At 42.5% G+C, this 144,179-nt stretch overlaps 1 protein-coding gene across 8 annotated transcripts; it reads left to right on the top strand.

Annotated features, from left to right (window-relative positions):
* Positions 1–27,631: 27,631 nt before the first annotated feature.
* On the top strand, positions 27,632–128,471 carry LOC148014868 (ARM repeat superfamily protein). Of its 8 annotated transcripts, none has more exons than XM_087665487.1 (34): positions 27,632–27,791; positions 27,941–28,075; positions 77,612–77,673; positions 77,886–77,978; positions 78,117–78,288; positions 78,535–78,650; positions 78,737–78,823; positions 78,905–79,021; positions 79,105–79,198; positions 79,313–79,455; positions 79,871–79,918; positions 80,049–80,117; positions 80,195–80,270; positions 80,592–80,722; positions 82,341–82,400; positions 83,476–83,554; positions 83,641–83,705; positions 107,959–108,020; positions 108,113–108,236; positions 108,330–108,387; positions 108,519–108,631; positions 108,711–108,788; positions 108,872–108,934; positions 109,035–109,130; positions 109,246–109,355; positions 125,177–125,366; positions 125,444–125,558; positions 125,640–125,752; positions 125,876–125,956; positions 126,746–126,811; positions 126,910–127,065; positions 127,155–127,227; positions 127,389–127,469; positions 127,593–128,471. In XM_087665487.1, exons 2-33 carry the CDS (start codon positions 27,967–27,969, stop codon positions 127,421–127,423), a joined length of 3,054 nt encoding a protein of 1,017 aa, XP_087521613.1. In that variant the 5' UTR covers positions 27,632–27,791; positions 27,941–27,966; the 3' UTR covers positions 127,424–127,469; positions 127,593–128,471. The 8 variants fall into 8 exon arrangements, with proteins under 8 accessions (XP_087521613.1, XP_087521611.1, XP_087521608.1 ...); XM_087665482.1 differs by having other exon boundaries at positions 27,635–27,791; positions 27,957–28,075; positions 127,155–127,211; positions 127,593–128,469; XM_087665486.1 differs by having other exon boundaries at positions 27,636–27,791; positions 79,382–79,455; positions 127,155–127,211; positions 127,593–128,469.
* Positions 128,472–144,179: the final 15,708 nt, after the last annotated feature.

Here is a 144,179-nt window from a genome sequence, read left to right as displayed (position 1 = left end):
GCATCTAGGTGCACTACTAGATTCCCCTCTCTCATGAGGCGGAATGTACCTGCTCTGCCTTATGCCAGGCGTATAGACAGTCGGAATACCAATTTCACTATCTAAAGTGTCAACAAACTCATATCCAGAAGTCATTCTATCATGTGTCATCATACTAGCTGCATCCTCAATAGCTTTCTCTTTTCCTTTGCTGTCCAAAACATCATATCTCCCCCTCACTTGCATACTGGTGTCAGTGAGGGTGGACGCTAAGCTCCTCAATCTCCCTGTCCATGGAGATATTATTTGACCACTAGGTCCTGTCATAGCAGTGCTCTGCTGCGAATCAGTTGTAGATACATGAGTAGAAGGCATATCGAATGGCATTGTAGCCGATGATACATACCAAGTATCCATCTCATAAAAAATAACATCCCTGCTCACCAAAGTCTCCCTGGTAGAAGGATCATAGCATTTGTATGCCTTCTTCTCCTACGAATATCCAATGAAAACACACTTATGCGCTTTTGGATCCAGCTTCTTCCTTTTCTCATTTGGAATGTGCATATAAGCAAGACAGCCAAAGACTTTCATGTGAGTTACATCCCGGCTTATAGCCATACAGCTTCTCAAACGGTGTCATCTCATGAATACCTGCAGTGAGAGTCTAATTCAAGATATACATGGCTGTCATAATAGCCTCAGCCCAATAATAGAGCGGCATCTTCTTCTCATTCATCATGGCATGAACAGCTTCCATCAAGACCCTGTTCTTTCTTTCAGCTACCCCATTCTGTTGAGGAGTGTAGCTGCAGGTAAGCTATCTGCATATGCCATTTTCAGCCAGAAATTTGTCAAACTCATTTGACACATACTCCCCATCGCTATCTAATCTCAAGCAAGAGATATAGCAGTTAAATTCCTTTTCAACCTACTTTTTTAACTATTGAAAAATAGCAAACACCTCATCCTTTGTCTTCAAAATGTAAATCCAAGTATAGCGACTGTAATCATCAATGAATGTCACATAATACTTCAAGCCTCCCATAGATGCATTATGGGCTGGCCCCCAAACATCAAAGTGCACTAACTGCAATGGACATGTACTCTGCCTTACATGCCTGACAAATGGCAACCTTGACTACTTACCAAACTGGCAAGCATCGCATACATGACCAATATCTAAATATTGGAACTCGGGTAAACCTGTAACAAGCTGTTTTTTCTGCATAATTTGCAGCCTTTGCAAATTCACATGCCCCACTCTCTTATGCCAAATTTTCAAATCTCTGATAGTGCCAGAACCATGGGCAAACATAGCTGAATTCAGCTTTGGAAAGGTAGTATCAAGAGTAAACATGCTACCATTCCTATGACCGCGAGCTATCAACTTGTATCCATTTCCAAACTCTTCAATAAAGCAGCCATGCTTATTGAATCTAACCTGCAAGTTTTGCTCCGTCCAGACAATAAGTTCTTTGTAATCGATGGAACATGCAGTACATCATGCAAATTTTTCTTTATGCCATCATGAACCACAAGAGGCACTTTGCCTTTATGTTCAATGCTATGCTGCATGTCATCACCTATACAGACATAGGCATGTTTTTCAGCCACCATATCAATAAACCAATCATTGTGAGGGGTCATGTGGTTCGATGCCCCTGAATCAATGTACCAAATTGCATCATCAGTGCATTTTTTAGCAGCCCTGTCTTTTACATACTGCATGGCTAACAGTCTTTCACCTGAGAAATCATCTCCCTGACTAGACGTAGCAAATGTCCATGCTATTTGCCCTTCTGATTGCCCTGCTTCTTCCAGCAGTCCTTGGCAATATGCCCATACTTTCCATAGTAGTGACAATCCTTATCCCTATTGGGAATGTTAGATGGGCGTTGCTGCTGCCAGGAGCCTCTGCCTCTAGGGCTAGAACTTCCCCTGTCTCTAAAGTTTCCACCACCTCTTGCATTCGATACCTACTGGTTGTTATTGCCATAGGATGCATTCTGTTGGCCTCCTCTGTCAGATACGTAGCCTCTACCTCGGCTGCCACGGCCATGCTAATTCGAATAAAAAATTGCATCCTTATTTTTAGAAGTGCCTGACCTTGTAGCCAAGCAAGTTTAACCTCCTCATGTATAAGCAATGCAACTAGCTCATTAAAATCAAGCATTTCAGCCCTCGCAGACACAGAAGTGTCAAAAGACTTATACTCAGGCCCCAAGACATTCAAAGTCACAGCAACCATGTCTTTACCTTCAATCTATGAACCAACAGATGCTCTGCAATGGTCTTAACCTCCATGACATAATCCTGTATAGATCTGCTCTTTCTCTCCATGTTGTTGAACTTTTGCTTCAATTGTATCTTTCTGGCACTTGTGATTGTGCCATAATACTTGACCAAAAAGTCCCATGCATTCTTAGGAGAGCTGCAGTTTATTATCTGCATTACCATGGCATCTGATATACATAGAGACAGCCAGTGCAACACCCTACAAGCTCTTTCTGTCCAAGCTCGGTGTAGTCGTCTTTGATCAGCCGTAAGTCGCTCTGGGAGCTCAGGTTCAGCTTCTGCTCCAGTCGCCAACTTCCAGTAGCCTTTCCCTATTAAGAAGTTCTCCATGCGGAACTTCCATATGGCATAATTGTTACTATCAAGCTTTTCCCCCACTATCTGGGTTATGTTGTCAGTCCTTTCTGCATTAGCCATATTGAACCCGATAATATCTAGTCACTACCTAACTTCTTGCAAGCCAACAAGTCACTCTGACCAACTTTAGTCCTTGACTGTTTATGACAGTTTTCTGCAACTATTCTCTGCAAAAAAACCAGGGTATTTCAGCCCTTTACAACCTCAAAAACATCCACAAACATGTGGTATAACCCGTAGGTACATCAGTCAGTACATAGACTTTGTAGGTACTGTAACTCTGTGTCATGCAAGCTTATTGCAGTAAAGAGAATACGCAGTCTGAAACCCACAATTTTTTAGTAACTAGCAGTGAATTTACTGTCAAAAACCACTTTAAAACATGTCATACATGCTCCAAACTTTCCAAAACATTTGCTAGTATATGTAGGCAACTAGACATAGTCATACGGGCACAAAGCAGTGCATATCCAGCAAGTACAAGTGACATAAATCTTCTCACAGATTGTATACAGCCAATAAACTACCAAACCAAGATGTATTTCAGCCCAAGAGATCCTCAAGCCACTTTATACATATGCCACTGTGTGTAGGGATCAATATATGAACATGTCAACACCGATGAGTGTCATGTCTTCAGGAGCAATGTCAGACAATGCATTCACTGTTCATGACCAACCAATAGAGTGTCAAAGTATTTGTTTTTTGATCCAAATTTCAGTTTCCAAGATCATCCAATGCTCATACCAATCCACAACCAATTTAGCAAACATATCCCATGTCATACATGTCATCAAGGCCGACAAAAATTATTCAATCTTCCAAGATAGATAAGTGCTTCCTGTAAACTATGAATGACCATTTTCAACCTGTCAAGAGCTCACAAATCTGAGTGATTTCATCAAGAAAGTACACCTTCCAATCATGGCATTCAATACATATGTCTTCTTGAGCATATGTATGCTATATCAAGTCCTTCCAGGCATGCCAAAGAGCTCCCAAGCTCATGTCAGAGAAGTATATTTGCTGTGTATTCCCTATTTGTGGCAGGCCTAGTCTGAATTTCAGATCTGTAGCTGACTGTTTCAGCTCTTATCTCAGCTCCAACTTAACCATTGCCATGTCAGACTATCAAGATGTCTTCTCAAGCATGTGTACAAGCTACAAATGGCATAGATGATGCTTATCATGTCCATGAGCAGCCTAGGCAGACCATCAGGCAATCAAGTGCAAACACGCAGTCTGTTAGAATGTCTTCAGTAGCAGCTTCTCTTCATAATGATGACCAAGGTCTTCTTCCAGGTGCTCAACCAACCCTCCTCAAAGCTCCAAATAGGACTTGACACACTCTCCTTCAAGTATAATGAAGATGCATTCAATACATACCTCTGCAGAAACAATGACAGTCAGTCCATCTACACAGTAGGTCATGGGTGCTCTGATACCATGTTACAAATCAGAGTGAAGAAGCAACATTCAAAGCAGAGTGCTCTCTCACTTTCATTATCATTCCACACACTACTTAGTGAATGTACAACCTAAAGTCACAAAGGACCATTCACACCAAAGCAGGTAAGTACTAAGCACTGACTTATTTAATGTCCACATAGTGTCATACAGCTGGACAACTTAAGTGTCGGGTATGGTCATACCAAAGATAGTAGATCGAGCTTGAAGTCTTAACACTTCCCACTATTTGGCTCTCTCTTTTAATTCCTCCTTTCCCTTCACCATGCTTTGAGACAGGATCATTATCACTTGTTGTTGTTCACTCCATACTTCCATCATGTGTGTTTTTTCCTAGTTCTGGTAGTTCAACTGCCCCTCAGCTATCTTCTAGGTTTGTTGCGCCAGGGAGAGTTGCATGGAAGTTTTCGATAGCCTTTTGAACAGATCTTCATTCTTCTGCACATGGGCTTCTTGATTTCCTTTTTGCCACTATCTTTCACATTCGGCCATGGTTTTTATCTCCTCCACCTCCCGTTCTAGGTCCTTTGGCTCCTGCTACAGCCCTTGGGTTGCTTCTTTGATGCCTTCTTTCTTGTCTTTCTCCAAGAATTTGATTTCTCTTTCTAGTCTCCCTTATTCCTCCAACTCTAGGGTGGACCTCCTTTTCAAGTCTTTTATTTTATTTTTATATTTCGTGCCCTCTTTTCTGTTGCGGCCTCTAGCTTCTCTATAGCCTCTAGAATGTTTTTCATATTCCCTTTGGTAGCTCTTCACTCAACTTTGCTAGCTCTTCACTCAATTTTGCTAGCTCTTCACTCATTGTATGTTGTGGTCGTGGGCATCATGGGGGATGATGTAGTCGTGGAGACCTCTAGCTTTTGCCTCTTGGGATCCTACCTCGACTCTGTTGTGGCTACAGCTAGTCTTTTAGCTCTTGCAGTGGGGACCCCTACTCCCGAATCTGGAGCTATCTCTTGCATCTTCATTACCAAAAACTACAGCATTGACATTAACTTGCTAATGTCCATGGCAGCTGCAGTGTCTTGGGCAATTGAGGTGGTCATGACGTGAGACGTGAAGATTGATGGGAGGGGGTGCATTGGGGCCTTGCCCTTGCCTAATATTATCAGGTGTGCTTCAATTTCTAAGGCCCTAGCATTGGTGTTTGGCTCTCCTTCCCTCCAAGTGCTTATGGTGGCTAGCTCTTACATACCCAAAGTCTCCTCCATTGACATGTGCATGACCTCGGCAATGTCTTCCTCTTCCTTTCTCTTCAACTCTCCACCTCTTGCTCTGCTTTTCTTTTCCTCTCTTCTTCAACCCGCTCAATTCCACCTCTACTTGGTGGGCTTCTTCCCCTTTTCTTATTGTCACCATGCCACAGTTTCTTTCGGTATTGAAACTCTTAAAAATTCCACACACTTGTTGTAATCCGCCTGCCCAACCTTCTCTACATACTTATGTAGGCTACACTAGTCCACACGTTGTTTTACGGCTGGCTCCTCCATGATGGCATCTTCTAGGTTTGGTGCATGCTTGAACATGAACTAGATGTAACCCCTTGTTTATATCATCAAGATGTACTTTGCTTGCTCTTCCTCCGTGAATGAGAGCTTGCCACCTTTATATTGCCCTACCATTTTAGGTTCTTGTCATATATCATGGCCCACCATTAGTTTTCTAAAGCTTCTCGAGAATGTGAAATGCTTAAGTATAGAGTAAAATTTCCACTTTACGCAATCCACACAATTCAAAAGTATCCATGATAATTTTTCCCACATTCCAAGTCTTTCCATTTCAACATTGATTGACGCTTAAGACATGTTTATTTTCTTATTTTCCAGTTTTCTTTCTATGCTTGTTTCCTTTCCACCTTACCCCCTCCCTCCTTCTAGAATGATTTGAATCCTTCCTAGGATTCGATAATGAAAGGTTAAGGACATTTAAGCGTGTGTGGGCGGGACCTTGCCTTGTAGAAGCCAGGCATAGAATTGTGGGTTATATTCCAACTGAGCATGGCGGTCCATATCGTGAGATCTGGTGCCTACATGTGTGATATAGGTGAGAACATCAGTGATAAGATAACCATAGTCAATCTTGCTAGCAATGTGTAGCTCTTCTTTAGTAAGGATTTGATCTAGGTAAGGGTGGCTCATGACAATACCTTCCAATGATCCATTGCGAGTGATAGCCAATACCCTAAAAGAGGTAGGAGCTATGTAAGTGGGATCATACTCAGAGGTCTTAATGGTGCATTGCTGCTCAGCATTGGTCATGATTTGGCAACCTTCTTGTTCCCACTAAAGTCAAAGAGTATACCATTTGCATAAGAAAGAGGAGTCGTTGGCCGCAAGCTGCTTCAACTTCTCAATTTCCTAGTCAGTAGCAAGGACAGTGCTCTTGACACAAGATGTGATCAGTCGCATTGTTGGCACACTTGCTCAATGGAGAGCTCGGTGGCAATGAGTTCTTCAGCTTCTGCCTAGGAAGTTTTGATGAATACGAATTTAGATTCCTCCCATGAGTAAGGTAGCATGCGCACTTCCATTGCTAAGGGCTCGTCCAAAAGGCCTAAGTCCAGCCGATTGTAACTTTTAGCAAGCATGGTAAACATGGCATCCACGGTTAGAATGGATCTCTCTTGGTAAGAGGGTCTAAGGCCAGTAGGTGGATTGGTTTGGTTGGGCATGATGATTCCACAACCATCGGGTGCATCTTTGGTTGTAGTTCTGGCTAGGGTTGTGGCCTTGGTGTATTAGGCATGGCTAGTGTGGTGGGTAGCGCGCTACTAGATGCTTGGGCAGTAGTTGGGGTACTAGTAGGGCAAGGTTGAGGTGGTTCAGGAGTAGTAGGCTACTATTTGGGTCAATAGACTTGTTGAGTCTCAATGGGTTTAGGTTTTGGAAGGGTAATGGGCCCTGCAACCAGAGGCTTTTGTGGTGTTGATGCACTCGTCTTGATGCTTCATGCGGTTAACTTGAGAGTGGTGTTTGAGTAGTGTGCTTGGTTATCTTGGATTTAGGCACCAAATCTAGTATTTCCCTCATAATAGCCTTGTGCTTGCAACAAAATCTTGGGCACCTATCTCAACTTGACCATTCGTCAATGCATGTAGTTTCTTATGGGCCTTCTAAGTCTTGAGGGAAGGTTCCTAGCCTTGCAAATTTGTGGTTGGTTGCTCCTGGGCGATAGTTTGGGATGTTTCAGTACCCATTTGAATTAGTGATTAAGGGTTTTAGCTTTATGGTCATTTTTTTGGTGGTGTTGAGGTTTAGTGGGGTGTGACGAGTCACGACCCCCCTCCTTAGGCTTGATGGTAGGTTTGTCTACTAGTGGCTTTGCAGACTATGATGAGGTCGTATTGCCCTTGCTAAAGGCTATGATGATTCATACATTGCCGATGGCCAAGTGAATACGCTGACTGGTAGTTGACATTACAGTGAGCCTACTTCTTAAAGGTATGTCCTAACAGTGATTGCATGCCTACATCTTTCACGTTTGGAAATCCGTAAAAGACCATGGGCAAGTCTCAAACTCGATAGAGATTGCAACTTTGCACTTTCCCAGAAGTGCAAATGAGTGGCCACCAAATGGTCCGAGTTTGGCATTAGTGGCCTATAACTGTGTTTTGCCAATTTGAGTCCAATGATTATAAGTCAGGACGTTAACGTCAATGCCCTCATCGATCAATGCATTAATGGTGTGTGTCTATTAAGCTATAATAGTCATGCATAGGTAATCCGGAGCTACGGCTTCCTCATCCTCATCTTCAACCTTTGTAATTGTGGCTACTCGTACATTGACAGGGAATTCTAGCATCGGGGGTTCATGAAGTGGATGTGTGGAACGGTAGTACTTCTTGATGCAACTACCATTAAAGAAGCATATGCCCTCACCTTCCAGGGTTTTGAGTCCTACATTATTAGTTTGGCTTATGGTGCAAACTTGGAAGGGTCCTAACCCCCTAAACTTCATTTTCTACTTATGTCCCTTGATCGAGTACAATAGTACCAAGTCACCCTGTGTGAAATTATATTGCTTGACGTGCTTGTCAAACCAACTCTTGCATCATGCCTTTTGCAAATCAACACGTGGGTGGCTAAAAGTCGAGTTTTTGACAAGTGTTCTAACTCCAACAAATGTTTCATCCATGCTTCCTTTCCTTCCCATCTTTCTTAAATAGTGATTCTCAAGCTAGGAACGAAGAATTCTACAGGTATAGTTGCCTCAGTTCTGTAGGTCAACCTGAAGGGAGTCTGTCCCACAACCATTTTATAGGCTATCCAATAGGTCCATAAGGCTGCCATTAGTTTGTTATCCCAGTCGATACACAAAGTAGAGACTACCTTGGTCAAGACATTTACCAATATCTTATTTATTGACTCTGCTTGGCTATTTGCCTAAGGGTAATATGGTGAGGATTTTCAATGGATGATTAGAAAGGTGGACAAGAGATGAGCAATCACCTCATTGATGAAGTGTGTGCCTTGATCACTAACAAGTTCGATGGGGAAACCAAATCAAGAGATTACTTGCTCCCATAAAAACTTAGTAATGGTTCATGCATCGTTCTTTCGAGTGGCTCGAGCTTCCACCCACTTTGTGAGATAATTAGTGGCAATGATGATGTATTGGATTGTGAATATTGAGCCACGGGACTGATAGGCCCAATGAAGTCAATCCCCCATTTCTCGAATGGTTGTCATGCTATAATGGGGCTTAGCTCCATTTTTTCCTTGCAAACTGGCCCCAACCTTGGCCTGTTGGCACTCATTCCATTGTTTCACAAATCGTGCCGCATCTCAAAAAAGTGTGGGTCACCATAGTTGAGACTATAGCACCTTGCGGGGTGTCATATCTCCATTGAAGTATCCTCCTGCAATTCCACTATGCGCCTCAACTAGTACATCATGCATCTCATATTCACACATGCACCTACTGCAGTAACCCGTCTTGCCCTAGCCTATACAATTGGTCTAGTATTAATTGATAGGGTTCGATTTTGAGAATGAGCCGCCTCAATCGGACCTTCTCTATGGGTCAATTAGGTAGTCTATGCTCCAACACTTGGACTATGTTGTCTACCCAGTAGTATGGCATCAAGTCAGCCCTAGATAGATCTCTTTCGCTAGATAGGGCAAATAGATGTGCATCTAGCAATTCGTCTCCAATGCCTTGTGTAGTTGTCTAGTGGCTTCTCCCATGGATATGTCGGACATATGATTAGCCATATAGTTTGTAGGTCATCTCATCATTTCTTGTAATTTGTCTAGCTCCATCTTCATCTTTGCTAGCTCCTGACTTGCATCCGTGCCCTTTCCTTTATCTTGAGAACTTGGGCCTCATCTTTTACTTGACGTTGAAACTCTTTTGGAGTTTCTAGCATTTTTCTCATCTCGGGTAGAGCTCCCAAAGCTTCTCTCTTTGAGCTAGTCGTCCACTCTAATTGCCTCGTTAAAGATCCTAGCTAGTGCATGTCGTTGCAAGCTTGAATTGCCTACCAAGGCCTTATAGAGTTCCTCACTTCGTATCCCATCGATAAAGACTGTGGAGACCACTCTTTCGATGGGTCATTCACCAATTGGGATCCTCTTTAAAAGACTCCCCACGTGGGTGTTGTAGTCTCTTATGTCCTCCTTGTCCTTCTACTTGACTTTCATCAGCCTCACTAGAAGGTTATCAGAGTACCCAAGCTCAGAGAATCTCTTAATGAAGAGACTCTTGAGGTTGTTGAAGTCAATCTACTCAGCAGCGTCCAGACTCGTGTACCTAGTCCTACCCTTATCTCCTAACCATAAACCGAAAGCGTGTGAGTGCAAAGTAAGATCAGTGAGGCCGTTGGCCTCGCAAACTTGCACAAATTGCTCCACGAAGCTATATGGCTTATCGTTCACTCAAATGATACTTGTCTAGCTGCTTAGACATGACAAGGATTCTTGATTACCTCTTAGAGCCCTGGTTGATCCTTAATCTTGCAAGCAATGAGGTTTCCATTGCAACAATGCTCTACTTGGTGGAAGCGTTGTCTAACATTCACTTCACAAGAAGATCGCTTTGCGTGAGATCTCCTTCTAGTGCTCTTTCTTTTTCTGCATCAGGTCCTATCCTATTTTAGCTTGCTAGGGTTAGCACTCATTGAATCTCGTGCATTTCTATGTTCTATCACAAGCTCCTAGCTTGTTACTCCTAATTGTAAGTCACTATGTCATGCAAGGCTTCCCACGCTAGTCTCCTCTCCTCTTCGAGGTCCACTATGATATCCTTGGACGTCCTACCTTGGTGGTCTATCCGAGGATGTAGATCATAGTTGGCAACTAGCCTCTAGATCTGTGTCAGGAAACCACCTATGTTAAGCTCTTTGTCCAGTCCATGGTTAGTGCTTGACTCTGCCATGTTTGCAGTCTTCTTGTTCCACTAGGGTGACGATGAGATTGATCAAGTCAAGTAGATCCACTCCTCCAATGCTGTCAGTTCTTGCTTGGTCCTACGCTTGGGGCTCTTAATCACCTGCACTATGTTTTAGAGTCTTCTCCTACTAGTGGGTTCATTTTGATGGTTAGGTCTGAGTGAGTTCCTTATTATATACAGATACTTCTCAGCTTGAACTCACTCGGTGTATGTGCGTGTGCTCTCTTCAGTGTACTATGTGAAATCAGGCTCTTGGCTTTTCAGTGCACTTCAAGTGATAAATTCAATGTGGGGTGCGAATGTAGAATGGAAAATGCAACTCACGCTATTTCCCTTTTCATTCTAAGCACATTGTCTGACTACTTCTAAGAATTGTCTAGGGTCTCTACTGCTCCTCTTTGCTTGGTCAGAATGGAATTGGGATCTATGAGTTGGTTTTGGCTCTATGTGGGGTTGGATTCTCGATTAGGGCACTAGAGGATGCCTTTAGGTCATAGGTCATGATTTTCTATGTTCTCGGCTTTTGTAAGGCGGGTTGTTTACCTCAGGGGGGTTATGGGGTTTGGTTTAGCTTGTACTAGTCAGGGGTTGGGTAATTTGCCCTTGTTTTTGTTCTGCCCTATTGGTCCAATTCCCAAAGTTGTACCGACCAGTCTGATTTTAGTGGTCCCCAACTGTGGGTGGTTCGACTTTGGGAGTTGGATAGTCTGAGTCTGATTGGATATCTCCAACTCGACACAAAGTGGTTGGAATGGCATGTCCGATCAAGGTTGTTTGACTGGATAGAAGGTCATTCAAATGGCACCAATCTGGTCGACTAGTCGAACGGCTCGATTCTACCGACTAGTCGATCTGATTGACTTGTCAGATGGTTTGATTCTACCAGTCGGACAATCCAATTAGTCCGACTCTAAGAGTTAGACACCAACGGTTGGTCCGCCGATTGTGGCAAGTGCAAACACACATGCCAACGCGATTAATGCTAGAGGTCCCTAGGGTTCGTTGCCTAACCTCTAACCTTTCAGAACATGCAATTAGGGCACCAGGAAGGCCTAGAGGTACCTGGAATGAAAGATTGGACTCAAAATCAACATGCTCATTCATTCTATATCTACAACTCTCTCTCTCTCTCTCTCTCTCTCTCTCTCTCTCTCTCTCTCTCTCTCTCTCTCTCTCTCTCTCTCTCTCTCTCTCTCTCTCTCTCTCTCTCTCTCTCTCTCTCTCGTGTAAAAATGAGCTCTTTCCTATTGGTTTTGGGCTTTTAGGGTCATATCTAGCCATCCTTAACCTTCCAACTCCATGTCTTGCATGCATTAAACCCAAAACTCATTTTTTCTCTTTTCTTTTCCCTGTTTTGCATGTTTCACAATAGCAAAATCCTACTATCTCCCTGTAAGTTCTTGGTCCTAATCTACTTAAATGCAACAAAAAATCACAAAGCAATCCCTAGGCTAAAGTAATCTACTTGTCTACTCATCAAAAAATCCAAACACTTGCTTATTTCAAAGATCAAAGCGCCTGAATCTCCTACCTATATCAAGCATCAATTTAGGGGTGAAATCCTACTTCAATGCTTGATTTGAAGTGCGCAAGCACTCAAGGCTCGAATATGTTGGTCCCGACAATAGAACCAAAATATTAGGAGCTCATACTTAGCGGCCAAGGCCCACAAACTGCTTATTGTTCAAGCGTTTCAAGTCAATCACTAAAGGCTACCTCTCATATAGCCGATGCACTATCCCTCTCTACGAGTGTAGTGAGCTTACCGCAATGCTAGATTGAGTACCCTCCTCCCTCGCACACACCAGTAGCTCCACGATTCTTGATGCAAGCTCAAGTAACCTTGAGCCTCCACCTTTAAGCTCCATCCTCCATAGCCAGTAGCTCCACAATTCTTAATGCAAGCTTAAACAACCTCAAGCTTCCACATTTAAGCTCCATTCTCCATTCTCTTCTCTTGTCTCATTCACTTTTTGAGTTTATACACAAAACCCTTATCCCTTTGGGCACCCATCCCCTTTTTTTACATGATCGGCCATTGTGGCAAGGTCCTCTTTTCCCATTCCCTTCTAGTTGCCATTTCTCTTTACCTACGCCCGTCTACCCTTTACAATTTACACAAGAGGAAGCCTTGCACTTTTTTACAAAAGTTTTATGGGAACCTTGCATTTAAAAATATGCTTTTGCCTTCGACTTAGCCTTTAAGGCCACCCTTGCGCTTTTGACATTTTCCCTTCCAGCTTCTTCCTTGTGTCCGCATTTGGAGTTTTATTGGACTTATTTTTCTCCTTCTCGAATTGGGAAAATTTCTAAGGCTGTTGCACTTTGCTCTATAGAATTATTGTCTATGAGCCAATTTGTGAGAAGCTTGCTCAACGCCAAGTCCACCTCTAGCACTCTCTCCCTTTTTGCATTAGGTCCTATATGATTCCTATTGGCTAGAGCTAAAACACGTTGGACTTCCCGCATCTCAATGTCTTGTTGCAACTTCCTAGTTCATTGCTCGTGGTTGTAAGTTCTTATCTTCTGTAGTACTTGCCGTGCTAATCTCCTCTCCTCCTCAAGGTCTGTTATGATGTCTTTAGATGGCCTATCATGGTGATCCATCCTAGTTTATAAGTCGTATTTGTTCACCATCTATTTGATGTCGACTAAAAAATCTCCTAAGTCAAGCTCGTCATTCTCGCGATTGGAGCTAGTGGATCCTGACACATCTGTAACTTCTTGCTCCATTAGGCTATTGATTAGGCTGATTAGGTTAGGCAATGTTGTGCCTCCAATGGTGCCAATTCTCCGATGCCTGGGGTGTTTCGTGTTTACTCTCTCTTGGTCCCACTAGCTAGGGTTCTTGATCATCCACCTAAGTCTGAGGGTCGTCTCCTATTAGTGGGTTCATTCCACTTGTTATGCCTAACTGTGTTTCTTCTTATTACAAACAACCCTCAACTTACGTTCACTCAACGTGTGCATGGTGATCTTTTCATGCACGATGCAAAATCAGGCTTTCGACTTTCAAGTGCACTTCAAGTGGGTGCGATTATAGGATGATGAATGCAGTTCTCACTCTCCCCTCGTTCCATTTTTGGTCAAATATTACTCTATGCATTGATGGCTGCTCTTATGGTTCACTAGGGCCTCTATTCCATCTCTTAACTTGGTTAGGGTGCAGTCGGGTTCTGTGGGACAATTTGAGGCCCTAAATGGGCGGATAGCTAACAGGTTTGCTAATTATTGCTTTTAAGTCATTAGGTTTCACTTTTCACAGTCAAGAGGCTCTACAAGCTATCCGACGCATCTCAAAAGCTGTTGGAAGGTGCTCTAGCTAGCCTGGGATGTGTTGGATCTAGCAATTTCTCCTATCAACTTCTGGTTTGATTTGCACGCATCTAATTATTAGACATTCGATTATCAGAATCATGCTATTTGATTTTGGTTGGTCTAATTGACCCACTCAGACAATTCAAGTCCAAGTGGTCTGATTGGTGATCATCTGATTGTTCGAAAAATCAAACGAGTCATCTATTCGATCGAACGGGTCAAGCGGTTTTCGAGTGGTCCGATTTTCAAAATCTGACCATTTGATTATTCGGAATGAGAAGTCTGAGTCCAATTTTGGGAATTGAACTCTGTGTCAAGCAACGTTTGATTCCGACCAGCCGTGGTTCTAGACAAGACAAAAATCGAATTGATGGCAACAACTTTGGGCATGCCATGCCGCACAAACTTTCAGAATGCAGGAATAGACAAGGGGCAAGTTTTATATATACCTAACACAATTGGAAAACATCCATACAAGACAACCAATCCGTGCTTTGGCCTGGGATCCTCTCTTCTCTCTCAAGCTCAATCTCTCTCTCTCTCTCTCTCTCTCTCTCTCTCTCTCTCTCTCTCTCTCTCTCTCTCTCTCTCTCTCTCTCTCTCTCTCTCTACTTAGATTGAACTCAGCCTTCACCCCCTCTTCCTTAGGTTTTAACCTCTCATTCTAGTGCCCGAGTGTTGCCCCGTTCATGCTCTTGCCTTGTCAATGGATTTCAACCCCTTTTTTCCCTTGCTTTTGCCCTATGTTAGGCTTGTTTACAGCATCAATCCTAAAGCGATTTGCTTGGATTTCAACCCCTTTTTTCCCTTGCTTTTGCCCTATGTTAGGCTTGTTTACAGCATCAATCCTAAAGCGATTTGCTTTGATTTCTCGATCCTATCCTACTCTAAATGCAACAAAAATCAAAGCTCATGTATTTAAATGATTTATCCTACTTTCCTAATCATTAAAAACTCAAAATACTTACTTACTTTGAATATTAAACTCCCAAATATCCTATCTACATCAGGCACTAATTCGGGGATGAAACCCTACTGCGACGCTCAATTTGAAGCACGCAAGTGCTCAAGCTTGAATCCATTGGTCCCAATAATGGAACTAAAATGAAGTGGAAGCATACACTCGACGCCAAGACCCACGGATCGCTTATTGTTTCAATCGTTTCAAGCGAGCTCTAATGGCTATCTCTCACCTAATCGATGCACCTCCGATCCTACAAGTGTACTGAGGTTACCTTGATGCCCAAATGAGTAGCCTCCTCCCTCAATCACTTGAGTAGCTCCATGATCCATGACGTGATCTCAAGCAAGCTCAACCCTTTACCTTCAAGCTCCATCCACCATAGTCGCACACCCAGGACAAGAGAAGAGAAGAAAAGAAGAAGATACGAGAAGATGAAGAGTTTCTCCACCACGGTCCCTCACCCTCACACTCTTACACTCCCTCTCTCAAGCACAAGCAAGCAAAAGGGAATAGAAGAGAAGAAGAAGATAGCTACTTTTACTACACTCCAAGAATGAGCTTCTCCTTAACTTTTTGAGTTTATATACAAGCCCTAAATCCCTTGACCACCCATCCCCTTTTTTACATGACCAAGTGTCTTGCCAAGGTCCTATTTTCCTATTCCCTTCTATTTACCTTATCCCTTCACCTATGCCCATCTAGATGTTACAATTTGCATAGAAGGGAGCTTGGTGTTCTTTTACAAAGTTTTAGGGGCCTCTTTCAAAAAATGCGCCTTTCGTCTTTTGCATTTTTTAAAGGTTTCCTTTGCACCTTTTGCCTTTTCTTCTTCTTGCTGACTTCATTGGGTCCACATTTTGGAATTTTCTTGGATTTATTTTTGCTTTTCATTTTTCTTGTCCTGCACTAGGGTTAACAAGAATCCATATATCCAATATGAGACAGTCGCATACAATAGTGAGTCATTGCGTGACTATGTGGGCACTGGCACTTGTTCTTGTCTCCACGGATTCTCCACATGTGTGATGACATATGAGTAATTGAGCGAGGAGGAGGAGCCTAAATATATAAGACAAAAATATATCCTCAATATGATCAGGTCGGCCAACAATAAATACTAAATATGACCAATTTGAAGACCATAAAAAATGCCTAAAATATCCTAAATAATTTGTCTAGCCCCTACATACACATACTCCCACATGAGCTAACAAATCTACCAACACCCGTGCCTTGCAAGTTATTAGGTGGTGTGAAGTATTTCATTACCTTCATTGATAACTGTACACATAAGGTCTAGACATACCCTATTAAGCAAAAATAAAAAGTCTTGGCTATATTTTAGTATTGGCTTGCTCTTATTGAGAACTAATCTAGGTGTAGACTAAAGTGCCTAAGGTCAGATAATGGAGTTGAGTATGTCTCTAAAGTTTTTAACCAGTTTTGTGACGAGAGGGGTATTAAGCATTAGTTGACCTCCCCATACACCCCACCCCAAAATAGTATGACTGAGCACATGAATAAGACAATTCAAGAGCAAGTCCATAGTATGCTTATAGCCAAGCAGGCTTACTATAGTATTTTTGGGTTGAGGTAGTTACTATTGTCGTACACTTGATTAATCAATCCCCATGTATTACTCTTAACTACTAGGCTTTAGAGGAGGTATAGTTTGGAAAACCTCCATCATATGCTCATTTGCATGCCTTTGGTTGTGAGGTTTTCTACATGTTTTTAAGGACGAGCACAATAAGCTAGATTCTAAGTTTGTGAAATGTATCTTTCTTGATTATAGAGATGTAAGTGAGATGGGCTATCGCATATGGGATTTGCATGCTCGCAAGGTTATCCGTAGCCACGATGTTATTTTCCATGAGGAGAAAATGCATAAGCAACCTAAGCATGTCGCTGAGGTACATAGGGTGATATTTTAGGAGAAGCCTCCTACTATTGTACAACCACCTAGACAGCCTATAGCAACAAGTTATGCTCTAATGGCCCAAGTCCTTCATGCTCCACAAGATGTACAGGCCACCCCAAAGCCTATTTTGAGGCGTCTACTGGAGATAGATGATAGCCTCTGAGCAATTTGTGCCCTCTATGGATTACGTTGCGGTGACAAATGCTAGTGAGTCTCTTACTTATAACGAGACCATGCGCAAAGGTGATAGTCACTCTTGGGAGAGGGCCATGCAATCAGAGTATGACTCACAGCATAACAATTATACGCAGGATTTATTTCCTTTGCCTAGTGAAAAGTGTGCTTTGCCATGCAAGTGGATATATAAGTTAAAAAGTACCCCCAAGCCGGCATATAAGGCTAGATTGGTTGCCAAGGGTTTCAAGCATAAGCATGGTGTGGACTTTGATAAAGTCTTCTCTCCTATTGTGAGAATGACTACCCTACCCTTGGTATTGGCTTTGGTTGCTCACCTTGACTTAGATCTTTATTAGATGGATGCAAAGATGACTTTTCTTCATGGGGACTTGCATGATGAGATCTACATGGAGAAGCCTAAAGGCTTTGCAGAACCAAGCAAGGACCACCTAGTGTGCGGATTGTTAAGAAAGAGCCTTTATGACCTTAAGAAGGCACCTAGGAAATGGTACCATAAGTTTGATGCTTTTATGCATTCACAAGGATATCCTTGTAGTAGTGATATGGATCTGTGTTTATACACAAAGAAAACTCATGCTAGCAGCCTTAAATTTTGAAAATCTATATGAATGATATGTTGATTGCTAGGAGTGCTCATGCCGAGCTTGATGCCTTGAAAGGTCGGCTTAAGAAGAGCTTCGAGACAAAGAACATGGTACATGCCTCACATATTCTCGGGATGTGCATTACATGTGATCACTCTAAGGGGCTCCTTTACTTGTCATAGAAGGAGTACATCTAGAAGATATTTGAGTGGTTTTATCTAAAGCATGTTAAGCCTATTGGATATCCTTTCCATTCTTATGAGAGGGTTAGTCATGCCAGTTGTGCATAGTTTGATGAGCTGAAGGCCGAGATGGCCAAAATCCCTTATGCATCCACAATGATAGTTTGATGTATACCATTATAGCCACTCACCTAAGACATAGCATTTGCAGTGGGAGCTATGGTAGGCTATATGGCTACACCTGGTAGACAACATTGGGATGCCATCAAGTGTATCATGAGGTACTCGAAGGGCACAACAACTATGTGCATCTGTTATGGTGACTACGATACAGAAGTCATAGGGTACATTGACTTTGATTATGCAAGGCATGCAAACATCAAGAATTCCACCTTTGGCTATGTCTTCACCTTTTTTGGAGATATTGTTTCTTAGATATCTAGGGTGCAGAAATGCATGGCTCTATCTACTATAGAGGTAGAGTATGTTGCAACCGTTGATGCTTACAATGAGGCTCTCTATTTAGGTTGTTTGGTGGCAAACATTCGCATTATTAATGTTGCTGCTACATTGCATTTGGACTCTATGAGTGATGTTCGATTATGTGGCCAAGAATCCAATCTTCCATGCAAAGATAAAGCATATTGAGGTGCGGTACCACTTTATTAGAGAGGTTGTTGAAAACAAGTCCATTGAGCTTGTTAAGATCTCGATTAGCCAAAATCATGTGTAGATCTACTCATTAAAAGTCTCTCAGTGGAGCGTTTTGCCTTCCTTGGGAAGTTGATGGGCATTGGATGAGATGACATCTTTCCTCATCATGTTGTACTCTATGTACACTTGTACTTTGTCACTTTTTCCTTGTTCTCTTCTCACTAGGGGCACATTCATCGTTAAGTGGGAGGTTGTTGGGGATAAAGATGCTTGTGCCTACCTGACCGTGTATTAATTACACTAATAATACCCACATCATGTATTAGTTATCCAAACACTTATACCCTACAGGTGCCATCGTTGTCACTTCGTTATTTCTTCTTTTAGTAAAATTTGAATAAAGGGAGGACCGGTCACACATTGTGACTGTTGGAGTTTCCAAATCTTGTGTGTGTGTCTCTCTTGCTCTTGCTCCTTCTACCATAGCTCTTACTTCTGCTTCATGCTTCCACTTTAGAGCTTGCTCCCTTTAATATATTGCATCCCATATTATATTGTTGAGTACTTGAAGAGGCCAACAAATCTCTTTCTTATTTTTTTAATGCTATAAATTGGTGCTTCTTTGTTGGCTTTTGCTAATAACTTTTATCTCACAATACCAATAGACTTGTTACAACCTACACAAAGGATACCTATGAAGAAACTGTCGAACTTAATAAGCCATTGAAGTTTCTAATTTAGAAACTTCCACTACAGAGTGACACACAATTTTGGATGTAGAGTGTTATAAATATTTGCAAGACAATAGATGCAAAGGTATTAAACATAAATGGAGTGAATGTCAACTTCCCTATCATATGCTACATAATTGTAAATGGCTATAATATGCAACGAAGTTGTTATATTATTTAATACATTGCAAACAATAGCCTAATTCATATATGTGGCAGATGATAAAGAGGTTTATTGAGTTGGACTTGGATAGGGCAATTGAATTAATGAATCTAGACTCCCCTCTTCATCTAAAACTACCAAGAATCAAGTAGAGTGAGTGGAGACAAAGTCTCATCTTCCAATACTAACAAGAAAGGGTAAGGGAAATCAACCACCAAGAAGATAAACAAAAGTAAGTCTAAAGAAAAAGAATAACCAAACAAATTTGAAGTTCCATCTGTCTCCTTGGAAGTCTAAAGAGAAGAGGTTCTCCTTGAGATTTATATTCTTCTAGAAACTAAGTTACCAAGAAAGGGTGGTCTTCAAAGAAAGCCCAAAAAATTGGGCTACCACCAAACCATACTAGATGAGTTTGCATCCCAAATCCTTATCTTGTCTTGTGTATGTCAACTATCTACTTATGTTGTTATAAGGGGGATGCCATGGAGCATAACACTCATGCAAGGAAGGAAAGAAGCAACCTTAGCATGCATATAGACCATATAGATTAGCCAAGACATGAAAATTCAAAGCTACTATGATTATCTTAGGAATAGTGACGTGGCCAGTGGAATCCCAATAGGAGACATGGCCAACCAACTATTTCATGGACATTGAAACAAATAATAAATCGAGGGATAACTTCAAAATCAGCCCATAGAGATAGGTAGAGCAAAGCCAAGCAAATAATCAAGCCAAGAATCAAGAACACCAATTCTAGCAAGCAAAGGGAGCTTTAAGTTCAAATCACCTAAGTGGAGAGTGGATCAAATTGACTAGAGTAAAAGAGAAAATCATTTCAATGTAAGAAGGAAGAATACTACCAACCGATCTCCCCCAATATCCAAAATATCATGTGTAAATAGCTTAGAAAAGAGCCTTGAAAAAAGTAAAAGTGGTGGCAATAGTCTGAGACAAGTAGAGAATGTTTCTTACAGTGATTGCATGTAATGCACATACCAAGTATGTGTGAGCCATGTCCCATGTCCTTCATCTGAAAGCTCTTCTTGAGCTAAGTTTAAAGCATCCAACTCAACATGAGCACTCCCAACTACTATAAGCATATCATCAACATGAAGCACCAAGACAATAAGGCTACCATCATGGGCCTTCTTTGTGTATAAACATAGATCCATATCACTATGAGAATACCCTTGCAAATGCATGAAAATATCAAGCTTATAAAGTGGATATTATGGTTACTTGGAATAAGTTGGATGCATCGTAATGCAAAATCTATAGCAATATAATAAGAAGTTTTGGGATGCATTGAGCTCATTACTTCTTATCATTCAATTCCCTTTCATAAGCAAAGTGAGAAGTATTGTCATGGGCTACTTTTTAAAAAAATATATAAAAACAACCATGTGACTAGTATTTCACAAATGATATAGATGACTACTACAATCAATGATTTGCTACATGGAAAGGATGTGGGCTTCCAAGTTGATGATAAGAAGCCATCCAAAAAGTTTTACGACTTAAGAAGGGAATATTTGAAAATAAGGTTGATAAGAGGCAAAAACAACATGGGAAGACATGGGATTTGGTTGCATAACATAGAGAATTGATGGATGTAAATAAATGTTTTATTTGTGAACATGAATCTCACATGGCAAAGGGTTGTCTCAATAGGTAGCAAGTTGCAAATGCTAAATAAGGGAGATCCCAAGGGGAAGAAGTCCAAAACATCCATTGGTTTGGTATCCAATGTAGTCACTGTGGTCAATAACAATGCTACTAAATTTTGTAGAGCACGGGAAAAAAGTATAGATCAGCATGCTTTGATCTTCATTTTATCTCCACAAACATGGCAACCCCTGCAAGCACCAGAGAAGATGAGATGGGACCCATGGGAGAAGTTGATATGGCATATATAGGCCATGCAAAGCCACTCACACCTTTGATTAGAAAGCTTCGCTTGCATATATAGAGTTCTCTAAACATTGATTGGTTTTCAATGCATCACTTGAGGGATGTGATGTATCACTTTGGTGTACCTTGGTGCTATTGTGCCCATGCCATGATTGGCTCATATGCTAAAGTGATCATTATTTAGCATAAGGGTAAGGCCCATACCTTAGATGCAAATTTGAAAAGAAAATTGGTCCTTTTTGTATCAAATTCAAATGTTTCTAAAGTAATGAAATTTTATATTTTACTTTAGTTGGCATTTGTTAAGGATAAAGATGATAATGTAAATGCTGAAAATGTGTCTAAGTTGCATAAATATCACATATTATTATTAAAAATGTATGTTGTTTACCTTTCTCAATCACTTCCTTGACTATTGCCACCAGAAAGGCCAAAGGATCATTCCATGATCATATCATTGGTAGTAGCCCTCCAAATAAGCCAGTATACAAGTTGAATGCAACCGAACAAGAGGAGATAATGAGGCAAATAAATGAGTTGTTAGAGAAAGGGCTAATTTAACCTAACTCATCTCCATTTTGTTCCTTTTGGTACAAAAAAAAGGATGGTTCTTAGTGTATGTGCATAGATTATCATGCTTTGAATAAAAGCACCATAAAATTTTAATACTAGATTCCACAAATTGATGACATTATGGATAGATTGTAGTGGACAACCATATTCGACTACATTGATTTAAAAAGTGGGTATCATTACATGCATACGTATTAGACTAGAGAACATTCCAAATATAACTTTCAGGACATCTTTTGAATTAAATGAGTTTATTGTCATGCCATTTTGGATTATAAATTCTCCTACCATGTTTAATCGGATAATGGATTGCATCTTTAGACCACATAGAGCATATCTAGGAGCATTCTTTAATAATGTGATCGTCGTTTCAAAAACAAGATAGGACATAGAAAACAATTGGATATAGTCTTTAATGAAATGTGCAAGCATCAATTAGTGATCGACAAGAAAAGCGAGTTCTTTTTGCATGAAATCCACTATCTTGGGCACATTGTGTCACCTAATGGGATATATGCATGGATCTTGCAAGAATCGAGACCATATGCTTAAGGCCACACTTTAGAAATATACATGAGATTCATATTTTCATGGGCCTATGTTCCTATTACAAGAAATATGTGTGCAACTTTGTTGAAATTGCATGTCCAATTGCATGCTTTGTAGGAGAAGGGCATTTCATTTAATTGGATAGTTGAGGAAATTTCATGTTTTGACAAGTCAAAGGAAGACTTCAAATCCTACGATCATATTTTCAAAACTCAAGAAGTCATTTGTTGTTTAGTGTGATGTATGTGGAAACAACAATGGGGCTATTTTAATACACGTTGGCTTAGTGGTGGAATATGAGAGTTGTGTTCTCCATGATGCAAAGAAGAATTTGTAAGTTTATGAGAAGAAATTACTTGTTGTAATTCGTGCAAATTTTACATGGAATAACTACCTTTTAGGATATGATTTTATTGTGCAGATAGATAATCAAACATTGCCCTCAAATGAAAATGTCAAAGAAGCATATGAGATAGGCAAATTGTCTCTCTATATATCAGTTTTAAGTTGTGCATATAGATGGGAGAAAGAACGTAGTGATTGATGCACTATCTTGTAAGCCTTATATTTAAATTATCAATCTTATTTATCACATAAAGTTTGACTCCATGAAGGATTAATATGCTATCAAATCAGATATTGCCAATGTATACGAGTGGCTTTGCAGTGGCCAAAGGCAAGAGCACTATGTACTTTGAGACGGTTTTCTGATTATGCATGGCTAATTTGTGTGTTACCAAGCAATTGAGGGTAAAGGAACTGAAGGATCAATATGCTATCAATTTATATTTTGCCAGTGTATATGGTCAGCTTTGTAGTGACCAAAGGCACGAGCATTATGTACTTAGAAATAGTTTTTTAATTATGCATGACCAATTGTGTGTTACCAAGGTCATGGATGAGAATCATGCTCCTTCTTATGCATGGTATAAATGTATAGATGCTACAATTAAGGTAATGGAGCACTTTTTCTATTGGCTTGCTTCGAGATGCGATGTTCAGTAGTTTGTCTATGAATATGTTAGAAAATTAGGTATGATAGGTAGAAGGTGCTAGGTTTATTACAGCCCTTTCCTATTTCTAATAGGCCTTAGCAAAGCATTGCCATGGATTTTATCATTGATTTTTTAGGACACCTATGTGGAATGATGGGATATAAACTATCATTTGCACATTTAGTAAAAGAAGGCCCATTTCTTTCTTGTGAGAATGAAGATAAAGGATGATCATATGTACAATTACTTTTGTAGCATGTGTAAAGTATCATGGCGTGCCATAGTCAATCATTAGTCATTGAGATCTACGAATGCCCAATTTGTTTTGGAAGGGGCTATTTGAGAACAATGAGCACCACACTAAGAATTTTCTTTGTTCTTCAATCCATAGAAAGATGGTCAATCTGAAGAGGCAAACTCCACAATTTTAGACTCCTTGAGGTGTTATATGTTAGAGCACCAAAGACAGTGGGAGCAGTACTTACCTTTGGTATATTTTGCATACAATAATACTTGCCTTTGATAGAGTATGCATACGATAATACAATGCATAGTTCCACTAATAAGGCTCCATTTGAGGTTGTGGAGGGTGGGAAGAAGCTATCTCCTATCTTACACATTAAATATCAGTTATTTGAGGCTAATCATTATGTGGAGAGCATGGATGTAGCTTATCAGAAGATTAAGTATACAATTCAAAGATCACAAGAAAAGAAAAAGAGAGCAACTCATCACCATAGACATGCTTTGTAGTTTGCAAAGAGTGATTATGCATGGTTGTGTTTTTGAGAAGGCAAGGCTAAAAAAGAGGAACGGTAGAGAGAAATTGTATCCAATGTTGAGTATGCATTATTTTGGGCCCTTTCAGGTGTTGGAGAAGATTAGTGATGTTTCTTAAATGCCAAAATTTACTCCACATTGGTAAATACATAATGCCTTTTATGTAAGCTTGTTAAGGCTTTCTCGTGGTGATGTGCTAGAGAAAATATCTACTAGAATTCAGCTAGAGGTTGAGAAGCTAGATGAGATATGTGTACCTGAGCAAAGATGGGCATATAAGGAGATAAAGATCCAAGCTAGAGTTTCTAAGAGTGGTGAAGTTTCAAAACTATTCACAAATGGATGTTAAATGGATGGAAGAGAGTGACTTGGTAGACCACTCTCACTTGTTGTAGCTTTACCTTGATATTTTTCACTCGGAGTCTGTTGGACTCAATCAAGCTCAACAGAGTAGGGGTCAAGAGTATTACCTAATGCTCAAGGAGAAGGTAGCACTTCCACTCCTCCAATGATGGATAGCTCTAGTATATAGTGGATGTCAAATGTATCCAACATGCATACAAGGTAGAATTTGCTAATAGTATGTTTGTCATAAGATCATTATTCGATATACTAGTCACTATAGTAGGTATACATATGAGATATGGTTTTCACTATAGTTGTGAGATTGTATATTTGCATCAATGTATGAAACTCAAATATTGATTATCAATTGTTGGTTTTTAGTGGAGGATCATTAGTTGTTAGTGAGATATGTTGCTGGTTTTATAGACATACCATTAATAGTTCAACCCCATGGTTTATGCTTTACTATGGTTGTTTGGTAAGAACAATTGAGATACATTAGCATTAGATGCATTATATGGGTGTATGGTAGAAAATTTGGATTCTTTATGAGTCTTGTGTTTTAATTGTGTTGGTTGAAAATTTTCAACAAGTATTTGGTAGCATGGTTGAGAAATAATAGCTGATATTATCTTCATGATATGCCCTATGGAAAAATCTAGACCAATATTTTATATTAGACACATAACAATACAATTGAGGTGATTGTTCAGATTTCCAAGGAAAGGTCTGTCATGAGGACATGGAAAGTTGATGCTTTACTTAGCATTTGACTAAGTTGTTAATCAAATGTGCAAATGTGATGTGCATGTTAGATATTTTAGAATGGAGCCAAGGACCTCGGAATAGCAGTTTGTGCCAAAGGCAAAAGTTGTAATAAATTGTACTTGACACGTATACTCGATATGACAGATTTTAGCATGGATCACTCTATTAATGATCTAGAAAACTAGGCATAAATTAATTGATTAATGCTAGTTCAAGAGCTAAAAAATGTTCAAGAATACTTGGGCCTAGCCAATTTAATTGTTGGATAGTCTAGTTAATTTTATTAGAAAGAATTGAGAATTAAATTCATTATTGGAATTAATTTTTTAAAATTTAATTTGGTTGGAAATTATTGGAGAATGGATTAGGAAGGCTACCGCTTGGCAAAACTTGCCCATGCAAGTGAAAGGAGGTTGGGAGAGCGAGGAGAGAGTCATTTTGACCTGGTTCAACATGAGGAAGAGACTGCAAGAGTAGGTCACCATAAGTTTTGGCCCAACTGTAGCCATTAGAAACACCAGTAAGAGCATGTGACAACAACCCAAGGCCTTTTATAGGCGGGCAAGGTAGTTGTGGTGGCAAGGCAATAGTTTCTTCACTATAGAAAACGCTCCAAAGGTTTTTATAGCATGGCAACAACAACCTAAATTAGCTCAAATTTTATGACACAAGTCATATTTTTCTCTCTCCTTAGCATTCTCTCTCATTCTCTAGCCATATTACGAGTTCGTAGTAGATTTCAGCCATTGGCGGTGGAGAATTCAAGGATTTAGTGGTAGATATTAGGATTTCACAACCATCTCCGAAAGCGTGCTAAGAAATCAAGGCCTAGTACTTGAAATTCAATAATGAAATTTAGGAAATTTTAAAAATTCACAAAATCAACATTAAATTTGGGGTTGAATTTGTTATCTAAGGAGTAAGGTGAAGGTCGACCCCCAAGGAAAGTAAGGGGGAAACTGGTTTGAGGACTTGTTGGTTATTTGTGATAGCAAGAGGTGTTTGGATTAGTAGAGGAGATTGAAGGAATCTCAATGCACTCCATCCAATTGCAATAAATGCTAAATAAATGTCAGAAGGGACACTGTTTTTAGGGCCAATAGGGTATCCATTTCTAAGATTAAGTGCTAACTAATGCATTTTAGTTCATTTAAAATTTATTGCTTATGTAATTAGTGGATAAATCATGTCATTACTGCCTTGATCTTGCCATGGCCTATTGATATAGACCAATTTGAGCCCTTAGACATAGATACCCTAGTCTTGGGCTTTCTTAGCAACCTCCTTCTTCTCAAATACAACCTCAAAGAAACCCTTAACTTTGCAATAAATATGCTACTCCCTTTGTTTTGAGAATGGCATTAAACTAGGTTGCAACATCCATTCCTTTTGGCAGTATTCCAATGAAGAAGACTACTATCACCCTTGTATTGAATCTTAGAATGTTATTGTGGACTTTGTTAGCATTGAGAGTGATCTTCTTGGATACTCCTTTCCCTTTTCCCTCCATGTTTTTTTCTTTTGGGAAGGACGGGGCTCAGAGGTAAGATACAATGTGTAGATTAGCCTTGAGATCTTAAGTTTGAACTTCTTAGTAGACTTGTTTAGAGAGTTGCAAGAGCATTGAGACACAATCAACGGGGTTGTTTGATCACCACATTCACCATTCAACATTTTAGAACTATGTTTGTGCTTTGGCACCTACCTACCTTGGCAAGCTCCCCATCCATATTAGATCTGCATGGGCGCCATGTGGCAAGCTCATCAAACTTGCTTTAGGTGTAATAAGGGTGCACTCTTGTGTATAAGAGCATTGCCCTTTTTTTTTTTAGAGAGAGAGAGAGAGAGAGAGAGAGAGAGAGAGAGAGAGAGAGAGAGAGAGAGAGAGAGAGAGAGAGAGAGCACCCTTTTTCTTTAATTTTCCAAAATAAACTCTTATTTCTTAAAAAGTAAGATATCCACACATGTCAAGGTTAAGTGGACCACTTAATTGAAGTTAACAATAGGTAAATTTTTCGGGACTTGCACCACCTTATATCACTGCATCATTATATAAGCATATGCCCTAAAGGCATGTGTTTGTTTAAGGCAACACTACTCCACTTTACCCCCTCTTTCCTTATCAACCAAAAGTAAAAAATTAGTTCATATTTTGTGTTCTCAAAAGAAATACTACTGCCACTAGGGTAAGGGAGTCAATTGCGAAATGTGCCAAAAAGTAAATGCCTTGAGATTAGTGATGTTAAAAAAAAAAAGAGAAACATTCAAAGAAACCTGCTTAGGTGTCACTCATTGATTTGCCAAAAAAGTTGCATTACTAGCTCTCAAGTATATCCTTATCTCCCAAAAATGTATTTTTAAAATTACATAAAATATTTTAAAACAAAAAAAAAACAATATCGGACTTGTTCAATTCCTCTGGATATCGCCTATAGTTGGCCCCCTTACCCTAAGGCCTTCCAATAGGCAAGCAAAAAAGGGAGCAAAAGGCGAGTGGGTGGTATGATAGCAAAAGAAGCGTAAAACCCCCCAAAACCCAGCCTTTTCTTCTTTTTGATTTGTTTTACATAAATCGAGGGCTCGCGCGCCCTCCGTCCCTTACAAAACACACACACAAACATTTCCCTTTGCAGCTGGAGCTGACGCACTGCAGCAGGCAAGGTAATGCCATTTTTTCTCTCCTTCAGCGAAACAATCTGCCTAATTTCACATTCTTCATAGGCCTCTTCCCAGTCTTTTTGGGTGGTCAGTAGTCGATCAGTTTCGCATCGTCCTTTGGTTGATCAAGTCTGTTTATTTCACATTCGTAGGTCTCTCTTGCTCCAGATTTGAGAAAATGGAAGGGCAAGCCTGGTTGCTGCAGTGCCTAAATGCTACCCTGGATGCTGACATCGGCATCCGCAAAGCCGCAGAGGATGCTTTAATGTCGGCATCAACCCAACCAGGTTCTTCCTTTAGACATATCTCTTCCTTGTTTCATGTCCTTTGTATTGATTCCGGTTGAAAGAGGTGTCTCAGATCCATTGATAGCAAACGGTGGATCGAGTGACTGATCTCAGTGTTACCTTTTAGTACAGTGAAGAACTTAGAGCGAGCAATGGTACAATCCACGTCGATCATGCAAATCCTACATTCACCATTGATCTTTCTAAGCTCATCAAGCCTATAAATGCCCTTGCAATTTTACAACATTATACGTGTAGCTTCCATGCACACTCATTTGCCGACTAGTCATATCTTGCCGGGTCAAATAGCATTCCTTGCTTTAGAAGCCCATGGTTTTGCTAGCTTGGCCAATCTCTAACACTCCGTGGGTTTTGTGTTCCAAGAGTACTTGTGCCTTCATTAGAGCAAACTTTAGCATTCATTTTCTCTACTTCATGCTTGTAAGCATTTGTTATTGTCTTTCTTTTGCCCTCCTCTCTCTCTCTCTCTCTCTCTCTGGCCCCCCCCTTCTCAGCTCGACATCCTTCAATAGCTCATGTTGTAGTGGTGACATGAGTTGTGGAAGTCATGGAGTTGACACATCAGGTGGTAGAGGGAGAAGTAGTGGTGATAGTTCTCACAGATTATACTTGGTAGTGGTGACACAAATTCTGGAAATCGTGGAGGTGACACATCGGGTGGTAGTGGGAAAGGTAGTGGTCACAATGCTCACAAAATTATGTTTTCTATTTTCATTGCTTCTCTAGGCAGCATTGGGGTCTCAATGGGTGGTTGTGGCATTCTTGGAGCATCTTGCAATGGGGAGGTGGCACAATAGGTAGTTCTAGTGGTGCATTAGGTCGTATTGGTGGATAATGAGTGAATTAGATGATTTCTCATGGTATTAATAGTATCCCAAGCAGTGTGGAATTGGCCATAAAAAATAACCTAATAGAGAATAAACATAAACTTACTTGCACACATAAAGTAAATGAACAAACAAACCAATAGACTCATTGAACAAGATAGCTAGAATCTTCTTGCACAAAAGATGACGCATGATAGGTCCCAAAGTTTAGCACCCCTTATGCTATGTTTTAGATCATAATTCAAAGCTTGCGCAAATCATGAGTGACCTATAGTCACAAACCAATAGTCTCATAATGCCAATGATTCCTATGTGCCTTGCTCTTGAATCAGCCCAAACTTATCTTCAACATGGTGTCCTCAGTTGTTTTTACCAACTTTGACCAAATGTGCAATAAATCTATCAAGCTATACTCAAAGAAGTGTAATGCATTTAAATACATATTGTCATTAGTCCAATTTGTGGATCTAGGTTAGGGTTTGAGTTAAGAAACACAAAATGTATGGACATGACTAAAACACAATAACTCGAACAAAAATGCAAAGACACAAAATTGACAAGAAGAAACTTTGATGAAACTGAATGAATGTTGAAAGTGTTGATGGAATGCTCAAAGGTGGAGCTATTCAATAGTCAATGGTTCTTCTAGGAGCAAATTGAGGGAGGACTTGAAGTATGACATCCATTAGCTGATGCCTCTCTCAACGAAAAACGTGGGCCAGAGAAGGTGACTCCCAAATAGACATATTCCCTCACATGCTCCAGTATGTCTCCCCAAATGTGAACTAGTACAAAGATCTAATCACCCATGATGCTGAAGTATTGAAAACCATGGTTTTGGTCTTTCCAAGGTTCAATGTGAGGTCTTTATCTCTACAGAAGATGTGCAAAGCGTCTAGATGGTAGTGCAATCCCTTCGATGAATCCGAAATGAGAACAATATCATTTGCATACAATAATATCGGTATCAGCACCCCTGCCAGGTTGGCTCCAGCTCCTTCTTCTCGGTCTATGTAATCAGACACTTCATCTATGTATAGACCAAACAATGTGGGTGAAAGTGGACATCCTTGTTTCACTCCTATGATACTGTCAATCCTCTTTGATAGCCCCCCAAGTGCTCGTACATGACTTGTCACTGCCTCATATAATGCATAGACGCCCCATCGTATACCCTCTGGTACTCCAATGTCCTACAATCTCTGCATGATGCGTGTATGAGACACTGTATCAAAAGCTTTGCGAAAGTCTACAAAGCAACAATAGATCCTCTTGTCTCGCGCTCGACCCTCGTCAATAATGGCTCTAAGTGTGAGAATATGGTCCAGTGTGGTATATCCTTGTCTGAAACCTACCTGTCCTTGTGCTCTCTTGCCTTGCATTTCATCCCACTCACTGAGTTCATGCTCCAATATAGATCCATATATCTTGGCCAAAGTATGACTGATCATGATAGTCCTGTAGTTGCTAGGAATAAGAGGATCACCACTTTTAAATAGTAGGATTATAGTATTGTCTGACCAACTCATAGGGAAACCTTCACATACTGCTCTATTGAACATATGTGCTAATATGGATGCTAATATGTTACAAGTATGTGAGAAATATTCTGATACTAGTCCATCCTCATCCTGTGCCCTCCCATTTTGTAATCTATAAATTGCATCCCTAACCATTTTCCATGTGAAGAAAGACCATTGTGTTGGCCTACAAGCTTGTGGGGGTTGCATAGGTGGCTGTCTTGGCAGGTCATACAGCTGTCTCCCATAGTCAAGCCAAGCATTTGGTGATGTAATCTGTATAGGGGATTGTCTTTCATGAAACATCTTCCATGCACTCTTGCTATCGCGCCCCAAAAATAGCTGATATATCTCTGCTTCTGCTTTTGCTAAGTAGTCTTGTTTCTTCTTCCACACAAGGCGTTTGAAGAACGCCTTTGCTTGGTGATGTGTCTGCGTGCCTAGCTCCACTTCTCTTTGTAAGCGAGCTCGGGTGACACTACACTCATCATCATACCAGCTATTTTGGGGAATAGTAGATCATGTGGGTCTATATCGGGGCAAAGTGTGTGGGAATGCATACATGACTGATCCATGTATGGCCTCTACTAAATCCCTTGTACATTCTTTTAACAATCTACTCAAGTCCAATGTATGTAAACTGGTCTACAAAGAATCACTGCAGATGTGTGAGGTGTCTTTTGTAAAGTAGCATTTGGGATGTCTAGGGAGGCATGGTGTTTCATGTTTCATATGTACACAAGAGAGCATGAATGTCAAAATAGCATGATTTGCTGCTATCCCAATTGGTCTCTTAGATATCTTAAAGTTTCGGATGTCTGGTATCAATGTTGGTGAGTCCATCAAGTAGTCCATAATACTTGCCCCTCCTTGTGATTTCAACATGTCAAATTATTAGATCTTGGCCATTTTGGCAGACCATTAAAGATGACTAGTCTATGTGCACTTCTCAAAGTCAATAGGTGTGTCCCATGGGTACTTATTTCTTTATCCTGGGCTCTCCTGCGTGGCCTATTTTATCTATGTCAATCTCTTTAAACATGGCGTTATCATGCATATAAAAGTTACTTTGTCTATCCCTAGTGTGTGCATTGAAATCTCCTACTAATAATATGTCCCCAATGCTAGCATATCTCATGATATCCTCATAAAGTATATCAAAGGGAGATCCATCTCATGTGGCATAGGTAGAATTTGCAGGAGGAAAGTAGCATATTGCGATGAATATATCCCGTGGTCTTTGTGCATGTATCCTAATCCATAAATATTGTGTATCATCATCTCTTTTCATTACTTGCACTATCCCTTTGAGGTCTTCTCGGTATAGTATGGCCACACCTTTAGAACCCCCAGTGTTTCCCGGTTTTCTAGCTGTTGGACAAAATGCACTTTCTCACCTGTATCTCTGCACGTCTAGTAGTCGGCTACCTTTACATTAGAGAGGGGTGATAGGATGAAGAAGTCAAAGGCCTAGTGCTGTCACTGTGATAAAAAGGGATACTTGTGGAAGGACTCTAAGGAGTTAGTAGCCTCACAAAAGAAGAAGAAGAAGCATAATAAGCGGAATGTATACTCCTTCGACGAGTCATCCTCTTTCTCAAACTCTGATTCCAATTCTTCGGCCAAGGAGAAGTCCAAGGCACGGAAGGGATTTGCTTCCTCAGATCGAGGGAAGGGCTTGATTGTCCCTTTCTCAGTTGCGTTTTAGTCCAAGTGATGTAGTTATCCCTCATGACTCTCCAGTGCTAGAGAGAGAGTGAGAGGGAGGTGAGATGGGACAGTTGTACCTCATCTATACAAGTATCATGGCGCATAAGTCCTAGAGAGGGACATCTGTGATGCATGCCAAAAGATGACGTACCAGCGAGACAATAGGGTTTGCGAGGAGGAACACGGAGTGAACTCGGCAAACATGGAGAAGATAGAAGAAACTTTGATTAATGGAATAATGAAGATCTGAATCATGGAGTGAATGTGATACAAGGGAACAAGGGTGCGGGAGCACAAGGAAGACGATGAAGACAACCATGAACCACGAATCGCAATGTCCTCTTGAAGGGGTGTGAGGGCAGTGGAGAGGCTGGAGAGAAGAGGTGATGGACTGAATAAATCAGCCATGAGGAATGAATGAGACAGTGGCCTATGAATAGACACAATCAATCTAGGATGGCACCCCTTTTTGGGGTTGCAAACCTTAAACGTAAACCCTGAACGCAAAACACAGAAACACAAAAAATGCAAATTGTGGGCAAAGGGTTTCTCAACACCCCCTCTTAGGCCCAAAAAGGGGAACAAGAGAAGAGTGAGGTGGAGATGCAATTCTACATCTAGAAGAATGATCATGTAGCATGTGCCACTTGGACAATGTCCCTCGTGGAAAAATTGTTCACTTGTCCAAGTGCCCTAGTACAAAGATGATGAAAACATGCAATGCATAGGAGGAATGTTGGACTTTGTGTGGTGCTGAGAACCATAAGGATATACATGTACTGGATCTCAGGAGGTGGCTCCATGTTGACCAAGGGACGAAGAAGATCCACCCTATAATCTGAGAATACCATGTGAAAGGAGACACCTTTGAAGATAGCTAGGAGACTGGATGAGCTGTAGAACCCAAAACTCATCTTGGGAGAGAAGCCACTAGCTCCGTGACTCCATGTTGGAAGGAATACTAAGGCCTTGCCACCAAGTCGTTGTTGAAGACCCAAGGGCCTCGATCTAGGTAGATCCTCTAGATCCTGGGTATGAGTTGAGAAAATGATTGCTTAAAGGAGAGCCACTCCTCGAAAGTGAAAGGTAGTGGTGTGTGAAGAACTTCATGGCACATAGGGTTTCTCTTTGAATGCAAAGGAGTAGAAGTAGGAGCCCCCTTTGAGGGTGAAGCAAGAAAATTCCCTTCTGAATCCCAGTTTGAGAGAGAGGGAATCCAACCACTCATGGCTTATGGTTTGCGAAGCATTTGATGATGAAGGAAGTGCCGCCGGCGTGTCGAAGCAGGTATTTGGGGCTCTAAAGAAGAAGCGGGAAAGCACTTGGAAGTGGCCTCTTAAACCTGAGTGAAAGAGGGTTGGGAAGGAGGCTCAGGATGAGCCAAGGGTGGGGAACAGTCACGGGCTCTTAGGAGAGTGGACTGAGGAGATGTGGGTTGTGGAAGCCATTGTACCCGGAAGTGGGTGGAGGAAATCTCCACGCAGTGGGGTTGTCTCCAAGAGGGCTTATCGCCTTGGAAGGTCTTAGAGCCTCCGTGTGCTCAAAAGGACTTGGTGCGCATGTTGAGATATCGAGCTCCACTCGTGATACGCCAGGGTGACCGTTGTGTATTTATGTCACCGACTTGTCAGTTGCAGACGCGGTTGGTACACCGCCCATAAATAATAGCTACATGATAGCTATCCTTATCTACTCTAGTTCGTGGCTCAGTTAGTATGCCACCTTAGTTAGTTGAGTTTGGTTTGAGATCCATATATAGGGTTTTTCTATTTCTTTGTACTTGAGTTCTTTTGGCTTACACAACTAAGAAGAGAAAAACTGTTTTCAGCCTCCACCCTTGTGTGTCTTTCCCCATTGTGCAAGCAAGAAAGCTTCAAGTGAGACTCCTTCCTTCTCTTCCACAATCTTGACATGGTATCAGAGCCTTGTTTGTGGTAAGGAGCTCAAGAAAGCAAGCCAAGCTCGCGGTGTTCTGGTAAGAGGAGCAGTGTTGCTTTCATTTTCTGTTTTGGGAGCAGATCTCTGCAGGTAGCACAGTCGGAAAGTGCAGGAGTGCATTGTCTCAGGTTGAGATGCCCTTCGCGGTGAAGCAAGAGGGCAGTATATGCTGCGGGATAGGGCTTTAGCCCTGGGCGACCTTGTTTTTTTGATTTGAGGCCATTTCGGGGCCTGTTTTGGAGGCGGAAGTTTTCTGCACGCACTCAGAAAAAGGCCCAGTTTTATGCTGTGCAGCCACTGTTCTACAGGTCGGTGAAAAGTTAATGTAGAAATTGTATCGTATGCTTGTGCGCAGAGACATTGGGAGTTACAGAATCATCCCTGTTGCCTGTTGATGCAAAATCGTCACTAGGAAGTGACTGTGTGGTCAAATACCACTTTCGCCAGTTTTACAGATTTTTCCTTGTGAGGGTAAAGCTGTGTTTTTTGCAGTGATAGAATTTTTTGCAGTGTTCTGTAATGGCATTTGATTCTCTTTCACAGATTGTTACTGAAAAGCTTGACAAGAACAACTTCCAAGCATGGAAGTTTAGAATGACGAATTTCCTTATGGGAAAAGGATATTGGGAATTTGTTACAGGAAATGAAGAAGAACCAGTTCTTCCTGATGTTCCCAATCAACAGCAAATGCAGGCATTTAAAACATGGCATGAGAGAGCCAGAAAAGTTATGTACTGGCTGTCTATCAGCATTTTAGACTATGATTGTGCATATTCAGGATGCAAGTACGCCAAAGGAGGCATGGGATACTTTGTCAAAAATGTATAGCACAAATACGCAAGCCAGGAAAATGCAGCTCAAGCAAGAGTTGCATAATGTGCAAAGAGAAAATATGAGCATCAATGACTACCACATGAAAGTGAAGAAGATTGCAGATGCACTTGCTTCCATTGGGTCGCCAGTGGAAGATGATTTAGTTTCTGTGACCTTGAATGGTCTAGGAAAGGATTATGCACAGTTTCGGACATCCATTTCAGTTCGTGAAAGATTTCTTGATTTTGAGGAGCTGATTGCTCTTCTAATTTCTGAGGAGCAAAGAAATGGTGGTGCATCTTCTTCAGGAGGAACTTTAAAAGAAGTTGTCTTCTACTCAAATGCTGGAAGAGGTAGAGGCAGAGGTAGAGGAGGCCGATTTGGAGGCCGTGACAGAAATCAGAATATGCAGCAAACTTAAGAAAACCAGTCCTATGGAGGAGGACGTGGTAACTCTAGAGGCAGGGGGAGCCAAAGAGGTCGTGGTGGATGGCAAAGAGGCCAAAATGCAAACAGTAATGTTGAATGCTACTATTGTGGTAAAATGGGTCATATGGCTAAAGACTGCTATAAAAAGCAGAATGACATCATGAATGGAAAACTGCAACAAGGAAATTATGCATCCTCTAGTAGACAGGGTGATGACAGAAATGAGCATCTGTTTATGGTGCAACACATGAACAATTCTGTGACAAGTGCAGAAGAAAGCAATGATGTATGGTATGTTGACTCAGGTGCATCAAACCATATGACAGGTCATGCAGAATGGATGGAGGATGCAATGAAAATGGAAAAACCAGGATTTGTGGAGACTGGTGATGATACTGCACATCCTATTGTGCGGATTGGAAAAATTCATTTGTCTATGCAGGATGGGAAAAAGAAATACCTGTCCGATGTATTTCATGTCCCGAATATCACCAAGAATCTGGTTTCTGTTGGTCAAATGGTTGAGCAGGGCTTGCAGGTCAGATTTAATCCTCATGGATGCTTTGTTGAGGATATGAAAAATAAAGGTCGCTTGATAGCAAAAGGAAAGAAGAAGGGCAGAATGTTTACATTGGATGCAGACATGTCTGAATTGAGTGCAGCAATGTTTGCACATGGGACCGGTGTAGTTGCAGATATTGATATCTGGCATAAACGCATTGGTCATGTTAATGTACAGCGACTTAAATCAATCCAGGTCCAAAATATTGTTGCAGGTTTGCCGAAATTCAAGGTTGCAGAAATGCATAAGGTATGTGAAGCCTGTCAGTTTGGAAAACAGGCAAGGAAACCATTTCCTAGACATGTTCAAGAGAGTAAGAAGCCATTGGAATTAATCTACTCTGATGTGTGGACAACTAAAGCTACATCTCTTGGAGGTTGTCATTATTTTGTCAGTTTTATTGATGACTATAGCAGAAAAGTTTGGGTGTATTTTATGAAAAAGAAAAGTGAAGTTTTTGGGCATTTCAAAACTCTTAAAGCTATGGTTGAAAAAGAAACAGGCTTGCAGATAAAATGCCTAAGGTCAGATGGAGGGGGAGAGTACCTCTCAAATGAGTTTGCAAGGTTCCTGCAGGAGCATGGCATAAAGCAGCAATATTCATGTAGTCATACCCCACAACAAAATGGAATTGCAGAAAGAAAAAACAGGTATATTGGAGAGATATCTCGTGCCATGCTCAATGAAAAAGACTTGCCAGATTTTTATTGGGCTGAAGCAATTGCTACAGTAGTCTACATAATGAATAGGACTCTCACTGCAGCAATACATGGAATGACTCCAGAGGAGAGGTATACTGGTAGGAAACCAGATATTTCTCATTTAAAAATTTTTGATTGCATTGCCTATGTACATGTGTCAGATGAGTTGAGATCCAAGTTGGATCCAAAAGCTGAGAAGTGCATCTTTATTGGTTACTCTCTGCAGCAAAAACGGTATAGATGCTATAACCCTTCTACTCGTAAGTTTACAGTGAGCAGAGATGTTTTTGATGAGATGAGTAGCTGGTATAAACCAGTAAATGTGATTGATGATGTAGATGTACAAAATGGTAATGCTGCACAAAATTCACAGCAGCAGTCACAAAATATTAGTGGACCTGGAGCGTCCTCTAGTAGTGGTTCATATTCTTCGCCATGGACAGGCAGATTGAGATCAGGAGAATCTTCTCAAAGTAATGCAGATAGTGGTATGCAGGTATCACGAAAAGGAAAATAGAAGGTTGATCAGTCCATGTTTGATGTGAATGCAGGTCACTTTTATGTGGATGGTGAATCCAGTGGCTCAGAACAGAGCATTGATGATGAGTTGGGTATTCCTTCTATTGTTACACCTGGAGTAAGGAAGACCAGGGATGTTTTGAGAGCACCTGGGAGTGAACCTACTTTGCGCAGGTCTACGAGAGCTAGGTATCCTGTGGATAGGCTGAAATATGATGAATTTACAGTCATTCACTATGCATATATGGTTAAAGTGATACAGGAACTAGAACCCACTTCTTTTGAGGAAGCCATGGGAAAAGAAAAATAGGAGAAAGCCATGGATGAAGAAATGGATGCCTTGGAAGCAAATGCTACATGGGAATTGGTACCTTTGCCTAAAGGTAAAAATGCAATTGACTGTAAGTGGGTTTATAAGGTGAAGCACAATGCAGATGGTTCTGTGAATAGATACAAGGCAAGATTAGTAGTCAAGGGGTATGCACAAACATATGGCATTGACTATGAAGAAACATTCAGTCCGGTTGCAAGGATGGCAACCGTAAGAGCAGTCATTGCTATGGCTGCATCAAAGGGATGGTCTTTACATCAGATGGATGTAAAGAATGCCTTCTTGCATGGTGATTTGCAAGAAGAGGTCTATATGGAGCAGCCACCAGGTTATGTGCATGCTGTTCATCCTGAGTTTGTTTGTAGGTTGAAGAAAGCCTTGTATGGCTTGAAGTAAGCACCTAGAGCATGGTCTGACAAGATAGGACAGTATCTTGTCACTATTGGCTTTCAGATTTCCAAGGCAGATTTCTCACTTTATGTGAGAAAAACAGAGAAAGGTATTATGCTACTTGTCATTTATGTTGATGATTTGATTATGACAGGTGACAGTGATGAAGATATTCTTCATGTGAAAATGCTATTGAAGCAGAAGTTTGAGATGAAGGATTTGGGAGAGCTGCGTTATTTCTTGGGCATTGAGGTGATTAGATCACCAAAAGTGGGATACAGCTCTTGCAGAGGCAATATGGATTGGATATGCTGTCCAAATATGGGATGACAGGCTGTAAGCCTATTTCGGTTCCTTTGGAGCAGAATGTGAAGCTGAGCACAAATGCGGATGAGTTTCTAGAAGACTCTACTATGTACAGACGCATAGTAGGAAGTTTGATTTATATGACTATTACCAGGCCAGATTTGAGCTATGCTGTTGGATTGGTAAGTCAATTTATGCAGGCTCCAAGGAAATCACATTTGGATGCGGCTAGACGCATACTCAGGTATGTGAAGTCCACATTGCAGTATGGACTATTTTATGAGACTGGGGTTCAGATACAGTTGCATGGATACACTGATGCTGATTGGGTTGGTAGTATTTTTGATAGACGATCTACCAGTGGATATGTGTTCTCTTTTGGGAGTGCTGCAGTCACTTGGAGCAGCAAGAAACAGCCTACAGTTGCCTTGTCGAGCACAGAGGCTGAGTATAGGGGTGCAGCAATGGCTGCATGTGAGGTAGCTTGGTTGCATAAGCTACTTTATGATATGCATCAGTCTACAGATGGGCCAGTTGTTATTTATTGTGACAACATGAGTAGTATACACTTGGCAAATAACCCAGTCTATCATGCTAGAACAAAGCACATTGAGGTGCATTATCACTATGTGCGAGAGAGGGTTTTACTAGGTCTTATTGATCTAGTTTATGTCAGCACAGAGGATCAGGTAGCTGACATATTCACGAAGGCATTGGGCGCAGAGAAGCTGCGCAAGTTCAGAGACCTGCTTGGTGTGCAGGAATTGAGATTGAGCTCGAGGGGGAGTGTGATATCGAGCTCCACTCGTGATACGCCAGGGTGACCGTTGTGTATTTATGTCACCGACTTGTCAGTTGCAGACGCGGTTGGTACACCGCCCATGAATAATAGCTACATGATAGCTATCCTTATCTACTCTAATTCGTGGCTCAGTTAGTATGCCACCTTAGTTAGTTGAGTTTGGTTTGAGACCCATATATAGGGTTCTTCTATTTATTTGTACTTGAGTTCTTTTGGCTTACACAACTAAGAAGAGAAAAACTGTTTTCAGCCTCCACCCTTGTGTGTCTTCCCCTATTGTGCAAGCAAGAAAGCTTCAAGCGAGACTCCTTCCTTCTCTCCCACAATCTTGACAGCGCATCGGTTGCGGCTTATTGCCTCGAGCATAATACTCCGATAGTCGATGCAGAACGATCTGTGTGGGCCAGAAAGGAGAGGTGGCACAAGGAGTGCTTGGTGAAAGACGCAAATATTCTGGAGGGGTGGGGAGCAAGGGTCGATATCGACAGTCATCGGTGGAATGATTGTTTGTGCCATAGTAGTAGCACCCAATAGTACAATTTGTCGGTGGAGACGCCATGGTATTGGTGTGGCAAACTAGAGAAGGGAGGGTGGGAGGAAAAAAAAGGATATCTCCCAATGCGCAGCGGAATTGATAGAGAAAAGGTTGATGCCAAACCTGCTACTGGTCTTTGTCTTCTTTGATGAGGAGAGAGAAACGTAAGCTACAGGAGAGAGAAAGACTAAAAACGTAGGAAAAACCAGCAGTAGCAATCAGTATCCTAAAATCAGCTTCGAACAGTCTGTGGTCGACTGGAAATGAGCATCGGATTGTTACAGACAGCAATGGCCAGCTTGGACTGCGATGCCCTCCTTGTCTGGGGTGTGGGTAGCAAGAATACCTGAAATCTGCAAAAACGAGGTTATTTTTTGAATGAAGAGTGATCATCAATAGTTGCTTTGTTGTAAATAGCTGCAAATTGCGGGTGGAATGCTGGAAACATACACCAGATTGTAGATGACAGCAAGGGACAGCTGAGACTGCAATGTCCTCTGCGAAAGGGGTGTGGGAAGCAAGCTGAAAACACCTGAAACCTGCAAAAACGAGATTTTGATGTAGTGGAAGAAGAGAAGTGAATGCCAAACCTGCCACCGGTCTTTGCCTTCACTGGGATGGAGGATCTTTGCCACTGTTTGAGTAGATCCAGCTTTGATACCATGTCAAAAGATGATGTATCAGCAAGACAGTAGGGCTTGCAGGGAGGATCATGGAGTGAACTTGGCAAACATGGAGAAGAGAAGAGAAGAGTGAAGAAACTTTGATGAATGGAATGATGAAGATCTGAATCATGGAGTGAATGTGATACAAGGGAATAGGGGTGGCGTAGCACAAGGAAGATGATGAAGACAACCACGAACCACGAACTGCAATCTCCTCGTGAAGGGGTGTGAGGGCAGTGGAGAGGCTGGAGAGAAGAGGTGACGGATTGAATGAATCAGCCGTGAGGAATGAATGAGAGTGGCCTATAAATAGGCACAGTTAGTCTAGGATAGCACCCCTTTTTGGGGCTGCAAACCCTAAACGCAAAACGCAGAAATGCAAAAACGCAAACTGCGGGTGAAGGGTTTCTCAACAATACATTGATGGAAGTCTAGTAGGTTCAAACCTTGGAGTTGGGATTGGCATCCAGGTTCATGAAGAGTTAGTTATTTGACAGAGAGCGGGATTGAATCCTAGCCTTGTGCTCACATGAGGGGACATTTTGGTGGTCTGGCCAAAGGTTGATGGGAACATGGTCACATATGCTCAGTGGCATTTTTGACAGGATGGTCTTGTATGCTACTGGGAGACATTGATGACGGACACAGAGACATGGTCTTGTATGCTACTGGAAGACATTGATGACGGACACAGAGACATGCTATGGTTCTTATCTATTTTTAGGAGCTTGTACGATGGACATCGCCATCAAGTTCTCTTCAAGGCACCTTGGTGGTGGTTTGATTACCCATTGCTTGGGAATCCATGGTTCTACTTTGATTGTTCTATATTGTATGGATTGTTATTTGTATTGTATCAGATCACCCATGATCTGAGAGAGGGTGTTAGCAAGATTGTCAGCTCATGTGTGAGTTTGTGCATGCTTGATGGATTGGGTACATTGTAGTCATTTTAGGTAGTCTTATTAGTGTCATTTCATGTGGTTTTTAGCATTTTATGCAAGTCGGCCAGCATTTAATGTTGGCCAACCAGTTGCTAGTTATGGCCTATTTTGGACCTATTTATTATTCGGCTCCTTCTCCTTCTCTTCAATCATCATCATTCTTTAGATTGTCTTTCCATTAGAGAGAGGGACCGATGGTGTCCACGCAGCCAGTAACTCACTGTTATAACTATCTCGTGTTTAGTATATGAATTCCATTTTCAGAGCACATATTAGAGTTCTTTTTCTTTGTAGTGTTCTTCTATTTTTAATCTTTATATTCGTACTTGTCTATGCGTCCATTGCTACACCACTTTTGATGGATGGATCCTCCCATATTAGGGTTTCATAGAGACTCTCTCGAACCATGCATTGATTTTGTGTTTTTCATTAAATAAGCATGTTTCGGGGCTATTTAAGAGGCTAATTAACATGTAATGCATTTCTTAGCTTAACATTTCCTCTTAGGCCCAAAACAGGGCTAGAAAAGAAGGTCAACCTTGGTTCACCCAAGGCGTCCCACCTCAAAGTAGCCAGGCATTGAACAAAGGGTACACGATGGCTGCCCAATGGTCTACCAAGACTATAGAGGTGATGGATATCTTGCAAAGGGAGTCCAAGTAGTCACCCCAGAGAGCATAGGGCATCGAACAAAGTCTGCTTGTCGACTGCCCAGTGGCTTACCAAGTCTTGCAAAGATGGATGGAACCACAATGAATTGTGTGGTGTTAAAAAAATAAAAATAAAAATAAAGGTGTTTGGAGAGATGGTTGGTGGTTGACTAAGTAACTGTATGATATGAGAGAATGAGAAGGGTGTCAGAAGTGGTGTAGCAATGGAAGCATAGACAACTGTTGAAATAAACTGTTGAACACAAGACAAAAGAGAAAGAAGGCAAAAGAATAAAAGAACAAAAGAACATTGCAAAGGAAGAGAACTTGAGATGTGCTTGGAAAATGGAATCCATATACCAAACACAAGAATGACATGTATAATAGTGAGTCGTTGGCTGCGTGGGCATTGGCACTGACTTCTCTCTCCAACAAGAAGACCATGTGAAGAATGATGATGATTAAATGATAGGAGGAGGAGCCATTGAATAAATAGGCCCAAAATATGCCAAATATGGCAGCTGGTTGGTCAACATTTAATGCCTAAATAATCACTAAAATGGCTACTAGAAAATTCATGAATTACCAAGTAATATAAAGCATAGCCTAGACTCTCACATGAGTTGATAGACTGCTAACACTCTCTCTCAGATCATGGTGATTTGATACAATACAATGATACAAGGATAATCATATACAACAAAGAACCACCAAAGTAGAACCATGGATACCCACGTAGTGGGTGATCAAGCCTCCACCAAGGTGCCTCGGAGAGAACTTGAGGTCAATGTTGACGGTGCCAACTCGTGAAAATAGAGGAGAGTCATAATAGATCTTAGTGTTTGTCAACAAAGTCTCACAGTAGCATACAAGACTATCCTGTCAAAAATGCCTCTGAATATATGTGACCATGGATTCTCCGTCTTTGGCCAAGGTTGCCAAAGTGTCTCCTCATGTGAGCTCAAGACTAGGAGCCAATCTTGCTCATTGTCAAAGAAACAACCCATCATGAACCTGGATGTCAATCCCAGCTCTAGGATTTGAACTTGCCAGACTTTGGTCAATGTGTCAAGAACGTCTCTCTTTGGAACTCCATTGTCCGCAAGCCAAAGAGGTACTGACATGCGAGTGGGCCTCTGTAGGTACCTCATCAGGACAACTCGTAGATGTGAACAAGACTCTCATCTGATGTCTCTAAGGAGACAATATGGGTCTTTGTAGACCGGTTAGGAAAATCCTTTGGAGTTGAGTAGTTTGCCGACTATAATGACTAATTGGTGGCAGTGTGGGTTTGGCTTTGCCACTGCCCTTGCTGAGAGTTGCTGCCACAATGCTTCCCCTATTGGGCCCTATACCTGACTGGGGTGCGGGAGTTTGATTCTTGGATTTTGATTGTGTGCCTCTTGCCTTAGATCGATATTCGTCGTCATAATGGCTAGCCTTTTGACAATGTTGACAATATCTATTCTTTTTAGGTACATTTTGCCATCCAGTTTTAAGTATAGATTGAGTGTTTCCTTGGGATTCATTAGCCTTGTTTTGGTTTTGATTTTGATTTGAGTTTTGTTTGCCCTTGCCCTGTTGCCCTCTCTGAGAAGATGTAACTAGAGCCCTCTCTATCGAGGATATGTTATGACAGTTTGAACAAGTGTGCGTAATGCAACAACAATTGGCACTCAAGCTCAAAATGCGGACATTTGAGGCTATGAAATCACTTGCTACACAAAATGGAAATATTTTCTTAGCAGCTTGTTAAGGAATAGGATAACTTGATTGTTAGAGGACTTAGGAGCCGCTTGAGTGGTTGAGAACTCGGCAAGGAGACTCCGATACTCAGCCAACTTGACTTTCAAGTTGTCCTGTTTTGCAATTTAGAAATTTTGGAGCTCATGATCCAAATTGAAGTGACAGGTCCTATCTTGAGCCGCATAGTGGTCAGTTAAGTGTGTTCAACGCTCGAATGCTAAGTCGTAATGTTGAAGTTGAGAGCAAAACTCCAACAATAAGCTTTGCTTGACAATAGCGGAGGTATTACGAGCCTTCCGTGAGTGGATGACCTCGTATGGAACAAGTGCAGAATTAGGTTGGGGTTCCAATCCCTGCACTAAATCCCATAGGTTCTAAGCGTCTAAGACATGCTTCATCAAATTTGACCAAGTGGTGTAGTTTAACTTGTTGAAATGAGTCTTGCCATTAAAAGCATGCTTGGCGGATGAGGAACTAGAACCATAAGGTCTTTGTGAAGATGGATAGATGGGATAAGATGGAGGAGAAGATGGTGATGCTAGTGGTGGATTAGAAGCAGGAGGGGGTAAAGATGGATAGGCAGAAATAGGTTGTTGATGTCCAATGAGTGCCGATTGTTGCGGAGCTCCTGAAATGAATATAGATCAATATGATACCGTAGGTGTAGGTGGAGGTAGTGGGACATGATAGCCTTGTCCAAATGTCGGTTGGGGCACAACATAATGATTGGATGGTTCACTAGGTAATGCCATAGAGGCAAATTGCTGTACGAAACGATCCACACTCGAGTATGTTTGGGATGCATTCCCAGAGGGATAACTCAAAAGTGTGTGTGTTTGAGGTTGAGTCTCCGTCATAGGTATACTATCCAGAAGTGGGTATGTAGAGTCCTAAAGGCTACGCCGAAAATGTGCAAAACTCCTTGGTGTGGTGTGTGGTGGATAATGTGGTGTACTTAATGGAAGTGGAAAGGAAGGTGTAGCGGAAGATGAGGGAGGGATGAGTGGAAACCCAAATGGAATTGTGATGGATGTTATTGTGGGAAATATCGTAGGTTCCTTTTGTCCATTAAATGCATTAGATGAAGATGCACCTACTCCATATTGACCACGAGAAATGAAATCATTTGAAGGAAAAGGAAGGAAAGGAATACTTACAAGTTTTTCTTTTAGCTTCTTACCTAGTTTTGAGTTCATAAAGAAATACCTGTCTTCCTCATTACTCACAAATCAAAGCTTGTTTTGAAGAGTCCCTTCTTGACGAGCATCTCCCGATCCAATAGAAAATGCAAAATTAGTTGGCAGAGAATCTGAAATAATAGAGTTTGTACTTGGCATTGGAGAAAAGAAGTATTGTAGAAGTGATGTGTAATTCAAGCCAGGTTCCACTTGCAGATGGCCGGTTTGTAGTGGAGATTCCAAAGGACTTGCAAGGTCATTAGTTTTGTGCACTGAGTCTAAAGGAGAAAACTTAGGTTTTACCTTCAACCTCCTACTGAGCCCTGTTGGGTTTGACTCACGCATACGCTCACAGAGGAGTGCCAATGATCCTCAGTAGGACATTGGGGCACTTTTACTCTCCTTACAAGAGGTTTTTTCCCCCAGATTTATTTTGTTTTATTTTATGTGCCTTTGTTACACAGATTGGGCACTTATTGTGCGTTACACCCTTCAGGTGTGAACACCCTCTTACAACCCTAACGGTGAAGGGTTGTACTTTGTACTTGCACCTTACACTCTTTAGATTATTTCATTGGGTATCGTGCTATCATATTCTTACACTCTTCACATTGTCAATTGTACTCTCAGTTGAGCTTCAATCCGTCCTAACGTTTGGTATCAGAGCCGAGTTCAGCTCAGTCTTCTCTCTCTCTGCAACCAGCAGCATTGGGGTGCTCTCTAGCTTCAGACTGGTCAACTGCTCCTTCAGCCTGCAAAATGCCACCAGAGGGCCTGGTTTGCCTCCTGGTCTGCCCGCCAGTGCTGCTACTGTACCTGCTGCCTGCTCCAGTGGTCGCCACCAGTCTGTAAATGCTGCCCCAGCTTTGACGCCTCCTGTCGCAGCTGTCAGCTGAGCTGCCTGGTGCCATCTGCAGCGCCTTAGCTCCCTGCACCTGCGCCTGCGCCCTACTGCAGTGCCCTGATCTTGGACTTGTACCTGCCAGGTCAGCCCGCTTGGTCCTGCAACTGCGCTGCCCCAACAGGCCAGGTCCTCCTGCCACAAATCTGCCCGGGTCCAGCTCTGCTCAGTCGCAATCAGAGGTAAAAAGGAAAATTTATTAAATTTTTATTTAGATTTGATCTACAAAAAAGGGCTTGTGCCTAGGAAGCATCTCTCTACTTCAGCAAGTGTTTGGGACACATTTTACGTAGAAATTTTGTGCAATTTTGGATCAAAATATAGGGGCTTTTGTAGTCAGCTCAGAGATTGGCAAATGTACATTAGTGACAGTCTGAAATAGATTGATTTCGTGTAAAATTTTTGGGGCTTTTGCATTTTCAGTGTTGCAGAGCATTTTTTGCACCTTGGACAATGTGCATTTCAGACGGTTTTTTGACAAAGTGTGATAAAATTTGCTAATTACAGCAAAGTGCTTGCTGTAGTTTCTGGAAATTTAGAGATTTCCAGGTTGGGTCCAACTTGAGATATTGCTCTTTTGCTCTTTGATAAGTGACATTTATCATGGCAAATCAGGGAGGTGATGTATTTACATATGTGTCCAGGGAGGATAGGTTGGATGGCAACAACTATTTCCTATGGTCCTTTATGATGAAGAATGTGCTGATTACAAAGAATCTTTGGGATTATGTTAGCAGTGAAGAAGTTAGGCCTGGAGTTGTGGTTCCTACCATACCTCCTCCAAGAGGATGTGGACAACGTGCAACTCAACCTGCTTAGTTAGTTTAGCCTGCTCCAGCTTAGCTACTTCTCCAGAGATCAGTAGCACAAAAGGCATGGGACACATGAGATGCATAGGCATTGTTGCTGATTGCATTGGTAGTTCAATGGTCTATCATCCCCCACATTCGGTCTACAACTTCTTCACAAGAAGCATGGTTGACCTTAGAGCAGATGTTTGTTGGAAAGAATGAGACACTCATCTCTTTCTTGAAGAAAGAGCTTGAGATTGTGAAGATAAATGAAGTAATCCTATGTAGGATCATCTAAATAAAATTCAAGACTTGCATGAGCAGCTTATGAATGCAGATGAGTATTACTCAGATGCGCAGTTGATATCCACTACTTTGAATTCATTGCTGCCCTCATATTTGGCCTTTCATACGGCCTTGAACCTCACTATGAGGATTTCCCTACAGCCACTTTCGTTTCTTCAGTTGGTTAGTTTGCTCTTAGAGGAAAAGCAGATAAGAAAGAACAATGGTGTGGACGTTATAGCCTTTTCAGTAGGCTTTTATGACAAGGCAAAAGGGCAAGGGTAGCCAAGCTCAAAATGCTCCGCAGAGCTCTGGGACTTCAGATACTTCACAAGGCAACAAGAAACATGGGGGCATGCAAGCCAGGAAGGGCAAGTGCCACTATTGTAAGAACCTTGGACACTACATCATATAATGTAGAAAGTGCATAGCCAAGGAGGAGTCTTCGTTAGCGATGTCTGTTTCTGACGCACCTTCCACTACTCTACCGAGTTTGCGTCTTTTGTTGTTAATAGGGACTATTGTTTTTACACATGCAATTATGACTCTTCTTGGGTTGATAAAGTATTTAGCTCTGTTGAGGATGCGAGTACGTGGTTTTTTGATAGTGGTGCTTCTAGGTATGCTATATCTCACAGAGATTTGTTTTCTTCTACTATTGTAGCCTTGGTTGGCAAGTTTGTATAGTATGCCAACAATGCATCATACCTTGTTAGAGGCATTGGGGTGAGTGTATTGATAGCCATTGATGGCTCTATTCTCCCCTTGCAAGATGCCTTATTTGTGCTAGGCATAAGAAGAATTTGTTATCTATTTCTTCTTTGGCAAGGTGTGGTTTGCAAGTCACCTTTGATGATGACAGATGTATGGTCAAAGATAAGGAACACATGACTTTGGTTTTGATTGGCATCTTATGTCATGGGTTATATGAGTTGGATCCTTTTTTAGCTGATCAATCGGTCTATCCAACGTCTACTCTCACTTTTGTTATGTCATAGGCAGAGTTATGGCATGCTCACATGGGGCATGTAAACTATGGTAGTTTGATACTTATGCAGTGTACACAGATGCTTGATGATTTATGTCTCTTGGAGAGACCTCTTGAGCATATATGTGAGGGGTGCATTTTGGGAAAAATGCATCGTTTTTCATTTCCTTGTGATATTGCTTTTAGAGCAATTGCTAGATTACAGATTGTGCACTCAGATGTATGTGGCCCTATGCAAACAAAGTCATTGGGTTGCTATCACTATTTTGTCACTTCTATTGATGACTTAATTCGCTTTTGCTAGGTCTATTCTTTGGTGAAAAAGCTAGAAGTGTACGATGCATTTTTGGCTTTTGTAGCACTTGCTGAAAATCAATTTGGCTGCAAGGTTAAGACCCTCCGTTCGGACCGAGGGGGGGAACACATGTCTTCTATGCTGAATTCTTTATTGAAGCAGAAATGCATTGTTTATCAGTACACTATTGCCTATACTCTACAACAAAATGGGGTTGCAGAGAGGAAGAATCGGTTACTCATAGAGATGGCCAGATGTATGCTGAAAGCAAAGAGCTTACCACACAATTTTTGGATGGAAGCAATTATGTGTGCTTGCCATGTTTTGAATAGGTGTCCCACCAAGGCATTAAAGAATGTCACACCTTTTGAGGTTTGGAATAGCTGGAAACCTTATGTTGGCCATTTTCGTACTTTTGGGTGTCTTGCATATGCACACATACCCAAGGTACCCAAGAAGAAGTTGGATAACAAGGCTGTTAAATGCATTTTTGTGGGGTACATCAGTGAGAGCAAAGGATATAGATTATATGATCCTGTGTCTAAGAAGGTTTTTGCCAGTACGGATGTGGTTTTTGATGAAAAATCAGAATTATCCCTTGCTGGTTTTGATGCATATACGGCTACCAATGATGTATTTGAAGGGTTGCTACCCATTTCTTCCGGTGATACAGCTGGAGTTTTAGTAAGTGAACTTCATATTCAGCCAATTGCTCCATTGGGTAATGCAGAAAATCAACCTATGGCTGATCTGAATACTCAGTAAGGTGCTGAATTTGAAACTCAGCAAGAGCTTGTACATAGTCAATAAGTTATGTAGATGCCTAGATGGTATTTACAGAGTATGAAAGATAGTCATTTGGATGCTTCTATTGCTGGTTGTACTAGAAGGTAAGCTCGTATGCATGATGGTGCACATACCATAGAGTTTGTTATGTCAACAAATACACTTGATGATGAAAAGCTTGTACATTTTGAGGATGCACAATATAGTGTGCATTGGATGGTAGCAATGCAAGTTGAGTTTGATTCCATAATACAGAATCAAACATGGGATTTAGTGTCCTTGCCTGTTGGGAAGAAAGCCATTGGTACAAAATGGGTCTATAAGGTGAAAAGAAATGTAGATGGATCCATTGATAAATATAAGGCCAGGCTTGTGGCTAAAGGTTACGCATAGAAGAGAGACATTGACTATGAGGAGACATTTGCTCCTACATCCCGCATGACTACCATTAGGTCTATGGTTGCTTTGGCTGCCCATTATGGATGGATTGTGCATAAGCTTGATATAAAGACTATATTTTTACATGGGGAACTTCAAGAAGAAGTGTATACAACAACCCATTGGTTTTGCAGTTGTGGGATCCAAACACTTGGTGTGCAAGCTGAAAAAGGCTTTATATGGTTTGAGGCAAGCTTCTCAAGCTTGGCACACAAAGATTGATACTTTTTTACTTAGCCAAGGGTTCATAAACAGCTCATTAGAGTCTACCCTTTACATATGTAAAGAGGGAGGATCCTTGCTGGTCATATGTCTATATGTTGATGATCTTTTGCTTACAAGGACACATGTTGATCAGATTTCAGTATTTAAACAAAATTTGTAGCAAACTTTTGAGATGTTAGATTTGGGGCCTTTTGCACTATTACTTGGGCATTCAGTTCGGCATTGGATTGTCAGAGTCGAGATACATTGGTAAACTTCTTGAGAGGTTTGGGTTACAAGATTGCAAGCCATTTTGTACACCAATGGAACTTGGACTGAAGTTATCATTGCATGATGACAATGACTTGTTTGATATTCATACATATGCTCCAACAGTTGGATGTTTTATCTACCTATGCAACACAAGGCCTGATATACAGTTTGCAGTTTCAGCCTTGAGCAGATATATGCATCAGCCACGCATATCACGTTGGCAAGCTGTCAAGCATGTTTTCCATTACTTGCAAGATACTAGGACTCTTGGATTGCTTTATGCCAAGGGGGGACCACTGCACTTACATGCTTACAATGATTCTGATTGGGTTGGTGATTATGATTCTTGTCACTCCACTAGTTGCAATTGTTCCTTTCTTGGCTCATCTTACATCTCTTGGCTTGCCCCAAGACCATAGGAACCAACTCTTTCCACCGAAGAGTCTCAGACTGCCCTGAAGCAATCAAGGCGGAATAAAAACCACTAAAGCGAGGCGGTAACTGTGAAAGGAGAGTTATCGCCATGTCTTCAGAAGTGATTACCTTCCTTGTGTTTTGGACTTGTATCTGAAACTACCTTAGCTTGTTGATATGCTTCCGCATGGATGATGACTTATTTACACTCATGGTCTGCACCTACAATGCCTGCACAAAACTTTGTCTTGACCTTAGAAGATATCTTCACCTACAATGCCTGCACAAAACACAAAGAGCACCCCCCTTTGACTGTGAAAATACAGCCTACTACAGCTATGGTTCACTGGTCCTGCTCTTTCTTTATCCGCTAGAGTCGATGAAAAGGTAAAATCTGAAGTTGAAGGCCCAAAACACAGCCCTCTTTCTTCTCTAACGGCAAAAAACAGCAGCAGCTTCAGCAAATCTTCTCTTCTCATATGCCCACACTCACCTCAGCCTTGTTCTGATGCGCAACCCACTTGCTCGCACTTGAACACTGAAAACACAGTCTTGTGTCGCGTTGAAATCTCATCTTCAGATGGGTCCACCACCCTAGGTCAGTCCTTTAGTGCTCTGATGCCATGTTAGAGTGAAGCAATGCGGAAGCGAATGACCAAGACAAAGAGTGAACAGAGAAAGAAGAGAGAGAGAGAAAGAGACAGTGAAACATAGAAAATTTGTGATAAAGAATGCTGTACAAGGATGCAGAATTATACATAGGTGTAGAGAGAATATCTGTGTATGTCTCCACCTTGAAGATCTCGATCTCCGTCAGCCTTGAGGGTAGTCTTTACGGTCTGGAGCCTGAAATCTATGGGACACAACTAATAGAGACTATTGGAGAGACAGCCTATAAATAGGTTGAAAATAATGGCCAGAAAAATATAGGTTGGCTACAATTAATGGAGTCCGATTATAGGCCATGTGTGTCAGAGTGCAGCGATGCGCAAGCGTGGGACCAAGACTGAGAGAGAGTGTGAACGCAGAGAGAAGAGAGAGAGAGAAAGAGACAGTGGAAGATGAAGATCCGCTGTATAAAGTGTGCTGTATACAAAGATATGTAGATATGTACATGGGCGCAGTGCGCGGGACTGCGTGTCTCCACCTCGACGATGCAACCTGCTGTTCACCTCGAAGTACGCTGCAGTCTGCACGATCTCTAGCCTGTAATCTTCAAACAGAAGTGTAGAAGATTGTGCAGAACATTGGCTATAAATAGCTAGCAAGAATGCACCCAGAAATGGCAGGTCGGCTGCATTAAATGCAGCCGACTGATGAGTACAGGTCGGACTGCCACGTGGCTGTCCGACTGGTCAGTCCGACCAGGCACCTGTACGGCCAGGGAATCTGATCGCTAACATCCCCTCTCAGAGCCTGGACGGGGCAGAAGCCTGAGGGATTTGGCATGTCTCCGAAGTAGAGCTTGGGGAAGCGCCTTCGTAAACAAGTTTGCAAGATTGTCCTCCGTCTTGCAATACTCCACAGCGATGGTCTCATCCAGAAGCTTCTCTTTGATGAAGTGGTACTGGATCTCTATGTGCTTCGTCCGGGCATGGAAAACAGGATTCCGTGCCAAGGCAATGCAACTCTCATTGTCGCATTGCAGCAAAGTAGGACGAGTCTGGGGGCAGCCAAGCTCCTCCAACAATCTCCGAAGCCACACAGCCTCACATGTGGTGGAAGACGCGGCCCGATACTCCGCCTCAGTAGACGAAAGGGCTACTGTGGGCTGCTTCTTGCTACTCCACGAGATAACACCTGCACCCAAGGTAAAACAGTAGCCTGTAGTAGACCGCCTATGGTCCACATCGCCAACCCAATCCGAGTCACTCCAACCTGCAAGTACAAGATCTGAACCACCTGTGTTTGCTGGATAATGAATCCCTAAGTCAGATGTCCCCTCAAATACCGAAGTATGTCAGAGTGCAGCGACGCGGAAGCGTGGGACCAAGACTGAGAGAGTGAACGTAGAGAGGAGAGAGAGAGAGAAAGAGACAGTGGAAGATGAAGATCTGCTGTAGTCATCTACGATCAACATGAAGTACGAGCTCCCTTTCAAGGACTTGTTCCTCATAGGGCCACAAAGATCCGTAGATACAAGCTCCATCGGGGAAGTAGACCGCTTCGTAGCTTTGTTGGAAATCGCATCCCTATGTTGCTTTCCACGAATGCAGGAGACGCATGGCTGTTGGCTCACCACTATGTCCGGCAGATAATCATAGTTGAGGTGACCAAACCGAGCATGCCATAGCTCTGACTGTGTTTGAGAGGTAAGAAGAAGAGTAGGGAGAGCGGTAGAAGACGTCAATTTGTAGATGCCGTTCTCCTCATATCCTGATGAGAGAACCTTTCTTAACCCATGATCAAGGACTCGCACCGAAGCACTGTCAAACTCCACCAAAAGTCCAAGTGAACAAATCTTATGAACCGAAAGTAGATGATACCCTAAACCTGGCACATGCAAGACCTCTGAGGTATGAGTACCACCACGTCCATTTGGAATAAGTTGCATCTCACCTTGTCCTGCAATAGACATCGAAGAGCTATCTTCGATGAGAATCTGCCCACACGAAGGTCGCAACTAGGCAACACCAACTGATGAAGGAGTCATGTGCCGGGAGGCACCACTGTCAACGATCCACTCTCGAGCGTGGGGGGACTGTTATCGCAGCATTAGAAGCCTTTGGTGTAGAGTCCTCAATGGCTGCTAGATGAAGAAACGCAGCTGATGAGGGTGCAGCCACCGCTCCAGAATCCTTCGAGTCCTTCTTGTCTTTGTCGGGGCAATCCTTCTTCCAATGGCCGGTCCTACCACAAATATGGCATGTGGATTCTTTTTCCTTGTCCTTCTTTTGACTTGTTGTCCTCCTTCTTCTTCGTTTGGTCCTTCCCCTTCTTCTGAGAGGCTTGACCTGTCAAAGCTTTTGACTTGGAAGCATGCTGTTCCTTCAATTGTTCCTCTTGGTCCAAGACCATAGGAACCAACTCTTCCCACCGAAGAGTAGACTCACGCCCTGAAGTAATAAAGGTGGAGTAAAAAGCATCGAATCATGGCGGCAACTGGGACAAGAGTGTGATCGCCATGTATTCGGAGGAAATCGACTTCCCCGCATTCTGAACATGCATCTGAAGCTGTCTAAGCTTGTTGATGTGCTCCCGCAACGAAGAAGACTTGTTCACGGACAAGGTCCGCATCTGCACCTCCAAAGAAACCCGCTTCATAAGGGTCATCCGGTTATACATCTGGTCAAGCTCCAGCCATATCTCTCGAGCCACCATCAAGTGCTCGATGTGGGCTATCACGGTTGTAGTACAAGACAGAAAAAGAAAAGAACGAATCTGGGCATTCAGTTTGTCTCAGTGAGACTGTGCCTTGGCCAACTCCGCACGAGCATTGAAAGAGAGAGCTTGGACTCATCTCTCACCGAGGGCCGGTCAATCTCCTCCTGTACAAGCTCCGCCAAATCGTAAGACTCAAGGATGGCCAACATTATCACGCGCCAGATGCGGTAATTGTCGCCATCGAGCTTTTGATCTATAGGAAGAGCCAGTAAGACAGGCACCTTCCGATCCATGATCGTCTGGAACCCCCTTTGACTGTGAAAACGCAGCCTGCTAGGGCTCTTTCTTCTGCGTCTTGACCTTCTCACCCGCCGGAGGCGATGAAAAAAGTAAAACCTGCACTTGAAAGCTGAAAACTCAGCCTTCCTCCTCTTCAAACAGTAGTAAACAGCAGCAAATCCACCAACTGGACTCCTTTCCCGCGCGCCCATGCTCGCTTCAGCCTTGTTCCGATGCGCAGCCCTCCGGCTCGCCCTCGAACGCTGGAAACACAGCCTTGTGTCACGATGGAATCTCCTCTTCAGGTAGGTTCTTCACTCAGTCAGCCCTTCTTCACTGCTCTGATACCATGTTAGAGTGCATCGATGCGGAAGTGTGGGACCAAGACTGAGAGAGAGAGTGAACGCAGAGAGAGGAGAGAGAGAGAGACAGTGGAAGATGAAGATCTGTTGTATACAAAGATATGCAGATATGTACATGGGCGCAGTGCGCGGGACTGGTGTCTCCACCTCAACGATGCAACTTGCTGTTCACCTCGAAGTACACTGCAGTTTGCACGATCTCTAGCCTGTAATTTGCAAACAGAAGTGTAGAAGACTGTGCAAAACATCGGCTATAAATAGCCAGCAAGAATGCACCCAGAAATGGCAGGTCGGCTGCATTAAATGCAGCCGACTGATCAGTACAGGTCGGACTGCCACGTGGCTGTCCGGACTGGTCAATCCGACCAGGCACCTGTACGGCCAGGGAATCTGATCGCTAACAATGTGGCACCTGGTCGATTGCCAGCGATGTGGTGCTTGCCTGTCCGAGTGATGGCTAGCTAACATCCTAGACTTTTGAGTGACGCTTTGTCTTCCTCTTCTTCTTATCCACATGAACAAATGCATCACATCCAAAGATGCGGAAGTGAGATACGGAAGGCCTTGACCAAAGAAAGCCTCATAGAGAGTCATGTCTTGTACTGCAAAAGTCGGGGAATGGTTGCGGATGTGAACCGTAGTAGCCATTGCCTCACCCCAAAGGGTCTATGGAAGACCTTGATGCTCCAACATCATTCGGGCCATCTCAAGTATGGTCCAATTCACATGCTCAACCACACCATTCTCCGAAGGGGTGTTCGGATGGGTGTACTCCACCCGCGTGTTGTGATCCTTGCAAAATTGAGAAAGGAGGCTAGAAGTAAACTCTCCACTATGATGCCACGAACTTTGAAGGTATTCTATGTTGCCACAAACACCTATTTGTACGAGTAACATGGAAAGGAATGGCACACGGTATAAATAATCTGGTGATCTCACTAGTAGCCTTTGCCTTTGCTTGCTTTTGAAGGGCTGCTATTAAACTTGTCCTTTCCAATGATCCTCTTGCAGCTCTTGCTGCCCCAATGGTACATATACTTACTAACGAGCTATTACCACGTTGTGCAACGCCAAGATGTGGCAAAGGGGTTGTGAAGCAATTGGACCCTCAATAGAAGCACTTGCACTTGCCTGAGTGGTCTATGCATTTTTATCCATAGAGACATTGGCACTTGTAGAAGCACTGCCACCAACATCCATGCATACTCTACCCCTCTTTGGGACACTACCACCTATGGGAGGAGGTAGAATTGTAGGATGTGCACTTACCCGCAAAGTATCATCCTCATGTGGTGCATTAGCTAGCTGCAAGGCGTTGCGGTCTCCAATGCTCTAAACTAACATACACTTCATCAGGTATATCAAGGCAAACTATCAATATCCTTACCAGTAATACGAGCAAGATGATCCTTCACTCGTGTAACACTCCCCGTACATATGACATGGCAGTAGTTGCATTCCCACCGCTTCAAGCCATTGCTACCTCCATAGTCACCAACGACACACATATGACATAGCAATAGTTGCATTCCCACCACTTCGAGCTACTACTACCTTCATAGTTGCCAACGATGCACATATTGCTCCAAAATGTGCTCACCATGGCTGTACCTTGCTGGAAATAGGGGAAACGAGCAGCAAAGGTAGGGAAATCTTGCTCAAATCCGTGTGGACAGCAAAGGATGAAGAGAGGAGAGGGTTTACTCGCTAGAAATAGTGAAAATTTGCACCATATTTAAGGGAAAATGTCTAGAAGGCGAAATGATTGCTTGATCCGAAACTGACTGAAAACCCCTGTTTGTTGAAATACCTGTCCCAAAACATGTTTTGGGCAACTATGCTTAGCTTGGGTCCTTGAGCTTCTTGCTAGACCACGTCATGACCATCCTCATGTTGCACCTCTCATTTATGTATCTCCTTTTCCAAAATCATTGTACGGGGTTAGGCATTGCCTCTTCAAGGTAAGACCTTTTCTTTTTCCTTTTTGTATGTTTCTTGTCATAGGTTCAGTCACCCATGACCTAAAAGGGGGTTTGCTAGCTTTATTTATCCTCCTATGGGAACACACATTATTGTGTGTAAAAGTGCGTCTTTAGGTGTGAACACTTTTTATACCACTTAGCATTAAAATAGGCTCAAAGGTATAGGTGGATACGATAGTCTATATATTCAAGATCTAGGACTACTACTTTTATATCTCACATATGTCAACTATCATTATCAATTTATCTTTCAGTTTATGTGTACATGCAAGAGTTCTCTCTCTCTCTCTCTCTCTCTCTCTCAAACACACACCTCCATGGAGTTCCATCCACCATAGCCTACTAGTCACACACATCAGCTCCGTACCAGTCTATTGCCTGGAAGGGTGAGATGGCACAAGGAGTGCTGGGGGAAAGATGCATGTGCTCTAGTGAAGTAGGGAGTAAAGTTGGCAAACTTTGGTAGGATAACACATAGTGGTTTGTCCTTTTGTCTTGGGCCATAGCATTGGTGTGTCAAACTTGTAAAGGGAGGGTGGGAGGGAGAAGTTAATGTGTTTTCTTGGTGATGTAGCAGAAAATAAAAATTTTGGAGTTTGAGAGTGTTGCCAATCTCATAACCTTTCTTTGTCTTCATTGATGAAGAGGATCTTTAGCTCTTTGAGCACCTTTGCTTTGATACCATGTAAGGAAATGGTACGGTTTGTGGGGAGAAACACAGTGTACAATGAACAATGTGACAAAGAAACTCAAAAACACAAAAGAAGAAGAAGATGATGACTAGCAACTTGAATCAAGACCGAATGATTACTAGACAATATGGCGGCCTATTGGGATACAAACCATTGATATGCTTGATGATGACCACATCGCAAATGTAAATGTAGACTACAATAAAAGGTGTCTAGAGGACATGGAATTTTATTGCGTTGCTTATTGGGATACAAACCGCTGATATGTGTGATGATGAGGACTTGTTAGCAAAAAAAATACAAATGCTAATGATGAAAATGGTAGTTCCAAGAGTACGGCGGCCACCACATAGCAAGTGTAAATGTGCTAATGCAAGTTGTAATGAGTTATGCCTGATAGGTACTAGGTGATACCTGGTGTTAGATTTGGGCTTAGGCCAAATTATTGGCCACTAATATCAATTTAGTATTTTTATTCTTTGGATTATAAGAAAACCAAATTCTCTAATCTAAGTCCAATTTTAACTAACCAAACTTCTCTTCTCAAATCTTTTGCTAACCATGCATTAATTATTTCCGAATCCGGTTCATGCACTCTCAATCCTTCAATATCTCATGATCTCTTACATTGCAAGCATCCATGTCATGCATATCTTGCTTGTGTAGCCTATCCACAAAGCTACTCCATGGATGTTGTGCCTATCTTGCTTGCTTAGTCTATTATTTGGGCGATTTGTGTGAGCTCATGTACCTTCAGTGGAGACAACTTGAGGTCTAAGTGAGTAGTGTGCTCTAGGGTGCTTTGCACCATGAGATGCATAGAAGAATGCTGCACTATGCAAATAAGAGTGCTCATGCAGCCAGATGCCACTTGGATAGTGTTCCTCTTGTCAGAGTGAAGCGGTGGGAGACGTATGACCAAGACAGAGAGTGAACAAAGAGAGGAGAGAGAGGTAGTGGAACATAGAAAATCTGCAATGAAGAATGCCATATAAGGAAGCAGATATGTACACGGGCAGAGTGTATGTTTGCATATATCTCCACCTCAAAGATCTCACAATCTGTGAACCTTGAAGTAGTCTCCACGATCAACAATTTGGAAACTTGTGATTAGAATGGCTGAAAGTGTGTGGAAATTGGGCATAATAAATAGCCCAAAAGAAATGCCAAAAATAATTCAGGTCAGCCATATTAAATGCAATTGATTGTGCAAAAACTGGCCGACTACACCTATTGTGCCATGTGGCACCTGCAGTAATTGCCGCTGCTAGCACCTGTTGTATGGCCCGATTGCCACGTGTGCTGCCTGCTGCCCGATTGCACAAAATTGCTTGTGAATGCATATGACTACTTGTCCAGGGGATGCCAATCTCTAACACCTCTTGGGGGAATTGTTCACGTACCCAAGCGCCCTTTTACAAAGATGACGATCATGCAATGCAAAGGGTAAATATAACAAAAAAGGGATGCCCACATTGAGGACAAGAAGATTCTGAAACTTATAGATTCCAAATGATGTGTAGGAATGGTTCTAAATGATGTGTAGGAACGGTTCTAAATGAAGTGTAGGAACGACTCCCTCAACCATGGATGTTGATGTCGAAGGAGGAGGTCGATGTTGGTCTTTGTCTGGTGTCAAGAACCATGTGAAGAAGGAAGAAGTATTGAGTTTGAAGAAGTAGGGAGAGTCAATGGCTGGGGTAGCATCGAGGAATGTGTGAAGATTTGTGTTAGGAGATGAAGTCTCTATGTTGGTAGAAAAGCAAGCCTCAAAGGCAAATGAAACCACAAGAAACGGCTGACAGCCCACATCTTCGTTGTGGTAAGCACTGGTGAAAACTTGCAAGTGTGTGAGTGTGCAACGGGAGAGACACAGAGAGAGAGAGAGAGAGAGAGAGAGAGAGAGAGAGAGAGAGAGAGAGAGAGATGAAGGAAGAATATTGCATTGACTGAAGAAGAATGTTGATACAAAGGGGATGGACTCATCAATCCTTGCATGTAGCCCAGAGTGTTAATGAGGACACTAGATCAGGCTAATGATGATAGTGGCACCAAGCACATAGTGTTAGAGATGGATTGATCAATCCTTGCATGGAGATTAGAGTGTTAGGGAGAGGGCACTAGATTAGTTTGATGATGATGGTGGCACCAAGCATGGAGTGTTAAGAGTGTGCACTTGCATGTGATAGAATGAAGATTGGAGAGTGTGTGTGTTTGCCAAGTGGGGAGGCAGGCTACAAGTAGCCAACAAAGCGAAAAGTAGGCCAACTTGCACTTGTAGGTGCAATAAATGCGGGCTGAACATTATTTAATGCTGGTGGCACTAGAAAAAATTTAGAAAAATACTAGGAGGCCACATAAAAATCTTGGATGTTAGGGATAATGTCTGGTAGGTAAAGGCAGATTGGGAAAGCAGAAACTAACCTAAGAATGTACACAGGATGTCAACAACCGAAGGAAATGCACCTAAAACTGATGGAGCTCCTATGTCTTCGTCAAACTCTGACAGGAGCTCACAACCAGGAGATGACAAACTGATATGACTTAACATAGGTAGGCTAACACCCCCTCTTAGATCCTGGGAATGTTTGAACAGCCAACAACCTCATGTGATGAGGCATAGAAGGGTGGGGTAAAGGCTCTGTGAAGAGATTCACTGCGTTGTTCGTTGTGAGACAATAGGCCACTTCTAACTTGGAATATACGATTCGCTCTCGAACATAGTGATATTGAATCTCAATGTGGTTCGTGCAAGCATGAAACACAAGGTTCTTTGCTAGAACTGGAGGACTTTGGTTGTCCACACACAACTCCGTAGATCCAGGTTAGGGAAAGCCAATCTCCACCAAAATGAAGTGAAGCCAAAGTGCCTCCATAGCTGTAGAACATAATGCACGATACTTTGCCTTTGTAGAAGAAGGGGCCATAGGCAAGGAGTAGTCAGCTACAATGATTGTAGAGGTGCCACTTGCACACAAAATGTTGTCGCTTGCTACTAGAAATGCGTCACGTGTACCAAGAACTGTTGCCACCACCCAGAAATTTGTGTTTCAACAAAACATTGAGAGAGAGGGGCCGCTTGATGGAAGCAATTGCTTGCACTTGTATGTTACCGGCTGGCCTCCAGATGATGTCGCAATGCACCAAATGGGGTCGCTTGGCTACTCAATGGGGTTGATTGGCACAAAAGCTCCAGAAAAGGTTATGTTTGCCGCAAATGCAAGCTGAAAACCTACGTGCCGGCCGACCAGCATTTAATGCTGGTCGCATTGGAAAAATGCCAAAAGAATACTAGGAGGCCACATAAAAATCCGGGATGGCAGGGACAATGTCTAGGAGGTAAAGGCGGACTTGGAAAGGTAGAAACTAACCTAGGAATGCACACAAGAATCTGATGATGGAAGGAAATGCATTGAAAAACTGCCAAAGTTTCTATGTCTCTATCAAACTCTAGCAGGAGCTCACAAGCTAGAGATAATAGATTGACATGACTAACATAGGCAGGTTAACAACAAATTGGCATTTAGACTCATAAAAGGTGGGTAGGGCAATGAAATGACTTAATACGTGAAGTGGAAGTTTTTGGAGGTAGCTTGCTAAAAAATGGTGTGACTTTGGTGAGGCACTAGTGGTGAACTCAATGAGTGATTTGTCACAACTCTATAGAAACAGAATTTGTATCCTTTTTCATTAATTTGTCTATATAATGATTTATTAAATTTATTTCCTTTGCACTAATTAGATATAAAGAAAAGTGCATTGGAGCTGGCCACTGATGAGTGGTCACAGGTTATGGTGGACCCACGCGGTGGGTTAGAGAAAAGATAGTTCACACTTCCACCTATATGACCCGATTGGGCGCCTGTGACTAGAACTCACGCATATCAGGGTTAGACTTGCACACAGAAGGATTGATGCCTTGAAGTGTGGGCTAGATCCACCAGAACAAACAGTTACAATCAACAAGATGGCATGATCATGAAATGCTTGTATAATGTGCATGTGTGGGCTGAAAGCTTGAAATGCACATTTCTTTGCATAGGAAAGTCACATGAAGATTCGGATACCATTTTGGCGATGTACACGGAAAAAGCTTTCATATGACACCCATATTGGGGGGGGGTCCCTAAATTTTAGGAGATCCCTAAATTTTAGGAGGTCCCTAAAATTTAGGAGCCTCGAATTAGCCTAAAAATGCTAGTCCTAAAAAATAGGGATGTCATTCTAAAAATAGTAAGTTCTGTACTCTGACTGTGCTTACTAAATTTGGTTGTTTCTATAGAGTTGGATCTCCTAAAATTTAGGGACCCCCCCAATATGGGTGTCATATGAAAGCTTTTTCCGTGTACATCGCAAAAATGGTATCCGAATCTTCATGTGACTTTCCTATGCAAAGAAATGTGCATTTCAAGCTTTCAGCCCACACATGCACATTATACAAGCATTTCATGATCATGCCATCTTGTTGATTGTAACTGTTTGTTCTGGTGGATCTAGCCCACACTTCAAGGCATCAATCCTTCTGTGTGCGAGTCTAACCCTGATATGCGTGAGTTCTAGTCACAGGCGCCCAATCGGGTCATATAGGTGGAAGTGTGAACTATCTTTTCTCTAACCCACCGCGTGGGTCCACCATAACCTGTGACCACTCATCAGTGGCCAGCTCCAATGCACTTTTCTTTATATCTAATTAGTGCAAAGGAAATAAATTTAATAAATCATTATATAGACAAATTAATGAAAAAGGATACAAATTCTGTTTCTATAGAGTTGTGACATGATTGCATATACTTGACCATCTTGCCTTGTCCCTTTCTTAATGGAAAATTCTATTAGCAATCTAGTCAGCTCATGTGTGAGTCTAGGCTATGCTTGATATTGCTAGGCAATATAGGCATTTTATAGTGGTCATTTTAGTGATTATTTAGGCGTTTATTGTTGGCCAACGTTTCCCGAGCACATCTTTGAGTTCTCTTCCCTTGCAGTGTTATTTTGTTCTTTTTCTTTTGTCTTGTGTTCAACAGTTTATTTCAGCACCTGTCTATGCTTTCATTGTTGCACCACTTCTGACATCGTATCAGATTGCAAGATATTGGTTCTTGCTGTGATTTTTTTGCTGATTACAGGTCTTTCTTTCCCTTGCTGATCAGGCTTGCGTTTTTTAGACTAGCAACCTGCGTTTTCAGGTTGTAGATGGATTTCAGCCTACAATCGTCAGTTTGCTGCATTCAATGCTCCAATAGCCTGCGTTTTTGGTTTTCTACCCCTAACCATGGTTGGGAAGTGTTTATATACAGGCTGTTTTTGCTATTTTTGGCAGTGTTTATTTTTCTTCATTTTGCAGTAGTTGGCCTTTATTTTTGATTAGATTTTTGGTTACACTGCATGTGAACTCTCATTTTGTGAAGTTTTTGTTGTTGGTTTGGCTATATTTCTTCTCCGTATAACCTCTATCCTCTATCTTCTTTTCCTCTTCTCTCCAAATGGCTCCTCTGTGCACTTATATAGATGATAAGTTACATGGACCTGACTATCTTACATGGAGTGTTGTGTGTTGAGAAACGCTTCACCTGTAGTTTGCATTTTGTATTTTGCATTTTGCATTTAGAGTTTCACAGTGGATAACCCCAAAAAGGGGTTGGGTGCCCTCCCTCAGGGAACCACCCTAGACAGTTGGGGCCCTCCCTCAAGGCGCCACCCTAGACAGTCTCTTGCCTATTTATAAGCTGTCTTTGCCACTCATTCTTTATGGCCGATTCATTCAGTGCGTCACCTCTTCTCTCTAGCCTCTCCACTTTCCTCACACCCCTTGAGGAGGACATTGCGGTATATGGTTCATGGCTGTTTTCATCATCTTCCTTGTGCTACGACATCCTTGTTTCCTTGTATCACATTAACTCCATGATTCAAATCTTCATCATTCCATTCATCAGAGTTTTTTTTCTCTTCTCTTCTCTTCTCAGTGTTTGTCGAGTTCACTTAGTATTCTCGTAAATCCTACTATCTCGTTGGTACATCGTCTTTTAACATGGTATCAGAGTTGAATCTACTCAAATAGTGGCAACGATCCTCCATCCAGTGAATGCAAAAGTCCGGTGGCGGGTTTGGCATTCACTTCTCCTCTTCTTCGGCTGCATCAACACCTTACTTGGCGGCTGCTCTTTCCGGCACCTGTTTTTTACTTGCGTTTCAGCTTGTTGACATTCGGCGGCTCCTCCCAATCAGTCGTCGGTGGCGGCTCCTTGCTATTGGTGGCTTAGCCAGTTTATTGGCGGTTGTTCATTGCAATATGTTGGAACTTGCGTTTCCAGCTACTGGCAGCTTCTCCTTCTTAGTCGGTGGCTCCACTATATTGTTGTACCTTGTGCTTTTCTATTGTCAATTCTGCCCCCGGTCCGTTGCTTGGTGGCTCAGCTTGGTTTGTTGGTGGCACTTCTTGACTATTAACGGCATTTAAGCACCTACTTTTGTTGTTGAAAGTTGCGTTTGCAGCAGTTAATGGCTCTTCCAATTCAACCGATGGCTACTCTTGATTGTTGGGTGCAACCTCTTACTGTTGGTAGCATCCTTCTCACACTAGCATTTCACTTCCAACCCTTCCACTACCCTCCCACCCCTTGAGACCGGACATTGCGGTTCATGCGTCACACTGCCCTGACACCCCTTGAGGTAGACATTGTGGTTCATGGTTTGTGGCTGACCTCTTCCACCTCTTTCTTCTTTAGTAAGGCACATCGGTACCCATGCCTTCTTTACCAATAGAGATGACCAGTCTACTGGGTGCTTGTATTGCGGGATCACTAGATACACCACTGATGCTTGCCGACTTCGATCTTTACTCTTGAGCCTCTCGGAGTATATGCGTCTCCCACTTAGTACTTCCTGTGCCACCTTTGCTCTTTGGGCCATAGAGATCGTTTTGCATCGGCTATTAGAGTACTATGCTCAAGGCAATAAGACGCATCCGATACGCACTAAGTCCTTTCGAGCACATAGAGGATCGATTGACGCTACGATCTGTTGGAGATCATCGTAATGCTAGCAGCAATATTCTCCAACCTATTTTCAGTTACAGTTGCTACCACGCCCCGTGGTTTCGTAGTCCGCTCTATTGAGAGATAGTGATTGTTTGATACTGTCTCCTCATTAGTCCACTCCTTTGAGAGATTGGTTCCTGGACTCCTTTCTCTTCTTCGGCTTCCCAGTCCCCTCCATTGAGAAGCATTGACTGTTGCACACTCATTGCCCAGCCTGAGCCCCACCCTTGTGTACTCAAGTTCGAGAGTCCACCTCTAGGAGTTCATCCCCACTCCGAATATCTTCTTCGGCACGATCAATGGCACTTTCTTCATCTTGAGATATTTCGGAGTTTGTGATCCATGAGTTTTTTGGATTCCCTATCTACCTTAAGAGGGGGATTTAAATGGGGATGATCTTTCTTTGCCCTTCAAGGGGGCATCTACATCTATTGTGACTTCAGAGGGGGCTCCTATTCCTCCAGTTTCAAAGGGGGTTCCCATCCACCGCTCAGTCCTTCACACACTGTGGTGGAGTTCTTTTACCTTCTTCTACCCTTGGATGGGGTGGCTTCCTTCTAGTGGTCATCTCACCTATTGATACCCAAGTCTTGAGGATCTACCTAGATTGGGGCCTAGAGGTTCAGTCGCAACTTGGTGATGAGGCCTTTGTATTCTTTTCCGCATGGATGCACGGAGCTAGTGGCTTCTCTCCCGAGGTTGAGTTTCGAGTTCTCAAGTTCACTCTATCTACTGTTCTTTAGTGTAGGTTACCTTTCAGGTGGAAATCTTGGATGTTAGGGTTTCGCTGCATCTTCTTCTTCCTCTTCTTCTTGCCTTGGTCACTTGTTCAGCATAGAGTCAACCTCCAAGATCGAGTACGGGTATATCCTTATGGTTCTTGGCACCACACAAAGTTGGATATTCCTCCTATGCATTCCATGATTTCATCATCTTTGTGCGAGGGCACTTGGGCAAGTGAACAATTTCCCTATGAGGGACACTGTCCAAGTGACACCTGTTGCATGAGCATTCTTCAGCTTGTAGCATTGCATCTCCATCTCACTTGTCTCTTGTTTTCCTTTTTGGGCATGAGAGGGGATGTTGACAAACCCTTCACTTGCAGTTTGCGTTTTGCATTTAGGGTTTTCGGGTCGCCCAATCCCAAAAAGGGGTTGGGTGCCCAAAGTGGGGCACCACTCTAGACAGTCGGTGCCTTTCCTTTGGGCGCCACCCTAGACAGTCTCTTGCCAATTTATAGGCTGCCTCTGTCACTCATTCTTTATGGCTTATTCATTCAGTCCGTCACCTCTTCTCTCCAGCCTCTCCATTGCCGTCGCACCCCTTCAAGAGGACATTGTGGTTTGTGGTTCATAGCTATCTTCATCATATTCCTTGTGCTATGACACCCTCGTTCCCTTGTATCACATTCACTCCATTATTCAAATCTTCATCATTTCATTTATCAGAGTTTCTTCTCTCTTCTCTTCTCTTCTCTGTGTTTGCTGAGTTCACTTAGTGCTCCTCCTCGCAAACCCTACTGTCTTTTTGGTACTTTATCTTTTGACACTATGATGAAAGCTTGGTTGTGTAGAAGTGGCTTTAGTACATTGTATGTGGAGCTATTCCTTGGCCTCAACGTTCTTTTTCTCTTTCCGAAGATTTTGATGAGGACAACCATGAGGAATTTGTGCTTACATGGGATTTAGACGATGCCCGTGCGTATTTTGCACTCCTTCGGTGTATTCCTAAATAAGCTCTACTAGCAGTTACCTCCTATAGGACATCACCAGAAATTTGGTGGAAGCTTCAAATGTTGTACAAGGTATCTTTTCTTGTTGTGACCCTTTATGGACAGCTTTTGCAAATGAAGTTTGAGTCCAAGGACACCATTCAGTCATTTTTGCTCCGTGTTACATAGGTACACGACCAACTTCAACACATGTAGTCTGTCCTTCCAAAGGCACATCTTGCGGGTACGGTACTCTACAAGCTCCACTTTGAGTTTGATAGAGTGGCAAGTGCTTTGAGGGCTTATACATCCTCTACACCTGTGAGCTTTACACACGTCCTTGATGCTAGTTGAGCATAAGACATCTTTGCGTTCATAGGGGAGGCTCTCATCCCATTATGGCGGATCCAGTGAGGCCTTTATAGCTTCAGAGAGGGGTGTTAGGAAGAAGAAGTTGAATGCCCAGTGTTATCATTGTGGTAAGAAAGGCCACTTGTGCAAGGATTGCAAGGAGTAAGCAGCCTCATGGAAGAAGAAGAAGAAGTGGGATGTGGACCACGTCGACGCTGTCGCACGGTTTTCCGCACGGAGAGTTCGTGAATGTCGCTTGCCGCAGGAACGCTTTGAGATGGGAGTAGAACACTCAACTTGAGGTTAAATCTCGGAGTAAAGAATCTCAATACATCAATTCAGCTTGGATAAGCTTGATCACATTAGATATGAAGAGTTCAAGGTGTGTACAAATAACTTCGCATGTCAACAATCTTGCTATTGTTCTATTGATGTACATAAGCTTATATTAAAAAACTTCCACAAGACAGAAGAGATGGAGGAGAGCTTCTCAAGAGACAAGTGCTTTATCACTTTTTGGCATAAAGTTGAAAGTTCTTTTATAGCATGACATTGCTGGACAAGATGTCACACCTCACATAGTTTACTTAACTCACTTTTTGAAATTGAATTATTATTTCTGTCATCACATATATAGCTGAAACTCCACAATAGAAGCACTCCCACAAGCTACGAATTTCAGAACCTTAAACTGTGATACGGCAATGAGCCATGAGTGCTACCATAGACACACTACTCCCAGTGCAATTGATGACACCTATACAGTCTTCGGTTTCTTTTTTAACCTTTTGAGGTTAAGCATGTTGTTGCTTTCATGGAGTTGTACTATATTCGATTGAAGAAATTAAGCCTCCGTACTGTTTGAATTTCCGTTGTTGATGGGCAAACACTGTCCATCGAATCAGCATAGCCTTCATTTAAACTTCATTGAATTACATGCGATAGTTTTAGAAATTCGAGTCTGTTGATTTGATTCTTGATAGTAGCAAAGCTCCCCTCAGGGCACCATTTTTCCCTGCTGATGCCGTTGTCGACTTCGCTTCTTTTGTCTTCAAACTTACAGTGTTGCCCAATAAACACATGGCCCAGCTCTTTGCATGGTAACCATTAGTGTCTTTGCCACGTCCAGGTTGTCGATCATGCTGTAGAAGCAGCCTTTCAGAGTAGTTACGTATCGTCACCTTCCTTGTCCTTCACGTCCCTTCCTCAGCTTTCTGACTTTCTTTGTTATCGGCTCCCGTCAGCTCTCTAACGCAGCAGCGTCTGCGTCGTGCTTCTTTTCATCTACCTTCAGTTAGGACTGAAGAATTGTCATCCGAGTTCAACTTCGTCTGCTCCTCCTGCTTTAGTGTCCTCGTCTTCCTGCTTCAGCGTCCTCGTCCTCACGACAGCTTCCGTCACAGCAGCAGTCTTTTCTGCAACACGGTCTTCAATGTCTCCTTGAGCTACGACTTTTGTTTTGTCTCTGAAGAGCCACCACCGTTTCCTTGGTCGCAGCTTCCAGGAACCAACGTCGTAATTCATCCTTGGCATCTTCTGTTGCAGCTGCAATTGTCGATGCTTCAAGCTTCACCTTTTGTGTGTCGTGGTTATGAAGCACGTTCTTGTGTTCATCTTTACTGTCCGATTCTTCATTGCCATCCCTTTCTTCTTCTCGACCTCTCTTCCATTCGCATCAGTCCATCCATCCTGTTTAGACATTGTGCTCAAATAACGACCAATCTGCAAATACTCTCCTGAATACAAAGACTCATCAAAGCTTTTCAAAGCAGACACATGACAAATATGATCAGCATGTATGGCTAAAAGATCAGTCCCATCTTCATCATCATTAATGCAAGAAAAATCCATATTATTATATCTTGCTCATGAAAGCATATCGGCTACTGGATTGTCTTTACCTGCTATGTGCCTAAACTCAGGATTCATAGATTTTATGTACCCAATCCATCTAAGCATGGCAATATCTGGAGTAGAACATCTCATGATCATACCTAGAAGAGGCAAACAATCAAGCTCAACTACCATAGCAACTCCAATGAAATACTCTCTGTCATTCTTGAGGGCCGTGACAACTTCCAAGAGCTCTCTCTTAATTTGTGGATACCTTCATTGTCACTCGTTTAGGACTTTCGCCCCAAACCGAATAACATACCTATTCCCATCTGCATCATCTTGGCCAATAGCCCATCCAATGCCAATAGGACTAGTATCAATAGTAAGCACAATAGGTCTTCCACACTTATAATCTGCCTTTCGAAGAGTCGGAGCGGCTCTCAATAATTTCTTCAATTTTTGCATGGCTTTAGTATGCTCCATCTCCCAAGAAAAACGTTGCTTTTTTTTCAAGAGTTGATAAAGATCATCTGCAACATGAGCAAAGTGAGGAATCCAAATAAGATAAAACACACAAGCTCCAACAAACTTGCGAACCTTTGAAGTTGAGGAACAAGTTTCCACAATCTTTTCTATGGCATCAACCTTTGTAGGAGAAGGCTTTTTGCCATAATATCCACACATATGACCAACAATCAAAACTTCTCGAGCACCAAAAATAGACTTCATCCTTGACAAGGTCAAATTCACTTCTTCCAATTTGGAAAGAATCCTCTCAACATCTCTAATATGAGAAGCCACAAAGAATTTGCATCCATAATCATTTAAAGAATAATCTTTACCTTCTTCCAAACAACCCTTGATAGGTAAGTCATCAATGAAAGGCATAGTAAGCTCGGGGATAAAATCTCGTAGAACCTTGTTCCTTCCATTCATCATATGACCAACCGAATTAGTAGCTCCTTGTGGAAGCGTACACATTCGGACAAGGCCTAGAGGTGTTTTCATTGTAGTTAAATCTCTGCTTTCAAGGGCAAGCTGAAAATGATCATATCCAAAATAAAGATCACCAAGAGAATAGATAGCATGTCTAGCAAAAGTTTCAACAAACTCATCCACAATAGGTCCAGCACCAACGTTTCGAATAGTGACCTTGTTTACTAGCTGTAGGTCCTGTATGAATCTGAGTGTCCCATTCTTCTTAGGAACTGTGAACCACTTGTTGGAATACGGAGCTGAAGATGGTTCCAGAATTCCCATCTTGATCCGCTCATTCAAGAGCTCTACTAGTTTGGGCAAGTGAGCCCTCGGCACAAGAACAGGCCGTAGATTCCAAGGGACATGCGGAATAGTAAAAATAACCATAGGCGTCACAACCCTAGGATCAACACATCCAATCTCATGTGGAAAGAAAGCAAAAGCTTTTTCATGTCTACATAGTATCTCTTCAAAACATCTTACCTCTTCAGGAAGTAGAAAACCTTCGGTCCCACCCAATCTTCATCTCTTTCAATGTCTCAGTTGAAAACTTATGTCCAATACTTGCAGGATCTCGCAAAGGAGGTTGCATAGCAACTCTTTTAATCGTCTCATCATTGTCCAAAGGTAGTGGTCTTGCAACTGGACGAACCTTCTTGTCAACTGTCTTATATTTTGTTTGAACTTTAGCTTCATTGCTACAACCTGCAGATTTTACCTCATGATGAGAAAACCCTGGTAAGCACAAATTTTGTTGTGTATAAACAACAACACCCAAATCTTTTTGTTGAAATATGTCAGCAAGGAATTCTTTTTGCTGCGAATCCTCAGCACCCAAATTCTTTTCAGCAATCTCACAATACATTGCCAGAGAATGAACCTGTAAGACATATGCCATCTCTTGATTGTTAGCATCAAGCAAATCTAAAAGTTCTTCCATGGTATATGAGTATGAAAGGCTATCATAGAGACCATCCATCCGGTCTTCTTCCTGCAAAACACCTGCAATCATTAATTATTTTTCTTTTCTTTTCACATACTACCTGGTAGCTCTAGGCATATCAGAAATATGCTGAAAACACAAAGTACTTTCAGTGGATACACCATAAACACATGAGGAAAAGCTGCCGCTGCCAGGAGGCGAGAGCTTCCCCTGACTCATACCACCATCGTCTCGCAAGACAGTGGTACCTAGCAAAAATCCGGCTCTCCCGCTAGAAGAGGGGAATCCCTCAAGGAATCTTTATTCCGCTGATGATTAATACAAACAATCATGAATTGAACAACTCTCTTCTCATCCTTGCTTTGGATTTGTGCATAGGCAGATGCATCATCCAGAATCTTAGTCTCCATCCGAGACTCAGCAATAAATGGTTGCCCTAAAATAATAGGATAAGAACAAGAGTTTTGTACAAAGAAATGATAGGACTCACCCACATCTCCAATGGAAATCTTCAGATTTGGGTAAGCAGCATATAAATCCCTTGCAGTGTTGTTGGCCATATGTATACGCCAACCATGATCAACATCAACTGGCCATCTACCAGTATTATATAATTCTCGCACAATTACATTAATCTTGGAACCATGATCCAAAAGTGCAACGCAAGGAGTTTCAGTCTCACCAAGCTTGATGACAGTTTCCGTAGTCGCACGAGCCCAGTGACTTCGAGAAAAATGGCTACGAGGCACCAATCTAGGCGCATCGTCGCTTTCATCATACTGCACAGGCTGAAGTAAAGGTTGAAGAGACTTCTTAGATTGCATACATAGAGATCCTTTTGTAGATCCCTCGTCAACCTCCTCAATTTGTAATCCATAGAGAATAGCCTTTGCAACAGCTAAAACCTCTCGATGGATCATATTTTGCGATGGCTCTTCAATAATTTGGCGCTTTCTTTTTATGATGTCTATAATAACATCATGGAACTCTCTCTTGGCAATCCCCAAAACTTCTCCAAGTGTAAATTCAATCTTGCAATTAAGAATTCGATCTTCAAGTACCTTTTTCAAATTTGTGGAAGACTCAATGTTGGATAATAGCTTGAATCCAGGTTGCTTCTTCAGCTTCGAATCCTTTAACTTCGGGGCCTTTTTGTCTTCTTGCATCTTTGGCTTTTGCTCATCAGCCATGCTCAGTTCCAATCCTGAAGAAGAGGGTTGAAGAACTGACTCACTCCTTCTAGTTGCTTTCTTTGATCCTTCTGGTTGATCATTATTTCTTTTGCGCTTTTGTTCAACAAGTGCTTTAAATCCTTGAGATTTTGCAATATAAGCATAGATAGAGAAGACATCTACACGATCATTCCATCTGGTTTCTTTTCTAATTGCATCTCCTATGAATGAAAGTTCAGATGAAGAAGCTTTACCTTTCTTTTCCGCATGCAGTGTATAAGACCATAAAGGAGACTTATCTTTCGGTAACTGCTCCAATTGAAGACCGTAGGTTGCAGCTTCTCTTGCTGCCTCCTGCTTTACATAAGAGGAATGTAAAAGAGTTTCTTCCAATAATTTCTTCATACCTCCTTTGCGGAAATTTGTTTTGAGTGGTTGCTCTGAGTCTCCGAAGCAAATCATCCTATCCTTCCACATCACCAACTTCAATCTTTTCGCCTCTTCGAAGTCTTGATAGTCTTTGCGCTCATGGTCTGGACTGTGGCACCATATGCATAGGCGAACACAATTATTTTTGGAAGAATTCATAGGAGTGAAAGAAGAGGGAACAGAAGTTGGAGCTGGGTTAAGTGGATGATGATCTCTTCTGACCATCTTTATTTGAAGATCCTTCAGGTTTTTTGAAATTTCTTCCACCATGTCTTTGATAGTTGGTTTGGCAGATGGCCTGACAATTGCCGCAGGAATAGGTACAGGCATAGGCATAGACATGGGGTGGGAGGTAGAAGAAGTGGAGGTAGGAGTAGACATCGTTAGGGGAGTTCGCATACCGTTTTGTAGGCGTATCTTCCATCTTCGCCTCTTCATTAATGTGGAGACCGCTTCAACAGCATCTTGCCAATCCGTCTTCAATCCCATAGGCTGTGTTCGGTCTTCAAAAAATTCTCCCAACTCGTCTTGAAGTGCAAGATCAGCCACTTGCAAAAATAACTCCACTTTCTCCGAGTTTAGGGCTCTTTGTTCAAATGTATCCAATTGATTGTGGCGTTCTTTAAACTCGCGCAATAACTCGGAAGCAACAAGTCCTTTGTTGGATTGATAGACCCACTCCCTGAATGTCTTCTGAGTAGCAATGCCATAATCTTCCAGGAAATATTCATCTTTAAGCGCCTTCTTGAAGACATTCCGATTTGAATCTTGCACAAATAAATCAGTCACTCTAACACGCAAAGTAGGCGTGACAAGCCGTAAGAAGTAATTGCTCCAGTTGGTAGGAACACCAAAAAAATGCATCTGGCTTTCAAAAGTTTTAAGATAAGCTGAGACATTTCGGCCATCAAATAATTTACGTTCACTTACCACGGCCTCGATTGCTTTGGTTGCTCCATGTATATGCTCTTGTTCTTGATGTAGCATCCGTTGTTGATCCAATTGTTGCTGCATAGATAACTGCATCTGTTGGTTCTGTATCATAATAGCCGAAGATAAGAGTCTGCAATAGATTCTTAATCTCGTCGGTCAAAAAGGATGAAGCACTCGATGATGATGCGGGTGGAGTATTTGAAGAATCTCCTATCTCGCCAATGAGAAGCGACGCTTTCACGTCGGGTTCACTAGGTGTCGCACGGTTTTCCGCGCGGAGAGTTCGTGAATGTCGCTTGCCGCAGGAACGCTTTGAGATGGGAGTAGAACACTCAACTTGAGGTTAAATCTCGGAGTAAAGAATCTCAATACATCAATTCAGCTTGGATAAGCTTGATCACATTAGATATGAAGAGTTCAAGGTGTGTACAAATAACTTCGCATGTCAACAATCTTGCTATTGTTCTATTGATGTACATAAGCTTATATTAAAAAACTTCCACAAGACAGAAGAGATGGAGGAGAGCTTCTCAAGAGACAAGTGCTTTATCACTTTTTGGCATAAAGTTGAAAGTTCTTTTATAGCATGACATTGCTGGACAAGATGTCACACCTCACATAGTTTACTTAACTCACTTTTTGAAATTGAATTATTATTTCTGTCATCACATATATAGCTGAAACTCCACAATAGAAGCACTCCCACAAGCTACGAATTTCAGAACCTTAAACTGTGATACGGCAATGAGCCATGAGTGCTACCATAGACACACTACTCCCAGTGCAATTGATGACACCTATACAGTCTTCGGTTTCTTTTTTAACCTTTTGAGGTTAAGCATGTTGTTGCTTTCATGGAGCTGTACTATATTCGATTGAAGAAATTACGCCTCCGTACTGTTTGAATTTCCGTTGTTGATGGGCAAACACTGTCCATCGAATCAGCATAGCCTTCATTTAAACTTCATTGAATTACATGCGATAGTTTTAGAAATTCGAGTCTGTTGATTTGATTCTTGATAGTAGCAAAGCTCCCCTCAGGGCACCATTTTTCCCTGCTGATGCCGTTGTCGACTTCGCTTCTTTTGTCTTCAAACTTACAGTGTTGCCCAATAAACACATGGCCCAGCTCTTTGCATGGTAACCATTAGTGTCTTTGCCACGTCCAGGTTGTCAATCATGCTGTAGAAGCAGCCTTTCAGAGTAGTTACGTATCGTCACCTTCCTTGTCCTTCACGTCCCTCCCTCAGCTTTCTGACTTTCTTTGTTATCGGCTCCCGTCAGCTCTCTAACGTAGCAGCATCTGTGTCATGCTTCTTTTCATCTATCTTTAGTTAGGACTGAAGAATTGTCATCCGAGTTTAACTTCTTCTGCTCCTCTTGCTTCAGCGTCCTCGTCTTCCTGCTTCAGCGTCCTCGTCCTCATGACAGCTTCCGTCACAGCAGCAGTCTTTTCTGCAACACGGTCTTCAATGTCTCCTTGAGCTACGACTTTTGTTTTGTCTTTGAAGAGTCGCCACCGTTTCCTTCGTCGCAGGTTCCAAGAACCAACATCGTAATTTGTCCTTAGCACTCTTCTATTGCAGTCGCAGTCGCCGATGCTTCTAGCTTCACCTTCTGCGTGTCGTAGTTATGAAGCACGTTCCTGCGTTCATCTTTACTGTTCTTCATTGCCATCCCTTTCTTCTTCTCGACCTCTCTTGCATTAGCTTTCATAACTATCTTCGTAGCTTTAGGAAAGCTTTAAAAAAGCTTCGTTCCATGATGTCTTGCTGCTTTTTGTATAGAGCACTGCCAATCAATTCATCTCCCAAAAGCTTATGAAAAGCATCTCTGAATGACATCAAAGATTACATCATCGTGCTGCCGATTGTCATCATGTTTAGGCCATTTTGAGGACTATTGAAGAGCTCCCCTATTAGGCTACTATCGTAAACCTTCAACTCTGCTCGCAAAACCTTTATTCCATCTTTGAGAGATAATTCTTCTTTTTTTTTCACCCTGTTAGGAGATTTTGATTCTAAATCTGCATCAAGCTTCCTTCAATCCTTTCCTTTTCTTCTCTAGTATCTTTTCCCATGGCTTTACTTCGCCAAAAAAATATCACTTTCCGTGGTTTGGAAGAAGGATCCTTAGTCTCCTTTGCCTTTGGAAGGTTATCATTTCTAGGTCCAACAAGAGTTGACGATGAATCAATTGGTCGACTTCAGGGCTATAGCACAAGTCGTGACTTCTCAATACGTTCATGCTTCCTCAATAGTTGGAGATTTCATTCAATCTTGATGTTGATAAATTGTAGCAGTAATTTTGATTTACGAGGATTTTCTATATCTTCCCAGTTTACACGGCTCTCTTAGCCTGTATAAAACTTTCCCAAGATAATAATACCAGGATGTATAATCTTCTTAGCGAACAAATTCCATGTCTTTGAGCTTTCAAAATGTTTATCTTCTTATGAACTTGTTTTTCCATGCATTGTGCCCTATAAAGAACATGCTTTAGAAAAGAACTTCGTGCCCAAACACTCATGCAATTTACAAATTAAAATCCATGCTATGCAATCAATTGAGTGATGCTTCCACGTAAAATTTATAAATGCATTGAGGAAATCGTGCCTATCCTAACTATATGTGCTCGTGCGTCATCATGCAGATCCAAACACAAAAGATACACACAACGGAAATCAAACTCATAATGACTTTGACTTAAGAGTTCAAAAACTTGGTAGAAATATCCGCCCTCAGGTTTGCAGTGGTAGACGCGCAGTGTCACGACAATGCGTCATCCTTTTTTTCTGACCCCAACTCCGATGCTGCGACCAAGGAGAAGTCCATGGCGCAGAAGGAAGCCACTTCTTTAGATCGCAGAAAGGGCTTGATTGTCCCTTCCTCGGCTGCTTTCTAGTCTAGGTGATGTGGTGATCCCTCATAACTCTCCGGTGCGAGAGGGAGTGTGAGAGGGTGGTGCGATGGGGCAGCCGAGCCTCATCTATATAGGTATACAGGTGTACAAGTTTCAGAGAGGGATGTTCTTGACTCATTGATTGAAGTCTGGCTGATTCAAATCTTGGAGCTGGGATTGACATCCAGGTTCATGATGGGTTGTTTCTTTGACAGCGAGCGGGATTGGCTCCTAGTCTTGAGTTCACATGAGGGGACACTTTGGCGGCCTTGGCCAAAGGTGGAGAATCCATGGTCACATATATTGAAAGGCATTTTTGATAGGATAGTCTTGTATGCTAGTGCAAGACATTGTTGACAGACACTGAGATCTGTGATAACTCTTCTCTATTTTCAGGAATTGGTATGATCGACATTGACCTCAAGTTCTCTCCGAGGCACCTTGGTGGTGGCTTGATCACCCACTACTTGGGTATCCATGGTTCTACTCTCGTGGTTCTTTGTTGTATATCATCATCCTTGTATCATTGTATTATATCAGATCACTCATGATTTGAGAGAGTGCATTAGCAATCTAGGCAGCTCATGTGTGAGTCTGGGCTATCCTTAATATTACTGGGTAATTTAGGCATTTTACAGTGGTTATTTTAGTGATTATTTAGGCATTTATTGTTGGCCAACCAGTTGCCATATTTGGCATATTTTGGGCCTTTTTATTTAGTGGCTTCTCTTTCGTTCATTTAGTCATCATCATTCTTCAGGTGGTCTTTTGATTGGAGAGAGGAGTCAGTGCCGGTGCCCACACAACTAGTGACTCATTGTTGTACATGTCATTCTTGTATTTGGTATATGGATTCCATTTCCTGACCACATCTTTGAGTTCTCTTCCTCTGCAATGTTCTTTTGCTCTTTTTCTTTTGTCTCATGTTCAACAATTTATTTCAGCACTTGGCTATGCTTCCACTGCTGCACCACTTTTGACAAACTCATGCAGCTTGTGATCAAGATTGAGACATTGGTTTGATCTCTTATGGCATAGCAGCCAATGAGATAACTAATGATTTGATTCTAGGGGAAAGTGCTGTAACTGTGAGTGAAACTTGGGTAGTAACTTGTGCATTAACTCAACATTACCTACAGCATTGTGAACTTTCCATCAATAGATATGATCAGGTTGTGCTAGTGACTAGTCTAGGATTTGGCATAGCTTGTAGATCAACTACCAGGTCCAGGTCCCAAAGACCCTGAGAGCGAAGCACTTACTGCATTAGGTTTGACCAAGTGAAATTTGACCTGTTAAAACGAGTCTTATGGTAAGTGTGTTTCTTGGCTCCTGGAGAATGGAGTGTGCATATCAAGAGATGAATAGGGTGCAGTCACTAGTGGCTATAAATCCCAAGCTTGAATTGTTGAATGATGATTTGAAGTGTGTATAAGTGAAGTGGCCTATGAATAGGCCCTGAAGGAGAAATTGGATGCTTTGATCTGGAAGGAAAAAGTGAATGACCTTTAGAGTACTGAATTGGGCTGACCTAAACATGACACATTGCAAAGATTGGGTGCCTAAGATGTGGTGCGAACTGCCCACTATATGGAGCTGAACATTGTCTCTCAACATTGGAGAATGAGAGGGGAATTTGTACAGCTGAGACTATGATAGTGGCTTGGGTGAGAGTCCTTAGGGTGATCTTGTATGTGGTACGATCGAGGCTATGATTGTGGCTTTGGGCCAGTTGCTAGGGTCATGTACATATAGAGACCCAACATGAGATGATTGGGGTATTTCTAGGGGATTTCTATAGGAGCAACTCCTTTCTTACTTCTAGACAGCAGTTGAGTAAGATTCACACCTAGACATTCGAAGACAGAGTGGACTAAGGGACATTGCCACATATAGGAGTTGATTGCTATTATCTTTGCTTGGTTGATTTGAACAGCGAGGTGTTGTCATATGCAATTGATCCACACCACCTATGATAGAGACTCTCTTTGGATATGGATAGAGATGATTCGTGCACTTTGTGGGAGATGGGAGAGATTATAGGGTGAATGTGAGGCATGAGGAGGAGAGATGTCTTTTTCATACATGGGACTCTAGCACATTCTTCTGTTTGGAGATCTATGTTCTGGCATTATAGACCTCTTAATCGGCTTTTCACACAGCCATCATATTATATTCTCATGTCATCTCATGATTTATCATTGTTGTTGTGTGCTTGTCTTATATTATTTGTAAGTTGGTTTTTTTACTGAGTAATTTACCAACAGATATTTGTTCTTTGCCTTAACTGTTGGCTTCATCTTATTGTTTCAAAGAAGATTTATTGGTTATTCTCACAGCTATCATATTATATTTTCATGTCATCTCATGCTGTATCATTGTTGTTGTGTGCTTGTCTTATATTATGCGTAAGTTGGCTTATTTACTGAGTTATTTACAATGGATATTTGTTCTCTGCCTTGAATGTTGGCTTCATCTTATTGTTTCAAAGAAGAGTTGTTGGTTACTTTCAAAATTCATTTGGAGCATTGGCTTCTTTTATGGACTTTAAGGCAAATAGGTGGTTACCTTTTAAGTTGAGAAAAATTCAATCCTTGTGTGTAATAAGCTTGTTGTGCATTTTTTTTCTTAATTTTCTGTGAAGGTTATGGAGTGGCACTTTCCAAGGTTGCTGTTGATAAAACCCTACCACTAGGTTTACGGCAAATATCCTTTTTTTTGTGTTGAACAGCATCCTTGATGCTCAATTTGCTAGTTGCATTTTCAATGCATATTTGAAAGATTATATTGGCAGCATAATTTGTAAGCAGGTTTGGAGTTTTGAAAAGTCTTTATATCTTGCTGAGTGCACTTGCGGTGGTTGTGTATTCTCTAGTGATTCAGTTTTTTGCTGGTTTAGTTTTCTTGACCTGTTACACTTAGCTGCGGTCTTATTGAAGCAATATGTGAAGCAACATTGGCATGAGGGTGAGGAGAAGTTCACACCTCCTGTTGTACCATCTGAAGACAAGGTAAATGTGCAAAATAGTTAGTGATTGATAGTGCAACTATCTAGTATCACTTGGCAAGGGTGACACCAAAGTGGAGCTCTGCCTCTTTTGATTGTGAAGAGACATCCTATCCGGTTTGCTAATCTATCTAACCTGCAGGTTCTTATTCGTGGTCTTCTCCTACAAGTTATAGATGATTTTCATGGAAAGATTCGAACTGCTGTTGGTATGGCAATAGCATCAATTGCAAGCTGTGACTGGCCTGAGGACTGGCCGGATTTGATGGATTACCTGCTTTCGTACCTAAGGGATCAGAATGACCTCAACAAAGGTGAGATAGACACACCTGACCAATCGAGTGTCTTCCTCACATGATCCTTTTGGATACTCAATTAAACTAAGTGATCAAGTAAACTGAATGATCAGGCATGAGCAGTGTTTTCTTTTCTCCTACATTTTCTCTTGGCAGTATGGCAGTGCATTGTATGGCATTGTTTCTTTGCTACAATTATTTCTATGACAATTTTTGAGAAGCTTTTTAAGTTTTCTTATGTAGAAGGTCTTTATTCATGTACAGTAAAGGGAGCTTTAAAATGCCTTGCACTTTTTTCTGGTGACCTTGATGACATTCACATTCCCCAGCTAGTGCCAATCCTTTTCCCTTCATTGTATACTATTGTTTCCTCACCTCAGGCAAGTGCAATATGTTCATGCTTGTAGTCATCACATCTCCTTCTACTTCAAAGCACATTGGAGAGTCAACACCCTTTTTAATGCAGACATTTGATTCATCTATGAGGCGCCGAGCTCTTATAATACTGCACGGTTGCATATCTACTCTTGGTGTCATGACGGGGGTCTATCAGGTGCCTTTCCTTTTTAGCTTTTTTATCAAATTATTTCTGAGCTTGAATATTGTGTTAAATTTTTGAATTCATTGGATGTAGGCTGAGACAAAGGCCTTAATTTCGCCAATGTTGAAGGCTTGGATGGATCAATTTGCCCTCCTGTTGTCCTCCCCTGTCCCTCAAGAAAATCCAGATGATTGGAGCCTTCGGATGGAGGTTAGGTGTTGGTCTTAAAAAAATAAGTGTTATGCATACACGACTGGTCATTTGGCAATGGAATGCTAAGGAATTGACTTCAGTTAATTTTTGGCTTTATATCTGAAAGCCAGGCATTAAAGATATTGACGCAACTCGTTCAAAATTTCCCAAAGCTCGTTTTTACAGAATTTTCTGGTTAGTTATTTTATGATCTTTCACTGGATTCCTCTGTGTTAAATAAGTATGCTTTCTTTTCACCTTTGGGTCAAAAATGTTCTAAGTCTGGGGATACTCAAACTGTTTGTCCAGCAATACTATCCCCAATATGGCAAAGTTATGTCTCTTGTCTGAAGGTGTATGAGTTGGCATGCATTCAAGCGACACAGGATTCATACTCTGAAGTAGCAGACTCAGATGGAAATGAACAAAGCTTGGAGGCTTTTTCTGTACAGGTTTAAAATTTCTGCAATAATTTTGAGAGTTTCCAAGTATGAGGATGCATTTTGCTTGTCCAGTCCATGTTATGTGTTTGGGATGTGCATTATCCTTTTGTGTATATGGATCAGTAGAGGTGCACACAAGTGTGCTGCAGTATAGCTGTCTGGTGTACATGTCTATAGATGTGCACTTTCAAGTAACGAGGATACATTTTTATGTCATATGCCTTCCGGCCGTAATTCTATTGACGATTTTGGTCAACTTCTTTGGTCCTCATATGTGTTCTGATCCTGTTGATAGGATAGTGCAGTGTTATCTCTCTTTTCCTTTTTACGTCATTGTGTGGTGAATAAGCTCTGGTCTCACAGTGCTTGGATATGGAAATGGTTAGACTTGTTCCAACTATTGGATTTTTATCGTCTTCTACAGCTGCTAGAGTTCTTGCTGACACTTGTTGGACAACCTCGGTACAGCAAGGTAAATACAGAACAAGGCCTTCTCTGCAGCAATTGAATTGTTAGTTCAGCCGGTTCGCGGTTCATGGGCAGGACTCTTTGCCTATCTGGATTGCTTATTGTTAAACTTACAATTTGATGGTTTTGTCAAGGTCATAGAGAAGCATCTAGCTGACTTGGTGTACCATACAATTGGTTACATGCAAATGACAAGTGAGCAGGTACCATTTCAGCTCAAAGACGTGCTAAAAAAAGAGGGTTAGATTATGATGTAAAATTACTGGACTGGCACCCACAGGTAGAGCTGTGGTCTTCAGACCCAAACGAGTTTGTGGCTGATGAGAATGACATGATGTGCAGTTGCCGTGTTTCAGGTAAGATAATGTCTTAATGTACACATGTGCTAGTGTCCAAGACAAGTCAAACTTATCGGTGTGCACATTTTAGAAGGATTAGGTATACAAGAATTTAACAATTTAGCTGTAATCAGTTGGCTTGCAGGGAATTCCACCCCTATATTCTCTTATGCCTAATTGACTAATCAACCAAAACAGTATTAGTAGCAAAGACTTTTAACTAAGCTCATTTTGAAATGCTTTTAAGTTGATCTAGGATAGTTCACGTTGAATTTTTGAAACTTCCAAGCAGTGTGAATAGCCTCATTTAGACTAACTACCATTTTTGGTTCTCTGAAGGGATATTATTATTGGAGGAATTGGTAGCAACATATGACAGTGTGGGGATACAGTCCATTGTGCAATCAGTTGAGAAGCATGTTTGCAAAGCAGCCGAGCAAAGGTGTAATGGGAAAGAAGACTGGTGGAAGGTAAGTATCATGAATTTTCCCTTCTAGTTTGCAATACAAGTCTCAACTGAAAGGTTTACTGGGGATGTTGGTCGCTAGGGTTTCTTGAGTAAGTTGTCAAATCCTTGAGTGGGACCCTGAGTGAGACGAGGAATGTAGGTGGATGAACCTTTCGATCTAGGCACCTTCTCAGCTCTCTTTTCAGACTCTGCCTTCTGTGCTACTGTTCTCTTAGATCTGTGAGTGCCAATCCTTCGAAGTAAAGTTGTGATCATGGCCACCAGCTGGTGAAACCTATCTTCCATACTGGTTGGGTACCTCCTATTGTGGTTGGTGTCAGGGCCAATTCTCTTGATTGAAGTGGAGGAGGTAGTAGTGCTTGAATGGGTTGCTTTCCTTTGCCGTCCAGAGGCTTGGGAGGGTCTGTGCTAGTAGTACTTCCAAGCTTCTCTACCCTTGCACATTCAATTATAGTTTGGAATGACGTTTTTTAAGGTGGTAATTGCACAATGCTTTCAATAAAGGAGACTTTCATGAACAGTAAGAAGGCATTAAGAGCTAAGGAGATTGTAAGGATCGTTTCAAAGGGCAACTTGTTAGATCTCAAGTCTATGCACAAGGCTAGAGACCTCCTTTGACAGTTAGCATCTCCTCTCCTGAACCTTTACAGAAGGCTGGCATTTGAGCCTGGAGGTAGCACAAGTTTTAAGGGAAGAAGAACATTATGTCGAATAGGTTGATCCAGTTACTGTATTGCATGAATGCTAGGGAATAGGAAACAGTGTACTGAAACTTAAAGTGGGGATACCTCCTGATCTCAAGTTTAATAAAGCCATAAGCAAAGGATGCTTGGAACAGCTGTGACAAGTTTCCAGCTGATCCAGTCCTCTATTTATTCAGAAGAGGGCTCGTCTCTTAGCAAATGTTTTGATCTGCATTTACACTGATTGCACATCACTTGGCTTATCTTTTGATCTGCATCCTCTGTCTACCATCTCTATAGGAGGAGCATGTACCTTTTGGTCAAATGACAGACTCCAACTGTAATTTAATGCCATCTTTTCGGAAGTTCACTTTTAAGGACAGTGTAATCACATAGTAGTCAGGGTTGTTCTGGCTGCTGTCAACATGTAAAGGTTTTGAGGTATAGAGATGTGTGCACTCAAAATAGCAATCATCTTGTAAATTGACGAACCTGTAGCTCTAGTTTAGTATGCTCTAAGGTGTTTATGAAACCCTACTTTGATTCTAGGTTGAGCTTGCTGCTGTTCAAAGGCTAATTTAAGACCAGGTTTTCTAACTCTTATAGCAAAACCAATGAGGATTATTCTTATCAACTGCAATAGAGTTTCGAAATATTTTCTCTGGAAACACTGTCAAGGCATCACCAACTGCAACATTGGCTGCACACATGTTTCCGTCCTGAGAGAGTGAATTTTTGGCATTGGTGATTCTGTTATGCTTGATTCTAACCAAATAACACACTGAGTTTATGAGATTCAAGATGTTGCTAAGCTTTTCCTGGTCTTGAAAGCTTGTCACACTTTGTATCTCAGGATTTTCTTATTTTCTATATTTTTGTTTTTTTATAACTGATGGCATGTTTTAGTGGTTTACCTTATGTATGCTATCATTTCAGATACGAGAAGCTGCTATCTTAGCTGTGGGCACAATCTCTGAGTCGCTTATTGAGGCACAGGTAAGATGCACTTTGTTCAATCCATTTTAACAAAGCAAATGTAATCCATAATTTTGTGAGGATCCTTTATCAAGTGAAAATTAAATGCTGCACAATGTAGGGGGTGGTGTGGTTTAAATTGAAAGAGGGTACGATGGATTACACAGTATTTGAAGGGGGTGGTATGAATTGGTTTGAAAGAGGATATGATTAATTAAAAGAAGGGGTAGTGTGACTTAGTTTGAAAGAGGGTATGATTGATTACACAGTTTATGAAGGGGAGTATGAATTAAATTGAAGAGGGAATGATCGATTATATTGTATATGATTAAACATGATAACATTCTCCTGGAATGAGCCTTTTCAACATGTTCACGCTGAATCTGGGCAAAACACATAGAGAAGTAGCGGCTCCTTTCAAATCACATCCCTTATCCTGTAAGGGGCGAAAGTGCCCCCAGATTTTTCAGTGGCTGACAAGGCCTTGAAGGTGTGGCCCTTCTACATTAGCACTTATAAGGATGCCCATGCATGAAGTTAAAATGCCCCTTATCTCTGAGCTTCCTTCATGAAATACAAATTGCTGGGATTCAGCAGTGGTTGTTTCTTGGAAGTATGTGCTAGCAATGTACTGCCATGGAGGGTTGCTGCTGTAGAAACACAATGGTGTATAATTGGATTTCTCTCGCAAGGATGCTCATTCATGAATTAAAAATGCTTTTTGAATCTGAGTCTCATCCATGATTGAGAGGTTATTGGGATTCAGCAATGATTGGTGCTTGGAAGTACCTGCCCAGAAAAGACTGTAATGCTTTAGCTGAGTATACTAGCAAGATACTGTTATAACAGTATGCTGCTGTGGTAATACATTGGCTATTATTGGATTTTCTCAGGGAAGCTTTTTTTCTTGTTTTGGTTTTTTGCGAAAAAGCATGACCCTGTGTAAGATATTCTGATCACTGGTAAGCACATTCTTTAGTAGAGATAAGTCCTGCTAAATGCGTGTGCATGCTTCTATTGAAAGTTTGAGTTCTGTCACTCATTGCTTAGACGGGTTCTTTTTAGAATGAGTTGTGATACTTTCTAATGTTTTCAGATACAGCAGAGAAATACTGGATTCACTTTTAGCATGGAAGGGTTTCTCGACAATATGCTGCGTGAGGATCTTGGTCCAGGTATGACATTATCCAGGACTTTCTTTTTGGATTGGGATGTTAAAGAACTTCATTGAAACTACGAGAAGCTTGACTACATCATGCAGCTGGAAAGGAGTATCCATTTCTGTACGGGCGTTCCTTAAGTGTCGCTGCCAAGTTCTCCTCTTTGGTAAGTGGAAATTTTCAGAGATCAATAGCACTCATCAGTTGGTACAGTAAGATGTTCTTGTCCAGGCTTCAAGTGCTAATTATTTTTGTGATTTATAAATGCTATACTAGAGATTAACAAGTAGAGACTGTCCCATGGTCAGCCCTTTAGTACGGTTTCACCTAATATTGTGCAAGTTGCTGAATGTGCGCAAGGATTTTGGAAGAGAGAATCAGTTTTCTCTCCCTTTTTCAATCATTGACCTCTCTTAGGAGTACTTTCCAATAGCTGTGGGTCTTAAGAGCTGACGGGTAGTTTCTGATGGTGAGTGGAAGGTCTTACTTCAAGGCGCACATACAAAAAAAGCACAGGATCTGTGTAACATCCTGTGAGGCACCTTGGACACCTAATTTTGGTCTCCATTAACAGCCCTGAAAAGGCTCGATTTGTATATTTTTGGGACTTATTCCACGTAGTAGGACAAGTGCTTCAAAATCCCCTATAAATAGGACATGTTGTTGCCATTCTCCCACCCCTCTCATTCATTCTTCATTCAGATCAGATTACTTTCTTTTCTTCAGTACCCTTCAGCACTCTCCACTGCTTTCCACACCCTTATATGGAGGACATCACAGTTATTGGGGTACCCAAGTGCTTCCTCAGCGTAGTGCTCACTTCCATCTGCCTGGTGACATCTCTCTCCATCATGGCAACCTTTTCCTGATCAACCTACAGCTGCATTTTCACTTCCTCAGTGCTGCTCAGCAGTTTGAGGTCATCCAGCTTACTGTCTGCCCCAGGATACCCTGCTTTTTTGCAGCCTACAGGCCGCCCAGCTTCCATTGAGGCTCCCCCAGCAGTCATTTACATCAGCAACACTTCATTTGCACGTGACAGCTTGTTCCAGCCAGTCAGAGATCTGTTTTGCATTCCAGCAGGCTGCCATGCCAATTATCTGCCACCTGGAACATTTTGGGATTGCTGTACATTATGTTGCTCTCATTGCAACCAGTTTCCCATCTCTTGGTAGCTGCTGCCAGCCAGTTTGGACTCTGCATCTGCATTTTGATATTGCAGCCCTTGGAGATTACTTTGTCACATCACCCACAGCTGCTGAGGACTGTGTTTCGCTCCATTATCACCCATTGTCTTCTTCAACATCCCCCTGTCTGGAGGATTATGTTTCTCTTTTTCCACTGAGCGTTTCATCCATAGGTTCTTTGGCCTAATCAGGCAGGATAGTGCAGTGATCTCCGAGCCTCGTTTGGCATCATCAGCTCGCCACCAGTAGGAGATGTTTTTCTTCTCACATAAGACTCTTATCATGTTCTTCCATCTAGAGTTGTCAGATGAACGTTGTGGAGAAATGGAATCAAGGAGATAAAGCTATTGTGAACGCTAAGAACTGAACAAAAGAACAAGAACACATGAACTTAGGAAAGTGAATTCATATACCAAGAACACAAGTATTCTATCTAATTTTCTGAACATCTTTGTAACATTGCGCAACAAAGTTTCTTTTTGGAACTTTGGTTTATCATAATGACATTTCTCACATGTTGTGGAATAGGAGGAAAAGTAATATAATCTAGCAATTTATAGCACTAGAAATAAGTTACGGCATGGGATCTAGATAGTGATAGTTTACACTTCAAGGCTAGATGGGAGAGACTTGTAAATAAATACTTGTCTATAGATAACAAACACAATTGTACAACAAAGCACCAAACTGATAAATAACACAATCATGGTAGCATAACTCAGAGACAATGAACAATGAAGAAAATAATGAATACATAATGAATGCTGAATATATATGATGCTCAATGCAGCAAATACCCTATGCAAAGGTGAAATATTGGCCCTCCAACTCTCATGTCTCAAGGACTGAGGTAGAGTATGAGCTAGAGAGTGTGTTGTACTCAAAACGGATCTTGAATTGCAGTAGAGAGCCTCCAGAGATGTTATGCAGCATCGACAGGAGAGGTTGGATCAGTGCCTGATGGAGCAGTTGGTGGCAGAATTGGCAAGGAGAAGATGAATGTAGGGGGGAACATGATCTGCAGTAGTAAACACAGCTGTTTTGGTGATGACAGCAGGCTGGAAACAATCGTCAACAGCAGCAAGGGGTTGGATAGTAGGCCCCTGATAATGGATAGCAATGGACAGCAGCTCGAATTGTAATATCCTCCACAAACAAGGTGTGGATGGTAGAGATATAGAACCTGTAATCTGCAAAGACGAGATTGGGCTGAGTGGTGGGCCGTGTGTCTATTTATAGATGGATGGGTCCTCCCAAATTAGGGTTTAACTTATGGGACATAGACATCCCTAGGATCGCAAATTTTTTAAAAATCCCAAGGCATTCCACTCCAAAGTTGCTAGGGCATTGGGTGAAGGGTACTTGTCGGCTACGTAGTGACCTACCAAGCAATAAAGGTGATGGCTATCTTACCAAGGGAGGCCAAGCGATCACCCTAGAGAGACCAAGGCATCAAGCAAAGGGTGCTTGTCGGTTGCCTTGTGGCCTACCAAGCTTGACTTGCAAAGGTGAATGGAATCACAATGGTTTTTTTAAAAAAAATTAATTTTTTGTTTTTGATAGTGTCTTTAATGATAATGTTTGTCGTATTGAGTAATGTGCATCCCTAGGGGAGAATAAAAGGGATGGTTGGACCCAACATGTCACACAAACAAGCTATCCCAAGCACCTGTGGGGGTCAATGAAGAAGAAAAGGTATACGGGTTTGTGGTGAAGAGAGCAAGGAGACTACTATGGGAGGTATTGCGATATGGTGGCTCCAGAGTCAACTAGTCTTTGATTGAAAAGGGATAAATATGCATAGATGCATGTTTACAAGAATAGAATGTCAATGCATGGGGTAATGCAATGACATCATGCAAAATGCTATGTAAGGGTGCCACTTGGACAATGCCCTTGTAGGGAATTGTTCACTCATTACAAGCACACTTTCACAATCATAATCATCTTGATGATATGGATATTGATACAAAGTATAAAAAAAATCTCTCTAAAGTAATCAGAATCTTGTAGACACCATGAGTAGAAGACTACCCCCTCTCACCATTGGATGGCGGAAGAAGAAGTAAGTACAATTTCCTCTCTCCCCAATATGTTGATGTCGCTATGGGAAAGGAGAAGCATCAAGTAAGAAGAGTGAATGGCATGTCCAATTGAAGAATTATGAAATGAATGGCCTCTAAAGGTACCTAAAGGAAGCAAAAACGTGGCCTCGGGAAGGGGGGGGGGGGGGACTTGTTGGTCGAGAATGTAAAGCCTCATCAAAGAAAGGCAACCAAGGTAAGGAGTGCCGGAATATCCAAGTCTTTGCCCTAGTCCTATAAGGGTTAGTGACACCTTGCAAAAGACAAGTTATGAGCAAAAATACCACATAAGACCATAAAACATGTATGTCTCAACTTCAATGAAAAGTGCTTGTGAGTGCAATGTGTGAGGTTTTGAGATGGTCCCATGACCAAAAGACAAGCACGTTGTAGATGTAGGAAAGTAAGAGTAGGAATGTTCAGTGGAAGATAGAAGTTAGGCTAGAGCGTGCTTTGCAAGAATCAAGTGATACACAGGTGGGAGGTATAGTAGGTCTATGGTTAATGTTGCTGACATCTGAACAGGTAGAAGGCTCCACTATTTGCTAGATTAGAGGATCTCTAGGGAAAGTGGGCGCAATAGCCTATTTTAGGCATTTTTCTGGTGCTTATTATTTTGGTTTCTTGCATTTATTGGATTGCATTTCTAGGCTCTTATTATGCTGGCTGACCTCATGCATTATTGGCATTATTTTATGCCTATATATTCATGGGCTCCTTCCTTCTCAATCATCATTCACTTGCAGACTTCTAGTGCAGGTTTTGTTGTAGAGAGGGAGTTGGTGCTAGTGCCCACATAGCCAGTGACTCATGGGATACGGATTCCATTTCCCGAGCATAGCTTTGAGTTCTCCTTTTGTAGTGTTATTCCCTTTTCTCCTCTCTCGTGTTGTGCAGTCTATTATAGCAGTCTTCTATGCTTCGATGGCTGCGCCCACTTTTGACATGGTATCGGATGTCTGCGTTTGGTCGTGGAGTGCTGTTTTTTGCTGTTGCAGGTGTACCAATTGCTGTTGCTGATCATTTGTGTCAGCTGTGACAAATTTTCAGCTTGACCGATACTAATCTGCTGCAAAATAGCCTGTGTTCCAGCCCCTATTGCTTGAATTTGTTGGGTGTGAAGGTCCTTATGCTACTGTCGTGTATATATTTACTTGCACACGTGAATACACCCTTGCAGGTGTGCCAATTGCTGTTGCTGATCATTTGTGTCAGCTGTGACAAATTAATCTGCTGCAAAATAGCCTGTGTTCCAGCCCCTATTGCGTGCATTTGTTGGGTGTAAAGGTCCTTATGCTACTCTCGTGTATATATTTACTTGCACACGTAAACACACCCTTGCAGGTGTAAGTGTACTGTACCCTAAGTATAAATACATTATTTTATTCTTTGTGTGTACCATATTGGTACACACCCATCTCGCGAATCTCCACACTTTGCACTGCTGTGGGTATGAGGATGTATAGGGGTGTCAGGCTTATCTCATCCTGGGGCAGCTTGTGAGCATGACTTTCATGCCAGATTTCTCACAAACAGTATGGACTTAGGGGCATTGTCACAAATGGGAGCTCATAGCTAGCATTATTGCTTGGTACATATGGACAGCCAAATGTGGGCGAGCTATTGATGTTTTGGACATATCTATTGCAAAACTCTCCAGGATCTTGACACAAATTGTGCATACTCTTTGTGAAAGATGGGAGAGAATACATGGCAGCTTGGATATTATGAGGAAGCAAGAGATGCTTTTCTCAGGACTTGGGGATTATGGCATCTTTTTCCTCTTCTAGATCCACATGGTTTGGCATCATAGATCTCTTGACAGGCTATTCACTCGAGCTTTGTAATAGACTTCCTCTTGTTCTATAATTCTTGATATGGAAGTCCCTTAGAGGGGTGGTTTGTATTGGTTTTTAAGCCTTGGGACACTTTGTTTTGAGGTGTATTAATATAATTTTCACTTTTCTCTAGAAAAAAAAGTTGCAATATTATAATTTTCATTCCAAAACAAAGTGATGAAATGTCAAAATCTAGAATGAATCATAATATATCATAAATAAGTCATAAATGAGACTAAATTCATATATTAATCAGCTCTCAAGACAAGAATAGATAGTACATTGACAGAGTCCAATAACTAAACAAAATCTCAAAAAAGTAAGTATTTCAGTCTGTCATTCAAGATCTTGAGCCCTCCAGTCATTAATCATCATCATGTTCATAGTATCTCGAAAAGCCGTTTCGGAGCTGTCGAATCGGATTGGCCATTTTAGACTAGAACGGAAATGGCAAACGACCGTTTCGTGATCCTGCAGCCTGTTTCGGTGCTGGTTATCCAATTCCGGATCGCGATTTGAGTCCAGGCTTCCCGACTCGCATGGCACACTCTAGCTCTCACCTCCTCCTCCTCGAACCTCCAACTCCTCTTCCTCTTTCTCTTCCTCCTTCTCTTCCTCTTCTTCTTCTTCTTTTTATTGTTATTGTTATTGTTCTTGTTCTTGTTCTTTTTCTCATAATCCATTACCTTAAGGCTAATCATCATATCATGGCGCCAGACCCATATTGGAGGCGCGTCACTTCAATCAAGGGATACAAGGGCTCCGGCGGATCAAAGATGTGGCGGTGTAACTATTGTGGATTGGAGAAATTGAAGTAAGTTTCCATCTTTGGCGCCGAAAGTTTATGGGTATTGAGCTAGAAGAGGATGAATCCTCTCATCCAACACCACATCGGGCTAATGAAGCACAAGTGGGGCAAAGAGAGGCTAGTGGACCTAGTTGCACTAGCCAAATTGGAGGTGCCAATGGCTCATAAAAAAGAAGTGCATGCATATCTGTATCGGGTCCAAGTGCAAAAAGAATCCCGTTGATATTTTGTAGTGGTGGTGGGCAAAAGAGCTCCTTGCATGGCGCGAGTATCCATGCAGAACTTTAGAGGTACGCAATTGTGGAGGCAACTAGGGAACTCACAAGCTTATTTATTCGGTGTGCTATCCCTTTCAATGTGGCCACTACACATCAATGGAAGAAGACAATCAGGGCAATGAGCCGCATAGGGTGCGAGTGGGAAGACCCATCCGTAGATGCATTACGCATATGGGAACTTTGAAAGGAGAAAGCATTCATAGAGGCTCAATTGGAGCCCTTGAAGGAGACATGGGTGAAATATGGATGTCAATATTATGCGATGGATGGTTAGATATGCGTCAAAGGAATGTTTACAATGTTTTAGTGTCTTCATGTAAAGGCACCATATTCATTAAGTCCATCGATGCTTGTATCTTAGGTCCTACCATCACATGAGCTTTCATTTGGGAGCACATGCGACAGGTCATCATGGACGTAAGAGTCCAAAATATGGTGCAGGTGGTGATAGATGATGGAAGCAATTGTGTGTCTATGGGACGTATGCTTGAGGAGAAGTTTCCTAACATAGTATGCACTCCATGTGTATCCCATTGCCTTGGCTTACTTATTGAAGATGTTAGGCAAATATCTTGGATGGATGACATTTTCAATACGACAACAAGCATTGTAAGATTTGTGAAGAAGAGGCCATCCGTCATAAGCATATTTCGAGCCAATATCACACTTAAGCTATTGAAGCGTTCTACCACTTGATTTGCTTATATGTTTATTCTATTGGAGAGGTTGATATGGGTCCGTTCAAATTTGATACGGATCATTGCATGCCAGGAATGACTCACATGGAGTGAGAGAGAGTCTTCAAAGGCTCTTGCTTTTAGGTGCAATATTTTAAATAAGAGTCGGTGGGCTAAGGAAAAAACATTGGTGAAAAGTTTCACTTTTATTTACATTGTATTGTGTATCACTAATACGGAGCAGAGTACTTTGGGGTTTGTATATGAGTATATGGATAAATTGACGAGGCCTTGCTTCGCAACAGCTTTTTGTCCCAAGACAAATAAGTTTTTGTTTAACTTTTATACATTTAATTATTTGGTATTAATGACTTTTTGATGATTGATCGTTATTTTAACTTTTAAGTTTTTAACTTATTTTATCTATAGGATCGATGAGATTCGTGCCATGTGGAATGCACGATGGGATTGATTCCATAAACCAATCCATACTATCGCATATCCCTTGCATTTCCTTTGGCGCAGCGAGGAGTAGCATACTAGCGAGGAGTTAGAGGAGGGGTTCATGGAGTACATGAGGCGCCTCACAGGCAATGATATAGATATGATGAGAAGAGTAGAGAATGATTTGTTGGCATTTAAGAATTATTCTTTTCATTTGGCTGAGACTTCGAGAGACATAGCTTCAGTCTGTCTCTTGGTGGGAGAAATACGGTAATTGTGTTGCTACTTTAGTATGTGATTGGTGACTTTTATATTTTAAATCTTGATAATCTAATACATTATGCAACTTAGGTAACATGTTCTATAATCCATTGCCGACTCAGATGTTAATTTTGTGGTTTGCATATTAGCAAATGCCAATTACTTAACCTCAATCTCTTAAATTTGAATAGAAACACATTGCCATTCGGGTTCTCTTGCAAGATTCTTGTTCAGGGTCTGCTAAGAGGAACTGGAGCACATGGGTGCTCTTCCACACGAAAAAGAGAAACAAGCTCACAGTTGCCTAGTTGGAGCGTTTAGTGTTTTGCCATTGCAATCTCCAACTTCTTGAGAGAACTGCTGTGTCCTCTAAACCTTCATAGGTAAATTTGTAATGATTAGTATTATATATAATTAACTTTTTAACCTTGAGTTCTTTACACTTAGACATTGCTAATTTGCTTGGAAGTTGGATTGTAAATTGTGATATGTATGAAAATTGAACATGTTGAATCTCCTCCCATATGATATATCTTTGTCTCGTTCACCTTTACAGGTGAATGTTGACAAGATTGATATAGAGAAGGTGCGTGACATTTTGCAAATACCACAGGAGGAGCGTGATATGTATTCCATGCTTTACGAGGAGCTATTGACACCGGTGCATGCGACTCGTACATAGAGGAGGGTTATAGTGAGGGCCACACGTGGTCATACATCACAACCAAAGTCAGAGACAGAGTTTGAAGATGAGATTGCGACTGCTTCATCAACTTCTCGATCAGGGTTCTCGGAGTTGGATGAGGAGATGGTGTACAGATCCTCAGAGTCTGGATGAGCCATGAGTCATGACTTATGATATACAGTAGTCATTTTAGCAGTGCAGAGTCCAGACTAGAGTTGCTAGTTGTTCATTGATGTTGATACTTATAGCCTCATTGGACTTTGGAGTTTTGATAGATTATTCACATGACATAGTTGCATGTATCATTGTTTCTTGATCCCACTTATTATGCATCTTGATTCTTGTTCCATTGTTCTTAATGTCAGTTTTCACTGCTCTTTAGATCACAGATTATTCATGAGTTATAAATTCTAACTCATTTTGTTGTCTTAAGTTTTGAAAATTGAGTCTTAATCGTGTTAAGCTGTCTTAAGTTTCAACCATTGAGTCCTCAATCTTGACTCCTCAATCTTCATTCGTGAGTTGTGAACGGTGAAACGTGTAATGAATCATGATTTCAATCATATGACATAAAGACTCAAAGTTTTGTATAAAATTTGGGTACATGTTGTTGTAGGCATTGATATATTTACATACCCACATAATACTGTATTTTTTTTAGTATACAATTCGAAACGCCGTTTTCCCATTTCCAAAATTTGGTCGAAACTTGAAACTTCGGGTTTTTCCGTTTTCAAAATTCCTCGGTACTATGATCATGTTTAACATTGCCCAACAGTCTATCAAAAAAGCCATGTTTTTTGGTTTCCAACCCAACCCACAAACCCACCCAAAATTAAAGAAAAACAAACTCATGTTTTTACTCTAAAAAGTGTTTCTTACTTTAAGAAACGTTTTGTAAGTTTCAAACTCAAAGGAATGCGTTTCCTTATTGCTATGTGTCAGAGAGGGTTGTGAGGTGGAGTAGGTGACCCTCATCTATACATGTATACAGTGTGAAGAAAACTACTAGGGTTTGCATTGAGGAAACATAAAGTATACGACCACGACAAAAACATAAAGAGTCAGACATAGACACAGAGAGCAAAACTGAAGCCCTAAATGCAAAACTCAAAACTCAAACACAAATAGAAGAAGGGAGAGAAATAACATAACTCTGAAGTGAATGAATGCTGTAAATAAATGTAAGAGTGTACAGTATGCTCAAGGGTAGAGCAATGTTGGAGAGTGACGTCCACTGGAGACAGATCCCAAGTCTGTGATTACTAGTCGGAGTGTGAAGAGAGAGGAAACTGCAAAACACTGACACCACGGGCTGTCAGAGACAAAGGCGGCAGCTGCTGAAGGGAGAGATGATGCCAGGCGGCTCCAGGAAGGTGTAGATGCAAGTTGTAGGATGTTGCCTGATGGTGGAGATGCTGGCGATAGCAGTTGGAGGCCAGACGCAGCCTGGGAGATGGCGCTAGATAGTGGGCGACAGCTAGACGAAGTCGCCAAGGCATTGCGAGGTTGAAGGGAGAGGTGGCAGTAGTCGCGAAGGCTGGACAAGCACATGGAGGTAGACTGATGGCTCAATTTGCACTGGAGAGTGTGAAACCTGCACGGACAGAATTAGATTGAATGGGGGCAGCATGTCTATGTATAGATGTAGAGGGGTGCCCCAAAAATTAGGGTTGTTAGGAGATCATTGAAACTCTCTTAGGACCGCTCCTCTTTTTAGGGTTTTTCATTAATTAAGTGTGTTTTGGGGCTGTTTAAGAATGCTAATCAGTTGAAAAGCGTGTTTTAGCTCAACATATAGGCGCACAAGAAAGAGAGGGACATCCTTGACATATTGATTGAAGTCTAGCAGGTTTTAAAATCTTGGAGTTGGGATTGATATTGAGGTTCAAATGGGCTGTTTTATGATATGGAGTGGGATTGGCTCCTAGTCTGAGTTCATGTGAGGGGACACGTTGGTGGTTTGATGGCTGAAGGTACACATTGGTGGTTTGATGGCTGAAGGTAGGGAATCCATGGTCACATATACTTAGAGGTCTTGTTGACGGGATGGCCATGGATGCTATGTAGAGGCATTGTTGACAGACATAGAAAGTTGCTATGGTTCTTCTCTATTTTCAAGTTTTGGTACAATCAATATTGACATTAAGTTCACTCTGAGGCATCTTGGTGGTGGCTTGATCACTCTCTACTTGGATATCTATGGTTCTACTTTGGTGGTCTTTGTTGTATGGATTATGATGAGTCATTATTCTTGTATCATTGTATTGTATCAGATCACTCATGATCTAAGAGAAGGTGTTAGTACAATAGTTAGCTTATGAGTGTGTTCGTACATGTATATTTGTGGGTTTGGACATAGTAGAGTATTTTAGGCATTTGTTTCGATCTTATTATTTTGGTTTGTTGCATTAAGTGGACGATTGACTGCATTTCTAGGCCATCATTATTTTGGCCGACCTGATGCATTATTGGTATTATTTTATGCCTATATATTCACAGGCTTCTCTCCTTAGCTGCAAAAACTGCAAGTTTCAACTATGGAACATGAGCTAATAGCATGTTAGCAGTTATTTAACTCCATTTGCAAAGCTCCTGCCGTCGTGTCGCGATGCTTCCCTACCCTCACCATCGTACCAACTCGCCCTTGCCTAGTGCCCATGGCGCGTTGTCCCTCCCCTCCCCCACGGGCCCTGATCCCCTGCCTTGATCCCTTGTCTTGCGGCACCGGCCCTATCTGGTAGACCCACCACCCGTGCTGTGCGCGTTGAGAGCTGGTCTTCAATGGTGGCCAGCACCTTTCCCATTGTCAGAAAACAACATTTTCCCCCTCCTCGCCATCGGCCCCTCCCCTCGGGTAGCACAGCAGATTGGTTGGCTCTCAGTAGGGACGCACAATGGAAACCTCTAGTCAAACGTTGGTGCATCTATGAGTAGCCCCTAGTCAGACACATTGCATATCATCCTCTCCGAGGAACAACTCTTAGCCGTTCGTGCCACAGAGCTGGAGCTGAAAAAAACAACGATCTTTGGTCAAGTCGTAGGACACTCTCCATCTAGGGTCCATCTTTGGGATTAGCTTCACTCCACACTACGCATTGGCACATTGCAGATAGTGGAGGCAGTTCTCATGGGTTAAGGGATCTTCATGATTCAATTCACCTTTGCAAATGCAGCCTATGAGCTAGTGGATAGCTCACTCTATGCTTCTGCGAAGGGGGTCATTTACATGGTTCCCTGGTATGGTGGCTTTGTAGTGGAGGCATTCGAGCTCCATAACAGGCTTCTTAGACATCCGGTCACCTTACTCTTCCGTGGACTAGTGGTAGAGTATCGCTAGTTAGTGGAGGACTTTGGACGGCTCTTCAGCACAGTTCTTCTTGTCTCCTTCGAACTCCTTCGCGGATGCAGTGACAACCACAGGAGTCCCAAAGGTACGGGTGGCAGTGAAAGATACAAAGAATATACCAAAGTTTTTGGAGATTGAGGTAGGCGAACACTCTTTCAAGCAGTAGATTATTGTGACTGGGCAGCTAGGGCAGTGCCTGCATTGCCATGACTTTGGGCATCAGGCAGCAAATTGTACGCGCTTCAGAGCCAAGGCAGCTTCGTTGACAGGCTTGTAGGTGGATGGTGATGGTTTTACATAGGTCCAAAGACGACAGAGAGGGAGATAGCAAGGGGCCCACAATCAGCCCCTTAGACACAGCCACTGTAGCAAGGAGTAGGAGGGCGAAGCCGGCAGAGCACCCCGCAGCTCCCTTACTTGTTCCACCCGGCAGGAGCACAAGGCTCCACATCTAGCACCCATGGAGGCTTCACAGGCTTTCTCACCCGAGATCCCACAGCCCCCACACCCACTACCCCCTCCCGACGGTTTCCCCCCTGACCCCCCTCCCCCCCCTGTCAGAGTGCAGTGATGCGGAAGCGTAGGACAAAGAGAGAGAGAGAGAGAGAGAGAGAGAGAGAGAGAGAGAGAGAGAGAGAGAGAGAGAGAGAGAGAGAGAGAGAGAGAGAGAGAGAGGAGACAGTGTAAACACAAAAAATCTGCGGTGTAGTATGTTGTATAAGAGTGTAGAAATACACAAGGGGGTAGAGGAAATATCTACGTATGTCTTTGACTTGATGACCTCGATCTCCATCAGCGCGCTGTCTGTCTCAGCCAAGAGATCGCAAGATCAGAATCTGAAAAGATGAATACTGAAGTGTGCCACAAAACTGGATATAAATAGCCGAAAAATAGGAAATAATTGCAGCAGGTCGGCTGCATTACACGCAGCCGATTACAATAAAAACTGTCCGACTGCAGGTGTTGACGTGGCACTTGCTGATGTGGCACTGGTGTCCGTACTGTCCAAGAAATGACTGGCTAACACCCCCTCTCAGATCTTGGACAGGTCAAAAGATTGAGGGATTCGGAATGCTGCCGAAGAAGAGCCTGGGGAAGCGCCTTCGTGAACAAATCTACAAGATTATCCTCCGTCTTGCAATACTCCACATCAATGGTCCCATCCAGAAGCTTCTCCCGAATGAAGTGATACTAGATCTCAATGTGCTTCATCCGGGCATGGAATACATGATTTCGTACCAAGGCAATGCAACTCTCATTGTCGCACCGCAAAGGAGTAGGACGAGTCTGGGGGCAACCAAGCTCCTCCAACAATCTCCGAAGCCACACAACCTCACATGTGGTGGAAGATGCAGTCCGATACTCCGCCTCAATAGAAGAAAGGGCTACCGTGAGCTGCTTCTTGCTACTCCAAGAGAGAACACTTGTACCTAAGGTAAAACAGTAGCTTGTAGTAGACCGTTGGTGGTCCACATCGCTAGCCCAATCCGAGTCACTCCAACCTGCAAGAACCAGGTCTGAAGCATTTGTACCTGCGGGATAAGAAATCCCTAAGTCAGAAGTTCCCCTCAAATACCGAAGAATCCTTAGGACAACCTGCCAATGCACTTGTTTGGGTTCCGTCATAAACCCTGCGAAAAGACCCACAACAAAACAAGGATCAACACGAGTGTTGAGAAGCCAAATCAAGGATCCAATCAACTGATGGTAGCGTGGAGCATCCATCACGAGAGAATCGGAGTGTGAAGTGGCCTTCCAATTCAGATCCATAGGAGTAGTAGTGGGCCGACAAGTCTCCATCTCAAAAGTCACCAAGAGCTCCTGAATGTATCTCTGCTGAGAGATGAAAATCCCCCTCTGAGACTAATAAGTCTCGTGACCCAAGAAGAAATGAAGAAGCCCTAAATTGGTCATCTCGAATGCCTGATGTAAAGCTGTCTTGGTCTCTCTGACCTTCTGTGCATGATCTCCTGTCAAAATTAAATCATCAACATATAACACAAACAACACACGACCAACCTCGGAAGTGTACACATAAAGCTGCGGATCGGCCTTGGAGCGCCAATATCCCAACCTTGACGGAAGAAATGAGTCAATCTTCTCGTTCCATGCACGCGGAGCTTGCTTGAGGCTATACAAGGCCTTCTTCAATCTGTAAACTTTCCCATCCGAGGATCCAAAGCCAAGAGGTTGCTCAACATAGATCTTCTCCTGTAAGTCACCATTCAGAAAGGCCGACTTCACATCCAACTGATAAACAAGCCATCTCCTATGGCCAGCCAAGGCAAGAACAACTCAAATAGTCGCCATACGAGCAGTGGGGGCAAAAGTATCATGGAAATCAATGCCTGGGCGCTGAGCAAAACCTTTAGCAACAAGGCGAGTTGTCCAAAGAACCATCTCTAATATACTTGGTCTTGAAGACCCACTTAACACCAATCACCTTCTTGTGAGAGGTGTGAGGCACAAGAGACTAAGTGCCAATTCTCTCAATAGCCTTCAACTCGGCTTCCATGGCCTTCCGCCAATGGTCAGACTGTAAAGCATCCTTTAGTGAAGTCGGCTCTTGATCTTGCATAACACGGGTCATCAAACAATAGTTGAAGCACACAAGCTCTGAAGAATGTGTCTGGTTTCTTCGGGACCTCCGCGGTCCATCCTGCGGTTTCCACTTCTCAATGATCCCCTCGATCCCTGAATCGCGGAGTGTGTCACGGGCCCAACAAGGAGTAGGACACCGTCGCTCTCCATGTGTTGAAGACTCGGGAATATCCACTAGCGAAAACTCCTCGGGGATTGCCGGTGGAAGAGAAGACTCTGAATCAGAAGAAGAATCTCGATTAAGAGTCTCTGGCTCCAAAGGAATTGTCTCGGGAGCCCAACTCTCCCTTGGATCGCCAAGGACGGGGTGCTTCTCAGCCCCTTCTTTGGCCGGAACTTCCACTAACTGCACATCTCGGCTCGTATAGACATCCTGCTTAACGGTATCAAACAAACGATAAACTTGGTGGGATTGGGAGCTATAGCCAACAAAAACCTGTCGTCAGGAAGCTGCCTCGAACTTATCACGTTGTGTCTTCGGAATGTGCACATAAGCATCACACCCATAGATCTTGAAATAAGAGACATAAGGCTTAGTCGCGAAGTAAGCCTCAAAAGGTGTTATCGTGTCTATGGCCAAAGTGGAAGATCGATTAAGGATGTGAACCGCGGTAGCCACTGCCTCGGCCCACAGAAATTGAGGTGTTTGTCGGTGCTCCATCATGGTGCGTGCCATCTTGATCACACTTTGGTTCTTCCACTCCAAGATGCCATTCTCTTGGGGAGTGTTGGTGTTAGCAAACTCCTGGTGAATGCCCCTGTCTGCACAAAAACGAGCAAACTCATTAGACATAAATTCACCTCCCTTATTTGAACGCAAGTTCTTCAATCACCGGCCAAAACGGCTCTCCTCAAAGAGAAGCCAATCCTTGAAATGAGAGAAAGCCTCCGACTTCAAAGTCAAGAAATAAGTCCATGTCATCCTGCTGTAGTCATCTACGATCAACATGAAGTACAAGCTCCCCTTCAGGGACTTGGTTCTTATCGGGCCAGAAAGATCCGTAGATACAAGCTCCATTGGTGAAGTAGACCGCCTAGAAGCTTTGTTGGGAATCACATTCCAATGCAATTTCCCACGAATGCAGGAGACACATGGCTAATGGCTCACCACTATGTTCGGCAAGCCTCGGACAAACGACCCTTGCGATGCCTTCCGAAGGTACTCATAGTTCAGGTGGCCAAACCGAGTATGCCATAGCTCGGACTGTGTCTGTGAAGTAAGAAGAAGAGAAGTAAGAGCTGAAGAAGACTTCAATTTGTAGACGCCATTCTCTTCATATCCTACAGAGAGAACCTTCCTCGATCCACAATCAAGAACTTGAACAGTATCACTGTCAAACTCCACCAAGAGGCCAAGAGCACAAATCTTATGAACTGAAAGTAAATGATACCCCAAACCTAGCACATGCAACACCTCAGAGGTGTGGGTATCACCACATCCATCTGGAATAAGCTGCATCTCACCCCATGTAGCAATAGACACAGAAGAGCTGTCTCCTATGAGAATTTGCCCACGCGAAGGTCGCAAATGGGCAACACCAATGGAAGGAGTCATGCGTCGTGAGGCACCACTGTCCACAATCCACTCTCGAGCTTGGGGAGCTGTCATCACAGCATCAGAAGTCGTTGGTGTAGAGTCTCCAATGATTGCCAAGTGTAGAAAAGCAGCTGATGAGGGTGCAGCTACCACTCCAGAGTCCTTCGCATCCTTCTTGTGTTTGTCGGGGCAATCCTTCTTCCAGTTACTGGTCTTTGCACAAATATGGCAAGTCGATTCCTTCTTCTTGTCCTTTTTGAATTTCTTGTCCTCCTTCTTCTTCTTTTGGTCCTTCCCCTTCTTTTGAGAGGCTTGACCAACCAATGCCTCCGATTTGAAAGCATTCTGTCCCTTCAATTGTTTCTCCTGGTCCAAGACCATAGGAACCAACTCTTTCCACCGAAGAGTCGACTCCCGCGCTGATACAATAAGAGCAGAATAAAAAGTACCGAATCGTGGCGGCAACTGGGATAGTAAAGTGATTGCCATGTCTTGGGAGGAAATAGGCTTTCTCACATTTTGAACTTGCATTTGAAGCTGCCGAAGCTTGTTGATGTGTTCCCGAAGCGAAGAAGACTTATTCATAGACAAGGTCCGCATCTGCACCTCCAAAGAAACCCTCTTCATCTGGGTCATCCGGTTGTACATCTGGTCGAGCTCCAGCCATATCTCATGAGGCTTCGTCAAGTGCTCAATGTGAGCTATCACGGTTGTGGTGCAAGACAGAAACAAAAAAGATCGAATCCTGGCATTTAGTTTGTCCCAATGAGACTGGGCTTGGTCAACTCTGCACGAGCATTGGAAGAGAGTTTGAACTCATCCCTCACCGAGAGCCTGTTAATCTCCTCCATGACCGGTTCCGCCAAATCATAAGACTTTAAAATGGCCAACATCATCACCCGCCAGATGTGGTAATTGTCACCATCAAGCTTTTGATCCATTGGAAGAGCCGGTAGGACAGGCACCTTCTTGTCCATGATCGCTTGGAACTCCAAATCAATCTCTATAGACATGTTAACCTGCAGCAAATTCACACTTGCTTCAGCCTTGATCCGATGCGCAGCCCTCCCACTCGCCCTCGAATCTTGGAAATGCAGCTTTGTGACGCGTTGAAATCTCCTCTTCAGATAGGTTCAACCCTCAGTCAATCCATCTTCACCGCTCTAATACCAGTTAGAGTGCAGCGATGCGGAAGCGTTGGACAAAGACTGAGAGAGAGTGAACATAGAGAGAAGAGAGAGAGAGAGAGAGAGAAAAGGAGACAATGTAAATGCAGAAAATCTGCGGTGTAGTACGCTGTATAGGAGTGCAGAAATACACAAGGGGTAGAGGAAATATTTGCGTATGTCTCCGACTTGATGACCTCGATCTCCGTCAACTCGAGCATAGTCTATCTTAGCCAACAGATCGCAAGATCAAAATCTGAAAAGATAAATGCTGGAGTATGCCACAAAACCAGCTATAAATAGCCAAAAAATAGAAACCCATCCAACTGCAAGTGCTGACGTGGCACTGACGTCCGTATTGTCCAAGAAATGACTGGCTAACCTCCCCCCCCTAAAACACACATACACGCAGCCATCAATTTATTTGTTCTTGCCACCCGTCACACTTTCTCGAGATAGCTGCAACTGCTACCACATGAGTTCTTTCGCAGTGGTTCGTGGTCCTACCTAAGAGTTGTGGAATGCGGAGAGTTTCCACTATCTGTGGAGGTGGGGATCTTCGTGGTACACAAGTCAAGGAGCGGCAAGGTTCACTTACTAGCACCACCGGATGGACCAAACTATGATTTCTTTCTTCAGACCTTTCACACAGAAGACTGGACAATGACACAGATAGAGGAGGAGGTGAAGAGTCAGGTGGTAGACCACATCTCCTCGTGGATGGGAGGAGGATTATCTTTTGAGCCCTTCCACAGTGGAGAGCACCGATGGATGTGATTGAGTGGCCATTGGCACTTGCGGCTTCTTTCTACCAATGCACAAAGTCACGCCTCTCAGCCTGGCTGATAGATGCCCTAGTGTTACCATCAGGAGCATCTATGATCCCCATGGTCCACCCTAGGGCCACCATGGGTGAATGGAGTTCATCGTCGAGGCTTGTAGCAAAGCTTATCTGCATGCCCCATAGCTCTTTTTGTTCATCAACAGCTTTCACACCGAAAAGATGCCGGTTTAGTTAGTCACAGGTTTCCCTATGAGTTTACATCTTGCATCCTAGAATGTGAATAGCCTCCACTATAGTGTGGGATGTTGTTCTAGGAAGTTGATTGTTCGGCAGGAGTTGTAATCTGCCCTCGTCGGATGGATCAACACCTTAGTACTGTAGCAGCACAAGCTCACCCCTGCCTAGGCCCATCGAGTAAGAAAGGTACTCCTAGACAGTTTATACACTTACTGGGAGTACGCCATCGGTTCCCACGGTAGGAGTGGAGGTGTATGCATCTCTATTGGTTTGAGCCTCACTGTCTGTGTACGTGACCACGTGATGATTGTGGCAGGGAGGGTTCTATGGATCAAATTGGATATTGGGGACTTGTGTCTTCCAGTCCTCAATGTCTATGCCCCTACTGAGGTTAGGGCACGCAATAGGTCTTAGATGGAGATTGCAGCAGGACTTCCAGAGGTGGGCTCCTAGATTGTTGGAGGAGACTTCAATAACGTGGAGGCCTTAGAGGACCAGCAGGGTAGAGGGAGAAACTACCAGGGTATGGCTAGGGAGGAGCAGGAGGCATGGGAGGTATTCCTTCTTGCAGTAGGAGCACGTGATGCTTGGAGAGACCCAACTTTCCACAGGAGGGAGAGGTCACTTCTCTTGGGGATATAGGCGGCTGGGCGGAGTTTCGCTGGAGCTACTGGACATGTTTTATGTGGGAGAGTGGGGATGCTCTCGCGGAGGCTAGGTAGGGCAGTTGGCCGGTACCACTTTTTTTGATCACTGCCCGTTTCTCCTGACACTTGATGCCCCAGCTTTAGCATGGACACACGATCCTGTCGGGTCCTTGACTCGATCTACAGGAGGAAGGAGGTGAAGAGGCAGATTGAGTAGCTCCGGACTAGGGAGTGGGACAAGAGGGACTGGATCGCAGAGGAGGTTGCAAAGGTCCTAGCCGAGTTGAGTAGGATCTGCTAGAAGGCAGCCCTACAGGCCAGGCAGTAGAGCTGGGAGGAGGAGAGAGCACTCTGGCGAGACCTAGCAGCCATGCAGAGACTACTCCAAGAGGCACCAGGGATGAGGTCCGCACACGGGCAGCCCTCGCCGGCCTCAAGGACAGGCGCTCGAAGTTTTCCTTCCACACCTCAGCAACCTTTTGGGCTTGGAAGGGGAACACAATGTGCAGGGAGTTTTTCCAAGTGCATCAGCCTTGCACCTCAGGAGAGCAAATACGTAGCCTTCGGGATCAGTTTGGGAGGATTTTTTTTAGCCTAGATGAGGTGATGGAGATTGCCACTGACTACCGCAGACTTCTTTTCCAGCAGGAGACAATCTCAGCCAGAGGACAGAGCTGTAGACAATAGGTCTGGGACCACATCCCGTCCCTTGTCATAGAGGAGATGGGACGCTCCCTCCTAGACCCCTTCATAGAGAAGGAATTAGAGGAGGCTTTTCATGCATAGGACGGGAAGAAATTCTCAGGAGAAGTCTTTCTAAGGTCTTCTTTACTACCTATTGGGAGGTGGTGAAGGACCCTCTATTGCTGGCATTTCAGGAGATTTTCAACTTAGAACGGATGCCAGGGAGTCTATTGGCAGGTCTTATCAGTCTCCTCTCCAAAGGGGGAGACCGGTTGGAGCTATCCCGGTGGAGACCGATCACCCTGTTGTAAGTGGCCTATAAGGCACTGGCCATGATGATTGGTAGGCGACTCCGCCCTGTGCTTCTAGACATGATTCATGACACACAGACAGATTTTGTCCAAGATAGGAGCATCCTAGACAATGTCTTCAGCTTCTTTGAGGTGACTGAGTGGGCCCAGCACAGTGGTCAAGGATTGGCTGTACTTCTCCTGGACTTCAAGAAAGCCTATGAGGGGTTGATTGGGACTTCTTAGAGGGCACCATGGTGAGGTTGGGCTTCCCGCAGGTGTGGATCTGCGGGGTCTTTGTACTTTATAGATTGGCTACGAGTAGGGTTCTCAGAGGTGGTAGGAGGTGGGAGGAGTTTTGGCTGGAGAGATCGGTGCGGTAGGGCTGTCCTCTAGCCCCATATTTGTTCCTACTCTTTGCAAAGGCGATGTCTTACTTTCTCAAGTCACATGTGAGCGGGCTATGTGGCCTCCGACTTTCGGTGAGAGAGGAGATGGAGCTGTTAGACTCAGAGTATATAGATGATACTGCACTTTATACAGAGGACGATGAAATGATACTGGAGAGAGTGAGACTAGCTTTGGAGGTGTTGTGCACTGCAGCAGGAGTGAAAATCAACTGGCGAAAGTCGGTTGGTTTCCTTATGGGCCCGGACTCTAGCACGGAGTGGGGTGTCCACTTGGGATTCAGATGGGTGTGTAGAGGGCAGATTGTCCGTTACCTAGGGTTCTAGGTGGGACTCGACATCACTCCTGTCTAGCAGTTTCTTCCAGTCCTCGACTCTATCAGGCTGACCTATTGGAGTACTACCCACCTTTGCTTAGCAGGCTGAGCTCTAGTGGTCAACCAGGTTCTCCTAGCAATGGCTTGGTACATTGCCTTATGTTGGTGTTTTTTCTCGTCCTGTGTAGTTCAGCTTCGCCGCCTAGTGCAGAATTTTCTTTGGGCCGGGTTAGATAGTTTCAGGGATTCTCGAGCCAAGGTGGCGTGGGCGACCATCATCCGATATCGGTCTAAGGGAGGGCTTGGGATCATAGACCTAGAGTACCGGAGCGTGGCCCTTTTGAGCAAGCTAGTAGTCTGTAGGTTCACACCAAGAGGGCAGACTTGGAAGGTCCTACTACAGGAGGGTCTCCAGGAGTGTAGACCGAGGCTTGGTGGTGACTAGAGGCCGTCTTTGAGATGGATCTTCACGATGGCCCAAATCACGCCCCCTAGATCTTCCTTCCTCTGCAGCCTACTTCGTGCGTGACAGGGTCTCCGTAAGGGCCTAATTGAGAGCCCCCCAAGTTGCTAGGAGGAGATAGAACGCTAGCCGATGATCTGGAACCCCTAGGTCAGAGATTGGGATTGGATACAGATTGGCGAGCACCCCCACATCCAATGGGCTGGTTGAAAGAGCGGCCCTGCTTGTACCATTAGGACATGGCGGTAGGTGTACAGGATGGTGGACCAAGAGGTGCTGCAGCAGGCATCAAGTTGTCAGAGAGAAGTTGAGCCGAGGAGAAGGGAGATTAACGCAGTCATACCTCGGGAATGGCTTGACCCCCCGATACGAGAGCTGATAGAACTTGGCGAGGTATGGGCTGCTAGATTTTCACCAGCACGTATCCCCCTATAGGTGATAGGTAGAGTGGGCAGTGCCCCCTACGGGACTTTTTTCACCGTGCAGGAGGGGGGGTGTTTGGTCCTTGTTAGAGGGCAGCAGGATGAGGAGATCGTTGTTGTGCAGTGGAGGAGGATTCGTGTGGTAGGTCTTCAGGGGAAGAGTTGGCGTTTGGACCCTTATGTGCTCTGAGAGGAGTTGTGGGACTGGCGCCTTTGGATGTGGGAGAGCAGGCCACTTTATGAGCTGGAGTGGGACCCTGGAGAGTGGCTATGGCCGGCCATTGTGGTCGCCAAGAAGCCATCGAGGTTCTTGGAGTACATAACCAGGATTGGCAGACATGTACTAATGCAAGAGGACATGGACTGGGCGCCTTTGTGCAGCGGATATTGGGCGGAGCACAACATCACGGATACCTTCCGTCGGAATTTTTTGGCACCGCCTATGGGACAGTTGGAGGCCGAAGAGGGTATTGTATTTCTTATTGCTTTTGGCGCGTGGAGGTCTGGCGGTGGGGAGTTGGCTAGCCCAGATGTAGTAGGATGGAGGGTGTAAACGTTGCACACAACAGCTTCTGGAAACTCCAAAGCACTGCCTTTGGTCGTGCGAGGCGGCACAACTCGTGTGGAGAGTAGCATGTTGCATTCTTCGCTATTTGGCACCCAGCCTTGGATGTATCTCGTGGGGAGCTTTTTGTTGTTGGCATGTAGTCAGCTAGGGCCGTCACCTTTTGTATGAGGCTGGGATGCAGGACATGATCTTCATCATTGAGGTTGGGTCTTGTGCAGTGGTTGGCTTGGAGGTTAGCCCACAGCAAACCACTCTAAGGTATGGGAGATCATAGGGATTCTTACTGGATGGCACATTTGGAAGGCGTGTTGCCAGGAGGTTTTTGGCGAGGAGAGCCTTTCAGTACAGGCAACTTTGGCAGAGCTCTAGACTTCCATCACCAACTCCCTCTGCGGCTAATGGGACCAGGGGCAGGGCGAGTCTCGAGCTCGTCAGGAGCTCCATTTTCACTTCCTATGCATTTGGGGCAGCCAGGTACTGTTCTTCATGATGCAGGCAGGCAGGCCCAGATGGCAATACACCCCCCCTCCATAGTTTCTTGCCCCCATCCCCCCTAGACCGCCTTGAGAGGCTTGTATACATGATGTATTTGTGAGTTTGCAATAGCTCCAGCTAGTCTGTCGAGCATGAGCACTTCGTTTCAATCAGTTTTTTTAAAAGTAATATAATCAGCCACATTTTACTTGCAAAAAATATATATTCACAGGCTCTCTCCTCCATAGTCATCATTCACTTGCAGACTTCTAGTGAGGGTTCTGTTGGAGAGAGGGAGCTGGTGCCAGTGCCCACACATGCAGTGACTCGTTGTTGTACGCGAATGTCTTGTGTTTGGTATATGGATTGCATCTCCCGAGCATATCTTTGAGTTCTCCTTTTGCAGTGTTCTTCTGTTTTTTCTTTGCTCTTATGTTGTGCAGTCTATTACAGCAGTCTTCTACGCTTTCATTGACAATGCCATTCCGAACAAGGCTTCTCAAGGGGCCACTCTCCCCTCAGAACTTGTGTCTACCAATTTATGTGGACCGATGAGATAGGAGTCCCTTATGGAGAGCAAATGCTTTATGTTGATTGCGGATGACTACAACGGGCTGACTTGGACTTATTTTTTGAAGGTCTAGTCACAAGCCTTCTCACATTTTCAAGACTGGCTCAGCTTTGAGGAAAATCAACCTGGGCAGAAACTGAAGACAGTTAGGGCTGATTAAGGGTGGGGAATTCATCTTCTTCAAGGATACCCTGCAGGAGAATGGAGTCTTGTAGCTGAAGAACAGGGATGTGATTGAGATGGCAGTGTGGTACAATACCTGCAGGGCATTGGCACAATGATGACCGGCAATAGTGCCTCTAGTCTCCCTCTCCTCAAGGATGCAAGATGATGTGATACATTTAAGAATAGTGTGGAGCATATATAGGAGCCTCAGGGCGAGACATGAGACAAGTGAAGGAACGTGAAAACTTGAAGAAGCCTTAAAATGGGCTGCCTAGCTGCCTCCACCCGGCGCCAACTTAATGCTAAACACAATGCCTAAATCCCAAGATACTTACTAACAGGAACTTGGACAGCAAGGTTGGAGAATTTCACAAACCAAGTTTATATCTTTTCCAGGAAGCCTACTACAATCATGTACTCTACAACAGACCTGGGTGAGTTTGTATTTTAAGAGTAACAACAGGTATTGCAGTCTGTTTCAGTGGTCATTTTCGACAGGCTGATCCTGTGACAGAAAATGACTGAACTAGCTGGATTATCTTCTGACAGTCGCTGATGCACGTGAAAATGATTAAAATGGCTAGTGTCACTCCTGATTAGTGATTAGATCTGAAGGACACCATCATGTACCAACCATTGGAGAGACTGTACTCTTGGATGGCAAAGGGCAACTGTATTGCAAACTGTAAGCTATTTAATGTAACTGCTAGCTCATTGTAATCATGGTGTGGACGGGACAAGCACAACTCTATTGGAAAGCATTAATGATTCTATGCAGCTGCTATCTAGTTTACTGGGGCTCATCCTAGGAATTTATCAAGATATACTGAAGGTGTAATGACAAAGGGTAATCATACGTGATTATAGCAATGCCCTACTTTATCAAGCATCATTCTGGTCATGCCAGATGGCTCTAATGAAAAGCATCAATGATTAAATGTGGCATAGCGGTGAAAGGTAAATGTAAGGCGGCTTTAGAAAGGGCCTACTTTCTTTTGACAGGGCATGTTGTCCAGTTTGGTATGTGGTTATAGCAATGCCCTACTTTATTGAGCATCATTCTGGTCATGCCAGATGGCTCTAATGAAAAGCATCAATGATTCAATGTGGCATAGTGGTGAAAGGTAAATGTAAGGTGGCTTAAGAAATGGCCTACTTTCTTTTGACAGGGCATGTTTTCCAGTTTGGTGTTCAAAATGCCAAGCATTCTGTTAATTGTTGCATGTTTCTCTGAATCTCATGTCCAGTGGAGCTGTCTGCCTGAGCTTTAGCTTTGTGCAGAATTAGCCTCAGTAAACGTAGGAAGACCATTTTTTGTCAAATGTGTTTTACAAGCTCAGATAAAAGATGCTTTAACTCTTTTTGCATGTTCCATTTACTATATTGTTGTTTGTGGATGTGTTCTTGAAAGTTAAACATTCCAATTTTAGGACACATTTCTGATCTGGAATTACATCTTTGGCATTTGTGATTAGATTGATGCGAGAAGATCTGAACAATTTCTTTATGCTGCGATTGGAGGTTTGGGGTCAAACAAGTAACTATTTGGCCTTCATTTATATATGACTCTGATACTGTAGAGTGAGAGTAAGATATTTCAGGGCTCTAAAATGCATATTTGCATTTCAGTCCTCCAGCAATAAAGATCGGTGCCTGCCATGCACTTTCACAGTTGTTCCCGAAGGGTAACACCCAGGTTCTCCAACCTCAAATGCGGACAGCATTATCATGCCTTGGCAGTTTGTTGCAAGAGGTTGTGAATTTTACCTCCTGTTAACTGGGGATTTTGCTTTTGCAATTTTGTTGTCTATAATGCTAGTATAAACTCTGTGGGATTCATATGCAGGCATCAGACGAAATGCTGCATCTGGTCTTGGAGACTTTACAAGCTGCTGTGAAGGCAGGTCAGTATATATCTTGTACACTTTATCTTGCAGTGATGTATTGCATTTTGGTGCATGAGAGAGGCAGTTTTCTTAAGAGGCAATCATTTTTGGACTGATCCACTCTCAATTTGACCTTGTTTATCTATTAGATCCACAAACTTCTGCAGCAATGGAAGCTGAAATTTCACCCCTTGTGCTTACCACATGGATTCAAAATATTTCTGATCCTTTTGTTAGCATAGATGCCCTGGAAGTCCTGGAGGTACCTCTGCTGCAACACACTTGTGAGCAAATCTGTCCAACCTTTTGGTGGCTGCTTTAGATGTCACTTGTGCATGCAGGCATTGAAGGAGATACCAGCATGCATAGAACCTCTGGTGTCACGTGTATTGCCATTTGTTGCACCTATCCTTGCTAGTGTAAGTTTAATCTAGCTTTGTTTTAATCTTCTTGACCTTGGTGAAGATACTGTTGGATGATTTATTTATCTGCTAAATTGCAGCCTTCAAATCAGCCAACTGGTCTAGTAGCTGGTGCAGTTGATTTGCTTACAATACTGCTAAAGGTGTGCATTTCAAGTATTTTTGAAGCTGAGGTTTGTAATTTTGCTAGAACTTTGAATGGGACTTGTAAGCATGGGACACTGCTGTCAATTACTTGTACAGAAATCACCGCCTCAAATTGTGCAAGCAATTTTCAATGCTTCATTCCAATCTTTGATCAGCTTGATCCTTCAACATGATGATCATAGTGAACTCCAAGTACGCTAATCTTCCCAGTCACATACTCTGTTATATCTATATAGTGTGAGCAGTCAAAGCGTTTGCTGATCAGAGCTTGCTTACAGTGTGCCCTTCTGTTGGTTTTGGCAATCAGAATGCAACAGAGTGCTTAGCAGCTTTCATTCAGGAAGGCAAAGAATATCTGCTTGTCTGGGGTGGAGATATCTCTCAGACTATGAAGATGCTTTTGGATGCTGCTGCGAGGTACACAATTCATTTTTCTGTATGGCGCTAAGTTTAATCACCTGTCACAAGTTCTGACAGACGAAAACAAAAGAGGCTTTAGCTCAAGGAAGTCTGTAAGATTGGGTTGCTTAAGTTGAACAGCTTCAGTATATGCACTTAAATGTTATTGTCTCCATAAATTAAGCTAAAAGGGTTGAGGGCTGCATGAAAGCATCTTGGCTTCTTGATGCAAAGATGCAGGTATCCACTTTAAATAGTCCTACAGCTAATGTATTATTCAGACATCAAGTTCTGGACATACGAAGCCACTGAGCTAGAAGGATTTTGATGCTTTATATGGGCATATTCTGCAGCTGAATAACACATGCCTGTGTTAGTATCAAAGAAACACAGTTTGTGCCTGTGGAATGAAAGAAACATAGGATCATGAGCAAGTGAATATTGAGTGTCAAGCTTACCCAATTGATGCAAGAGAGAGGGAGAGTGCAAGGGACATAGAAGGATGAGAGCACAAAGACTACCCCTTGCCTTTCTTGCATAAGTTTTTGAAGAAACTGTTTTACAAGAATAACAAGCCTTTTCCTCCCCTCTGCTTTGTTTACAGCATTTTGGCTTCTGCATACATTTGGTTTTCTCCTCTGGGGCATCCAGTTTGGGGTGTAATATATTTTAATGCCTTTATTGGTTACGTGGAACCAATAGAAGGAAATTAATGGAAAGCCTTTGAGGGAGTAGTTGCTGTTGAAATAATGGTAAGAGGGCCAAGAAAGGAGCAAGATGAAGCTCACATCTTTGTGTAGTATTGATTAACCCTTTGCATGAGTGATGTTGTGAACATTGAACAAGTAGAGGGATGTGGTGGATCGATTTGGGAGTGCAGTATGTTTAAAGCTTTGGAAAAGCTTCAAACTTGAGATCAACAGATTTATGAGGTTGTCTTGTGTAGGAACACACACAAGCGGATCTCAGTTGTGAAGAGTTTCTCTTGTGATAATGACAATGTACTTAAATGTGCTTTGTGCAAGCATGGAAGTTTGCAATTTTCAATGTACTTCAATATGCTTCACACAAGCATAAAAAACTGGATTTTTCACAATTGTCAAAGCATTTGGACTATCGAACAGAAAATTGTAGGAGATGATTGATCAATACTCAATTCAATAACACATTGCTTGAACCACTTAATTGTGGCTATGGAGCTGGCACTGTTCTCAAACTTCATAGGTGTAAGTGGCTATGCTAGGTTGCTTTTTGCTCAGTCAAGATATACATGTAGTATTGAGATGAAAGTGGAACCCATGAGTGGACCATTGAGGCAAAAGTGGAACTTGCAAGTGGACACTCTACTATTCTAATAGACTGATCCATGTAATATTGCGAAAGCAAGTGACTATTAGTTGTGAAAGCTACCCTATACTCGTCTTCACAAGTAGAAATGAGGACATTGGATGCAGCTTGCAGTCATCTCATGGTGGTACCAAGATGCTCCAAAAAGAGTGCCACTATTTTTGAGAGGACCCAAAAATTTGGCCAACATCCTCCCACCCCTTGGCACATATCGTGGTGGCATCCCTTAGCATGGAAACACATCTTTGCCTTCTCCAATCTCCTTACCAATTTTCCAAAACAGCCATACGCCAAGGAAACAGCGCAAAAGTCATCCTTGAATCATATTGCCACTGGAGGGTTTTCCGGAGAAATGCAATGTACAGCAAATAGTGAGAGAGAGAGAGACTTGGAAACACTGAAGAGGAAGATGAATGAAAAATGTTGAACATTGAACCATGGTGAATGAATCATACTGATACAATGGAGGAGAGTTCAAAGATAACTGCGCTGTCTTGGCTGATTAGGTGGTAGCACCCAGAAGGAATCTACATTGTGAAGGGAGCAAAATGCAATCCTTCAGGCAAAGGGGCCAATGGCAAGGGAAAGAGCTGCTCTATGGAGGTATCAAAGCATAGTCCTTTGGCCAATGGAATGTTGGAGTAGACGTTGGAAGATGAAGGACAACAATAGATTGAGTGAAGTGCAATCCTCAAGCGTTGTCAGAGACGATGGTTGTTGTCAAGATGACTGTTGGCCAGCCCTTTAGGAGTGAAGAAAACACAAAAATGCAAGGTACTTGATATAGGGCTGATAAAGAGGGTGTAACCTATTGTAGATGGCCTGAATTTGTGTTTGTAAAGTGGTTGACGGTTGAAGCTGTGACCTAGGTGTTGGGGTGGGAGTAGGAGCTGGAAACACACAATAATGATAAAGATGTTCTGTGTACCAATGTAGGGAGGAGTGAAACTAGCAAACGCAGCAATGGAAATGATGAAGAACAAGTAACCAGGCTGTGTGGGCGCAAAATGCAGCAATTTAGAGGGTCTAGAGCTGATGATGATGTGAAGAAGACCTTGAGAATGAAATTACTTCCGAGTATGGTGTCATGATCAGTTGGACAGCACTACAAATTGAGATATCCACGAGGGTATGGGTGTGGACAATAGTGGTAAAGGGTTGATGTTGAAGGTGTGATGGGGGAATGATGAAGAATGAATGAGAGAGTAAGTGTGGAGTGAAGATGGATGAATACCCATGCCATATCTATAGGCACATGAATCATCAAACTATCTAGGGTAGCGCCCAACTCTATCACGTACTGCCTAAACACTATCAAATGATACAAATAAAGCCTTTTTGTGTTGTAACTAGAATCTAGAATAGGAATTAATGGAATTGTATGAACTTAATGATTGTGGTATCTCAACAATCCCTCTTAGACCCAAAAAGGTATCATACCCTAGGAGTGAAAGAGAGATTCTCCACCTTCTTGTAATCCAAGTATTCCACCTAAAAGGACACGTATAAAGAAGAACAATAGATAGGGTGTGTTGATGGTGTCCGAAACTTGACCTTGGGAGAAAAGCCACTAGCTCCACGTCTCCATGTTGGTAAAAATGTGTGAAGGCATAGCCACAAAGTCATGGTTGAAACATCCAAGGCCTTGACTTAGGTAAAACTTGTAGATCTTGGGTATCAATTGGTGAGATGGTAACTTGATATCCACCATCCCATTCAAAGGAAGATGAAGAATGCAAAGGCTTTTTGCCAAGGTATCCTAATGATCTAATGATGAGTAGTGATCCCTTTGAAGATAGATCGCCTTCTAAATATAGAGACATAAGATCCCCCTGTGAATTCCCCTCTAATAGAGATAGGGAATGTGAGAACTCAAATCATGGTCTCCAAAGTGTTTGATGATAAAGGAAGGACTGTGGTTGGTACCAGAGAAGGTATTTGAGGTTCTAAGGGAATAGAGGGTAGACAACGTCCAGAGGTGGCCTCTCGAAACTGAGTAGAAGAGGGACGTAAGATAGGGGTATCACAGATAATCTCTCTTGGTGGAGTGGAGTGTAGAGCTGTAGGCCATGTCGAGAAATGATGGTGTGTGTAGGGGGAAACATAGTGTGTACTACGAACACTAAGACAAAGAAACTTAGAAACATTGAAGAGGAAGATGAATGAGAAATGATGAATGAATCGTGCTAATACAATGGAGCAGAGCTCGGACATAACTACATTGCTCTAATTGATCAGGTGGCAGTGCTTGGAAGGAATTTACACTGTGAAGGGAGCAAAACATAGTCCTTCGGGCATGGGGATTGATGATGAGTTAAAGAGGTGCTCTATGGAGGGAGTGAAACACAATCCTTGGAATTTTGGGTAGAGTAGACACTAGAAGATGAAGGACAGCAATAGAGGGAGCAAAATGCATTCCTCAAGAGTTGTCGAAGATGAAGGGTATGCTGGAATCTCTTTGGGATGATGGCTGCTGTCAAGACGACTGCTGGGCAGCTCATTAGTAGTGAAGAAAACACAAAAACGCAAGTATTTGATGCAGGGCTCATAAAGAGAGTGTAGCTTGTTTAGACGATCCGAATGTGCTGCAAACACAGCCTCCATAAAGTGGCTGATGGTTGGGAACTATCATTTGGATGTTGGGGTGGCATCAAAAGGTGGAAAGACACAATGATGATGAAGATATTTTGCTATACCATTCCAATGAAGAGTGAAATTAGGAAACACAACAATGGAAGTGACGAAGAATAGGTTGCCAAGTTGTGTGGACTCAAAACGCAACAATTTGGAGTGTCTAGAGCTGATGGTGATATGAAAAAGATTTCTAGAATGAATTCACCTATTGGCATGGCATCACGATCAGCTGGACAGCACTTGGGATTAAGATATCCACTAGCATAGGGGCGTGGACAACCGTGGTAGAGGGTTGATGAGTAAGGTGTGATGGGTAATGATGAAGAATGAATGAGAGAGGAAGTGTGAAGTGAAGATGGATGAATGTCCAAGTCCTATCTATGGGCACATGAGGCACTCTACTATCTAAGGTGGTACCCTAGTACCCCAGTTCTTTGGGAAAAAGCCCAAATACTAATAAATGTTACAAATAAAGCCTTTTTGGAATAGAAATAAAGACATCAAACTAGGAGTTAACGGAATGCAATGGATTTAATGATTTTGATATCTCAATAGTGTATTGAGCTAAAAATGCATTAGCTTGACTTAAACAGTTTGAAAACACGCTTAATTAATGAAGAAAACCTCTCATTTAAACAGAAATGCAAACCTAGAGAGTTATTGTGTTTCACATGCAAAATCCTAATTTGTGTGTCTCAAACTTTCTATAAATAGGCATGTAGTGCATCACTCTCTCTCAAACTCGTTTTTGTAGGTTTCAGGAGCCGTATCTTTGTTGTCCATATCTTGTTTGCAGAGGACATCGTATCAAAACTTTCCCCAGCCATCTGCTACCATTTGGCCCTTGATTTTCAGTCTTCGCCACCCATTTGGTGTTGTCGCCTGCAATTTGGAGTTGTCACCCTGATCTCCTCTCTCCTCCATGGGCTGCATTTATAGTTTTTGGCTACCGCCTTAATCTTTTCTCTCTTTCATAGGTTGTGTGTGCACCTAACGGCTATCATCTTGTTTTTCTCTCTTGGATACTTGCGTTTTTAGTCTTTTTCTCTCTTGCATAAGATTCGATTTTTCACTACAAACCGGCTATTGGCAAGCAAAACCTGACTCGAATTACACATCACTTTTACAGTACTTCTTTTCTTCCATGCCAGGTAAGAACTCTATTATTTGAGGTTCTATGTCAACGGATTCTGTATTTTCTGTTGGATTAGGGGATGCTCGTTAAAACAAGCTTTGGTTTGTAAACAATGAGAAAGACAGATACTTTTTTATGAACTCAAAACTAGCTAAGAAGCTAAAAGAAAAACTTGTAAGTATTCATTTTCTTGCTTTTTTTTTCAAATGATTTTATTTCTCATATTCAACATGCAATGGATGCATCTTTATCTAATGCATTTAATGGACAAAAGCAACCTACGATATTTTCCATAACAATATTAATCACAAATCCATTTTGGCTTCCATCTGTTCCTCCCTCATCTTCTGTTACACCTTTGATTCCTATCACACCAAGGGATTTTGCATATTTCGGCATAGCCTTTAGGACTCTACATATCCACTTTTAGGTGGTATACCTATGATAGAGACTTAACCTTGAACACATACACTTTCGAGTTATCCCTTTGGGAGTACATCCCAGATATACTTAAGTGTGGATTGTTTGGTATCATAGTTTGTCTCTATGGCATTACCTAGTAGACTATTAGATCATTATGGTTTGTTTCAATTGACATTTAGACAAGGCTGTCGTGTCGCAGTGCCTCTATCTTTATCTAGGAGATTTTACAACTTGGTAAAAGAGTAAACTTGAGTTTGCAGGGGAGAGACAGAAATGTAAAGCTCACCTTTGAAATAACGAACTGATAAGTCTCAAAAGTAGATGTGCTGGTGTAGCAATTTTATTATAGTATCATAGCTTTAGCCGATATCAAATAGTTAATGACGTTAGAAGATGTATATCTTTATTTTTGATAAAGTAAGAAAATAACACTTTATTTGTTTGCTTTATTATGAGAACATGCTTTGTATGCTTATTTTGGATGGCTCATCATGATATTTTGGCCACAACCAAGGCACTTAAAACGTATTTCTTTTGGCTAAGTCTTCGACGAGACATTGAACAATTCATTAAAGAATGTCATGTGCACCAAAAGATTAAGTTTGATCGTCAAATGCTTGCAGGGCTTTTGCAACCATTACTAATTCTAATCAACCTTGGAAAAACATTGCTATGGATTTTATTTTTCGCTTGTCAAAATCAACAAAGGGCAATGATGGCATATGGACTATTATTAACATGTTTAGTAAACATGCTCATTTAATTCCAGTTAAGAAGACTATTAAGTCTCAATATATGGCTAGAATATTTATTCAACAAATCTTTAAGCATCATGGGTTGCCACAATCCATCGTGGATGATAGAGATCCACGAACCACTAGACTCTTTTGGTTAGCTATTTTTGAAAATGTTGGTACAAAGTTTAATTTTTATTCTTTCTATCATCCTCAAACAGATAGATAAAGTAAGATAGCTAATCTCACAATATTAGATATTCTGAAGTGTTATTGCCATGAAGCCAACTAACAATGGGAAAAGTATTTATCTTTAGTAGAATATATCTATAACTACACAGTTCATACTTCTACAAGTAAAGCACCATTTGAGATCATGTATAGAAAACCACTTTTACTATCTATTCTCAAAACAAAGGAGGGGATATTTCATATCAATGAGTTTGTGTGTGATATGGATAAAGCTTTTGCCCAAGTTAGATGAGCTATTCAAAGATGTCAAGAAAAACAAAAAAAGCAACAAATAAACATAGAAAACACTTGATTTTACAAAAAGCAAATTAGGTGTGGTTGAAATTTGACAAAGTTCATCTAAGAAGTTCTAATAAGTTTTCATTTTAAGTTACTAAGCTTGTAATATGAGATTATTGGCCATTTCAAGTCATTGGAAAGATTAACGATGCTTATTACAAGTTAGTATTGGAGAATTCACAATGCTTTTCAAATTTATCTTTTGAAGCCTTATGAAAGACTTTCACCATTGAAACTTGTAATAGAAGTTCCACCAAAGTAGATGAATAGAAGGAGATATTTCAATCAGAGGAAATAGTCTTGCATATGATTAAGAAACAATGAAGAAATATTTTTGGAATTTTTTTTGTGAAATTTAAAATTACTCTCATTTAGATTCTCAATGGATGTGAAAAGGGTATTTTAAAAACTATCTAGAAATACTTGTAGCTTATGAAAAAGTTGTAGGATTAGAATTACTTCAAGCAACATCTTGTGGACAAGACGGATTTAAAGAGGGAGACATGTAACAAACCTTTTATGTATCAATTGTTATAAAGACATATTGGCTCAATGATTCTAAATTAATTTGATGCTCATGTACTGCGATTCGTATTATTTAAGTGTTTGAAAATATGATTAAATATTTATCTTTTTATTTAAGAGTGGTTAATGGTGAGAATGCCGTGTAGTTATACTTGGGTCATCATTGAAGAGTTGCCCAAGAGAAATTAAAAGTTTAGTTGAGTGATTTGATTGACAAGAAAACTCAGATGACTAAGACTTTTACAATGAGATAGTCAATGTAGTCACATTGACTAGAAGCCCATATAATGAGTGGTTTTAGAAAGTGAACCCAGATGCTCATGATTAAAGAAACAAACTATGAATTGGTGAATCTATATAATGTTGCTCTTCAAAAAGTTGAATTTGACGATTGCTAAAATTTAGAAGGTTACTATTTTGGAAGTTGCTCTAATGGAAATTCTTTAGCAGTTATCTCAAATTCTTAATCATTTGAGAGTTTTTAAGAGTAGAATGTTTGAAAGCTTATTTCTTTAGAAAAGTGCATGTAGCATTTAGAATAGGATGTGTCATCTTGAAAAGACAAGTATATGTCTCTACACTTGTTATTTTTAGTAAACACATATCATTTGTAACCTCTACTTTTCACTTTTGAGCACCGAAGCTCCATACTTATATATTGGAGGTCTCTTTCTTTATTTGGAATAAGTTGTCATGCTAAAATTTCAACCACATGTTGTGTACTCTTCTATCTATCTCTCATTCAAGAAGCACTTTCTACTTAGCTTGATCTAATTTAAGCACTAAGAAGAAAATTAGCTTGTTGCTTGGAGTTTGTAGAAATTAGCATTTCAAAATCCTAATTTTCTAAAATTGCAGCAAATCAGATCTTTTGTATATGGTTTAGATACTTGGTATCCGTGGTTTTGTTTCAATAAATTTGTGTAAAGGAGGGGCCGATTTCCCTCTCAACGTGATGTCAACTCTTTTTTTTTTCTCTCTCTCTCTCTCAATTCTTATGGTAATAAGTGATTGAGTTAGTTATGTTCAAAGTATTGTCATTCTTATATTCTTCTCAATACTTACATTGGGATGTAACAAACCTTTTGTATATGAAGTGTTACAAAGATATATTGGTTCAATGATTCCAAATTAATTTGATGTTCATGTAATTTGAGAGGTGATTTGTATTATTTAAGTGTTTTAAAATACGATTAAATATCCATCTTTCTATTTAAGGGTGATCAATGGCGAGAACGCTTTGTAATTATACTTGGGCCATCATTGATGAGATACCCAAGAGAAATTAAAAGTTTAGTCAAGTAGTCAGATTGACGAGAAAGCTCAAATGACTAAGACTTTTAATATCTCTTGGACATCTCATCATAGAGTGTGTATGTATGTGTGCATGAGGTTAAGTTGAGAATTGAAGTACTTGTTGTAAAGTTTTCTCTTTACTTTTCTTTTCTTAGCAATGATGCCATTTCTTCAAAGACTTTGCCATTTTTCTTCAATTATCTTTTTCTTCTCTCTTCTACAATGTTTTAGTCATCATCAAGAAATTATTCACTTTCTTTCTACATTCCAATATGTGGCCTCTCTTTCCATTGTAATGGCACTTTCCTTTGAACCTCTTCTTTGCATCATGTAGAGTGATGTGGAGGAAGATGATAGGAGAGAAAGAACGTGACTGCCACATCAGTCGCAATTTCAACAACCTTCACAAATTTCTTGATCATGACTAAAACATTGTAGAAGAGAAAAAAAAGATAATAGAGAGGTGGTCTTTTTTTCATTTTAATTGATTAACTGTGTACATCACATTGGTGGAGATGACGACAATATAACTCGACCCACTCTCTCTTTGCAAGATCTGCACCAGTCAACAAATCAGACACCTTCTGCAAGCTATAACATAGAATAATATGTATCACTCCAAAAAGAAAACTTACACAAGAGAAATGACAACAATGAGGTAACTAATATCCCCGCACACACATCTCAACTCACCTCAATACCAAGTTACAAATATGCACACTCAGTTCATGCTAGAATCTCAACAAACAACACTAGAGAAAATGTTTCATGTAGTTTCCTCTTTGATGCTACAAATCAATCATACTAATCATACATCAGAAAATTTACTAGTGCATAATCAACCACAATACCAAAGTGATCCAAAGGTGAGATTCAAACCATTTAATGCCCTTTCAACTGAAGATGTGTTCAACTAGATCGATTGCTTTGAGAATGTCTCTAGCTACCACACATGGAACAAAGAACATAAAGCTTTGGAAATTAGAACATTGTTAGAGACATTGCAACAACCTATTCAAACAAAAGTCCACAAATCAATGCTGATAGAGACATTAGTAAAAGATTTGGTAAAAGGGGTATTAGTAAAAGAGGCATTTGTTGTGAGAAAGAGCTTTGGTGAAGCTATCTGCCACATTACTTGTGGTAGGACAGTAGACAAGGCTGATATCACCTATATGTAGTCTCTCTCTAACAAAGTGATAATGGATCTCAATGTGTTTTGTGTGCGCATGAAACACTGGGTTCCATGCTATTGCAATGGCACTCCGACTTTGAGTGAACAAAGGAGCAGGCTCAGTGGGCAGATACATCCAAGTCAGCTAATAAGCGTCTGTGGTAGTGAAAGTTGCCTTGTATTCAACTTCACATGACTATGTGGCAACAATGGATTGTTTTTTGCTAAGCCAAGAGATGCAAGATGAGCCAAGAAAGAAACAATTACCGTAAGTGGAGTAATGAAAATCATAATCACCAGCCCAATCAGAGTCATTGTAAGCAAGCAAGTGCAATGGTCCCCCCTTGGCATAAAGCAACCCAAGAGTCCTAGTACCTTGCAAGTAATGGAAAGCATGCTTAATAGCTTGCCAATGTGATATGCGTGGCTTATGCATATATCTGCTCAAGGCTGAAACTACAAACTATATGTCCGCCCATGTGTTGCATAAGTAGATAAGTCATCCAACTGTTAGAGTATATGTATGAATATCAAACAAGTCACTGTCATTATGCAATGACAACTTCAGTCTAGGTTTCATTGGTGTACAAATTGGCTTGCAATCTTGTAATCCAAACCTCTCAAGAAGTTTACCAATGTATCTTGACTGTGACAATCCAATGCATCTAGCATCATGAATGAAGTGAATGCCCAAGTAATAGTGCAAAGGCCCCAAATTTGGCATCTCGAAAGTTTGCTGCAATTTTTGTTTGAATGCTGAAATTTGATCAGCATGTGTCTCTATAAGCAAAAGATCATGAAGATATAGACATATGACCAGCAAGGATGCTCCCTCTTTACATATGTAAAGGGTAGACTTTGATGAGTTGCTTATGAATCCTTGGCTGAGTAAAAAATCATCAATCTTTGCGTACCAAGCATGAGGAGCTTGTGTCAAACCATATAAAGCCGCTTTCAGATTACACTCCAAGTGTTCAGATCCCTCAATTATAAAACCAATAGGTTGTTGTACATACACTTCTACTTGAAGTTCCCCATGTAAAAATGTAGTCTTTATATCAAGTTGATGCACAGTCCATTCATAATGGGTAGCCAAAGCAACCATAGACCTAATGGTAATCATGCGGGAGGTAGGAGCAAATGTCTCCTTATAGTCAATGCCTTTCTTTTGTGTGTAGCCCTTGGCCATAAGCGTGGCCTTATGCTTGTCAATGGATCCATCTGCATTCCATTACCCAATGGAGTCCTTGGCTGAACTTTAAGTTGACTAGTTGAAGCTCTAGTTGTATCACCAAAAGAAATGGGTAGGAGCTCTTCAAATACATCACTGATAGCCTAATATGTGTCAAAACCAGCAAGGGATAATTCTGATTTTTCATCGAAAACCACATCCCTACTGACAAATACCGTTTTAGAGATAGGATCATATAATCTATATCTTTTGCTCTCATTGTTATACCCCACAAAAATGCATTTAACAGCCTCGTTATCCAACTTCTTCCTAAGTATCTTGGGAATGTGTGTATATTCAAGACACCCAAAAGTACGAAAATGCCCAACAGAAGATTTTCGGTTGTTCCAAGTCTCAAAAGGTGTGATATTCTTTAATGCCTTAGTGGAGTACCTATTCAAGACATGGCAAGCACACATAACTGCTTCCATCCAAAAACTAAGTGGCAAGCTCTTTGCTTTTAGAATACATTTTGCCATGTCCATGAGCGACCAATTATTTCCTCTCTACAATCCCATTCTGTTGTGGAGTATAAGCAGTAGTGTACTGATGAACAATGCCCTTTTGCTTTAAAAAAGAATTCAACATAGAGAACATGTATTTTTTTCCCCTCGGTCCAAACAAAGAGTCTTCACCTTGCAGCGAGATTGATTTTCAGCAAGTGTTACAAAAGCCAAAAATGCATCATACACTTTTGACTTTTTCACCAAAGAGTAGACCCAACAAAAACAAGTAAAGTCATCAATGAAAGTGACAAAATAATAACAGCCACCCAATGACTTTGTCTGCATAGGGCCACATACATCTAAGTGCACAATCTGTAACTTGGCAGTTGCTCTAAAAGCAACATCGTGGGGAAACGAAAAACGATGCATTTTTTCCACAATACACACCCCTCACATAAGTGCTCAGGAGGTCTCTCCAAGAGAGGTAAATCATCAGGTATGTGTGTACATTGCATAAGCATTAGGCTACCATAGTTTGCATGCTCCATGCGAACATGCCATAACTCTGCCTACATGGCAGGAGTAAGAGTGGACGCTAGATAGACCAACTGATCAACTGAAAAAGCATCTAACTCGTATAACCCATGACATTGAGTGCCAGTTAAAATCAAAGTCACGTGTTCCTTATCTCTCACCATGCATTTGTTGTCATCAAAGATAACTTGCAAACCACTCCTTGCCAAAGAAGAATAGATAACAAATTCTTCTTTATGCATGGCACAAACAAAGCATCCAGCAAGCGGAGAATAGAGTCATCAATGGCTATCAACACAATCTCCTCGATACCTCTAATAGGGTATGATGTATTGTTGGAACACTATATAGACTTGCCAACTAGGGTTGCAATAACAGAAGCAAACAAATCTTTGTGAGCTGATGTGCTTGGAAGCACCATTGTCAAAAAACCATATGTCCACATCCTCAATAGAGCTAAATGCTCTATTAGTCTAAGAAGAGTCATAATTGCATGTGCAAAAACAATAGTCCCTATCTGCAACAAAGGATGTGGACTCAATTGTAGTAGAAGGTGCATTAGAAACAAACATTCTTGACTCCTCTTTGGCTATGTACTTTCTACACTCAGTGATGTAGTGTCTTGGCTTCTTGCAATAGTGGCACTTGCTCTTCTTGGCTTGCGTGTCCCCTTGTTTCTTATTGTCTTGTGAAGTACCTAATGTTCCAAAGCTCTGTGGAGCATTCTTTGCTTGGCTGCCCTTGCCGTAAAATCCTGCTTAGAGGCTATAACATCTACACCAATGTTCTTTCATGTCTGCTTTTTCTCTAAGAGCAAACTGACCAACTGAATGAAAGTGAGTGGCTGTGGGAAAATCCTCATGGTGAGGTTCAAGGCCGTATGAAAGGCCAAGTACAAGGGTGGCAATGAATTCAAGGTAGTAGATATCAACTGCGCATCTGAATAATACTCATCTACATTCATAAGTTGCTCATGCAAGTCTTGAAATTTTTTTAGATGATCTTGCATAGAATCACCCTTATTCATCTTCAATGTGTCAAGCTCTTTCTTCAAGAAAGAGACGCGCGTCTCATTCTTGCCATCAAATATTTGCTCTAAGGTCAGCTGGGCTTCTCATGAAGAAGCTATAGACCGAAATTCTAATGTAAGGAATGATAGACCGTTGGATTGCCAATGTAATTAGCGACAAAGCCTGTGCATCTCGTGTATCCCATGCCTTTTGTGTTGCTGATCTTTGGGGCAGTGGTTGAGCTGGAGCAAGCTGAACATGTTGAGTTGCTCGTTGTCCACGTCCTCTTGGAGGAGGTGTAGCAAGAGCCACAACTCTAGGCCTAACTATTTCATCGCTGACATAATTCCAAAGATTCTTTGCAATCAGCACATTCTTCATCATTAAGGACCATAGGGAATAGATGTTGCTATCCAACCTATCCTCCTTGGACACATACGTAAATACATCACCTCCCTAACTTGCCATGATAAATGTCACTTATCAAAGAGCAAAAGAGCAATATCTCAAGTTGGACCAACCTGCAAAATCTCTAAATTTCCAAAAATTACAGCAAGCACTTTGCTGTAATTAGGAAATTTAATCCCAATAATTCTTTGCAATCAGCACATTCTTTATCATGAAGGACGAGAGGGAATAGTTGTTACCATCCAACCTATCCTCCTTGGATTCATAAGTAAATACATCACCTTCCTGATTTGCCATGATAAATAATGCTGATCAGAGAGCAAAAGAGGAATGTCTCAAGCTGGACCAACTTGGAAATCTCAGAATTTTCAGAAATTACAGCAAGTACTTTGCTGTAATTAGCAAATTGAAGTGCATTCTATCAAAACTGTCTGAAATGCACGCTATCCAAGGTGCAATAAATGCTCAGCAGCACTAGAAATGCAAAAGCCCCAAAATTTCTTGTCCCAAAATGCACAAAATCAGTCTATTTCAGACTGAACCTTTACTATATGTGCCAATGTTTGCTCAATACCCAAAAGCCCCAAATTTTCTAGCCCTCTTCCCAAGTAATCTCTGCAGATACACTCCTTGGACAAAAGCCCTTTTGTTGTAATTCAAAATTTTTAATTAAAAATGAGTAAATGCCTCCTTTACCTCTAATGCTGGCTTCCTCAGGTTTGGAGCTCTGATACAGCTGGAGAATTTGGAAAAGGTGCTGGCGAGGGAGCTGTGCTGGAGAGATCAGAGGCGGCACCACTAGTGGTGGTGGCGACTGGGAGGTGACAATGGCAGGGCTGCGCAAGTTGAAACAGGCGGCACTAGTGCGCAGCTGGACCAGGTGTGACCCAAGGTAAGGGAGCTGTAGTGTGTGGGAGTTGCAGCAGGCAGTGTTGGCAGCTGGGCAGCGACAGCAACTGGCAGCAGTGGTGGACTAGGAGGCAGCACCGTTGAAGACTAGTGGCCTGTGGAGGGTGGCTGCACACTGAAGGAGCACAGGACCAAAGGCGGCACTGGTGGCAGGAGCAGCAACGGTTGCTGGTGCTGTGGGTCTGAACGGGCAGCAGCTGATTGGCTGGGAGGAGCTGAAGCTGAGTTGACCGAGATCTCCTAGAGGCTAATCTGGAACATGGAAGCCTGGAACTCTGATACCAAATGTAATATTAGGAAGAGATCGAAGCTCAGCTGAGAGTAGAGTGAACAATGTATAGTGTGAGAGTATAACTCCCAATGCAATAATCTGAAGTGTAAGGTGCAAGTACAAAGTACAACCCTTAAACCTTAGGGTTGTAAGAGGGTGTTCATGCCCAAAGAGTGAAACACGATAAGTGCCTAAAACAGTGTAATATATGCACATAAAATAAAAGGAATGAATTCGGGGGAAAAAACTTCTCGTACGAAGAGTAAAAAGTGCCCCAATGTCCTATTGAAGATCACCGATACTCCTCTGTGAGCGTAGGCATGAGTCAAACCCAACAGAATTTAGTTTTGTGAGCTCTGAGCACTTTGATGTTGTCTTAGCCCATGTGAAATTTTGTAGATGTAAATTCTGTAATACACAGCCATTCACAACCTGTATAAATGTTTCCCTGTGACAGCCACACTGGTCGGTGTGACATAGTATCATGCATCACTAGATAGTTGGTTGTACAATCAATTGATATCAGTTGACCAGTTGTTACTTCAGTTTACATATTTATTCCTCCCTCCATCTTTGTGACTTGGGTGTGAGAGTGTGTTCTGGCATGGAGTTCTCTTTCAACTAAGGTTTGACCGAAGAGCTGTATGACTAGGCCGACAGACAGCTTGTAGGCTAAGACTGAAATGTTCAGCTTTGTTATATTGATTTTGATGTTCATGAGCTTCTAGTAGTCACATTTTTTTTCTCAAAAAATTTCTAGGAGCCACATTAGTGATGATGAAAATATACTGTGGTACTGCTCTGTCACCTGCAGGTGCAGCCTGCACATGTTATATAGTTTATGTCATTACTCATGAGCTTTTGAAATTGTGCACAATCATTTGAACCTTGAGCCTTGATCTGTGATTTGATGACATGATGACCCCATTAAAGCTGTCTAAGGTTGGTCAGACATTGTAGTGTTTCAGTGTCTATTGTAGCTTGTGGTATATCTTGTTATAAATGCTTGTCTGTGTTCAATATAACTTGATCTTTTAAAGGGATGGTTAGAAAAATTATCATTTTATGCCATGGAAAACATTGTTTATGCATGTTTAATCTCAGTCCCGAGTCTGGCAAACCACAGTTGTGGCCCACATTGCAAAGTCATGTTCTTGATTTCAAATGGGTGGTGGGAAGAAGATTTTGGGCAGCAGCTGTTTAATGAGTGCTACTTCGGAACTTTGTGCAGGCTGTTGAGTCCAGGACTAGATAGCTCATGTTCGCTCTTTGTTGAACGATACATTACTCAGCTGATACAGAAATTTCCATCACAAATTGCCCCACATTTAAAGGACCTTGTAGCAGCAGTTGTGGCACGCATGGAGACTTCTGAAATAATGGAACTGAAAAATTCCCTGCTTCTTGTGTTTGCAAGGCTGGTACTTCCTGTTGTTTTCCTTTTGTTTTTTGTATCAATGAATATGTATTTCAGCTGTTTTGACATGAGTTCCAACAGGTGCACATGAGTGTGCCAGATGTTGGACAGCTGCTTAATTTGTTGGTAGAAAGCCGAGCCAACGGATATCAAAACTCTCTTGCGTATGTGATGTCAGAATGGACCAAGCAGCAAGGTGGCTATCAATCAAGAGAATTAATTACCTCGTCTTTATTACAGAATAGACAATGTTTTCAGTATCTTGGTTTAATTACAGGAGAAATTCAGGGTTCTTACCAAATAAAAGTCACAACTACAGCTCTTGCTCTGGTTCTAGCTTCAAAACATCCAGAACTCTCCAAAATATATGTGCAAGGTTACTTTATTCAGGTAAGGTTTTTTCTTGCTAGGGTTTCTAATACTCATGCAGATTGGGCATATGGGGACAAACTTTCAAGCATGACTTTCTGCTCATCTATTAGTGGATACGTGGTTACTCCATTTTACTTGCAGTCCAGAGTGAGTGGGATTATTACACGCTCCAGGGCGAAGGGAGCACCCGAGCAATGGAGTTCTTTGCCTTTACCTGTTAAGGTTGGAAGCTTCAACATGAATTTAATGATTTGTTTCCACTGCATATTTAATGAGGAAGAACAGTACAATCTTACTTGTAGGTGATATATAGTCCTTGTAAGCCCAGTTTGACACTTAAATGTGACGTAGCACCCCTTACATTCAAACAAAATTAACTGAGACCCAAACTGTCAATCTAATAGCCAGGTGACCTTTTAGCTAACTGTCGAGTGTCAACTAGGTTCTACCCTTTCTGATACAAATAGGCTTCATGGCTTCTGATCATAGCTCTCAAATGTCTCTAAAAAAAGGGCACAATGCATAATCGTTATAAGTTGTAGGATTCTCAATGTTCAACCCTAAGGCAATTGATGAAACTTTAGACAAAGCTTCTGGAGCTTTAATGAGACCTTATACAATCTAGAGTATTTATTTTGATCTTCACTATGTGATAATAGGTCAAATGTCACATGTTGATCTGGGTTGACCTTTTATGCTACATGGAACATCCTTGATCCAGGACCCTCGGTTTGTCTAAAAAATGCTCCTGAATGCTAGAATCAAACTTTGTGAAATTTGATTAATCATCATGTGGCTGGGATGTATGGAACTATGGCCCATGAGTTTAAGGTTCAGATAACATCACTGAAAACATTCCAAGGTACAACACAGTTAAGATCTTCTCAATTTTCTTGAACCTGTGTCAGATAGTCAACATATTCTTGCATTTTCTGCTTTAATAGATTCCATTGTTGCTGTAATTGCTGGTCATACTGATTATAATAGCACTGTATTCTACTGGTCTGACAGTTGTTATCATTGCTGGTCAATGTGCTGATTGAGATGCAAGAGCAAGGGACTGCAGACCCAAACGAGGTTTTTGCTTACACTGATTTGGGATGTTGAGCTGACATAGCAGGGGTAGAATGCTGGGCATATTCTTCACATTGTCTGTTTTGTCTTGTGTCTATCAGGATGATGATAGTTGGGAGGAGGTTGATGAAGAAGATGGTGATTGGGAGAACGGAAATGAAGTGACAGAAGAAGCCAAGCAAAGCCTGAGCACCAAATCTAATCACAGATCAGTGTTCCAGTCCTTGGAAGATGTGAGCCATCTTCTAACAGATGAGGTAAGTCTACCTGTCTCAATGAAAGAAATTTCTATTTTTGTTTCCTCATAAACAGCCTTAAAGCTGTTGATGATGTGTCTTTATCAAAGGTTCAAGAAGGAGACTACAAAGAGGATCCTTGTGCTGCCTCAGATCCCATTAATCAGGTTCATTCTCAAGCCAGTAAGATCATGTAGAAGGACAATGTGGCTGTTTAAGAGTCTTCTGTATCTTTTTTTCGTTCCTTCTTGATGTAGGTTAGGTCAACAAGGTTTCTGTGCATGTGATGGATTGTTGCAAGTGAGCAGATAAACTAAAGTCTTTCTGGTCATCATTGTTGACAGATCAACCTCGTGACATATCTGGTGGACTTTCTTAAGAAGTTTGCTGCAGATGATAGCCAATATTTTGGTTTGCTTTGCCAGGTGTTATGGCTTGGACTTCGAGATGTGTCTTGAAGACTTATCTAGATGTGCTTTAATAAATTTAACAGTAGGATGTGCCAAACAAAAATGCTTGACCATTGATGTTTCTTTTTTGAATGACAGGGCTTATCCGATAAGGAGAAGCTTGTAGTGCAGGGAGTGTTGTCAAGATAGCATCTGTTCTTTTGAATTCTTTGGTGACGTGCAGCCCAAAGCTACTTGGGCCAGTGTCCTGGAGGTCAGCTTACACTTCTCAGAGGAGCTGCTCATATGTCTGCCCCTACATGTGTTATGGCACCTGCCAGAAGTACCACATCTGAGCTTTTTGCAGCTCATTGTATTCATATTCATTGTGCCATGGACAGGGTTGTTGTTGATGCCATGTTCAACATGTATTGGTCAAGTTCCAACCACAAAAATTCTAGTTTATATGTCAGAAGTTGTGGGAAATTGTAATTGTGGCATGAGTTAGCCCTCCTAAAGTTCTAGCATCTGATGGCATAGTCAGCTCGAGAGAGTGGTTAGGGCAACTTCCTCCATGATGGGTGTGTAAACATGGTAGGATAGTGTTGGATCATGTCTCTAACTGGCAGGTGGTGAGTTGTCCAACGGGTATGCTGGGGTATCGAAGGTGGCAGCTGCAGTGTGGTGCATGGGCATGTTCTCGAGGATCTCATGTGGTGGTGGTGAGGTCTCAATTGTTTTTGTTGCTTAGTTATGAAGACAAGGTGAAGGTAACTCTGAGCTTGGAAGTGAAATCATTTGTGCACGGGCATGGCCTCCTTGGGGTGTAGTGCATGGTATGTAAGATGTACCTCCCAATTTGATGAAAATGGGATTTAACACTCGTTAAATGAAATGTGTGCACTACTAGACTTATCATTATGTTATCCCAATCTTAGAATCAATCTATACATTGTTGGAGAAATATTTTTTTCAATTACCAATTTCTCATCCCAATTTATGTCGACCTTGGCGAAAGGTACTAGTACACTAGATAAAACTACATATGAAAAGTTATCATACAAATTGGAAAATTTATGATAAAAATAGAGTTGTTTTGAAGCAAAATGTATTGCAAGAACTGTGTAGCTAAGTGCATATAAAAGACAATTATCACACTCACCCATCAAGCTCCTACTAATTTTATATCCCTTTGCTAATTAGCATTCCACACTCTGTGTATTGCCATGGTCTCATAAGGATATCATGGGGTGGTGGTGGTGATGTTTCTTTTTTGAATGACAGGGCTTATCCGATAAGGAGAAGCTTGTAGTGCAGGGAGTGTTGTCAAGATAGCATCTGTTCTTTTGAATTCTTTGGTGACGTGCAGCCCAAAGCTACTTGGGCCAGTGTCCTGGAGGTCAGCTTACACTTCTCAGAGGAGCTGCTCATATGTCTGCCCCTACATGTGTTATGGCACCTGCCAGAAGTACCACATCTGAGCTTTTTGCAGCTCATTGTATTCATATTCATTGTGCCATGGACAGGGTTGTTGTTGATGCCATGTTCAACATGTATTGGTCAAGTTCCAACCACAAAAATTCTAGTTTATATGTCAGAAGTTGTGGGAAATTGTAATTGTGGCATGAGTTAGCCCTCCTAAAGTTCTAGCATCTGATGGCATAGTCAGCTCGAGAGAGTGGTTAGGGCAACTTCCTCCATGATGGGTGTGTAAACATGGTAGGATAGTGTTGGATCATGTCTCTAACTGGCAGGTGGTGAGTTGTCCAACGGGTATGCTGGGGTATCGAAGGTGGCAGCTGCAGTGTGGTGCATGGGCATGTTCTCGAGGATCTCATGTGGTGGTGGTGAGGTCTCAATTGTTTTTGTTGCTTAGTTATGAAGACAAGGTGAAGGTAACTCTGAGCTTGGAAGTGAAATCATTTGTGCACGGGCATGGCCTCCTTGGGGTGTAGTGCATGGTATGTAAGATGTACCTCCCAATTTGATGAAAATGGGATTTAACACTCGTTAAATGAAATGTGTGCACTACTAGACTTATCATTATGTTATCCCAATCTTAGAATCAATCTATACATTGTTGGAGAAATATTTTTTTCAATTACCAATTTCTCATCCCAATTTATGTCGACCTTGGCGAAAGGTACTAGTACACTAGATAAAACTACATATGAAAAGTTATCATACAAATTGGAAAATTTATGATAAAAATAGAGTTGTTTTGAAGCAAAATGTATTGCAAGAACTGTGTAGCTAAGTGCATATAAAAGACAATTATCACACTCACCCATCAAGCTCCTACTAATTTTATATCCCTTTGCTAATTAGCATTCCACACTCTGTGTATTGCCATGGTCTCATAAGGATATCATGGGGTGGTGGTGGTGAGGTCTCGATCGACCATGGAAATTGTGGGAAAGTGGTTGCTCTGATCATCATAAGATTGTTGAATGATGGTGTAGATGGAGGCATCATAGGTTGGATCTATGCTCTTTTCATGAACTTGAAGAGAGGAATACTAAGTTCACATTTGCCTTCATATTAGCATATGCTAGGTGTATTCCATTCTCAATCTCTTCACACACCCCCTTTCCTCGTGTAGGACTGTAGCTTCAATCTTAGCTAGTCGTCCAGTATTATGCCAAGTGCAATCACTTAGCCTACTTTTGCACCTTTGATGAAAACTCTACCCATATACAATGCACCTTCCCTTCAATGGGCACTTCTAATGACGCTCCATTGTTGGGAGTTCCACCCTTATATGATGCACCTTACATTCATACTATATTGTGTGCTATGGCCTTTTGGTGGTCTGTTGCTATGGTCTTATCTATGTAGTGTGTACCTTACGCCTATCCTCCAGTTACTTGATATCACAATATTACCTCATGGTGCTTTGTTTAATGGCAACTCTTATCAACACACAACCCACTTTATTTTTAACCTACCTTGTGCTCTTACTCTTCTAGTGAAGCCACTAGGTACATCTCAAGGGAGTTGAACATAGCAAACCCTCCTAGATGAGTGCTCTCTCCCACACCACCTCTCATGGTCCCCCATGATCGATTGAACTAGGAAGCATGTCATTAGAGGTCCATTTTAAGTAAACCAATTAGTGTATTTACTTTTGGATTAATAACAATAGATTGGATCATCAATTGATGTTTGTGATGCCACTCTAGTGAGAAGCTTGCTTTGAGATATGCCCAATGCAAGTACCTTTTATCAATGCATAAACCTTTCTAGAAGTACATTAGATTTGAATGCTATAAGTTGACAAATAGTTGGTTCAAGTTTTTAGAGATGTTTGGACCCCTTCTCTTTCCAATGGACACTTCAATGTGCACAATAGAATGTAACTCATATAAATGTTAAAAGCGCAAGTCATGTGGTAAAATACCTAGGCACTTCATGACAAACCTAGGCCTTCATACATTGATGACACCAAATGCTCTTTTTGCATTATGAAAACCCATGGGTTGGTTAGAATATAGTTAATATATCTCTTGGAACATAATGCAATATGATAAGTAGACAAATGTTCATTCAACACAAGCCATGGGAAAGAAAGCTAGGAACATACAATAATAAGACCATATATTGTAGATGTTATACCTATAAATGTTAATCTCCACCTTGTGAATTAGTCCAAGTAAAACTAAATATGGAACAATCTATTCAAGCATTGGAAAGAGCATGGATTAAACAAGTATGTACAAGCTAAAAGATAAACAACTTGCCACTTCTCTCCAAGATTTTCAATGCAAGATTTAGAGTTTGATGTTTTGATACCATGTTGAAAAGTAAGAAGGGAAATGGAGACATTATGCACACAGTTAGAACTTTTGTATCATTTGCAAGGTATCAACCAATGATGTGCAACGAGTGGAAACATGTTTTGGAATGTTTTTAATGTGGTGAAAACATATAAATATTGAATAACTTGATTGAGTCACTTGATATAAGAATCATGTGAACTCATTATTCATGGTCCCTTAAGGAAACCCTTAAAAGTAGCACACATATTTTTAGCAAAATCATTTCTACATCTTTGCCATAGTTTAAGAGGTGTATGTACTTTTATTAGAGTGGATTTTGACTTGGATAATGAACAAGTTCTTAAGAAAATGCAAGCTTGTCCACTTAGAGGCTTTTTAAACTTACATTTGCAAAAGTGCAAGACCTTCAGAAGTTAATAGCTTGGTTTTAGCCTTATAATGGTATATTTTCATAGTGCTGAAGGAAAAATAGCTTGATTTCTTGATATTTGATCAATGTTTGAGGTTGTTTCACCAGTCCAAATTGATTTGAGTTGAGATTGTCCATAATGTTTGAACCTAGCAATGAATTTTCTTTTCCCATCCAATCAAAATAAGGATAAGCTTGGACTATCTTTTTCTATCCGATCCTCATAGCAATGGTTCATTTTTAATTAATATTTGCTTCATTGTTTCAATGTCTAATTGGTATTTTAGAGTTAGAGTTGTGAAACATACATAAATATTATTGCTTAGGAATAGTGTTGTGCTCCCCTTAGCTAGTTTTTAATGGTATGATAGTTTAGCAAAAAACTAAGAACTCCACATGCATATTATATTTAACATTCAAATCAATCATATACTCTCATTGTGTTTTTGTAATACCAACGTTTAAGCTTTCTCTTCAAGGCATTACTTGTCTAGATATTAGGGAAGGTAATAATCATCAATATCATATGCATTCTCATTATAATTTTAAAATTTCTTCTTCTTTAGAAATAATCTTTGTGTTTTAAAAATGAGGTCTCTCACATTAAGGAGTGGATTCTAATGTGGTTAGTAGCATGAATTTGTATATTATTTGTGGCTATCTAATCATATTACCTCTTAAATTTTTGATTGAGAAAATGTACTTTTCAGTAGGTTGTGTAAAGATTTATACACTCATTGTGTTTTCATAATACCAACATTTAAGCTTTCTCTTAAAGGCATTACTTGTCTAGATCATTAGAGAATGTAATAACCATCAATATCATATGCATTCTCATGATAATTTTAAAGTTTCTTCTTCTTTAGAAAGAATCTTTGAGTTCTAAAAATGAGGTCTCTCACATTAAGGAGTGTGGTTTGGTCAGTAGTATGAATTTGCATATAATTTGTGGCTATCTAATCATATTACCTCATAAATTTATGATTGAAAAAATGTACTTTTTAGTAGGTTGTGTAAAGATTTACATAATTCCTAGATATCTAAGTGGATTACATTTAAAGTCAAAAACTAGAATAACAAGTTTTTCCCAACAAGAAACGTAACTTATTATATAATTCTTGGATGTTTTCTTGGATTACCATTACAATTAAAGATTAGAACAATAACTTCTTAATATTGATAATGCAAATGAACAATTTCAAAAAAAATTGTTGCAAAAAAATGTGTACCTAGTTACCTTAGAAGAATTTTACAAATAAATATATGTGCTCAAAAGTCTAGCTAGAGATGTTTGAAAGTTGGAAATGAAATCATATACACAAGTGTCTCAACACGATCTAGGAAGGAATGAGGATTTTTATTTTTATTTTGGTTGGGGGAGGGGGGGTATATATTACAACCTAGGGTGGCTTGCTTGCATTGTGAGAAACAAGACATGGCCACCCTAGGTAAGCATGAACTATTACTTTTTGAGCCATTTGTGAGTTGAGGAGTCTTTTTGCATGTAATCCTAATGGTTGCAATATGAGTGCATGATGGATGTTTAGAGCTTTGATAGGGACATATATTGAGAGGCTCTTGCCACCCAATAACCTTTAGTAGGGGGCCTTCTAGATGTGCGAGCTTGTGATAAACCCAATGATCTCCCAAGCCTATAATCGTGTTGCTACAGGCCCAAGTATTAGTGGCTTGGCCAAGATCTCCAAGTTGACCATAGCATAAGAGCCTCGATGATGAAGATTATGTCATGAAACTTTGCCTTATACACCTTTAACTAACTAATTGCTAGTAGAAGCCCCCCCAAAAAATTACACATCTAGCTAGGTTCAACTTGATGGAGAAGATAGCAAAGAGTCACACCAATTGAGTTGCCTTGCATGACTAAAGACAAAGCTTTGAAGTCCCAAGTTGGTGTTGTGGGCAATGCTTCCATGTCCATCTTAGTGCATCCTTGCCAATCAACTCTTGATTGCTAGGTCCCCACATACAACTCGATCGCCAGTTATCCCAAAGGTGTTGCCAAAAGGTCTCGTGAAAAGTATTCACAATGCTATGCTTTACATGATGACTATTATGTGAGAGTGCCTAGCCTATATTAGCTTGCATTAGAACATGTTTGGTGATCTTGGTTGTGTGGGCCAAAAAGCATTGTGGCTTCTTGGCTACTACAATGGCTAGCTAGACCAACTTGCTTGGACCCCACTCCACCTTGTTTAGAGGCCAACTCTCTTGAATCCAAAGGTGCCACTCTTGGATGTCAAACAAGTGTACATATGTGTCTAGTGGCCAGACTTTGCTTGGAGGTTGATGATACAAATCCTCCTCCAAGGGATGTCAAGGAATGCCATACTATGTTGTTCTCTATTGAGGGCTAGTTGGCCACTTTTTTGTATTGAGAATGTGCTCTAGAGGGGCATCAAGTTTTCTTGGCATTTGTAGGGGGACAAACACATGCATGAAAACTATTACACACTCCCCTCCTGGCCTTGCCCGTCTCTAACATCATGTGGTCTATCATAGAATCTCCATATTCGGTATTCTGTAGACATCCCTTTAAACCTTGATAGAGCAAGAAGGGCGAGCTTCACAACCAACCTATTCGATGTGGGAGCACTCTCCTAGCTACAACTTGTCATGATCTTGAATTTGTGGGTTCCAGATGATGAGCTCTCTAGGGCCTTATGCAAATTGTTCCAAACCTATAGAAAATTGCGAGGGAAGGAGGATCTAGGTTACATGGTTGTGGGAGCTTTCACTCAACCGCCAAGACCCACGGACCGCTTATTGTTTCAAGCGTTCCAAGTGAGCTCTAATGGCTATCTCTCACCTAGCCGACGCGCCGTCGATCCTACAAATGCAGTGAACTTACCTTGATGCTCGATCGAGTACCCTCCTCTCTCTTGCACTCCGGTAGCTCCACGATTCTAGATGCTAGCTCAAGCATCCTCAAGCCTCCTCCATCTCCAAGCTCCATCCTCCATAGCCGCGCGCGCAAGAGAAGAGAAGGGAAGAGAAGAGAAGTAGAGAAGAGGAGATGGTGAAGAGCTTCACCCTCTTGATCCCTCACTCTCACACTCCCTCTCTCAAGAGCACACACAAGCAAGAAGGAGAGAAGAAGAGAGGAAGAAGAAGACTAGTTTTGCCACACACCAAAGAATGAGCTCTTCATTCACTTTTCAATCTTATATACAAAAGTGGTCATCCCCTTTTCCCTTTTTTACATGGCCGGTCATAGCCTAGGCCCTGTTTTCCATTGTCCTTTTATCTTCCTCGTTTCCTTTTCACCACCCTTCTACATTTACAAATTGCACGGGTGAGAGCCCGGCACTCTTTTACAAGATTTTAGGGTACGCTTTTTTATTAAAAAATGCGCCTTTCCCTTTTTGTGTTTGCCTTGGACTTTTAAGGTTGTCCTTGCGCTTTTGGCCTTTTCTCCTTTTCTTTCTTCAGTCGGGCTACCTTTTTTCCGCCTTTGCCCTACGTCTTTTCCACTTTCTTTTGCTTTCTTTGTGTTGGGGTTAACATTACCCCCCTCCTAGACGAGTGCCAGTCCCATGGCACTCATTGTCGTAGATAGCAGGTGGTAGCATGCACTGAAGACTTGGGGGAAAAGGACGCCTGGGGCATGTACTGGTGACCGGTACACGTGGGGGTTTGTTGGGGATGCTGCCTAGGACAATTCTTTTCGGGCTTGTCGGATGTTGAGGGGGCAATTAGCGTTGGGGGTTGATGAAGAACGAATGCCACTTTTGTTGTGGTCGTCAACACCTGCAATTGAAAACCTCTTAGGTGGTCTCTCCCTAAGAGTAGTGCTAGTCTTCTGTATTGTGCACAAGACATATTTTATTAGTTTGGGAGACAGGTCAACTCTAAGCAAGCAGAGAGTATTGTCCTGCACTTGAGGACCCAAACTGTGAATATAGTTCAGTGTAGGCATTATGTGAGTGCGGTGCTTGTGCATACTTAGATATTACTTAGTTAGAAGACTGGTCGGCGTGGTGCCTTGGAGAGCAAGGAGCTATGTTAGTGAAAAATGTGTTAATGAGAAGATGGAGTACACTTTTGAAGATTGCTTGGAGACATCGTTATGGGTTTTCCATTGTCGTTGAAGCTTTGTTTTTTTGTTTTTGTTTTTTTTTTTGTCATGATGAGGCGTGGACATGGAGGTAGCAGTACAAGGCATAACGGGAGTTCTACTCCTCATCATCCGAATAGTGGGTAAGGGTGGGTGGGGGGCGGGGGGCCTTGTTAAGGAATTTTCGACTTAGCAAGTAGCCCTTAATGTGGAGGCGGGTTTTGAGGGTGGTGGTAGAGAGAAAGGGGTGGTTGCACTGGGTGAATTTGCTGTCATTCATGTCTTCCAGCAGTGCACCACAGAAGGATGGCAAAAGAGCAGCACGCATCATGAGGCAAGTCATGGTGGTGCTGTCTATGGCATTGGGGTCAAAATAGAGGGGTGGAAGGTGGCGTTCTTGGGGCGTGGGTTCCTGGTGTACTAGGATCGTAATTAGCCTAAGATAGTTACAGGTGGTGATGAATGCTGGGTCGGGGCAAGAGGTGAATTCGTTAAGGAATTTATCTATAGAGCTGTACAAGTCGGGAAGGGTGAAGAGGAGAGTGTTCCTATGGAAAGTGGTATTGGCATTATAAATGATGGGGAAGTCGAACCGGCCGTGGATGGACGGGTTGAAGTCCACTCCTACCCTTCGAGGATACGGCATAAAGGTGGGGTCGTTCCTCTCTGAAGGGAGGGTGTTGCAAAATGCCATCCACGCTTCCAGGTTGACGTAAACAATGTGCCTCCTCCAAGTGGGTTGGCAATTATAGCCTTCCACTGTGCGAGGTACCTGGAGGACTTTGTCTCGCAAAAACTCGCGGTCCTTGGCTCCCCAAGTAGTTGGGTGGGCCTCATGCTCTGCTAACCATTTGGCCTTGAGCCTGGCCCCCATGGCAATGACATCCTCCACCAACTGAATGGGCAGCATCCTATTCAAGGCGGTGGGAAACTTGAAGCGCAAATCGAAGGGGTCTCGGCTATACTCCTGCTGTTCCCAGATAATCATTTCGGCGCGGTATTCGGCAGGGGAGTATTGGGTGCGCAGTGGAAGAGGGGCAGGCTGTTTCTGGACAGGTCTGGCCTTCAGCTTTCTTCTTGCCTTCTCCACCATCTCCTTTCTTCGGTTGGTTTGGGCCACTCTTCGCTCGGCAAATGTGTTAGGGGGTGGCACCTTTGGCTTGTGGTTGAGGGGGTGGTGGGACATATTCCTCTCCCTGAGGCCCTAGGTCAAGCTCCGGTTCACCCATTTCTGTTGGCTCGTCTTCCTGTGTTTTCTCCTCAGTGAACCCAAGGTCATCCATCTCTTGTGCCGTCAGGCCTACTTGTGCCAGATATTTTCTCTGTTCTTCTAGGCTCTGCGGCGGGCCTCCTAGCTGCAGTGGTACGTGCAGGCCCGCTGTGAGAGCTCTGCGCGCAATGGTTAGCTTTCTCTGCACAGCTGATCATTGGTTTCATCTACTTCTGATTGGGTGGCGTGGAGCAGCGTGTTGATAAAAGTGCGCTGCTGAGCTATCATAGAGAGCTGGGCTGCCTCTGCCTGGTTCTCAGCCAGCACCCTATCTCCTTCGGCCTTGGCTAGCCGGCGTGCTAAGTCCCGTACTCTCTGCTCGTTATGATTGGACCATTCTTTTGCCCTTCTCTCCATATCTTCCAGGCTTTCCCCCTGATGGAGGGTCATTGCCATAAATTGTTGTTGCTGGGCTTCGAGCTCATGGTGTAGGCAGGACTTCTCTTGGTGTTCCTCTGCGATCTGCGTATTGAGTTGGTCTAGCTTTGCCTGCAACCTGCGCACCTGTTCTGCCCTTAACTGATCCAGCTCTGCAGCCTCTTGTCTAATTTTCTCAAGCTGACTTTGCACTTCCAGGTTGGCTGCAGATAACTGGTCATTCTTGCGCTGAAGGTGGGCAGTTGTCTCCCTCTCCCTGTTGAGATGCTCCATTAGGATTTTCCTTCTTCCCTCCCGGGTAGCGTCGCGCTCCTTTAGGGCTCTTAGCTCTTCTGCCTCCTTAGTGCTGGCCTCCTCCCTAAGCACAACGATTTCCTTTTGATATTTTGTTATCTGCTTCACTCTGTCCAGTTGGAGGGCGGCTTGTGATTCGCGTTCCGCAGCCAGCTCCTCCACCGCTATCCTCCTTTCTTGCTTGGCCGTTTGCAATTGTGCGAGCAGCTCCTTCACGTAGTCATCGTAGTGGCCTGCTGGAGGTAGGGGGTGGGACATGGTTGTAGTGGTGGCAATCTCTTCCACTTTTTGTCTTTTCACTTCTGGCCCTGGCTCCAGCTCGGCCGTTGCTGCCCTTTTGGCACCTGAAATTGGGGTGGCCCTGGCCGCTTCCCTTACCAACTTTGCAACTAGGTGACCATGTTGCTTTCATCGATTTTTGGGGTGTGCCCCTGGGTGGCGGTGGTAGGGGGTGTCACCATGAGGGGGGTGGCTTGCATGGGTGGCACGAGGAGAGGGGAGACTGGCCTGACTGGGTCTTTTCCTTTCCCTTCTACAGGAGGCAGGTGCACAGTTTCCGGCACACCAGTATTGGGACCGGGTGCTTCAGGTTGGTATGGACTTCTTGCTCCTTCCACGTCTTTTCTTCGTTGTTCCTCGATGGAGCGACGGGTCGCCAGCTCCAAATCTTCTTCTTCCCTCCTTCTCAGCTCCTCCTCAGCTCTCTTTCTTCTTTCCTCCTCTTCCTTTACCGACTCTCTTTGGGCCCATTCGATCTCTTCCTTCTCTTTTCTCCTTCGCTCCTCCTCTCTTTTTCCGTGCAGGGCTTTAGTCCGTTGCTCGGCCTTCCTTTTTGGTGTAGCCTGGGGTTCTCCCTCCTCGTCGGTGTCCGTTTCTGTTTCATTAGATTGCTCTTCCGCCTGAGGCTGGGACTGCGACGGCGGTTCGCCACCTTTCTCGTCATCTCCCTGTTTGTCTTCTCCCGCTCGTCCCTGCCCTATTGCTTCGTGGATGATCGCAGTGAGGGCACCTCCAAAACCTATGGTGGAGGCCTTGGAGGATGAGGCTTTGCGGGTTGATCGGGGTGAAGAGGATTCTCCTGCTACAGCCCTTCCTCCTATTGCCGGGCCTTTGCCGAGGCCTCAATTGTCTTTCTTATGAACCCGTTGAGGTTCACCTCGTCCAGTGCTTGAGCAGCGATGGTTTCGAGTAGAGGCACATTGATTTTGGACATGATGCTATTGTACCGCTGACTCGAAAATAGGGTATGCATCATCTTCGCCTGCAGTTGAATCTCTTGATCGGGGATGTCTGCTAGGCTGACTCCGTCGTTGGTGTGGACCTTCACTTTGTCCATTCCCAACATGGCATAGACGTCCCTTTTTGGTTTCTTCTCCACCTTGTTCGGAAGCCCTAGTGCCCTTTCTATCAGTTCGAGGGTCAGTTCGACCTGCACTTGTCTGGTGGCTTCCCTGTCCCGTACCGTGACGGTGCCCCTGTTTCTGTTGAAGGTGCGCAGGAACTCGACACACAGGGTGTAGTTTATCCTCTGGCCCACTGCGTCCAGGTACCTTTGTAAGTGGCATTGCTCTATAATTTGTTGTACCGCTGATTTCTCAATAACCACGTCTTCCAAGTTGAATATATGGCGGAACTTCAGCTGATTGAATGCTCTTGTTTCCACCGTGAGGTCATACCGCACTTGTTCTTCCTCCGAGAAGGGGAGTTTGCCAGCTTTGTCTTGACCTGCCATGGTCGTCACCTGTGCTTAAGGCCGGTGGGTGGTTGGGGCTTGCTGGAGCTAGAGGTTCTGACAGTACAGAGCTGCAGCTGGGGGCCCGTTTGAGTTGGCAACTCGGGCATTGGTTGGGACGGACGGGTCGGGTTTGATCTTAGGGGCTATGCTACTGCGGTCAGCGGGGTTGCTGAGTTGCGGGTTGGGTTGGTTGGATAATGCCACCTGTGGTGATGGCCGTTGCTTGGGTCGTTGGGCGTGTGTGACGCCCGTGGGTTGACTCGCAGAGGAGTCGGATGACTAGGGTGGGCCCTGCGATTTGTGGTCTTGAGGTGTCAAGGGACAAGGCCTTGAGATCGACGTAGAACTAGGGCTTGTGAAAGTTGGGATTTTGGGGATCCACAGCGAGGCATTCCCCTCATAGTAGCCTTGTGCACGCAGGAGGACTTTAGGGACCCATATTTGTTTAATCACGCGGCGCTTGCGATGATGGCGTCTTGGTTTCCTAGGTTTAGGTTTGTAGGTGTTCCGCGGACACGCGCGTCTAGTTCTAGGCAGTTCTCGAGACTTCTTAGGCACCCATTGCAAGCGAGTCTGTTGGGGCTTTGCTTTGGGTGCGGCGGGCCGCGGTGCGTGGGGATCTGGGTGTGGTAGATATGCACGGCCCCCCTCCTTAGTCCTAGGTGCGACTGTTTCTATCGGTGGCCCCATGAGCGGTGATGGGGTTACCAGGCCCTTGCTGAAAGTTGTGACAATAGGCACGCTCCCGATCCTTAGGGGATGCGTTGCGACTCATAATCAACATTGCAACGGGTCTGCTTTTTAAAGGTTCGCCCGAGCAATGACTCTGTGCTTGCATCCATGGCATTGGGTAAGACATAAAACAGCATGGGAATAGTTTCAGTCTCGATAGAAACAGCAACTCTGCACGTGTCGAGGATCGGGTAGGATTGAGCCCCGTATGGGTTCAATCTGGCTGTTGTGGGATGAAGTATTGGTGCACCAAGTTGGGTCCAATGCTCATGCGTCAAAATGTTAAAATCTGCCCCCTCGTCAATTAGGGCATTGAAGGAGCATGTCTGCGTGGCCGTGACCGTGATGCGGAGGTAGGCGGGTTCTACAGGCTCCTCCTCATTCTTGCAAATTTTCGTAATTGTGGCTACTCGTATTTTGACGGGCGGTTCCACCATTGGTGGTTCATGCAATGGATGAGTGGGCGGGTAGTACTTCTTGATTCGACTGCCATTGAAGAAGCCCATTCCCTCACCATCCAGTGTTTCTAGCTCGACATTACCAGTTCGGCTGATTGTGCGGACCTTAAAGGGTCCGAGACCTCTGAATTTCATCTTTTGCTTATGTCCTTTAACTGAGTAGAGGAGCACTAGGTCACCCTGCTCAAACTCTCGTTGCTTGACATGTTTGTCAAACCAGCTTTTGCGTCGGGCTTTCTCACAGATAAGTGCGTGGGTGGCTAGGAGACGACTTCTGACAGGCGTTCTAGCTCAACCAAGCGCTGCGTCCATGCTTCTGTCCCTTCCCATCGTTCTTGAAGTGCTATCCTCAGGCTAGGGACGAAGAATTCTAATGGGAGAATAGCTTCAGTCCCATAGGTTAGCCTAAAAGGCGTTTGACCGATGGCCGTCTTATAAGCTGTTTGGTAGGCCCACAAGGCTACCATCAACTTGTTATCCCAGTCACTTCGTGAGGCTGAGACTACTTTGGTTAGGACAGTGATGAGAATTTTGTTGGTTGATTCAGCCTGGCCATTATCCTGAGGGTAGTATGGTGAGGATTTGCCATGGATGATGAGAAAGGTGGATAGGAGATGGGCTATCACTTCGTTGATGAAGTGTGTTCCCTGGTTGCTAACCAGTTCGATGGGGCAACCAAAACGTGAGATTACTTGCTCCCATAAAAACTTGGTAGTCGTCCTAGCGTCATTTCTCCACGTGGCTCTCGCCTCCGCCCATTTGGTGAGGTAATCCGTGGCCACCACGATGTACCTGGCTTGTGAATATTGTGCCGCGGGGCTTATGGGTCCTATGAAGTCAATCCCCCATTTTTCGAAGGGTTGGCAAGCGATAACAGGGGTTAACTCCATCTGATCTTTACGAACCGGGACCTTTGTCCATTGGCACTCGTCACAATGCTTGACAAATTGTGAGGCATCGCAGAAGAGTGTGGGCCACCATAGCTGGGACTGCAACACCTTTCGTGCTGTAGTGTCCCTGCTAAAGTGTCCTCCTGCAATACCGTTGTGCGCCTCTGAGAGCACATCGTGCATCTCATGCTCACACACGCATCTACGTAGCAATCTGTCTTGCCCCAGCCTATAGAGCTAGCCTGCAATCAGTTGATATGGCTGGATTTTCAGGATTAAGCGCCTAAGCCGTGCCCATTCTATTGGTCGTTCGGGCAGCCCATGCTCGAGCACTTGGACTATGTCGTCTGCCTAGTATGGTGTCAGATCGGCCTTGAATAGGTCTCTTTCACTGGACACATGGAATAAGTGGCTGTCTCGTAACTCGTCCACGATGCCTTGTCCAGCAGCTTCTCCTATGGGTATACGAGACAGATGGTCAGCCATGTAATGTTGTTTTCCCTTCCATACCACCACTGAGAAGTCGAACTCTAGGAGCAGGAGAAGCCATCAAGCTATACGTCCTGTAGCGCAAGGTTTGTTGACTAAATAGAGCAGGGCTTGATGGTCTGTGAAGAAGGTGAAGGGGGTGGCCAGTAGGTAATGTCAGAACTTCTTCACGGCGAATACCATGGCTAATCCCTCCCTTTCCGTTGTCGAATAATTCATCTATGTCTCAGTGAGTTGCCTGCTAGCAAAACTCACTGGGTAATCTAAGTTATGCTCACCAGGTTGGCACAGCATTGCCCCCACGGCAAACTTAGAGGCGTCGATGTGTACGTGAAAAGTCATAGTCCAATCTGGGGCTCGTAGGATAGGTGCCGTTGTTAGGGCTTTTTTCAGTTTCTCGTAGGCCCGTTGGCATGCTTCAGTCCACTTGAAGACAATTAGCAGTTTGTACAATGGCCTAGCGATCAGCGCGTAGTTCAGTACAAACCGCCGATAGTATCCTATGTGACCTAAGAAGCATTGAACTCCCCTATAATTACTTGGGGTGGAAGGTCCACGATGACCCTGACCTTGAGAAGTCCATGGCAATGCCATTCTTGGACACCACGTGTCCCAAGATGCATCCGTGCTTCACCCAAAACTGACATTTTAGGGGGTTGAGGGAGAGACGGTCTAAGCGACACCGTTCAAAGACCGCGCGAAGTTTGTCAAGATGTTGGGTCCAGGCCGAATGGACACACAGGTCATCGACAAAGACCTCTAACTCCTTGCGAAGCATGTCCTTGAATATGGTGCACATGAGGCGTTGAAAGGTGGCGAGGGCATTGGTTAGCCCGAAGGGCATGACTACGTATGCAAAGACGCCCCACTCAGTGGCGAAGGCAGTCTTGTGCCTATCTGCAAGATGCACTTGCACCTGATTGTACCCCGAGAAGCCATCCATGAAACTGTAGGCTTCCTTACCTGCCACCCTCTCAAGCATGTGCTCGGTGTACGGTAAGGGGTAGTTGTCTCTCTTTGTAGCGGCGTTCACTTTCTTGTAATTGACGCACACTCGAATCTTGCTGTTTTTCTTCATCACAATGACTATGGGTGACACCTAGTCTGTGTGCTCAATTTCGTAAATGAATCCGACTCTCATCAGCTTGTCAATTTTCTCCTTGACAGCATGAGCGTGCTTTGGATTCATGGGGTATGGTCGCTGCTTGACCGGCGTTGCATCCGTTGTCATGGGTATGTTGTGAGTCACAACACTCGGATCTACCCCTCGTAGCTCATCTAAAGACCAAGCAAATACGTCTCGATACTCCCGCAAAAGAGTGACAAGACTGGACTCTTCTTCCGTGGTCAAGTCCTCGGCAATGAACACTAGTCGGGATACTTTCCCTTCCAGGGCTAGGTTCACCTCCTTGACCTTGGCTGGCCCTTCGATTGGTTCGCGGGTTTGCCCTTGGCGCTTGGCACTTAGTAGAACCACTACCCTGTCCCCTCTTTAGAATTTCGAAAAGTGCTTAGGGAGGTCTTGTGGCTTCCTTTGTTCCTCTGATCATGCATCGTTGGGACGCTTAGCCTCATTCTGCCGTACCTGTTTGCGCCTCAGGTGGACAGGTAAGTCTCCCTTGGTGCGTCTGGTCATGGGTGGCCTAGGGATTTCTGGGTCACCATCTGAAGTAACTTTAGATTCAGAGTCGAATTCCCCATTTTCACTAGAGGAGGTGGTCTCCCCTGGCGGCCGCAGTTCGGATGGCGATTCGGTTCTAAGCATTGCTCCCGTTCCTGGTTGGGCCAGGCCGGCTTGCTCAAAATCCACAGCTCCCATCTATTCCAACCAAGCACGATCGCATTTCGTACACATGACTCCTTGGTCCACTCTAAGGGCCGGTCTCGTTTGCGGCTTAGCATCTGCCCGGATTTGCTCAATTTCTTGCCCTTCAGTGTCGTATTCTATGGTGTCCACCTCACCCTCACTTCCTTCATTGAAGGATTGGCAATCTTTGTATTCGTCATGGGAATCTGCATCGCTAGACCGCTCATCGTCCCCCAAGGCCTGCTCTGCCTCGTCTTGTTGGTCGGAAACCAACACCCAGTTGTACCTGAGGTTCAGTTCATGTACCCTGGTCCACTTCCACTCGGGTTCCTCCAAGAGGTCCTGGAGAGGCTTGAGATTGGCGGCTGCGTTGCGTGCTAGTCAGTCCATTAAGTGCCCCAGTATTCCCTGGAGTTCCCTCCTGTTGGTA

Source organism: Lygodium microphyllum, chromosome 24 (genome assembly GCF_053477565.2).
Source record: "Lygodium microphyllum isolate KBCC chromosome 24, Lygodium_microphyllum_v1.1.10, whole genome shotgun sequence".
Classification (NCBI taxonomy): Eukaryota; Viridiplantae; Streptophyta; class Polypodiopsida; order Schizaeales; family Lygodiaceae; genus Lygodium; species Lygodium microphyllum.
The sequence above is the reverse complement of the archived record's forward strand: the minus strand, read 5'-3'. Positions and strand labels throughout refer to the sequence as shown.

What these genes read in the sequence shown, in the direction of transcription:
- LOC148014868 (XM_087665482.1), top strand. Translation starts at nt 27,967, where the DNA reads ATGGAAGGGCAAGCCTGGTTGCTGCAGTGCCTAAATGCTACCCTGGAT. An exon ending in CTATTGTTTCCTCACCTCAG is followed by an intron (nt 78,651 to 78,736) that starts GCAAGTGCAATA and finishes TTTTTAATGCAG; the next exon opens with ACATTTGATTCATCTATGAG. An exon ending in ATGATCATAGTGAACTCCAA is followed by an intron (nt 109,131 to 109,245) that starts GTACGCTAATCT and finishes TTTGGCAATCAG; the next exon opens with AATGCAACAGAGTGCTTAGC.